The sequence below is a fragment of the Tenrec ecaudatus genome, unplaced genomic scaffold (assembly GCF_050624435.1).
Source record: "Tenrec ecaudatus isolate mTenEca1 unplaced genomic scaffold, mTenEca1.hap1 Scaffold_251, whole genome shotgun sequence".
Taxonomy (NCBI): Eukaryota; Metazoa; Chordata; class Mammalia; order Afrosoricida; family Tenrecidae; genus Tenrec; species Tenrec ecaudatus.
In genome coordinates, this window is record NW_027458689.1 from 64,040 (window position 1) to 208,218 (window position 144,179).

The 144,179-nt window shown below is 42.2% G+C and overlaps 1 long non-coding RNA gene across 1 annotated transcript; it reads left to right on the forward strand.

The window, feature by feature from the left end:
* Positions 1 to 31,196: 31,196 nt before the first annotated feature.
* On the forward strand, positions 31,197 to 96,419 carry LOC142436383 (uncharacterized). The gene is made up of 6 exons (XR_012781920.1): positions 31,197 to 31,354; positions 31,649 to 31,691; positions 82,510 to 82,655; positions 87,681 to 87,792; positions 91,494 to 91,620; positions 95,592 to 96,419. It is a non-coding gene; the product is annotated as an uncharacterized LOC142436383 (long non-coding RNA).
* The last annotated feature ends 47,760 nt before the right edge of the window (positions 96,420 to 144,179 follow it).

Sequence of the window (144,179 nt, forward strand, 5' to 3'; positions counted from 1 at the left end):
GTGAGAGTTCAGGCTGGGAGATAGAGTGTCTGGGTTCAAATCAAGAGACTGCACATCTCAGCTCCCATGGTTCTCCTGCATAAAACCCAAGCCAAGCAGTTTATCACTTCCCTGCTGAGCATCCTACTGAGGCCAGCTAAACTCAATCTTTGCTGATGACAACGTTGCTTGTACCAAATGGCTTTGCCATGTAGCCCTTAGCAATGGCCAGAAGGGCTGCTCATCAAACCGCAGAGCAGGGCTTCTGGCGCACATGTTAAGAAGGGGGCTATTCACAACAAAGTCGGTAGTTCAGAACCCACTAGCTGTTTCTCTGGAGAAAAACTGTGGCTGTGTGCTTCCATAAAGATGCCCAGCCATGGAACCCCCCTGGAGAGGGCCATGATGAGCTGGAGTGAGCTCTACAGGAGTGGGATTTTTTACTGTGGATGTAATCCCACCCGGGCAGAGATTTTCTTTGTGACATTAAAGAGGCTGTACCTTACACCAATCACTTGGCTGATACAAAAGGATTCAATTCAACACTGAAGCAAACCAACTCCAAGGGAAGAAGGCAGAGAGCTCCAAGGACCACCAACCATGGAGGTTTTTGAAGTCAAAACAAGAATACCGCCCACGAGCCCTCAGCCCCCAGGGATGGATAAAGAGAGCCTGCCCATCAAGCTGGTGCACTGGCATGATGCTGTCAGCCTCCGGTGCTGTGAGAACATTGACTTTAGTGTGTTAAAGGCACCCACTTGCGGTATGTTTGTGATGTCAGCGTGTGGAAACTATGGCAAGCCCCCCTCCCTGCCTCACAGCAGCAAAGCCTTGGCATTAAAACCCCGTGCCTTCTGTGGCGCTTGCCAGCTGTGAGAGGGCAGTAAATGCCCTTGGCTTTTCTGCTCCTTGTTGCGAACTCCCGCTGAGGCAGGGAGCAGAGGATGTGAGGTTGGAATCTGTTTTGTTTCATCACTACCCTTTGTCATCTCTCTGAACACTGTCATGTGCTCCTCACCAGTGCTTCGCCCTCTCTATCACCAAGCCATGTGCTCTTTAAAACATGCACACACACACACACACACACACACACCTGATGTTCACATTTTGAGGCACATTTGTCTTTAATTCACTAATAATAACCATAATAATTCAAGCCCCTTTACCATCTGAAAAGAAATCTCTATGCATACACTTAGATCATGGATGCCAACTGCCTTCTTAACAACATTTCCCAATGAAATATTCAGCAGCGATTATATTAAGCCTGAAGCTGTTCATCCAGTTTGTGTTAATCAAAACAAAAACAAGAGACGAAGGGATCCAAAAGGACATGTAAGATCATAGACTGAAAGTAGCCCCCTCGAGCACCAAAGGCTTGTCCAGAAGGGCAGAGCCACAGGTAAAAGCTATGTCTCTCTGGAGTTGCTGGCATTTAACTAGATGCAAAATGTCAGCGCAGGAAATTGCTTGCCCAATGCAAATACTAACAAGGGAGGCATGTGTTCCTGTGTAAATGGAGCTTCTGCCACTCCGGGCCTTCAGGATCCAGCTCCCATCGCAGCATCCACGGGAAGCACCAGGGGAATGTTCCGTTTGCTTATTTTCCCTCTCTTTGCTAAGAAGAAAAAGAGCCTTTGTGGCCTAGTGGCTACAAGTTGGGCTGCTAATTGCTATAACAGCAGTTTGAAACTACCAGCTGCTTTGTGGGAGAAAGATAAGGCATTCGGCTCCCATAAAGAGTTCGAGTTTCAGACATTCACAGGGGCAAACTTACAGGGGCAGTTCTACTCTGCCCTATAAGTTGGCTGTGAGTCAGCATGGATTCGATGGCAATGAGTTTTCTAAGAGTAAGGAGTATCTAGGGGTGTAAACAGTTAATGAGCTCTGCTATTAAGGGAAAAGTTGTCATTCCCAACCCACTTAGAGGAGCTGTGAAAGAGAAGCCTGGCAATCTTCTTCAGAATCCTCGGCCATTGAAAAGTTTATAGAATGTATTGGCCTTGGTTGTTAAATAAATCCAGGTATATGGTGGAGCATACAGGGCCCAATGTCATAAAACTGGGTGGGGGTGGAAAAAATCTCTGAGACAGATGCAAAAACTGTGAGGGAATTAGTTGTTGAGCCTGGGGGATCAGGACCATCGTCTCTGGGATTTTCAAAGTTCCTGAGCAATCAGGAAAGGGGCAACAGTTGGTCTCTCCCCATCCAGAGGACAGCAGAAGAGGAGAACTGATTGAGCACAATGAATTAATGACTAGTGACTCAAGCAACGATCACCCTCCACCACTGGAGACCAGAAGAACTAGATGGTGCCTAGCTCTCACTATCGACTGCTATGAAAGAGATCACATTAGAAGGGCTTGATTAGAGTAGAAGGGAAATGTGGGGCAAAACTCAAAATCATGATAAAACACCAAGCTTACTGTTTGGATAAAGGCTGGTGAAATTGCAAGACTATGGTGCTTAGTTACCCTGCAGGTCTGGAACTGAACTCATCATGGCTCGATGTTCAACCAAACAATAGACAGGTCTATAATGGGAACAATGACATTAGAGACATACAAATACCGTAGAATAATTGATCACATGAGATCAAAAGACAGCATTCCCCCAAGAACGAAGTTCAAAGAAGTTGAGAATGAAGGCAGCTTGGAGACAAGAAACAAGAAGATGTGGGGGAAGTGATGGTACATTGTGGGAATTGCTGTCAATGACATGAAACAAAATGTGTATGCATTGCTCAATGGACAGCTGAGCTGCTCTTTAACCTTCACCCAAATCACAATAAAAATGTTTATAATCAAACAAAACTTCATGGTTCACTTCTACTCTGACACACACGGGGTGATGAGGAAAGAGTGTCAACCGGGTTTGCTGTGGTCCAACCACCAGACATGTGCTTATGGGAGAAAGAGCATGATGACGCTGGCAATACCGAGCAGGACCAAGATGGTTTTATTTGCCTGCATCATGAAGATGGTAGCCTGGTGGTGAGATGATTCAGAGCTCAAGTGCTAACCAAGAAGCCACCCAGTTTAAACTCACCCAGCCCTACTGAAGGAGATTTCCCTCCTCAAAGGTGTTGTTGGTTGTTATGTGCCATTGAGGCGATTCTGACTCCCTGTGACGGGAAGGAAAGGCACACTGTGCTATAGTGTTAGGGTTTTCAGCGGCTACTTCCTCTGAAGTGGGCAGTGGGACCCTTCTTTGTATTCTGTTCTTAGCCTGGAAGTTTCCCTGACACCTCTTCACTTGGGGTAACCCTGCTGGCATTTGAAATACCAGTCACGTGGCTTCCAGCATCACAGTAACACACAACTCACCACAGCACCACAAATGGACAGACAACAACAGGCTAGGAGTCTTCATGGGAGCAGGCAGTCACGTCTTCACTCTCTCAATGGGGATCAGCGCTTTCAAACTGCCAGTCTCTCTGTTACAGCCGCACATGCAACCCCTTTTCTGCTAGGTACATTTCCTTAAAATTCTGCCTAGAAAAATCTGTGGAACAGTTCTTCTCTGTCACAGAGGGTCACTGTGAGCCAGGATGGGCTCTGAGACACACAAATGCAACACCATGAAGCCACCTTACTCTGTCCTGCTCTTATTTAACTCTATTCTTTTCTGAGCTATCTTTTCCATATATTCAGAAGAGACTGGCACTGAGCAGTGTTAATTCCACCAAGGCCAGGAAGGAGGTCAAAGAGTCACAAAGGACTATCTCTTTGCTCTCATGCCACTGCACTAAGGAGGCTTGGGTGGCAGCTGGAAGCTGCACATTTCACTCCCTGTCCCTACACTCCTGGCTGAGTCTCCTCAGAGTGAGACTGCCCCTTTACCCAGCTCACTGCATTGGCTGTCTTGCTCTGAAAAGAGAATTCGCACATGTGAGTCTGACTTGGTGACAGATGGGAATCTTAATGCTGCTCTTTGGAATATGAAAGGCCTCCGATCAGAGTGCTGCAGGGGAGTGATGTCTGCAGAAGACCTGCTGGTCTCCCAGTTAGAAAGAAGCCTTCCCCTTTGCCTCAGAGGTGCGTTCACTGTGGGTGGCAAGTCAGATCCTTGGGCTGGCACTCTCAGTAAACAGATCATATGGGCACCTTGAGAAGCGCTTGCTCACTGACCCAGCTCCCCAAGGATGTAAATATACCAACCAGGATGACTAAGGACACCAGTGCCAAGAATGATCATATTCTTTGCATGTGTACAAATGAGGTGGGCAGCCACCTTCGCTGATGGTGGCTGCACAGTGAGTGTCTGGAATCACACCTGGCTAGGTGGACCATTGAAAGAGTTGGTGACATGATAATAGGGAGTACACCCCCTTGCCAGTAAAGCTGAGGAAATGGCATTTGAGGAAGCAGGGGCAGCCGGGTCGCCAGAATGAGGTCAGCGAGAACCTTGCTTGTGCCTCCTTTGTTCACTGGTGGCTGCTGGCATCTGGGTAGTGAGGACACCATGGCTACTGCCAGAATTCTCCACGGTCCCTGGTTCCACTCTCAAGTCGCTGGCTTCATCACTACCACTGCCATCGAGTCGATTCTGACTCACAGCAACCCGAAAGGACAGAGTAGAACTGCGGCTGGTGGGTCTGCGGGGACTGTGGATCATTATGAGAGCATTTCTATCTCGCAGTAGCTAAAGGGTCCAAAATGCTGACCTTATGGTTAGCAGCCCAACATAACCCACTTGGTCATGAACCTTTGCCAGCTGATCCAGGGAGTCCATTCCCAAGTGCATATCTAAAAGAATGAAAGACGAGTACCCAGATGGATGCTGTACTAATCACTATGGGCAAAAGGTAAACAATAAGCCAACAATACCCATCAGTAGAAGAATAGAGAAAATATGATCTACACAGAGTGGGGTATACATATAGTCTGTCACAAGAAAACTAAGGCCTTTGATTCGGACAGACTCTGTAACACAGGTGAATGCAAGACATGAAGTGAAAGACGCCAAACACCAAATGCCATGTATTGTGAGTCCATTTAGAGGAAAAATGCTGGACAGGTAAATCCCGTAGAGCCATAGAGTAGATTGGTGGTTTCCCAGGGTGGGGTGGGAGGGGCAATGGGGAATGACTGCTTAATGGCTGCAGGGTCGATGAAAATGTTCTGGAACTGGATGGTGGGAAGCTTTCACAGTGTCCTTAAAACTACTCTTAAAAAGGGGAGAGAAATAATCTGCAGAAAGCACAGTTCTGATTGACTCACATGAATGTGATCACCAAGAATTGGAATCCACTAGAATTGGAATGGCAGCTAGACTATTGTTTCCTTGGGAGGTGCCTCCAGGAAGGACCAGTAGAGAAGGGTAATACTGATAGAGCAAAGGAGGGGGCCGATAAAGAAATATCATTGAGTAGGTTCCCAGAGACAGTATAAATCCTCTTGTAGTTGTCCCACCCAAAGGCTGAGGGAACTGGAGTGTGGCTCCACCTATCCTCATGTGTCATTGGTTAAAGTGGCATTAGGTCCTGGAGGATGTCAACTTCCCTGTCTGCTCAATGACTGTTCCCTGTGTGGGGAGTTACATGTGCTTCCTGTGAGACCATTGGCATTTATGGGAGTGGTGGATGCCAAGTGCTAATACATGGGCACATTAGCAGCTGCTACAGCAAGTGTTGTACATTTTTAGCTGCTTGAGTGACAGGTGGGCCCTACCTCCTGCCTATATTCAGTGGTAGGGTGTTCAGATGGGGGGCATTCGAAAAATAACAAGGCCCTATTCTTTGCAAATAGACATTATTATTATTTTAATCTGTCCCAACCCCCTTTCTTATCTGTCCCTGTGAACTACCTCACTGGCTGAAATATCAGTTCCCTGGGGAAGACACCACATTTCAATACGGTCACAAGGCTGTTTTCATTGGCCCAGTGGAGACACTGACATAAGATGGGTCAACTAGATGCTTTTTCTGGAGCATTTCCAACCAAAAAACGAAAAAGAAAGTCCCGCTTTTGAAAGTGGCCTGGCATCTAAGAAGCATAATTCAGAAGCACATGTCCTGCCACGTGGAGGAGGCGGTCTATGTTGCGAGATTACAGCATGTGCCCTGAGAGACAGACACAAAGAACACAGGAACATGCCAGTGGTGGTCAGGAACGGTCGACAGAGCCAGCTGTCCTCTTGTTCTCCCCACCTTTCCATTCTCCTAGGATTCTCTCTTCCAAGTATTGGTCTCTTTGCCTGTTTACAACCAAATGAGCCCCAAATAAGATCCAGATCATAGAAATAGAAGGAGGAAGTTGGATGGAGACAGCAGTTCATACTCACTGGAAGCCATTCAGACTCCCTGCAAGAAGGAGACACTGTGATGGAATTAGCTCTGGATTCCTGACATTTATTGAGGAATGCGCAGGGAATAAGCACCTGTGGGGGGAATCAAGGAAGGGCACAAAAGGGAAATATCAACAGAGGTCTCAGCCCTACCTATGGAGAGTGTCATAGTCAGTGTTCCCTAGAGAAACCAAACCAGTTATATAGCTGTAACTGGAGATATCGATATATCCACCAGGGCTCCTATGGTTAACCACTGCACCAGCCACTCATTGCCATCAAGGTGGACTCAAAGTGACTGTGTAAAACAGTATAGAACTGACCTTTTGGGCGTTGGAGACTGTAACTCTTCAGGAGATAATGAAGCTTCATCTTTCCCTCAAGGAGCCCTTGGTGTTTTCAAACTGCTGTCCTGGCTGTTGGATGCCCAATGGGCCACCCACTATGACACCAGTGCCCCAGAGAGTGAGGCTTATTTCTAGGAATTGGCTCACATAGGGGAATGGCAAGTTCCAAATTCAGAGGTTAGGCAACAGCCTAAAGAGCTCTGTAGATGTTCATCCTAAAATCGATAGGTTAGGTGATGGGAAAAGACAAGAATAAGAATGGTCAGAACACACCCTAGGGAAACTCCCTTTCTGCGCTGAAGGCCTTTGGCTGAAAGGTATACCCCTTCCCACATTATGGAAGGTATTCTATTTTGCTTGAGACCAACTCCTTCATAAGAGCAAATAGATGAGGTGAACAAGCGGCCATCTAGCTCAGAAGCAATAAAGCCCACCTGGAAGAAGCACACCAGCCGGTGCGATCACGAGGTGCCAAAGGGACCATGTATAAGGCATCATGCAAAAATAAAAGAATATATATATATATATATATATATATCTGTGTGTATATGGGTATATATATATACCATAGAGAATGAAGGGGGAAGTGCAGAGTGGAGACCAGAGGCCCAAATGTCGACCACTGGAGATCCCCCCATAGAGGGCTTTATGAGAGGAGATGGGTCAGTCAGGGTGCGATGTAGTACCGATGAAGAACACAGTTTTCCCCCAGATCCTGGATGCTTCCTCTCCCCAACTACCAGGATCCAAATTCTACCTTGCAGGACTGGATAGGGCAGAGGCTGTACACTGGTGCATATGGGAGCTGGAGGCACAAGGAATCCAGGGTGGACGATACCTTCAGGACCAGGGGTGTGAGGGGTGATACTGGGAGAGTGGAGGGTGAGTGGGTTGGAATGGGGGAACTGATTACAAGGATCCATATGTGACCTCCTCCCTGGGAGATGGACGGCAGAGAAGGGGGGAAGGGAGACTCCGGAAAGGGCAAGAGATGACAAAATAACAATCTGTGGATTATCAAGGGCTCATGAGGGAGGGAGGAGCGGGGAGGGAGGGGACAAAAAAAGAGGACCTGATGCAGAGGGCTTAAGTGAAGAGCAAATGCTTTGAGAGTGATTAGGGCAAAGAATGTACAGATGTGCAGACCTTCAGATAGGGCTTTGGTTAACAGGCTCATGGCCAAGAGTCTCTCTTTGTGAATAAAATTCTATCAGCACACGGCTATGTCCTTCTCTACTGCTTGCTGCTATTTTCACACTCCATCAGTTGGGTTCAGTAATAGTCTCCAAGAGTATATGACCAGTGGAATCATAAAGTATGATTTTCAGGCCTTTTTCAAAAAAGAAATTTGCTGATCCTTGATCTAGGGGAAGAGTCAGGAAGAAAAACAGCAAGACTTTCGGAAATATATAATTTTAAACTATAATGATTATTTGACAGAATATAATATTTTAAAATTTTCACTTGAATGGATAGGTAAGAACTACCTACCATGGTTGTACAGTGGTGACTTGCCCAGTAGTTAAATGAAAAGTCAATCATTCAGACCCAGCAACTGCTCTGTGGGAGAAATTTTTGGTAGAATAACCTCATAAGGAACTACAGGCTTGGTTTTCTTATATGAGAAGTTCTCATCTGTCCTATAGGATTACTAGGAGTTGGAAATGATCAGTTTTAGCAGACTTTTAGTTTGGGTGAAAAGCAACTTTTTTCAATATATTATACTTGAATAAATGACACCAATTTTCAAACCACCAACTTTACAGCCATTAGTTGAGTCCTTAACAGTTAGCACTACCCAGGAACTTCACTGAGTCTGCCTGAAAGCTATTCGACTGTGGCAGTTAAGTGATTTCCTGTCAACTTGCAAAGGAATGAACTCTAGCCTGTCAATCAGTTTGCAGCTAAATGACCTAATTTGGAGGTGCAAATAAGATAAACATCTCACTAGAGGCCACATACATTCTCTCCATGCGAGGCATTCCTGTTCACAAGTCACATGGAGCTACGCAAATAGCAGCCAGAGCCTTGGAGCTGGAGGAGTCCCATGGAAACCCATGTTAGCACTAAGATGCTTTCAAGGCCACTGGATCCACAAGACCTTCCACCCACTAACTAGCCTGTGATCTGCCTGTACTCAGCGTTGTTGCATATGTTGCATGAATCGAGAGGAATTTACAGATTGGTGTCAGACATATGGACTACTATTGGACTTATAAGTTTGATCTGTCCTGGGCTGGTATGCTTTCTCAATTTACAATTGCTGCTTCTATAAAGCTCTTTCTATACACATAGAAGTGCCTATGAATTGATTTCTACAATCCACCCAGACTAACATACTGACCTCAAGACATATGCTGATCACCCCTGACAGAGTAATATACACTCCCTGTAGAACAAGCTCATTTGTTTGTTTTCCTCTCCAACAGAATGTTTTCTCTTCTTACAACTTTGAATCCACAAACATTAAGGGTAGGCACTGAATCATAAACAATATAGATTCCAAGTGGGAAACTATGAGATGAAGAACCCTGGATCAAAGTAAGAAACCTGACTTGAAACTCCCTCTCCAAATGCTCCAGAGTCAGAATGCTTCCTCCTTTTCAGGCCCTTACAGCACCCTACAATACACAGCTCCCTCCCTGCATGGGCGGTTCGTATCTGTACTCACACTGACTTCCCTCCGTGTGTCTTACCCACCGTAATACATGGAATTGTGATTGACTTTTAGACTGTCCATTCGCTGATACAGTGTGTTCTTGGCAATGTTTCTAGAGATGGTACACCAGCTTTCACGGAATCTACATAATATGCGATAGCAACAGTACTAATATGTGAAACCCACTGTAGGCCTGGAGCATGACTGATACAGGTCACAGCAGTGCTACTGAAAGTGAATCCAGAGATTGCACAAAAGAATCTCAAAGACATCTTAAGCTCCCTCAAGTCTCCTTCAGACCCAGCCGGTTGCACATTAGTGTTGACACTTGCAAACACAGAATATGCTGGTCATGAAAACCATGACATATTTCCAGTCTCCTGCTCCACACACTAGCTCTCAATAAAATGACTTGTTAAAATACCTGAGTGAGACAAGTCTGTGTTCATACAAACTACTGAATGGGCTTACCTGGGGACTCTGGTACTGAGGATCTTTTCCCAGAGCTGTATGGTTGGGAATGGTGTGGATTTTATTAGCAGAAGGGGGGGGGCGGTATTTGCATATCTTCCTAATATACAGTGGCAACTATGGCTGAATATTTTCAAAATGCTCACTGTTCCACCTTAAACGTAAATGAGTCTCCCAGAAGGATTCATTGGGATTATTACTTGGAAATGGTTCCTTATTATGTGATTGCGATACACAGAATACAGTCCTGTTCATATTGTTTCATACACAATAAGCGATTTATATATAGCTGATTTAAGACAGTATGTATGCTCATTTGCTTAACATATTTCACTCAATTTATTTCATTTATGTGGCAATAGACCCATAAGTTTATATCTAGTCAGCATGAAATGATTTTAATGCTTAACATCTTAGAGAAGGAACACGCATATACTACAATTTATCTCTTTTTAGACATTTAGGTTATTTCTCATTTCTGGTTTTATAATGAAAGTTACTATTTGGGTTGAAATAAAAGAGAAGAGAAAAAAGCATTCACATTAATATTACAAGAAATCACAGTAACAGACATGGCCTTACAGTAAACTTTTCTTCAACACAATTGTAATATTAACAATAAATATCATATTTTTAGTGAGAGCGTTCCCATTAGGACAGAAACACACCAAAGTCTTAACTTTGCTAGAGAAGATGTCTTAGATGACATTGGAACTGCATAAAGATTTTTCTAAAATATTTAATAGTTTAAAGCCTCTTGTGTCAAAGTCAATAGGATCTCCCAGAAGCACAGACTTACGACAATACTTGTTTTATTGCAGAACATATCTTAAGATGTAGATAACAAATGTGGCGAAGAAAGCTGATGTTGCCTGGCTATCGAAAGAGATAGTGTCTTGGGTCTTAAAGGCTTGAAGGTGAACAAGCGGTCATGTAGCTCAGAAGCAACAAAGCCCACATGGAAGAAGCACACCAGCCTGGGCGATCACGAGATGCCAAAGGGACCAGGTATAAGGCATCATGCAAAAAAAATGTGTATATATATGTGTGTGTGTATATATATACATACCATAGTGAATGAAGGGGGAAGTGCAGAGTGGAGACCCAAGGCCCATTTACCGGCCACTGGAGATCCCCTCACAGAGGGGTTTAGGAGAGGAGATGGGTCAGTCAGGGTGTGATGTAGTACTGATGAAGAGCACAGCTTTCCCCAGATCCAGCATGCTTCCTCCCCCAACTACCATGATCCGAATTCTACCTTGCAGGACTGGATTGGGCAGAGGTTGTACACTGGTGCATATGGGAGCTGGAGGCACAGGGAATCCAGGGTGGATGATACCTTCAGGAGCAGGGGTGTGAGAGGTGATACTAGGAGAGTAGAGGGTGAGTGGGTTGGAAAGGGGGAACTGATTATAATGATCCACATGTGACCTCCTCCCTGGGAGCTGGATGGCAGAGAAGGGGGGGTAGGGATACTCCAGATAGGACAAGATATGACAAAATAACAATCTATAAAATATCAAGAGCTCATGAGGGAGGGGGGAGCAGGGAGGGAGGGGAAAAAAAGAGAACCCGTTGCAAAGGGCTTAAGTGGAGAGCAAATGCTTTGAAAATGATTAGGGCAAAGAATGTACGGATGTGCTTTATACAATTGATGTTTGTATATGTATGTACTGTGATAAGAGTTGTATGAGCCCCTAATAAAATATAAAAAAAAGAGGTAAGTAACAAACAAAATTGATTTCCTTCTAATCGCTTGATGGTGGCTAGGGTAGCCGGAGAGTAATCACTGACAAAATGCAACCAAACTTACTTCTCCTGAAACTCAACAGAATAAAATCACTGAAAGGCTAGGTGTACATTCATAAAAATCTATATCTGACACAGATAAGAACAAATCTGAAATTATGTCCAGAAGTTACTCTTCAGTTTGTTTGTGTATGAAGTCTTCCATTTCAAGAGGAACATAGACATTTGTAGCTGAAAATATTTTTCAACAAGGGAAAAAGGAAAGGGCAGGCACAGCTTCTCGACCTTTGCAGGAGGAAAGAAACAACGAGAAAGTCGTATCTCAGATGCAGGTTCTAAAAGGAAAGAAATGGGCTTACTTCAGGCAATGGTAGTTACCTGGACTTGAGGTGGGTGATCTTCAGTGGGGCCTTATACCCTGGGTACCATCAATCCTCCAAGGCCAAGCCAAGCAGCTCTTCTACTGAGGCATCTTGAGCAGGTTGCTCCGGAGGTGTAGTGGAATAAACTGTACCACACACTTTGTGTTCAGTGGGGCAGTCATTTCCCCAGCAACCTTTCTGTTCATACTATGGACATTACTTTCTTGGAGGTAACAAATTAGGACATACATTTGCCCATGGCCCCGAGTGGGAGCATCTGAAGCAGGGTGCTCATGGTTCACTCGTGGGCGGCCCAATAACTAGTTTAGATACACCCACTCGGTCCTGGAGGGCACTTGCTAACATTTGAAATTTAACCTTAAGTCTTGATAGCTTATATAACTTTTCCTGATCCTCGCTACTGTTGAAAACTTTGAATGCTGCACTGCGATCTTGCTGTGAAGTCTGGGGTCCACAGTCTAACTTTTTAAGGTTTCTTTTAATGTCTGGAGCTGATTGTGAGATGAAATTTGAGTGACGTACAATGATCCCTTTTGGTGTAGTAGGGTCTACTTTCATGTATTTAAACCTTCTGGAAGATGATGTGACAGAAATTTGGCAGAATTTTCATTTGGTTCCTAAATGATTTCCCTAATTTTGTCATAATTGGCTGCTTTATTTGAGGCTTTTGGCAAGCCCTCAATGAGATGAAAATCATATCATTTTGAAGAATTGGGTGCTCATGATCATCTGATAATTCTAATTAGGGTTGTGCTTGGGAACTGCCTTGAAGTCCACGGGCTTAACCCAGTCTGGGCATACCCTTCATCAGCTCTCTTTGTGCAGCTATCCAGATTCTCTCCCGATCTTCAGGGGTCAAGGTAGTTGTTAAAATCATATGGATGTCATGGCAGGTAAGATCATATGACTGAGTGACATATTTAAATTATTTTATTGTTTATCTTTTATTTCATAATCATAAACTTAACTCTGCTTTCCAGCTGGACACAGGAGAAATAAGGAAAGTAGGAAACCCGAGTAACTGGAGGGAGAGCACAAGATTAAACGATACTGCAATCACATTGGGAACAGAAGGGTGATTTCTCAAGCTACAAAAGGAATGGTCTGGTGCTTAAGATAAAACATGAAAATTCAGATCAAATTTAATTAGAGTTGTCCACAGTCAGCAATGGTGATCTTCTTGCTGGTTTTGCCATTCATGGAACCAAAACGCTCCATGGCTTCCACAATATTCATGCCTTCTTTCACCAGACCATCCAACCACTCAGTCTTTGCGGGACAGATAACTGACTGGGAACCGTTCGTAGTGGGCCCAGTATTTGCATAGACAGGGTGCCAGGACTTGTGTGCTTCAGGATGAAGTTCTCATCTTCAAATTTCTCTCTATAGATGGACTTGCACCAGTGCCATTATGGCATGTGAAATCACCACCCTGGCAAATGAACTCTGGAATGCGCCTGTGAAAGAAGGAGCCTTTAGAACCAAAGCCTTTCCCCTCAGTACTCAGAGTGCGGAAGTTTTCTGCTGTCTTTGAAACTTGTCTGCAAACAGCTTGAAAGAGATGCAGCCGAGGGGCTCACCATTGACAGCTATGTCGAAAAACACAGTAGGGGTGACCGTGGCTGGACCAGAAACCCTAAAAATCCAAGCAGCAGCATCTGCAAAGCCGATATTTAAATTCTTTAATGTAAGTGTCTGGGTCCAATGTATAGCATCTAAGATGTTTTCCTAAGCCTGAAAAATAATTTAACAAAAAAGGGATCTGAATTTTTACTAGCCTCTCTGCTCCTGCAACATCACAGAGGGTACTGAGGGGGGATAGGATTGAGCATGGATGCTTTGGATTTGAAGGAGCTGTCTTTGTGCTGGAGAGGGCTGGACATAAAAGAATGAGAGGTGGAGATGGTGCTGGCAGTAGGGGACAGGTGTCAGATGTCTTATAACATGGCAAGGGTGGGAGGGGAACTGGTGACAGAGAGGTGGGAGGACTGGACAATCATGGTATGGACAAGGGAGGAGTTTGGGTAGAAAGTGTATGAGGTAACAGGGTAGGGGATACTGGATTACAGAGTGTGGGCTCAGAGGTGGTGGGAGGGTGTTGAAACAAGGCAGGAGTGGGAGGAGGTGGTGAGGAGGAAGGCTGAAGAAGAATGAGACACTATAGCAAGAGATATAGGGTTACAGTCTGGCAACTGGGAGAATGTAGCAGCATCCTGTGGGTTGGAGAAACCTGAAGGAGGTTGTAAAGGGGAGGGGAGAAAGAAGGCACAGCTGCAGTTTGGTCAGAGACAATAGGCACTGAAATTGGCGGCATATCATGAACAGAAGGATCACAGACTGATTCTTAGTCTGAGAGAGGAACATTCTCCTGAACCAGTAGGACTTGCATAGTGGAACAATTCTGAAATAAATGAGGTTGAGCACAAAGGAGAAAACTTGGATATACGGAATATCAGAATATATTTTGTAGATTAAAAATAAATTATTGAGATCTTGAAAAAATTTAAAATCAAGTATACCACCTGGTGACCATCTTGAATTGTTGTCCAATTTGTACTGCAGTCATGCATTATTACATGAGAAAATCAATTTTCCCCTATGAATAACTAATTTAAGACCGAGTGAATTGAAGTTTGCCAGTACACAAACTAGAAGTATTTTATGCCATTGCTTAGTGTGGTAGTTATATAAACATTTGACAATTTGATGATTAAGACTGAAGGGGTGGAGTCCAGCCTGCCAATCAAAATATAACCAATGGCCCCTGTGTGGGTACGGCCTTCTCCTGACAATTTTGGAATTCCGGAATTTCCTTCTTGGAGGCAGGAGCCAGTCTCTCTCTCTCTCTCTCTCTCTCTCTCTCTCTCTCTCTCTCTCTCTCTCTCTCTCTCTCTCTCTCTCTTTCTCGGCTCACTCTCTTAGAGACGCTCTACTGACCAGACACATGATACTATGCTGATAGACCCCATGCCCTGGGAACTAGAGAAGCCACATGGAGACCCCTGCCAATGCTGAGATGCTTACACCACCACTGAATCCAGACTTTCTACCCACTGGCCTGTGATTATCCTGCATTCAGCATCATTGCATGTGTTTCTTACGTCTGAAGGGGACTTCATGGATTGGTATCGGACATATGGGCTAATATCAGACTTATGGGCTTGAACTGGACTGGGTGGGAATGCTTTGTTAATGTACAATTTCTCTTTATATAAACCTCTTATACACACGACTTTCTATGAATTTCTCTAGCCTACCTGGACTAACACACTGAGCAGTCTTACAACCCATTTTAAAATGCTGAGTGAAAATGTGAGCTCTGTTATATGAGGTAGTAAAACAGGAGAGCATCCTTACACTGGGTAATTACCACCTAAGCCCCCGGGGCTGGGAAGACAATCTGACTGAGCAAAGCTTTCTGGTACGTGGACATTTTCAGAAAGGCCAAGAGAAAATGAGCAGATGACCTTGAAGTAGGGAGCTTTGGATTTAACACTCACCAATGTGTTGTCAGAGGGTCTTTAGCTGAAGATGTGGAGATCCCTCTGTTAGGCTCACTGGCTTGAAGGGGGTCCAGGAAGGCTGCTGGGAACTTTAGAGGCTAGGGAAAGGAAAGTGCCACTCCAGTCCTAGCCTCGACAGCCCCCCACCTCCCCCGTGCAGGCCACCATATCTCAGGTTTTACAGAGATAAGAGACAGAGTGAGACCTTTAATTTATAGATTTATTGAGGGAGGTGTGGTTTGTAGGGAACAGGAAATCATAGGGGTTTAGAATAGTTAGGTAAGAAAGGTTAGAGCTGGCCCTTCGTCTAAAGCCAGAGGATTAGCTAAATTAAAATGTGTAAAATCCATGAGACCCACTATTACATAAGAGAACATGAACGAACTACAGTAGAATTGGTGAGGAAGGGGTTAAACAGCTCTAATGTCTGCTGCAGAACCTGCAGAAAGAATCTAAGTGGGAGGGAGAGCCAGCCTTACAGGTAGAGAGAAGATGTGAGAGCAAAAGAGGCCAGAGCAGCAGGAGGGTAGAAGGAGCCCAATCCAATCCAGGCTCAATTTGAGTGTGTAAGTCTTTGGGATATCTGTACTCTTTTTGATAGGAGGGTTCCCCCACATCTTTGTGGGTGGTCTGGATAACTCCAATGGACTGGCTGCCAGCTTCCACAGACTGACAACACAGCTGGGTGGCAAGATAGATGGAGGAAGCTTTGTAAACATAAGAAACCTATGCTTTCCTTAGTAAAGGCTTCCAACGAACCCTAGAAGGGTTCTGGCCCTTCTAGAGACCTATAAGCTTTTCCCCAAAATACTGGGTCTCCCTTTGACTGAGTTCCAGGTCACTGAACCCAATCTTTCTAGGGTGGGGTGTGTCTCTTCTTCTCCTGCCAGCTGCCAAGGTGTTCACTAAGAGCCACCGAACTGGGCCATCTCCTTGAGGCCCCATTCCTGGAAGGGCTTATCCCAGCAACCTGGGAATGCCAATCAGTTTCAGTGCATGGTGGCTGCACTGGAATACCACTTCTACACCCACAAGGCTGAGGCTCCCTGCGGCCACACAACAGCTGGCACTAAGAGCCAGGGAGTTTCTAGAACTGGACCTTGGGTTCTCCCCCGGCCCTGCTTCAGAAGAAGGTACCGCACAGGTGACAAGTCTTAGCAAACCTCCGGAGGAAGCCCTAATGTTTTGCGCACCAGCTGCAGCCACTAGCTTCTGGAGACGCGTGCTCTTCTTCGTAGTGAGAGAAACAACAGACCCCAGGGCTCACCGTTGAGCTGATGAGGTGCAAGGAGTCTCTGGGAGAAGGTATCGATGTATGGAAACAATGAAAAGGGGGGTGAGCAGAAACCCACAAGGCAACGAACCTGGGAACCTCGAAGACAAGACCCCCAGCCTGGGATTACCTTTCTCCAACAGGGATTTCCACCAAGAACCCCAACCAATCCAAAAGTTGGCGGATGGGACACCAGCTCACCTCTCACCAGGAGAGGAGCGTCCCCTGGGGAAGGTGAGGAGAAGAGAAAGGTCGCTTACACCCCAGCAGGACTTCTGTGTGCACCAGGGTACCCCAAACTGGCTGCTGCCCACACGCACATACTTGGGACAGAGCGCCCCTCACCTGGGAGCGCTGGCTACTACGCAGAGCTAAGGTACCAGGAGGTTCTCTCTCACCACATGCAGCGCACAGTAAGTAGGACGCTAGGACGCGCCCAATAAGCCACACTTCCGGCTGGGACATCGCCACTTCCACCCCATCTCTGAGCACCCGGGTTAGGAGGAGCCGGCGGGGTTGGTCTCTGCCTTCACTTCACCTTTGAGGCGGTTCTGGACCGGACCATTGGCTTGGATGCACACACCCAGGTGTCTGGGGAAGGGAAGAACCAGAGTGCTGTTTAGGCTGGGGGCGGGGCCAGAGGCGGGGCCTGGGGCGGCGCGGGGAGGAGCCAGTGATAGTCCTCCCGCAACAATGGGCCCTCAGACTTTGATAATGATGGCCAAGTCACCTGAGGGCAGAAACGGTACTTTCTCCCAGCACCGAGAGTGTGCATGGGAGACATAAAACGATGTACAACGTACGTGGACTGTGTAAGCTTGTGATCAGATTCCCCAGATGGGGCATCCTCCTCACTAACATGAACCATCCAGCCATTCAACCCTGCCACGGTGTTAATGGTGCTGACGCAAGAACCGAAACTAATGACCTTTGAGGTGAAGGGCCATTCTGCTCCCCAAAGCATTGTCATGTATGAAGACTGCCTTTAGGAAAAAAGAAGTAGCTGCCATCAAATGCTCTAGGTAAATTTTATGAAAGAGTAACAAAATTTAAATATAAAACAAGCGGGAGCACTAAAACGTGATGGGAGAAGGGGGAGGGGAGTTGTTAAACTTGACTGTCCTTAGAGTTGGAGTTTGTACTTTTATCTTATTTTATTTTGCTTGAATGCTATTGGGGCAGTTAAACATGACAGTTCGATTCAATTATGCATATCATGATTTCCCCACTCTGCTAATTTAATTTATCACTCACCAGAGGTTCTATCAATCCAATGGTTTCAAGTGCATGGGCAGAATATTTGTAGAGACTCTTCCAAATTGCGAGGTCTGGAATTTAAATTTAATTCCTCCAAGTAACTCTTGTCTGTTGGGTCTCTCACAACAAGTGCTTATGGGACAGATCAAAGTGAAGCATGTCCCTATTAATTTGCATCCATAAAGACTATGCTTCTTTTATGGCTGTTATACTAGATAATTTCATTATGAAAGTTCTAGTCAGATTCCAAAGTTGCTGGCTGAAAATGGAGATACAAGTATTTCAATATTGTTACATTTCCCAATTTGGTGAGATCATTCCACAGACGATGGAAAACTGTCGCCTAACTTTATAAGGAATCAAAAAAAAAGTCACTTATCAGCAAATATTTACTGAATTAAACTGATTTATGTTGCCAGTTCTGATGGACTCGCCATATCCTTAAATCTTGGGAAACAGAGACTAGATTTTGCAAAGAAAAGGGGACTTCTCTTGAAATACCTGCCCTGTTCGACTGGGTAGGCTAGAGAAACAAATCCAGGGACACTCATAATGTATACGAAAGAGCTTTATATCAAAGTGTAATTGGATATCAAGAAAACATCTCAGCCCAGTCCAGACCAAGTCCATAAGTCTGATATTAGCCCATTACTCCAATACTAGTCCATATATTCCTCTTCAGACTCATGCACCACATGCAATGATGCTGAATGCAGAAGGATCACAGGTCGGTGGCTGAAAATTCTTGTGTATCCAATGGCAGTAGACTTTCTTAGTGCTGGCTCAGGTCTCTATGTGGCTCTTTTGGCTCTCTGAACAGTGTGAAGGTGAATCAGAGAGAAAGAAGTTGGCCAACTTCCAGGGAGAAAGAGTGGAAGTTCCCAGAATTCTCATGAGAAGGTCAAGCCCACCAGGAAGCATCATGGAGCTGTGACATGAATGACAGGCTAACCTTCACCCCTAGACTAATTTATCAGGTGAATATGAAATTATGTAACTACTACACCTGCTTTCATGTGAGGTTTTCTGCCCCCATGGATAAATCATGAATTGTCAAAAAAATAAAACAAGCAAACAAAAAAATCAATCACTGCGATCGAGTCAATATGGACTCAGAGGGATGCTTATAGGACAGGGTAGAACTGCCCTTGTGAGTTTCCAATTCAGCGTCCAAATTAAGTTCCCATGGTTCAGATGTTTACATATTTTTGCAGTAGTTGATTTCACAGTACATGATTTTACATTTACCCTGTAATTATAATTCATGAAGTGTTGTTTTACTTCCAGTATTGCTGCTTCCAAACCAATAGCTGCTTTTAACAGACTAGATACTTTCAACACAGCAGCTGCTCTCTACAAAGTAGCTGCTCTCTACACATGTGTTACTGGTAAGCAAAAGCACATTATGGCACTAACCCTGTCACACACACTTGCATTTGTACGGGGTGTATGTGATTGGGTTGGAGTTATGATATCATTACGCCAGTTACTCATATGTGGGTGTTTTTTGCATGTGGGAGGATCTGCCTGGAGACAGATAGAGGATTGGTGTCTTGGTTCCTAAGACCATCAGAAATATGTGTTTTCTGATGGTCTTAGGCGATCCCTGCAAAACGGTGTTTGTCTGGGTATTTTAGAGAAACAAATCCAAAGAAACTCGTGTATCAGAGAGAGTTTTATATAAAGGTTAAGTACACATCGAGAAAATATACCAACCCAGTGGTACCCAAGCCCACAAGTCCAAGATTAACCCTCATGTCTGACACCAATCCATTAAGTCCTCCTCCACCTCACAAAATACACACAATGACTGGAGGAAAGCCAAATCAGAGAACATGTAAACATCTCAGTGCTGGAAGGGGTCTGCCACGGCTGCTCCAGGGCTGTATTGGGGTAGGTCCATGCGACTTCTCCTTGGGGATGTCTTGCAGGAAGTGAACCTTGTCAGCTTAAGCAGAGAACTGGCCAAGGCCGCTGCACCCTGGTCCGACCATCACAACGCAAGAGACCTGGGAACTAGAAAGGCAAGGCTCACCGAGTCATTTATCCCTCGGCCCTTCAAACAATCCCACATGTGTTTATCGGCCAGGTAGGCACAATAAACTAATTACCTTGAGTAGTTCGACCTTCAAAGGGGTATCGACCCTCCAAGTTGAGAACCAGTGCTCTATAGGGTTTATATCAGTCTTAAGTGACTGGACAGATGTGAATTGTATGTTTGGGGTCCAGCCTCTAGCGTTGCACCTGAGATAGACCCAAGGTAACAAGGACAATCACAGTTAGCCATGTGTTCAAGAGGAGCATCTCCCCACTCTCATGTCTGAATTCCTAAGGTACTCTCCTCTGGAAACAGCTCCCAGAATGGACTCACTTGATTTGATTTTTCTAAATATAAATCAACCAGTTTTTAGGGAAGAGGCTGAAAAGAATTTATTTCTACATAAGTCCAATGGTCACAAATCATAATATGCTTCATAAAGGAAAGGCAGATGAACCACTCAAGAGAGATTTGAAAACAGTTTCCCCTTGCAAATTAATGGATTGAAACCTGAGGACACAGGCTTGAATGACCCAGCAAACTATAGTGAAGAGCAGTCATTGTGAACTCCAATGAGGCTAACCCTACTCTCTACCCCTGGTTTTTCCAGCTTTCCACCTGACCACTTTTTAGCACTTATTTCATGGAATATATTTGTTTTCCCTTTCCACAACGTTTTACCTTATGCTACTATTTCCTTTCTAAAGCTTTACAGCAATCCCTTTCTCGTTGTTGTTCTACTAATTCTACTACTTCTGCTTCATCTTCGTTTTCTTTTACATTAAGAGAAAATAGAATGGTTCCTACTGGAATTCCTACTAAATCTGTTGCTAAAATCCAAATTTTGTTTGAACAAAATAAACTAAAAACCACAGCAGACCATCCTATTTGTGCTCTCACTTGCACCTACTCCTGGATCCTGGGCCTGTGCTTTTGGGGCCTGAGCACACCCATTACCCTGAATTCCCTTCAGTTCAACCCCAACCCTGTGCTGCAGGGTGGTTTATATGGGAACTCACATTAACTTTCCCTCACTGTGTCTTCTTGCACAGTCATACGCAGCCGGGTCCTCCACGGTCACAGTGCTCAGGTGCAGGGAGAACTGGTTCTTGGATGTGTCTGGGTTGATGAATAGATGATCTCTGAAGGATGGTGTGTATTCGCTAAACCACTCTTACCTGTAGAAGCTCCTTCCTATCCACCCAGGGCCTCTCCCAGGGCTGCCTGATCTGCTCCCAAATAGCGCTGGTTCTGGAGCCTGAGTCCCCAGTGATGGTGCAAGTGTGCGTGAGGGTCTGTGATGCCCTCACCACCTCATGGTCTGACTCCTGCAGCTTCACTTTGGACGGGACACAAGGAGACTTACAAAACAAGTATTAAATATCCCACCTGTCATTAAAACTGCTGTGACCTACTGTATCTCCCTGCCACTGACACGATGGGAGACACAGTACCATCAAAATGAGAAAAAGAATGCAAGCAGACCTTTCTGTATCAGAGTCTCCCTGGTACAGCAGGCTCTGGAATTCTGCTGGTTCCAGAGGGGAATCTTGAGGGTGGGGTGGGTGTTCATATCATTTAAATAATAAACCACACCAGGCTTTTGCTTATGAGTGTTACTGGCTGTTATCAGAGGGTCAGAGGATGACTATTAAGAGTGTGCTAATTGACAGGGCTCACAGCTCCACATGGAAGCTTCTCCAGAGCTGGTTCTTGAAGCACGTTGTATGGCAGTGATATGTAAGCAATGAGAGTGGGGTGGCCCACAGGCATACACTGAATTTATACCCTCCCAGATCCTAATATTTGCAATCATAAAATTATCCGAGTTCCAGTGTACCTTGTATTGTTTGATTTGAAAAAATGCATCCACTAGTGTGTGCATTAATTTATTCATTTGAGTTCTGAGAGCTATGAACACGCCAGACATTCTTCTGCACTGAGGGAAAATCAGTAAACCACGCAACTGAGCTAGGAAATGAATGATCTCTTCCTCAAAAACTAAACCCACTGCGAGTGCACCTGTCCTGATTCATGGGAACCTTATAAGATTGATTAAAGCTGCTCATAGAAATTCTCTGACTGTAAATAATAACAGGAAAAGACAACCTCATCTTACTTAGGAGGAATGGTTGGCTGGTTTGTGGTGAGCAACCCAATACTTATCCCATTACATCACCACATCTCTGTATATCTTTATACTAAGAAGCCCATATTAAGGGCTTTTTAAATGTCACTTTGAGAAGCCAAGTGGTGATACTTTCAATATTATTATATGAATATGAGCCCTGGACTATGAATAAGGGGGTCCATAACCAAATTTATGGCCATTCACTTACCTTTTGGAAAAGAATGTTGAAAGTACCATGGACTGGGCTATCAATATAACAAGCAGATCTCTTGTGAGGGAAACATAGCCTGGGAGTTCCTTAGAATGAAGGATGGTGAGACTTAGTTCCATGTACTTGAACATGTTATCATGACACCAGTCCATTGAGAAAGACATCATCAATGATAAAGGGGATCAGTAAAGAAGAAGGTGATGGACTGACACAGTGGCTGTAACAATGGGCTCAAACATATTTATTGTGATAATGGTGCTGAACTAGGCATTATTCAGTTCTGTTTTGCGTTGAATCACTGAGATTTGAAATTGATTCTGTGGCACTTAACATCATCAAAATTAAATGAAAAGACACAATATTCTTCCAAAGTTGAATGACAGTGCTAGGGAAAGGATATATGTTTTATTTTCCGTAGCAAAAGGAAATATGTAACAGACTACACTCTTTATAATTGTTCTTATGTGGAATTTCATTTTGCCTTGGTTAAATATTGGTTGCAAAAGTCTTGTCTTCGTATTTATAGAACATTAAGCATCCAAGGTTGTTTGGGTGCAGGAACATAAAGACTCTTAGTGACCCTACATGAAAGAGAACTCTCTGAAAGGATTTTCTTTTCTGTAATAATGATGGGATAACCTTATCAGGTCTTTAACCAACTGAGTCACCATGTGGTTTTGAACTGCCAACCTTTTGGCTAGAAGTTGAGCATTTAATCATGCCCACATAGTTTCGTGGTCCAGGTTCTACTACATATAATTTACATGTATCTACTTTTACTTCCTACAGGTGAATATTTATGTGTATGTTGACTGGTCTTAAGACATTATGTAGAGTTCTTCTAGGTCAATACTATTACTATTATTTGTTCCTTGAGTGTTTAATATGGGATTCTGTCCAATGCATTGTGTGATTTTAGTAGTAACCCTGGGCACCGTCTTCAGTGCCAGAAACACCTCCCAGAATTGTGAAAACTAAGAGTGACTCCTGTAATGGCCAAATACCCCATAAGACATATCAAGGAATTGATGCATTTGGGTTATGTTGTGGCAGTTTCATCATCTCTTGTCAACTTGGGAAGGGATGGAGTCTAGCCTGTCAATGAGATCTCAGCTTGATGACTTCATTTGTAGGTGCAAAGGAGATGAATATCTCCCTGGAAGCCAGACCCAGATAGCATCTCTTCTTGTTGAGACATTCCTGTTTACAAAGCCACATGGAGCTACACTGATGCAGCTAGAGCCCTGGAACTGGAGGGGCCATGTGCAGACCCATGACAGTGCTGAGATGCTTCCATCACCATAAGAACCACAAGACTTTCCACCCACCGGCCTGTGATCTACATCATTGCATGTGTTTCATGAATCTGAAGAAGAATTTATAGACTGATATCAGACATAGGGGCTAATATTGGACTTATGGACTTGATCTAAGCTGGGATGTTTTCTTAATATACAAATACTCTTTGATATAAAGCTCTTTCTTACACACATGTGAGTTTCTCCCTGGATTTGTTTCTCTAGTATACCCAGAATAGCACATGGTGTTAGAGAATAATATTAAATCTGTCATGGGCTGCCTGAAGGACAAGCAGGTCTGTCTTGGAGTAAACACATCTTGTTTAATTCTTGTAATCATTCAAATAAGATTGTAACTCACTTATTTGGGCATGACATTAAGGAGAACCAGAACCCAGAGAATGATCTTGTACTTGGTAAAGTAGAATGTCAATGAAAATGTGAGAGACTTTCAATGGGACTGATTGTCCTAAGGCTGCAATGATGAGTCCAAAGAGAGGGATGATTGTAAGGATGGCGCACTTTCGGGCAGTATTTCATCCTGTTTGTATTAGTCTGGGTACGTTAGAGAAACAAATCCAACGAAACTCATATGTATAAGAGAGTTTTATATAAAGGCAAGTGCACATCAAGAAAACATCCCCAACCGGTGCTGCCCAGGCCCACAAGTCCAACATTAGCCCATACGTTCAACACCAATCCACAAAGTCCATTTCCATCTCAAAAATACATGTATTGACACCGACTGCAGGAGGAAAGCTGAGTCAATTAATGTGTAAGCATCTCAGCTCTGGCAGAGGTCTCAACATGGCTGCTCCAGTATCTAGGGTGCATTGGGGTGGGTTCATGTGGCTTCTTCTCAGGGATGTCTTGCAGGAAGTAACCCTTGCCAGCTGAAGCAGGGAACTGGCTAAGGCAGCTGCACCTTGGTCCAACCATCAGAAAACAAGAGACCCGAGAACTAGAAAGATGAGGCTCACCGAGCCATTTAGCACTCTGCCCTTCAATTAACACCACGTGTTTATCCGCTACATTGCACAATAAACTAACCACCTCACTGTTGTTCATGTGATCACTGTGAACTTAAGCCAACTTAAAGATCCCTAACAAAATATTATGCAGGTTATTGTAAGTTAAAATTATTACATAAACATATATTTGTGAGTATTCACTGGAAGGAAAATATTGGACATGCAGCTGATGGATTGGAGAAAATTTGAGGCTCACATAAGAATTTTATACTGCATTAATATTTTTATAAGGAGTTTTGGTGGCATAGTGGTTATGCATTGTGCTAAGATTTGCATTCACCAGTTTGCAACTACTAGCCACTCCATGGAAGAAAGACAGGGGATTCTACATCAGTAAAAATCAGAAACTCACTATAAATTGGCATTGAAATAATGGCAGTGGGTTTGGGTTTGGTTTTCTTTTAATATTTTTAACTTGACAACAAATGGCACTAGTTAGTGTCCTGAATTGTAAACTGAGATCTGAGTACATATTGTTGTGAAGTCTGCCTTTGGGTAGATGGTAAATAAAGGCCATCCCTATAAAAAGAAGTATGGTCAGATGCCTGGAGATTCCCTAGAATCACACTCTGCACAATGGTCCCTAGAGAGGTGCTGACAAGGCGAGGGAACCACAGCTTCTGAGAGGAAAGCATCACTGACCTAAGTCTCTTGCATCTGCTTAAACCATGACCTGATGTACTAAGGTTTGTGTCTGGGCTCACACTGACTTCCCATCACTGTGTCTCTAGCACAGTAATACACGGCTGTGTCCTCAGGATTCACAGAGCTCAGTTTTAAATAAACTTGGCTCTTGGAGGTGCCCAGGTGATGCTGACTTGGGCCTGGAGAGCTGGATTATAGTCTGTGCTCCCATCACCCCGTATATCACCAACTCACTCCAGTCCTTTTCCTGGGGCCTGGCAGATCCAGTACACACCATAGCTGGTTAAAGAGAATCCAGAGACAGTACAGGTGAGAGACAGGGTCTGTGAGGGCTTCACCAGTCCAAGACCTGACTCATAATTGCACCTTGGCCAGGATACCTGGGTATAAAGACAAACACAGTGAGTCGTGTGCTCAAATGCTGTAATCTCAGACTTCATGTACGAATCTCTGAAGCACTCACCTCCCAGAGTTGCCACCAGAAACAAGAAAAGCCATACACAATTCATGTTCATGTGGCTGAGATTCATGATAAAGGAATGCTCTCCAGGGTGAGAAGGCATATGACTTTAAGTACATGTATGCTGTGGTTTCATCTGAATGCATATTAGGTATTTGCATGTGGGAGGTGCGGTTGTATGTAAAAAGGTGGAAAGGGCAGAATGGTGGTGTCCAAGTGTGTAATCTAAAAAGACTTTCCCCCAGCTTTGTCTTCCCTAAAAATATGCCAAACATTAGAGGCTATTTGCCAGCGTATTGTGGGAGGTAATTGTTTCCATGGAGAGCCAGAGAAGTGGTCAAACCTGCTCAGTGACATCCAAAGTTAGGCTGCCATCCTGAATCTGAGATCCGTCCATCTTGGCACAGGTATACCCCAATCCCTCCCCTTCCTATTGCCTGTATACCCCTAGATTTTCATCCTCTCATTACTGTATTACCTATAGTATGACCCCTCCCTGTGATGTGTGTCTTTACCTGAAATTAGGGGGCTTGCACACCCTCAAAGGTATATAAATCTTGGTTAGAAATAAAGAATCTCTCTCCCGTGGTGCTCTCCTCTGCGGTCCTCGCTTCCGTGTCCCCTCTCCCCTTGTTCTCCTTCCCCTCACTCTCCTGCCCTCAGGTCTCCCATCTCTATGGGAATCACCGAGCGGGGCTACGGTGAGCATGCTAACATGAAATTTGTCTGATTCCATCATTTTACTCTTTCTTCTATCGCCTGTATTTCTCTATGAGTTTACTATAATCTTTAATTATTATCACTGTACAATTGTGCCTACCAGACCTGGGATGATTTGTGAGGCGCTGGCTACCCTGACAGCCATGGGAGAATACAGTCTTCTCCCTGAGGTCTTCACTCTAGCAATCATACAAACATCTGTGCAGATTTCATGTTTAATGTAGCTTTATGTCATTTCCATCAAAATACCCAGATGTTCTATTGAAATTAAAGACAATCTCTATCCTCACGATATTTAGGTAACAAGACCAGGCCTACCTGAATCTTTCCATACATCTGAACACATAGGGAAACTAGAGTATGTCATCCATAAAGCTCCTTGGCCCTATGATATTTCAGAATATTTAGAAAGGAGTAAAAATACTTTAACCCTATCTTCTAGATTTAGAGTTGGAATAAAAGGTTTCCTAACAATATGGTTATTGTGTGGTTAAAAGAAACCACAGAAATAAGAAAAAGTGCATTTATCCTCTCATGAGTTATTACCGAGGGTGGGCATTGGGCTCAGTGTATTTTGAGAGGCGCCTGCTAACAGCGAGAGGCGTTTCCTGGACTTACACTGTCTTCCACAACTGTGGGTACCTCAGCAACATTCTTTTCTGGTACTGAGCTTTCAGACTCTTGGTCAGGAGTATTACCTGGAGTTGTCTCTGCAGGTTTCCTGCCATGGGCAGTAGAGCTACCATAGTGGTCAGCACAGCAGTTCTAGCTGACCAGGCACTGCAGTCCTTACCCAGACTCCTGTCTTCACTTCTATCTTCTCTTGGTCCAGAGCTGGTGGGTCCTTAGCATCCATGCAAGTCTGCTTTCTCCCTGAGACTGGTTTTCTGTCTGGACTCACACTGACTCTCACTCACCGTGAAAAGCTTGGGCCATAGAGAATGATACAAGTTGCGAACACTCTGAATTGGTTGCAGTGAAATGAAGTGAGATCGATTCATGTAGATATTTATATAGATATTGTTATGAGATATATGCCACAATAAAATATCAATCAAGAAAGACATTTGCCTGAAAGACAATCAAAGTATTAAACAGAGGTTAGGGTTCATTCTGTCCACAGAAATAGGAACCATACTTAAAGCAGATTTCTATTCAAAGTAATTCAAGCAAGAGAGTTATAGAGTTATTTATTCCATGTTAAGGAAGAAATTGTCAAGTGAGAATTCTTTTTATGGGTTTCTGTGATGCGTTTGGGAGGGAATTTTGCAGCTGTTGGTAATTGTTGAACACAATAATAATCTAATGCCATTTGTGTTAGTCTGGGTACATTAGATAAATGATCCACAGAAACTCATATGTATAAGAGAGTTTTATATAAAGGTAAAGTGCACATCAAGAAAACATCCTAACTCAGTGGTACCCAAGCCCACAACTCCAACATTAGCCCATATGCCCAACACCAATCCACAAAGTCTTCTTCCATCTCACAAAACATGCACAATGAGGCCGATGGCAGGAAGAAAGCCAAGTAAGAGAATGTGTAAGCATCTCAGCACAGGCAGGGTCACCCCTCAGCTGTTCTAGCACTCAGGGCTTCATGGGGGTAGGTCCATGCAGCTTCTCTTAAGGGATGTTCTTGCAGGAAGTGAGCCTTGCCAGATGAAGCAGGGAACTGTCTAAGGCAGCTGCACCCTTGTCTGACCATCAGAAAACAAGTGACCCTAGAACTAGAAAGGCGAGGCTCACCAAGCCATTTATCCCTCGGCCCTTCAATTGACCCCATAAGTGTTTATCGGCCAGGTTGGCACAATAAACTATGTACCTCTCCATTGAATTATGTATGAGAAGAATGTTGAAAATATTATTTTGTAGCACATATATGATAAAAATAACTTAGAATATGACATAGTTTTCATTTTTTACTCACAATTAGAAACTGATGGAGAGTGTTGCTGGTACAACATTTCAAAAGACTAGCTAAAATATTCAATCAGAAAAGAGATTATGATATAAGCCAGAAATTTGAATTTATAAAAAGTGTTAGCAATGGAATAAATATTCTTTATTTAATATTTTATTTATTGTCGCACTTTTCCTCCAAAACTGTTTTATTGGGAGCAAATGCAGTTGTCATATCCATCCGTAGTTCAAGTGCATCAAGCAGTATTATACAACTGCTACCCCAATTAGCTTGAAAACATCATCTTCCTTTCTCAACTAGTGGCACCATCTCCCTTTATTCCACCACCACCACCACTCCACTGTAGTCCCAGAAACCCCTATTCTACTTGCTGTCTCTTTATGTTAATCAATTCTGGCTTTCATCTACCATCAAAAAGAAAAACATATCGCTGAAATTCAAGAATGCTATCCCCCAATGACAAAATACATGAGATAAACTCCAATAAGAATTTAAATTGAGGAAGCAGGCAGTCCAAGTGCAGTCAGCAGCCCTTCCTCGGAATCCATAACAGACCTAGGTGTGCTTCGGATGTGTCAGTCTGGCTACTGGAATGTGAGGATCTTGTCAGTTGACTGCCTTTCTCAGGATATTCTGGATCCAAAAGCACTCTTTAGTAGCTGGTGTCCTGCAACACGCCCTGTGGCTCATGCTGAACACGCAAACGGCTTGTCATATGCATGATATTCAATACAGCAAGAAACAACAAAAAACACCTACTCCCTGCCTTCAAGGAGATTTCAGCTCACAGCACAGCCTTATTTCTCTATGTTTGCTGTTCTTCAACTGCAGCACAAAGGAGGGATGCTTGCAAACCTCCCTCCCTGCACTGGCCACAGAGTGAAACCACTGGCTGTGAGGACTGCTGCCTACTCTGATGGTGAGCCGGCTCTGTCTCTTCTCTGTGAGCAAACTACTGTTGCACACAGAGCCTGTGTGTGAGCTGAGCTTTTGTCAGTGACTTCCGACACTGGTTTAACAGAAATCAACAGTTATATGTGTGCAGTACACAAGAAGGGGAGTAATTCAACTTGAAGGGAGAATAAGGTTATTTTTTATAAAAGAACCTTGTAAATTGAAGCACAATCAGGAAAAATATATTTAAAAGGAAAACCATTAACATGTTAAGAAAGATTTTTAAAATAATATAAAAGATGTCACAGAAAAGGATGATATAATTAAAATGAGAATACGATATATGAAGTTTTGTGGAGACCAGGATGATGGAAAAAATAGAACAATTTTTAAAAATAGAACAATTCCTGATAATAATATGAAGTATGATTAAACACAATGCAGAATACACAGAAAACAAATTAATGGACATAAATAAACAAAACAAGATGCAAATTCAGAAATTCGATAACTATAAGCCATTGGCACCGTTGAATCCCGAATCACAGTGATTCTAGGACAGAGTAGAACTGCTCCGTAGGGTGTCAGACACTGTTAATCTTTTGGAGGAGCAAACAGCCTCATCTTTCTCGCTTGGAGGAGCTGGTGATTTCAAACTACTGACATTGAACTTTGCATCCCAATGTAAAATAGATAAAAAGATGGCAAAATGAAAACCTGTGCCAGGGGAGGCTAAGAGTTAAGTGAGAAAGCCCTAATTCCAACAGGAAATCCTCCCTGTCATCCATCTGTGCCTGTCTAAGGCTGGGTTCTCTGCGCCCCCTGCTGCCCAGTGTCTTCCCTGCAGGGGAGGTTTGTGTCTGGGCTCACACTGACTTCCCCTCACTGTGCTCCTTGCACAGTAATACGTAGCCGTGTCCTCAGCGGTCACGGAGCTCAGCTGCCGGGAGAACTGATTCTTCGATGTGTCTCTGGTGATGGAGAGTCGGCTTTGGAAGGACGGGTTATAACCTGTATTACCACCATAATCTATGCACCCCATCCACTGCAGCCCCTTCCCCGAGGTCTGGCGGATCCAGCTCCAACAGTAACCACTGCTTGTTATGGAGAAACCAGAGACAATGCAGGTGAGGGACAGCTTCTGGGACGGCTTCACCAGTCCTGGACCCGACTCCTGAAGCTGCACCTGGGACAGGACGCCTGCAAATTAAAAAAAGAAAATTCCATGTCAGTCACAACTATCTCCATAGACCCAGGTCGGATATCTGAATCTCTCACCTTGGGGAACTGTCACAGGCACAGCAGAACACACAGCAATAGCATCTTTAGACCACAGCTCTGTTTCCCAAGAGACCCACAGCCCTGTCTGAAGAGAACTGATAGTTTTCCCACCCCAAGGGTGAAATTGTACCCTAGTGCCTGAAAGATAATTTGCATATGAGGGAGTCCTGTCCTTATAAAACAGAAAGTGATAGAGGCCAGGCCCCCCTTTATCTTCTGAGCCCATGGTACGGTAACTGTTTGAACTCATATGTTAAGCAGGGACCCTCAGTTCTTGCTTCAGCCCCATTAACACTTTGGCAGAGTTGGGGGGTTGGGTGTTTCCAGTTTGTTAGGAGGATACACATCCACACCCAACGTACATGGTTCTATCTCAACCATGTCACCCATGCACTCCCTCTGCAAAGGGCCAAATTACTGGTGCCTCAGCCATTGTTATCTGAGTCTTTGCCGCTGGAGTTTCAGCCACAGGTGTGGACCCTTTGGCGTGGACCGCCTCTCTCCTCTCTGGCTCCTCCCCGAGCCCCGCCCCAAGCCGGCCAGGCCCCGCCCACCCCCTCACCAGGCGCCTGTGCTGGCATCTCAGCAGAAATGGGCGGGGAAAGAGCTGCCTTGAGAGGAAGTGAAGGCAGACCCCTACCCCTCTCTGACCCCGCCAGCTCCTCCCACCCCGGGTCACGCCCAGACAGGGCCGGAAGTGGCGGTGTCTTATTCTGAACTGCAACTCACTGCAAGGATTCCACTGTCGGTGCTCTGCTTGCGGTGCCAGAGAAGCGCCCACAGCCTGAGCACCCTGTTGCCGGCGCTCCCAGGTGGGAGGCTCTGGGCTCCGGGACATGTATGTGGGCGGAGGCTGTTTTAGTCCAGCTGACTAGGGTGCAAGCGCCCTTTCTCTCCCCCAGGAACCCTGCCAGCGCTTCTCTTGGTGAGAGGTGGGCGGGTGTCCCCAAGGCCGGTCCTATTTCCCTGCTTTCAGATTGGTTGTGGTTCATGGTGGGAGTCCCTGTTGGAGAAAGGGGATCCCGGCTGGGGTTTGGGGCTTCGGGGTTCCCTGATTCTCTCTTTGCGGGTCTCCTAACCCCCCTCCCTTGTTTCCTTCCGCACAGCGATGCCTCCTCCCGAGACTCCTTGCGCCTCCTCAGCTCAAAGGTGAGCCCGGGATCTTGTTCTGCTGACCTCTCTCTGGACCCGACCAGAGTCTGTTCTAGGCGCAAGATCTCTTGCTGGTCCGTGACAGAAACGTCTTCCCTGGCTTTAAAATATTGGTGGCCGCCCTTTCTTCTTACTCTTTGTTTTTATTTCTATCTATATATTACTAAGGTTTTAAAAATCATTCCCATTTCATTTCCTTTCTATTCTTCATTGTTTCTGTTGGGTTCAGTTTGTGAAGCACAAAAGGAGTGGATGCCTAGAGATGAAATAACATGCGAGTGTCTGTAAGGATGCCTGGGTGGGGTCGGGGTGGGTCGCTGGCGGAGTTGGGGAGGGTGAGGGGACTTGGGGAGTAAGAATGAAGGATTGAGGGGACTGAACATTACAACTGAAGGTGACTAATAAGTCTGCTTAAAGGCGATTTAATCATAGTGGGAAAATAGACGATGTGAAATCGATTGTGGTAATGATTGTGGAATGCTTAAGATGGCTGAATTGTGGGATTATGTGGGATATGTGGATTAAGTGCCCCAAAACATGTTAAAAAGAAAGAAAGATGCTCTCCATCACAAAAGTAATCTAACTAAACTATGCACAGAAGAATCAAAAACCAAACTGAAACAAAGGAACCAAAAACAAGGTAATGTTAAGGTGTTCAACCTCTATTTGGGGGATGAAACTGGAAGTGACCCTGAAATGGGCCCTTGGCGTTTGAACGTTGTGAGGCTGAAGGACAATTTATTTGGGGCTGGTGTAGTGGGCGTTGGCCCTGGGGCCCTTGGCCAAGGCGCCTCTGCCAGCTGTCCAGGCAGCAGCAGGCTCATGGTCACCAGGATGTCGCAGGCTGTGATGGTGGAGTAGTTTGGAATGTGCCAGTTGAGATGCCTGGTCGGCGATGTGCCCAAAGGTGTCTTTGATCAACGAGTGCACAACGCTCATGGCCCTGAACGAGATACTGGAGTCTGAGTGGACCTACTGGAGCATCTTGTGCACATAACACACAGTAGGTCTCCTTGCCGCTGCATTGGCATTTCTTGCTGTGCTCCCTTTGAGCCTTAGCTGCAGCCTCCTTGGGACTCCTCCCTGGAGCAGGCAGGGACTTAGCAGGGTCAGGTGGGTTGTTTGACTGGGACGGTACACCTGGTAAAGGTAATGTAGGTGTCCTAAGGCGAGCTGAGGGAGGACAGAAACCTCCCCTGGAGCAGAAATTGTTGAAGCTCACTGGATCTTGATTTTTAGTAGGAATTTAGACCATGAAAGAAGGACCTCTAGATCCCTCTGACCTGTTGGGGTTTCAGCAGGAAGTGTTGGAAAAGTTACCACAGGGATAACTGGCTTGTGGTGGCCAAGTGTTCATAGTGATGTCACTTTTTAATCCTTCAATGTCGGATGATTTGATCTAATCTTCCTTGTAAGATGGGGGTGGAGGGGTGAGGGGCAGGAGTAGAGGAGGGAGGACAGGAGAGAGGAAGGAGGTGAGAGGGAATGATTGGAGCTGCCTCCACACTCCCTGATCGCCCCTAGCCTTGAACCCCGGGCAGCCACCTGCTGGAAAAGGTGTGTAGGCCAGCCACTGAGTGGGGACTTGTTTTTCTCGACACTACCTAGGTGGTCAATGAGGAGGTCCTGTTAGGAAAATGGGTTGGAGATGCTCACATTGTGCACTTGTGTGTCAGCATGCCGTTTGGATCCCTGGCCCGCTGTCGGCACTCTCCCACCCTGGGGTCCCCAGGCTTTCCCACCTGTCTCACAAACTTGAATAGTTGAGTTGGATCCCATTTTATTTTTGTAGATCTTATCATTGTTTCAAAATGTTTCACACACACAAAAATCTATTTTCAATTTCATTATTTATGTGATTTTGGTGTGTACATAAGTGCATGTGTGTGTACCATACACATGTTTTTGTAGTATCCTTTTTGATAACAACTAAGGATGTTTACCAGTAGTTTTGTTAGGGCAAAATGTGTGCTACCTGCTAACTGCATATATAAATCTCCTAGTACTGCTTTTGCCCATTTTAGCCCTGCAGGCAGGCTGGCCGGCTCTCCCTGCTCTCTGGCAAACAGCATCACCTCCTCCTCCTCTTGTGTTTTAGAAGGGTATAGGTGTGTTTGAAAGATGGTCAGCATCTTAATATGTAAGGGTTAATGGTTTGGGAGTTGGAGATTAGCAGTTTATCATTAGGGATTTAAGTACCAAGTATTTTTGTGTGTTGAAATGTTGCCTAGAACATTTTAACATTTACTACCTATATATAGTATTTATGACCTATTTGGCAACTTTTAAAAAATTTAATAAATCTTTTTATTGGGGCTCATACAACCCTTATCACAATGCATAAATATATCAATTGAGTAAAGCACCCTTATACATTAGTTGCCCTCGTTATTCTCAAAATTCTCCTTCCACTTGGGTTCCTGGAATCAGCTCGTTTTCCTTTTTATCCCTTCCCTTCCCTCCCCGCTCTCCCCTCCCCCATGAACCCTTAATAGTTTATAAATTATTATGTTATCTTATACTTCCAGGCCTCTCCCCTCACCCACCTTCCCATTGCCCATCCCCCAGAGATTAGAGGAAGGTCATCACACAATGATGGTTTTTGTTCTTGGTGTCTGCCACCTGGTCCGTTCAACACCTTGTATTCGCTTAGGTTGCGCACTTCTCTGTGGGCTTTGTTGTTTCCGAGCTAGATGGCCGCTTGTTTGCCTTCAATTGGCAACTTTTTTACATGACATCTTCAATTTATGATGAATAAGGAATTTTCTTTTCTTCTTTTTGGAAGTCATTTTCTTCTTTTTATTAATTCTTTTTTTCTGATCAATCTAGCTAGTATCATTTTTAATATGAGTGGTGAAAATGGATATGTATGTTTATCCTGATTCTGCGATGGGGTGAACTTTTTTCTCTTTCTCTTACATGTGACATTTTCAAAGTTTTTTTTACAAGAATGTATATTAGCATATTGAGTTTTACCTATTTCATGTTAGATTTGTAGTTGTTTTTTTTTTAACATGAAAAGCTTTTTACTTTGTTTATTATTCATTCTGTGTCAATTTAGATAATTGACTTTTCCCCCATCACTAGGCATATTTGAGTGTTCATTTTCTTGTGTTAAATCAATTCTGGGATGAATTAGAATTAATCTTGATGCATGCTTATTTTAATATATTGTCTGACTCAGTTTCCTATTTTAAAAATAACTTTTTCATTCAGATCCATTATCAACACTCGTCTATATTTTTCTTAAAATATCGTCATCTGACATGGGTATCAGGTTATTTCTTGTCTCATAGAAAATGTTACTAAGTGCTCTAAAAACTATTGTTATGTTGGAACCCAATAAGTTGAACTTAAGCAACAAAACAGTAAAAAAGTGCTTCTTAATCTTATGTGACTACTCTAGCTGCCAGAATTTTTAGTTTTCATCTATCTTACAGTTAGGCTGGAAGTTTCTCAAGAAATTTTATTTTGATTCAATTGATTATAGACCTTCTAAGCATCCTGCAATCCAGTGAGTAATTATTGTCAGTCTCTTGCTCTGCTGGATCCTCTGAACTTCCAGCTGAACCCTCAGTGTACAGGACTGCATGATTTACAGTTTCCCAGACAGACAAATAGCTGCTCACCACTTAGTGAGTGTGTTGTTTTAGACTAGAGCCCATGTTCCTGAAAGTACTCTGCCACCTGGCATGCTGTGAGGCCCTTAGAGAACTGCCTTCAGCTCACCAAAAGAATGGACTAATGAGGGGTGGAAATGCCTCAGTGATTTTGTTGTCACCTTGTTTGTTCCAACATTTTTTAACTGAAGAAACCTCTTCCCTTTTTTTCATGAGAGAAATAATATCTTTTGTAAACATAAAACACTAATGTCTTTGTGTTTGCGCTGGGTGTATATTTGTGGTTTCTGAGACTGTTGTCATATCAGCTGTCATTGAGTCAGTGCCATCTCACTGGGACCCATTGCACAACAGAACAAAACATTGCACTCTCCTGTGCCATCCTCATAATTGAGGATGAACGCATGTTTTTAAAAAATTTATTTATTTTAACTCATTTTATCATGGGCTTGTACAGCTTGTATTACAATCCATGCATATATCAATTGTGTTACACACATTTGTACATGTTGCTATCATCACTTTCAAAACATTTTCTTTCTACTTGAGCGCTGTATCAGCTCATTTTATTCTTCCCTCATGAAGCCCTGATAAATTATAATTTTTTATTGCTTTTTCGTGTCTTATACTGTCTGATGTCTCCCTTCACCCACTTTTCTGTTGTCCATCCCCCTGAGAAGGGGTTATATGTAGATCATTGTGTTCATTTCCCCTTTCACCCCTCACCTACCCCTTACTCTCCTGGTATTGCCACTCTGATTATTGGTCCTGATGGGTTTATCTGCCCTTGATTCCCTGTGTTTCTAGCTCTTTTCGGTACCCATGTGCATTCTCTGGTCTAGCCAGTTTCGTACAGTAGATTTGGGGTCATGATTGTGGGGTGGGGGGAGCACTAAACAACTAGAGAAAAGTTGTATGTTTCATAGGTGTTATACTGAACCCTAACTGGCTCATCCTTGTGACCCATTCTGATAGGTTAGTTTATTGTGCCAACCTGGCTCATAGGAACATGGTATAAATAATGTTGCAGTTTGATTGGAGGGCAAAGAGATAAATGGCTAGGCAAACCGTGCCTCTCTCTCTCTTGCACTCTTCTCATCAGATCAGGGTGCGCCTGCTAGTTCTCTGCCACAACTTGTGAGCTACACTAAGTGTTGGCCTAACAACCTGTGGATCATGTCGCTAGAGCTTGAGGTTCCTTTGAGAAGTGCTTCATCATGTTGCTGATGTATGCATCACTTGAGCTTGGGACTGTTGGATCCTATCTTCTTGCTCTTTGTTGATGATCTTCCCTTTGTTTGCTGCCTGTGTCCAGACTGCCTGCATTGCCGTACATAAGACTCACCTGTCTGCTTCCTTGACCTTGGACCCAGTGGCCCTCATGAGTTGAAGGACTTCCAGTATATTAAATGTTTCACGGAAGTGAGTTGAACTGAGCACTCTGGACAGCTGTGTGAACAAATTAGCTGCTATATTCTTTTGTGCTTTATATGTCTATCCATTATATAGAATATATAATAATATATAATGATTATATATAATGGTTTTATATATAATGATTATATATTGTATATGTAATAGATGTATGTATGCACATATCTATATATATTCACAAGTGTCCTGGTTTTGTTTCTGTGTAACACACCCTTCTGTAAGGGGGTGTCCAATTGCCTACAGATGGACTTTGGGTCTCACTCCACACTACCCCTCTTTCAAATTGATAGGATTTTTTGTTCTGTGTCTCTGATGCCAGATTCCTGATCCTATTGACACCTCATGATCACACAGGCTTGTGTGCTTCTTCCATGAGGACTTTGTAGCTTCTCAGTTTGATGGCCTTTAGGACCCCAGAAGCTATATCTTTTGATAGCCAGGCAGCATCAACTTTCTTCACCATATTTGCTTCTGCACCATTTTGTCTTAATCGATTGTGTCAGGAAGCTGAGCATCATGGAATGCCAGGTTATTAGAACAAAGTCTTCTTTCATTGAGAGAGTACTGGGGTAGAGGTCCAATGTCTATCTGCTACTTTTATACTTAAAATTTAAATATATTTACATAGATATGTTACCCTTTTGTCATATATATGTGTACATATGTAAATGACTGTATTTAGAACTCTATAAATGCCCTTTGTCTCCTACTTCTTTCCTCTATTTCCTTTTACTTTCCTCTTGTCCCACTATCATGTTTGGCCTTCATCAGTTTTCAGTAATTCCTCTCATTACATTGCCCTTGATCACGCCCTACCAGGCATCCTACACTCTCCTCAACGTCGATTTTAGATCACTTGTTGTGCCCTTGACCCCAGGCTTACAGCCACTTCCTTTCCCCCACTTCCCTGTTTCCTTTATCCCCCCCCCCCCAGAACCATCAGCCCCATTGTTGTCTCCTCTGGTGTGTTTATCCTGCCAATCTTATCTAGATAGACATGCGGAGACAATAATAAGCACAGAAACAAGACAGAGCAAAATAACAACAACAAAAAAGGAAGCAACCACCGGAAAAAAAGAGAAAAGACTTAAGAATCATTCCAGGTTTGTTCGTTGATCATTAGGAGTATTTTACTGTTGGTTGAGTCTGATGTGGTACCATGCCTTGGCCACTCAGTCTGTTTTTTTGTATTTCCCGGGCACTTCATTGCTTTGCTCCTCTTGCTGCTCTGTTGCATGCCCTTAGAGTTTTGCCCCAGTGTGGTGAAGTCAGATCGAGCACATTTCCCACAGTGTGCCACAGTGTTGTCCCTCATAGCGCTGTGGGTCATTAAGGGATGCCGTGTCTTGTGATTGGGATGGCCCTATGGTCCTCTCTGTGCATTAGGCAATTTGAGCAGGAATATCATTCTTCGGGTTTGGTGAACCATTTGTCGCAGTCACTTTGTTAATCCATTTGGTAGTGGGATTCATGTTTTTCACTGCCCGTCATCTTTACCAAACAAAATATCCTTTTCGAGGAATGATCTTTTCTGATATATGTCCAAAGTATATAATATGAACTCTCACCATCCTTGCCTCTAAGTAGCACTCTGACATTACATCTTCCAAAACAGACTTGTTTGTCCTTTGCATGTCCATGGTATGTGGGACATTCTTGTCCAGAACTACAATTCTAATATATTCATTCTTCTTCAGCCTTCCTTTGTTCATCTTTCAAATGCACAAGAGTCAATTGACAATAGCCTGCTTTGGTCAGGTGAAACCAGTCCTCCAGGTAATATCTTTTCCTTTCAATACTCTAAAGAGGCATTGTTCAGCAGATTTATCTAATGCAATGATTGATCTCTTGACTGTTATACTTTCAGTATTCAGGATATTTGTTTGGTCTTTTTTCTATACACCAACCAATTTTTTTCTGGAAGGAGTTAAAATTTACTCAAGCTTTAGATTAAGAATTTTGATCAAGGAGGGGCTGTCGTAGCCAGCTCAGGAGTCAAACCGTCCTGAAAGAGGGGGAATGATTATTAGGGTAAAAAGAAGAGATTAAAAGTATTGGGAGGGCAACAGTGAATACTGAAGCTTCGGGTTTGTTTTACATACTCCTTTTATCCATGCAGAAACAACCCGGGGTTTATTATCTCATTGTTAAGCAAGCACATTTGCTACACATAGCAATTTTGTCTTCTGCCAAGGCAGACATCCCTGAGAAAATTAAACAACGTATCTTCCCAGACTTTGCATACTTTCTTGTTCTTTTTTTTTGTTGTTCTTGTTCTTAACAGTATGTTCAAAACGTAAAGTCACAGAAGAAATCAGCAAACACTGACACATAGTTCATGAGAGTTATCAGCTGTTTCAAAGCTGAGTCTTAATGGCCTTCAACAGCCCCCGCTTTTTTATTTACTGAAGACGTCTTTACTCAAAACGTCAGCAGATCACTGTGTCTGTCTTAGGTTGTGAAGTCCTGAAATCGCCCTTACCCGTCATCAGTCACTGTCTGCAGGAGACTATGACCTGTCTTAGGTTGGAATACTCAGACTCGATTTTACCCGTCTGACTAACCAGCCTCTGCCTTATACTCCTGTTTGGGGAGGGAGTGAAGTATGCAGGTGTACTTCCTGTAATTTTGTTCCTAAAGCCAATAATTCAACCATAACCTTGTGCAGTATCATAGGGAGTATGCATAAGATAAACAATACACACACTCCCGCTGTGACTAGAGAAAAAGCATGTGAGGTAGGCCTCTGAGATTTCCTAACGAAGGGAAAGAATCTTGAAAATGCTGGAGCCAATCCTCAGCAACCTTGTCGACATCAAAATAAAGAGACTTAGCATCTTTTATGGCTAATATTTCTTGATGGAGTTGTAATCAATCTAAAGACTCATTAGCATTGTGCCAAGTACCTTGAAGATGATTCTACACTTTAATCCAGCTATACTGACTGTTAGTGTACTATTTAGGTGTAACACAGATCCATGTATGTACAGCATGGCACTGTAGACTAGACCTGGCCTTAAGCCCCTGCACCTCGTCTCCTAAATACATGACCATGTCATAAAGAGCATTTACTTTTTGTTCTAACTTCCTGTCTATATCTTCTTGAGTACCCAAAACATTAGTCACATCTTTGGATAATTCATTTCCACAGTGGGCAGTTTGTAAGATTTGTGAAAGTACAATTGCTGCAGTAGTAGCAGTAGCAACTAAACTTAATATAGCTAAAATACTTGCTATAAGCAAACCTACAAAACACTTAAATCTGGTTGATGCTTTTTCAGTCTCTTCTAATACCTGTAACCCTCTTTCTGAATACCAAGGCCCAGTAATATTCACTGGCAGCATAACAAAAGAAGGTTGATATAAAATGGCGATGACAATACCTTCAGGGGACCAGGTAATACAATTAGACAAATTGCAGTTATTACAAGACCTGTTAAACTTAGAGTCATCATGATCTATAGTAATATTCCCTGCCAAAAGTACATAAGGCGATGGTACGCAGGCAGTAACATTTCCCTGTGGTCTGGAGGTAGGGCCCATAAGCTTCATGTCCCCCTAAGCAGCCCCTATTTTCCACCACTGAGTTTGTGGAAAACCCAAATCTGACCACCAAAGCCCTGCAGACAGCCCCTTTTCCCATTTGGCAGTGTTTTTTTTTTGAGTATTGTCCTGGTTGACAGACCAATCGATGATATATCTCTCTTTTGTGACGTTATACCTGATGGGCTTGTCTGTGAGACATGATCTCCACAATATGGTTTTATTATTCTTTTGAATCTCTAGTCTACATGAGGAAAAAGACTGTGGAGTGGGTGGAATAACATTTCCTTCACTTTGTACAGGGAGGGCGTGAGTCATTAACCCACATCTTGATTTCCAGACCTTCCCAGACAGCAGGAAGTAAGAGTGGTGGATCAGAAACTTAAGCCTAGTACTTCTCACTGAGCCATGTCCCCAGAAGCACTCTGAGGCAAATTACCATCTGCATGGTTTGCAAACTGCACCAACCATTCAGGCAGCCCCCATGCTCCATCAGCATCCTGTGTAAAAACCCAAACATGCCCTCCTCCCCATAATAATAGCGGGTTGGGGCCATTCCTCCAGGCAAAACAAGCCAATGATATCTCTTCATAGGCTCTTTGAAGTTGGTGGAAGGGACACTAAAGGCAGATCTTTTACAATATTTTGGATCCAAGGGCGTGGTATAAAAACAATCTTTTAAATCTAAAATGAACTTATATGTATTGGCTGGAATAGCAGAGGGGGAAGGGAGCCCAGCCTGCAGGGCTCCCATAAGTTCCATAGTATCATTAACCCTCCTTTACTGTTTTTCCTTACAAAGCAGCTGCTATCGCAAGCCCCTGAGTAAAGAAAGGTTCAATGTCTGAGCATAGTCTGATATAATCGGACAGGTTGCCCTTTTTTCCAAAAGGTCTCAGCGCTGCCTGGCAGGCAGTATTTGCATTTTCAAAAGCCAATTGTTTCCATTCTGCGGCGGGAAGCACCTCGAAGGACAGTGTATCTAATAAAGATTGAGTAAAAGAGGCAGTTGGGCCATATTGGGCACAAGCAACCTTGAGTTCTTTTAGCTGTTTGAAAGGAATAGGAGTAAGCCCTCTCCAATAGTTTGTGTTATTTTTCATCAGTTAACCTTATTTAGAGAGCTTGAACCCCATTCTCTGGGCAAAGATGATGGAAGATAAGTCATCCTTTTCCTTGATCCATCTCATTTACCTTTAAACTTCTGCATTCACGTTGGCTCTTGGCATCACCCATGTACCTACAACTAGACATCCTTTGAGTGTAGCGTGCATTCTTTTACAAAGGCTTTATCATTGCCATCCATAAACACAAGAGCTTCAGAGAGGAGAAAATAAACATCCCTCTGGGCCTGTTTCCTAGTTAAGGATGTCTCTGCATTGACTAGTTCACCTCTAGGATTTGCTGTTCATGTCCTTCTGTTTCTTATTGTCCACTTTAAAAAGAAGTTTCACTGATTAGCGTACTCTGCTGTGCATATTACTATGGGCCTCTAATGGATTCCCCCAAGCTTAGTAATTTCTTAACACTCAATAAAGTATTTTATTCAAGGAGATGTGAGCTCATAAAGTTTGAAGAGCTCACATGGGTTGGACTGAACACACGCAAGCAGGAAACTCACATAATGACATTTGTGTTTTAACAGTCATATTAACATACACATGCCTACTATGAACAAATCAGCACATATACTAGAACTAACAAATCTTCATACAATACCCTCAGATTAATAAATATACATGCATTTACTTAAGAAAAAAACCCACAAAGACACACTAAAATATACTAGAATTATAATAATAGAATCAATGCAGAACAGACTACAAGTTCTGTCACATAGTATAACATATTAAGGCACAGAGTAGTTCATGTGTACTAGCACATACAAAAAAACAGACAAAGTGCATACAAGAATATACACACTGAGCTACAAGAATGTGGAGGTGTGTGGCAGAGACATTTTCTCTGCAGGTAGAGGAAATAGGTACCTAATTTAACTAATCCTTCTTAGGCTCCTCTACATTTCTCCCCTGAGGGTCCCTGTTATCTGTGGGCTTGAGTGACCCCTGAGCCCCGCCCTCTCCCTGTATGGGTGTATGTGTCTGGGTTCCCATAGCCTTTCCCTCTGTGTGTGCCTGACTCAGAAATATGTGATCATAACTACAGCAGTCACAGTACTGATTGACAGAAAATCAGTCCCTGGGCATGTCTCTAGAGAAGGATATTCTGACAGAACTTGAAGGGAACCTGTGGGTGCCCTGTACAGAATAGGATGCTTATAGCCCATGCACAAGGGGACATAGGGCAGGAAGGGAGGTGAGGTCTGGGGAGGCATGTTGAGACTAAGCATAAAATGTGTCTTATCTCCCTTTTCCTACTCTTGTATCAATATGCACAACTGCTAAATTAAACAGCCTTTGGAGAAAAAAAAACTGACTTTCAAATTAGCCTGTGGTGGACAAGGACAGACAGGAGCTGTGAATGAATAAAATGAATGAACTCAGAGAAGAAAGTCTCCGTTTGGATGAATGGAGAGAGGTGACTTGATCTAGGATTGGGCTACTGGTGGTAAGTTCATGTAGTATGTTGTGTGGAAATATATATATATATATATACACACACACACACACATACAAAGATAATAAAGTGAGATCCTTTGCACAGCAGGGACTGTTATCCCGAGGAAGGAGGGAATACAGGAGGGTTATTGAAAGCAAGGGATAAAGTTTTTGATGAAGCCGATGATTTGAACAGAATTTGTCCTAGATGCAGGAATTACCAATTACATGGGAAATTTGAGACAATTCAAGGGAAAAATGAAACAAGCTAAGTTTGAAATCATCCTATCATCAGAGGGAGATTGGGTGAGTGTTTCAGAAAGACGGGAGGAGATGCACTGATTCCCTGAGGGATGCTGAGAAGGAGAAGAATCCCCAGACACAACAGGAAGCCAGTAGTGAAGCTCCATTTGGACCTGCTCCTGGGTCTGAGTCCTGTGCTCTGCAGATCCTGAGGGGTTCCTGCAGCCTAACCTCTTCCACTAGGGTACATTCATGTCTGGGTTAACTCTGACTTCTCCTCACTGTGTGCGTTGGTCTGGGTAGACTAGAGAAACCAATCCATAGACACACGTATATTGTGTATAAGAGATTTAATATAAAGGGCAATTGTACATTTAGAAAGCATCTTAACCCCAGTTAGGTCCAAGCCCATAAGTCCATTATTAGCCCATGTGTCGGATACCAATGTATAAATTCCTCTTCATACTTATGAAATACATGCAATGATCCAGAATGCAAGATGGTCACAGGCCAGTGGGCAGAAAGTCTTTGGATCCAGTGGCATTGTAAGCTTTTCAGTGGAGACGGGTCTCTACATGGCTTCTCCAGAACCCAGGGCTGCATGGGGTAGGTCCATGTGGCTTCTATTCAGGGATGTCTCACAGAGAGTCACCCTTGTCAGTAGGGTGTCTCCCAGGGATTAGAGAATCTCTCTTCCACCTCCAAGATGGAATACGGGATTTCCCAGAATTCTCAGAAGGCCATGCCCACGCAGAGGCTTCATTGGCTATGATCCAATTGACAGACTCCAACCCTTCCCTCTTTATCCTCTGAAGTCCCAAATTCACACCAGATTATGTAACTACCATACTGTGCATCTTTTGCACAGAAATACAAAACTGTGTCCTTGAAGTTCAGGTTGTCCATTTGAAGTTATAGTATGTCCTTACCATTGTCTTTGGAGATGGTGAATTGGCCCTTCGGAGAGTCCTACCAACACTATTCATGTATGAAACCCACTGCCGCCCCTTCTCTGGGGCTAGGCAGATCCAGTGTATATTATAAATACAGGCAATGAATGCAGAGACTGTACGGGAGAATATCAGAGAAGCCTCCGACTGCCTCAAGCCTCCCTCAGATGCCATAGCTCCACCTCACACTGGACACCTGCAAACACACAGACATCCTGATCCTGAAAATCATATTTACTGCCTCTCACTCATGCCCCCTCATGCACACTTTCTCTGCATCAAAGCATCTTTTGAAATTCCAAAAAGGAAAATTGAGCTCAATAGAGATTCCATTGTGACTTGATTTGTTCAGTCTTGAATGGGGGTACCTTGGAATTCCAGAGGTGGAGCAACTGTCCAAGAGCTTCAGAGTTGGGACTTGGATGGTTTTCCTCAGCAGGGGAGGGGTCTATTTGCATACCTTCTGCCTATATAGTCATAAGTAATGTTGAATGACTTCTAAGAGAGTCACTCCAAGAGTAGATAAGAATGTTCTAGATATCTTGGAAAGCCCTGCGTGTGGGGTTCATTATGCAGTGTGCTGCTAAATGCAAGGTCAGTCATTCTAAATCTCCAATGGCTCTGCAGGGGGAAGAATTCTCTACACACCCATGAAGATTTATAGACTCAGAAGCCTACAAGGGCAGCCCTATTCTATAGGGTTGTTAAGAGAAAGAATTGACTTAATGGAAATGTCAACCTACAGTTAGAGACAGTGCCTTGAAATGTGCCCTCCTCCTCTCCACCCCTTAAGTGTGGTGCTTATTCATTTCTTGATGCAGTTAAATAAATATTCCCCTAGAAATATATATTTAATCTGACACAAGCTTCCCTTGTCTAATTCTCTTTTAAATTATCTTTTGGAAAAGAAAATTCATATGCTAAAAGTAAAACCCTCCCCAGCCCCTTCTAGACCTTCCCTTAATTGTCCCCTTGAGCTGAATATGACAGCGGCTCCTGAGTCTCGCTCCTTCCCTGCAGGTTTGTCTTGCCTTGAATCAAGCTTGCCTTCCCTTCACAAATCTTTTGCACACCAAGAATTTTAAGGTACTGAGTTAAACTTAGAAGTTCTGTAGATGCTGAAGGTCTCTACATACCCAGAGAAGCCAATGCTATCTGTGAATTTGCATAACACATCGGGACGTTTCCAGGGCATCTTCCAAAAACTAGAGGAAGTCTCCCATGCTTGAGGAGTTGATTGTGCTCTCCAAATCTAGGTATTATGCTTTACAATACTAATGCTTTCTTTTTTATTAAATACTTTTATTGGGGGCTCTTAGGGCTCTTATCACAATTCATGCATTCATCCATTGTCAAGCACATTTGTACATATGCTGCCATCATCATTTTCAAAGCATTTGCTTTGTACTGGAGCCCTTGATATCAGTTCCTCATTTTCCCCTCCCTCTCCCACTCTCCCTCTTTCCCTCTTTCATGAACCTTGATAAATTATAAATTATGATTTTCATATTTTGCATTGTCTGCTGTCTCACTTCACCTACTTTTATGCTGTTTGTCCCACTGGGAGGGAGTTCTATGTCAATCCTTGTGATTGATTTCCTCTTTCTACTCCCACCTTCCCATTACTCTCTTGATATCTCTATTCTCATTGTTGGTTCTGAGCGGTTTATCTGTCCTGGATTCCCTGTGTTGCGAGATCTTATCTGTAGCAGTGTAAATATTCTGGTCTACTAAGATTTATAAGGTAGGATTGAGGCCATGATAGTGGGGAGAGAAGCATTAAAGAACTAGAGGAAAGTTGTTTGTTTCATCGGTGCTGTAGTGCACCCTGACTGGCTCTTCTCTTTCTTGTGACCTTTCTGTAAGGGGATGTCCAATTGTCTATAGATGGGCTTTGGGTCGCCACTGCACACTCCTCTTCATTCACAAAGATATTATTTTGTTCTGGGTCTTTGATGTCTGATACATGATCACGTGTACACCTCATGATCATACAGGCTGGTGTGCAAAGAATGTACAGACGTGCTTTATACAATTGATGTATGTATATTTATGGATTGTGATAAGAGTTTTATGAGCCCCTAATAAAATGTAAAAAAATAATTTGACAAATCCTGGTTAAAGGATATGTTTTTCTCAAGAGAATAATTACCTATTAAAATAATAAATATTGACAAAAATAATATACAACTGTCAATTATTTCAGAAATGGTAAAATCAGGTTTGGTTTGGTTTTCTCTTCACAGGAGATACTTGGGCTGGGATTCACACACATACAATTTCAACCTAAAGTAATTTGGAAAAAATAATTAGGATGGAGAGAAACTGATTGTGTTGAGTGAAGCACATGGAGGTCAGAATTTAACGGCATAGAGAGACTACCAGTCCTTCTGGGATTGATTTCAACTTGTCCCAAGTGTGATTTCTTTCTCCCCTGTCTTCTGAGGAAGAATATGGGCTTTTAATTTTTAGGATCTGCCCTCCAGGAAAATAAGAGGCATGCGAACCTAGTTGCTGAAGGTTCCTTGAAGTGGTCTTCTACATGGGTGAATTGGAAAACTCCAGACACAAGAGCAAAGAAACACTTGGCACCCCCTGCACCTGCTCCTGTGGCAAAGATTGTGTCCCATGTACCCTGAGCTCCCTCTGCTGCCCAATTAGGGTTGTGATGCTTGAGATGTTTGACCATTAAGCCTTCATTGTGTCTCCTAGTACGTTTCCTACATTTTACATGTCAGTGTCCTCAGGTTTCAGATTGTTAAAACACATGCAGCTGGTTGAGCTATAGTGGTTGCAATGCATCAATATGTGAAAACTGAGTTGTTGCTAAGACTCATCACAAGGCTTCTGTGCCACCTAACACAGGTCGTGTTTCCCAGAGCCTTTTAGATCTAGAAACATTGATATTTTCAGACCTGGAAGCTAGACATAGCACTTTGAGACATAGCACATAGCTTTCCCAACTCATGACTGGTCTGTAGCAGCTCTACCTGCACGATCACACCTAGGAATACGGGGGGAAATATAATTTAAAACCATTCTAAGATGAAAAGAACTGCTTTTGACATGAAGGTGCTTACAGGGTAGGACATTCATGTCACCAAGAAGAATCCAGAAGGGTGTCACCTCCACAGGCATCTCTGTTTAACATGGTAAGGATGAAGGCCTAAGATACCTGACTTTCATGTGTGACTTGGAGCTCTGTTACCATATTTTACTGTAGGCGATCCACGTGTGCTGTGCTTGTGGAAGCAGAAAGAGGATGGCTCTGAGGAGGAGCAGTAATGGCCTCTAGAGGGGATTTTCCTGACCTGTGTTCTGTGAGGTCAATCTCTACCCTTCATCATTTGCACTGACTGTGGACAAACAATTTCTTCCTGAAAACCATGGGTAGATTTGTAGAAATGCAGACAGTTGGCCTGAGGTGTGAGCCATAATGAAGGGAATTCCTGGGGATACTATTTTCCTAGGAATGTTCCACTTTCTCTCTGGGCAGCCCAGTTCTACCCTTAGGACAAGGGTAGCCCATGAGATGTGCAGGCTGTTGAGTTAAAGTGGAAGGTAAAATGATGAACATTTCTGAGCATCCACTTCAAAACAAAACACTTTTATTAGAACTTTCCCCCTTATATAATTCAATACTTCAACCATATCAAGAAGAGTTGTATAATCTTTACCACAGTCAATTATAGAACAATTTCTCCCCCTCTGTAATCATTATTCATGTAATATATTTCACATACTTGCAAAACTGTATGCAACAAAACTTTCACCGATTCAACGCCTTCTACATGTGTAATTCAGTGCCATTGAGTATTCTTTTCAGGTTGTACAACCATTATTTTTATCCCCCTGCATATTGTTTCACTGCAGTTAAACTTAATTTAATGCCCCCCTAAGCCAAATCTCTTCCCACTTCACACATGGTAACCATAGATCGTTTTCTTTCTTTCTTCCTTTCTTTCTTTCTTTCTTTCTTTCTTTCTTTCTTTCTTTCTTTCTTTCTTTCTTTCTCTTTCTTTCCTTCCTCCCTCCCTCCCTTCTTTTCTTCTTTCCTTTTCTTTCTTTTTCTTTCTTTCTTTCTTTCTTTCTTTCTTTCTTTCTTTCTTTCTTTCTTTCTTTCTTCTCCTGATATAACATTCACATTTCCATACTTAAAACACTTCTAAAAAAAAGTTGTATGCCCATTTTCAAAATAAGCTTAATGCTCCCTCCTGCTTCACAGATCCACTGATTACTCCTCCCCCTTCCATATAAACCATTGCCTCAGTTATGGTCTCTATTCATCCACTCCTTTACTTCCAAACTTGGAGATAATAACAAAAACAATTAATAACAAAGATATAATTAAACATAAAGAAAAATTATAATGACATAAAGATACAAATAAGAGTAGAGTACAAAACAAATAGAGAAGGTACCTACTTCGCTTTTCCTGTCCTGCTCTTTATCTGCCTCCATGGTTGCTGTGGTAGTTGTATAATCTGCTGTCAATTTGAGACTTAAGATGAAGGGATGGAGTTTAGTCTGTCAATCTGGGTGCAGTTTGATGACATCATTTGGAGGCACTGAGGAGAAAAATAGCTCGCTGGAGGCAGGACACAGTCTCATGCCCTATGAGACATTCCTGTCAACAATGCACAAGGAGCTACGCTAGAGCCCTGGAGCTGAAGGAGCCACGTGGAGACTCTTAACAGCTTTGAGATGTTTCCACCCATCTCCACTGGATCCACAAGACTTTGCACCCACTGGCATGTGCTCTTCATGCATTCAGCATCATTGCATGTGTTGCATGAGTCTGAAGAATTTATAGTCTGGTGTCAGATATCTGGGCTAATATCAGACTTATGGACTTGAACTGGACTGGGCGGTTATGCCTTCTTAATGTACAATTTCTCTGTGATATAAAGTTCTCTCTTGTACACATATGAATGTCTGTGAATTTTTTTCCCTAGTCCACCCAGACTAACATAGTTGTGGAGTTTCACATGTTCACTTTCCAGGCACTAGTTAGAGGTGCCCATGGTATATGACAGGATTTAGCTAGATCCATCCTCTAGGTGATCATATTCTGGGTACAGGATCTTAACATGGCTCTGCTCAATACTTACCTTCATTGAAAAATCAATGAAGATAGGGGCATTACAGCAAAGTGGGGTGAAGAAAGCAGATGGTACCAGGGTATCAATTATCTGGGATCTAAATGGCTTGTCTTCAAGCAGCCATCTAAGTCAGGTGTCAAGGAAGTCCACAGTGAAGAAGCACACCAGCATGTGTGACCCAAAGATAGTGACAATTCAAATGTGATGAAGGAAAAACCTTCAGAGCTCAAATTATGAACATCCAATTTGTCGAAGGGTAGGTGAACAGTGAGAACTCAAAAAAATCCATCTGAAGAATATTTAGTCATATTAAACCTCTGGCAGATCCCCTTGAAAAGCTTTACTCTCAGACAGAGATAACTGCGAACTTGATCACGGTGGATCAGACCATGGCATAATATGACAATTGGTCAGTTGACCTACCTCTCGATCCAACCTGTACTTGCTCTAAGGTAAAGCATTTCTCACTTGTTCCATGACAGGATTTTTTTTTTTTGCTGAACTTTAAAATATTGATGGTAGTCTTTCCTTCTTTATTCTTCATTTTCATTTTTATCTTTATATTATTATTATTTTCTTCTTGCTGTTTTATTTTGGTTTTGTTTTTTGTTGTTTCTATTGGGTTTCAAAGTTTGTAAAGCACAGAAGGCGCGGATCCCTAGAGACAATAACTGATGCAATGGTCTATAGGGCCCTAGGGGAGTAGAGGAGTAGGAAGGGTGAGGAACTTTCGGGAGCAAACAATGAATGTGGGAGGGGGAGAGAACCAAAGAATTCATTATTATATATATGCATATATACATATAGTACAACATTTTAAACATCTATGTAAATGAATACTATTTTTAAAAAACATTTTATTAGGGACTCAGACAACTCTTATGACAATCCATACTTACATTAATTGTATAAAGCACATCTGTACATTCTTTGCCCTCATCATTTTCAAAGCTCCCTCCTCCCTCATGTTCCCTTGACAATTTATAAATTATTATTTTGTCATATCTTGCCCAGTTCAGAGTCTCCCTTCACCCCCTTTTCTGTTGTCTGTCCCCCAGGGAGGAGGTCACATGTAGAGCCTTGTAATCGGTTCCCTCTTTCCAACCTACTCACCCTCTACCCTGCCAGTATCACCCCTCACACCCTGGTCCTGAAGGTATCATCCTCCCTGGATTCCCTGTGCCTCCAGCTCCTATCTGCACCAGTGTACATCCTCTGCTCTATCCAGACTTGCAAGGTAGAATTTGGATCATGGTAGTGGGGTGGGGTGGGGTGGAGGGAGGGGTGGAAGCATTTATGAACTGGAGGAAAGCTGTATTCTTCATCAGTGCTATATCACACCCTGACTGACTCAAGTCCTCCCCTAGACCGCTCTGCAAGGGGATCTACAGTGGCCAACAAATGGGCTTAGGGTCACCACTGTGCACTTTCCCCTTCATTCACTCTGGTAAGATTTTTTTTTTCTTATGATGCCTATACCTGATCCCTTCCACACCTCTTGATGACACAGGCTGGTGTGCTTCTTCCATGTGGGCTTTGTTGCTTCTGAGTTAGATAGCCGTTTGTTTACCTTCAAGCCTTTAAGACCCCAGACACTATCTCTTTTGATAGCCGGCACCATCAGCTTTGTTCACCACATTTGCATATGCACCTGTTTGTCCTCGGTGATTGTATCATGGAGGTATGCACCCAATTATAAAGATTTTTTTGTTCTTTGATGCCTGATATGTGAATATTATATACATCTATTTTTAAAACTATATAAAAACAAACAGAGCTTGACCAATGGTTACCATGGGTGAAGGTGAAATGGTTGTTGCTTAGGGGGAATTCAGTTTATATTATTGGTGATGGGATAATTTTGAAAAGGATATCAATAATGGTTGTAAACATGAAAAGTATCATCAAAGATACTCAATTGTACATATAACAGTGGTTGAATTGGAGAATGTTTTCTTGTGTACATTTTGCCAAAAATGTAATGATATGAACAAAAGGAAGAAAAAATTTAATCAATAGTGATGATGATTGTATGCCCCCCACTTTTTTTAAAAAAAAGAAGCATCTTTATTAATACAGTATTTATTTGTCTCTGTCAAACCTTGAGCCAATTATTTTCCCCAGGCTGTCCGGGGAGGTGCAGGGAAGGGAAATTTTGGGCAGAGAGACTTGGGACAGAGAAATGTGGGGGGTAGATATGGCTCCTTCACATGGTAAAAAGGATGAGGAAGGCCACCATCAGGCAGAAAAGCCCGAGGGCCTTCGAGAAGGCAAAGCCCAGGATGGCATAGGAGAAGAGCGGCTGCTTCAGAGAAGGGTTCCTGGCATAAGCAAGGATGAGGCTCCCAAACCCAGTCCCAATGCGGGCTCCAGAGATGCCACTCCAACTGTGGCAGCCCCAATGAGCTTGGCTGCTGTGTCAATGTCCTTTGAGATATGCTGGTTTGGAAGCTGTGACTAGGGATCAATCAAGTCAGGGAATGTAGGGATGCCAAGCTGCTGAAGCGCTCTTCTGTCAGTGTCTAGGATGTTTCTGCGCCACAGATGGGACACCTCATCAGCTGGGAGGCATTCCTGACCAAGGGATGAGTGGAGAAGAATTTGGCACTGGCAAAAATTTTTAGGGGATGAGGGGTAGTGGCAGGCAAGCTGCTCCTACTGCAGAGAAAATCAAGACAGGTATATGCCTCTTCTTGATATGATTGAATTATATCATGTGCATGAAATTCCAATAAAACTGTTTTAGAAAAGAAACAGAAGATCATCTGTTACTTACACAGACCCTCATTGAAGGGCTTTGGTTAACAGGCTCATGGCCCAGTGCCTGTCTTTGTGAATAACATTCTATTAGCACACAGCTATGCCCTTTTCTCTTTCCTGCTGTTGTTTTCACAATCAGTAAGGTTGAATAATTGTCTCCAAGTCTATATGACCAATGGAATAATCAATTATAGTTTTCAGAGGTCTTTTTGAAAAAAGAAATTTACTGACCCCTGATCTAGGGGAAGAATCTGGATGAAAAACAGCAAGGCTTGATGAAAAACATAATTCTAAACTATGAAGATTGTTTGACAGGATATAATATTTTTAAAAAATAACTGATAGATAAGTAAGAACTACCAATCCTAATGGGACAGTCATGACTTGCCTAGCTGTTAAATGAAAATTCAGTCATTCAGACCCACGAACTGCTGTGTGGGAGAATTTGTGGTGGAATAATCTCATAAGGAAATACAGGCTTGGAAATCTTGTAGGAGCAGTTCTAGTCTGTCCTCTAGGATTACTATGACTTGGAACTGATCAATGTCAACAGAATTTTAGTTTGGGTGAAAGCAACTTTTTACAATATATTGTACTTGAATAAATGACACCACGTTTCAAACCACCAACTTTACAGCCATTAATTGAGGCCTTAACGGTTAGCACTCCACTGAGTCTTCCTGAAAGATATTCAGACTGTGGCAGTTACATGATCTCCTGTGAACCTGCGAAGGGGTGCAGTCTAGCCTGTCAATCAGGTCACGCCTTAATGACCTCATTTGGAGGTGCAAAGGAGATGAATAGCTCACTGAAGGCTAGATACACTCTCTCCCTGTGAGGCATTGTTGTTGACAAGCCACATGGAGCTATGCTAATGGCAGCCAGAACCTTGGAGCTGGAGGAGTCACGTGGAGGCCCACGCCAGCAGTAAGATGCTTCTAATGCCACTGGATCCACAAGACTTTCCACCCACTAACCTGTGATTTTCTTGCACCTGGCATTGTATCATGTATTGCATGAGTCTGAAGAGGAATTTACAGAATGGTATCAGACATATGGGCTAATATTGGCCTTATGGGTTTATTCTGCACTGGACTGGGGTGTTTTCTCAATATACCGTTGCTCTTTATATAAAGCTTTTTCCTATACACATAGGAGTGTCTATGAATTTGTTTCTCCAGTCCACCAGGACTAAAACACTGACCTTCTCAAAATACACGCTGATCACCCCTGGAAAATTTCTACTCCCTATGGGACAAGCTCATTTTGGTTGGTTGTTTTTCTCTCTATGAGAATGTTTTATTTTCTTACAATACAACTTTGAATTCACAGATATTAAGGGTAGGAACTGAATCATAAAAAGAAAACAAAACATAAATTCCCGTGTGAAATAGTGAGATGAAGAACCCTGGATCACAATAGAGATCCAGACTAGAAACTCCCTCTCCAAATGCACATGATCCAGAATCATTCCTTCTGTTCATGCCCTTACAGAGCCCTGCAACACAGCTCCCTCCCTGCATAGGAGGTTTGTGTCTGTACTCACTTTGACTTCTCTCTGTGTTTCTTCCCCACCATTATACATGGACGTGTGATTGACTTTTAGACTGTCCTTTCGCTGATACGGTGTGTTCTTGGCAATGTCTCTGGAGATGGTAAACCAGCTTTCATGGAATCTGTACAATATGTGATATCAACAGTACTAATAAGACACCCTGCAGGCCTGGAACTTGGCTCATACAGGTCATGGAAAAGTTACTAAATGTAAATCCAGAGTTTGCACATTAGAATCTCAAAAATGTCTTATGCTCCCTCAAGTTTCCTTCAGACTCAACCAGTTGCACATTGCAATTGCCATTTTCAAACAAAGTATATACCGGTCATGAAAACGATCACACATGTCAACTGTGTGCAACTCATACCCACTCACACACACTTGCTCTCAATAGCATTACTTATTAAAATAGCTGCCTGAAAAACCCAGCTTAGTACAGACTCCATGATGATTCTGTGTTCATACAAATTTCAGAACAGCGACTCTTGTAGATTATGGTACTGAGGATCTTCTCCAAGAACTGTTTTGTTGGGATTGGGGTGTTTTTTTTTTTATCAGCATAAGGAGGGCCTTTATTTGCATATGCTTCTCCTGGAGAGAATGAGCCTGATTCACAGATAAAGCAGTCACAAAACCCCATGCTTCAATCCCTGAGCGTTTCACCTCTGAGAGTTTCCCCAAGAAGAGGAAGAAACTGACATATTGGCAATGAGGCCTATTTTCCCAGGTGTATTAAATCAGAATAAGAGCTAAATTTGAGTAAATACATCATGAGACTATATCCAATGGACTATGTGCAGATTTGCATGTGAGTGGTAACTTTGTAATAAAGTTTAAAAGGGGTCAATCTGAGATGAGAATGTTGGCTGCTTCCTCATAGAACACATTCCCTTCCGTGACTTCTCCATTCTTCAAGAACAAGGCCTATTCTTTCAGGCCACAGAAAGTGATGAAGAAGATGGTTGAGGAGGGAGACACAAATTAAGTTTGAGAACAGCTTTGGGAATAAAGGCAGTAGTCCTCTCCTCTCAGGGACTTATATCTTTCTAAGATACTCAGAACAAAACCAAGAGCATTTAAATTGTCAGATACTCATTTTCTCTCTGCAATAGATTATGTAAAATTAGATATTCAAATATTTGAAGGTCAGCTAAATCTAGAAATCTCATTGAATTCAGCCAAAAATAGCTCCCATTCAATGCGTGCTGTAAATAGGAGTGGCTTTTGTAAGTCACTAAGAAGGAAGAACTTTTCTTTGACAACTACACTCCTACATCTACTCAAGAGTTATTCTAGTGTGGAAAGAGTACATGCAACACTAAAAAAATTACCTTTGACACAGGAAGACATGTAGTATCCACAAAGTCATCATTAATAAAGTTATTGACACCTAATCTTACATTTCATACAGGATCTTATACCAAAATAGCTGAAATTTTTCACTTAAGGTTGTGTGTCAATGGATACTGGGAATGTTACCGGTATCAAACAACAAAATACTAGCAAAGCCACTAGGAGGAGGATGAGCTCATTAATAGGACAAATGTGGACCCTCTGGGTGAAACCAGAAGGAGTGGCCGACATTCTTTGGGGCTGTGAAGGTGAAGATACAACATCCAGCATGAAGAACTGAATGATCCCGTTTGGCCCTAAGCTCTCCCTGAATCCTGAATTTTCACAAAAAGGTAGTGTGTTTCCTGGACTATCATGGGCTGCAGGTTCTGAAGGATAGACTGATATAGGATATTAACACCCAGATATTAAAATGCAGTTGGCGAATTTATGTATTTTCAGATGGGATTCCAGAAAAGATACACACACACACACAGCCACAAAGGTTAGGAAAAACAACCAAAGCTGTCCTGACCCCTGAGATTTCCCCAAATGTTGGAAACTTGACTGAATAATTTGTGGTAGTAGAGCCCTGCGTTTGCACTCTACCCTGGGGTAAAAAAAAGGAAAACAAAAAAAGCAAAAATCAGCAACAACAAAAATTGTGTCATTTGAAGAAACAATTCAATATAAAATAGGCAGACTGCCTATCTTTTATTAAATTATTAGCTAGATGATTGCCAGAATTCCTCAGAGTGTGCTGAAAGAACATACTGTTAGACTTTCAGCCAATACTCAAACACTTAATAGATACCTTTACCCAGGCACCATTTTCCTGAAGTCTGATTGGAAAATATTTTATCTGAGCGTCTTGAGAACTCTGATGCAGGGACCGCTGGCAAAGTCATTTCCTGTCCTTAAAGGTTAAGAAGCGGATTGTTGCTGTGGGGCAGAATATAGTTTTGGTTACAATATAACTTTGAATTCACAGATGCCAGGAGTAGGCACAGAAGTATTATTTTTTAAATTAGAGATTTCCCACAAGGAACTGAGATTTCTGAGAATCCACATATAACCACAGGAAACCAGCCTTGAGCTCCAGCTGCTCCTGGGTCTGAGTCCTGTGCTTTGTGGGTCCTGCGCACCCCCTGGAGACCAATATCCTCCCACCAGGGGAAGTTTGTGTCCGGGCTCTCACTGACTTCCCCTCACTGTGTCTCTTGCACAGTAATGCATGGCTGTGTCTTCGGCTTTCAGGCTGTTCATCTGCAGATACTGCGTGTTCTTGGCGTTGTCTCTGGAGATGGTTAATTGGCCCTTTACTGAATCTGTATAGTATGTACTAACACCAGTACTAATGCCTGCGACCCACTGCAGGCCCTTCCCTGGATACTGGCGGGCCCAGCTCATCCATGGTCACTGAAGGTGAATCCAGAAGCTGCACAAGAGAGTCTCAAAGACTCTCCAGGCTTTCTCAGATCGCCCACAGACTACACCAGGTGCACCTCACACTGAACACCTGCAAACAGACACTCTGATTAGATGACTTACATACAAACACATGCACTCACAATTATACACACACACAGCAAGCTCTACAATGATTACCATGTAAAATGGCCAAAATGAAAGCCACGTTTGGTACCAAATTCATTATGTGTCCTCTGGACTAGCTCTTGCTTTCAAAATATTAACAGCAGAGATCCCAGAAACGGGTACTGTCCTCTGAGAAGTCCCACATCAGGGCCTGTGGTTGTTTTATCAGCAGGCAGAGAGCTGCATTTGCATGTCCCCTGATAATTAGAAGCAGATGAGTAGAGAATATGGACAAGAGTTCTCCCTCAGACTGAACGAGCACTCCCAACAGAAAACAGCTCTTAAGCAGGTTGTTTATCAAGCATTGCTTTAATTGTTATCAATTATCAATCTTTTTAAGAAATAGTTTTCAATTTGTAAACTTTATATTACATACATAACAAACTTTCTAATTGAGTGGTATGAGCATTCACAATGCATCCTCTCTGATTCCCCTTATGGTGTGGATTCACATGATGATAGTGGACCGTTCTATTACCTGTTTCTTGTGTGGGAACCTTACTGATTTTCTTTCCTTCTAAGCATTTCCATATTTCAGTGATATTTGTACAGTGTGGACAGGAAGTTCTTCATAAAGCATGTCCACAAAACATGCAGAATGGTGTCTCCTCTCCGGTTTCTGATCTGAGAGATTCCAGTCCTCCTGCTTTTGTGATAATCAGGAAACCTGGCTATTTATCACTTTTCTTCATCTTCTAAAAGAGTCAGTTTTCATATAATCAGCTTACTGGTTGTGTTCCTGTTATTTCATTTACCTTGGTTACTTTTTTATTGTCTCTCCCAGGCCCGTGCTACCTATGCCATGGATATTACCTATGCATACTCACCTTTTTCTAGTTCCATTAGTGGGAAACTGAAGTAATCAATCTCAGAGTTTTACTTCTACACTATACAACTGTGTGTTGCTATGAATTCCTCATTAAGTTCTCTTCAGATGAACCCCACGGTTTGTTGTCTTGTGATTTCATTTAATCCAGTACAGCCATCCAGGATGTGAAAATCATTAAACACATGTTCATGACACAAATAATATAGTATATATCCATATATTCATCACTCACACTCACTGCCATGAGCCAGTGCAGACTCATCATGACCCTATAGACAGCGTAGAATTGTCCTTGAGCACTTCTGAAACTGTAACTCTTTAGGGAGAAGAAAGCCCTGTTTTTCTACTGTGGAACAGCTAGTACTTAAGAACTCCTGAAATTTCAGGTCGCAGCTTAATGAGTAACCAAAACACCACCAGGATTCATTTATGCATACATATATTTAAATGTGTTTATGCATACAACATATAAATGAATGAATATTGAAATTGATGTGGTGTTTTGTAATATTTAGGAAGACAAGATTCTCAGAGAAAATGTTTTGGAGGGAAAGGAAACCCTAGATACTAAGAGGAAGCTCCTTGCTCCCATGCCTCCCCCATTGCCCTTGCCCAGAAGTCTGGCTCCTGTGCTCTGTGCAGCTCATGTGATCCCTATAGACTAAGGTCATTATTACAGGGAAGGTTGTGCCTGGATGGCACTGAGTCCTCTCACTGTTCCTCTCACACAGTAATGGACAGCTGTGCCCTCAGTGGTCATTGCGCTCAGCTGCGGGGAGAACTGCTTGGTGGATATGCTTTTGGCGCTTGAGAGTCAGCTGCATTAAGGCAGGTAATTGTTTCCTGATGCTCAAACATATTGATAACAAGTGCTGCAAACTTTTCTGCTGGTTGTGGTAGATTCAGGTCCAGAAATATGGAGCCACAAGAGACAGCAAATCTTAAGGAGAGGATTTGTGAGGGATTCATCACTCCTGGGCTCAAATCCTGATGCTGTACCTGTCACAGGGCACCCAGGACAGGGAGGAAAAAAATCCATGCTGACAACTAATGTAAGTCTCTTTTATGTTAACCCATTTTTGGATTCTCTTGCTATTACCAGAGACATAACTTCCAGGCCAAAGAATATATGAAAGAAAATAAAAACTTGCGGACAAGTTATACAGTTTCTGGAGAATTGTGACCAGTGTGGTGCCTTTCACCATGTTTTGAACTTTAACCTGGAAATTGAAGGAGTGATCTGCATGTTAGAGCCCAAGGAGAACAAAGTAGAGATACTTTCAATCTTTTCTCAGAAAACCGTAAAGAGAGTCTAATGTCTTCATATTCTCTGGAATTGGCTTCCATTTATTGAGAACTCAAGTTCCTTACACCAAAGAGTGGAGAAAATGTCTGGACACAGAAAGCTTAGAGAGTGTTAAGAAATTCTGATTTCATTAACCCCCAGCTGACAGTGGATATTACTTCTACTGTGTTCTCTCATTTCTCTGAATAGTCTCTTGAAAATTCAGTCCTCTTTCTTTAGCCTAACATGTAAATTAGCACGAGTTGTGATGGTGGACATGTACAGAGTTTTGAGATGCAAATGGGCAAAGGACATGAATAGATACTTGACTAAAGGGGACATTCAATTTGCAAAGATACACATACAAATATGTTAATTCCCATTACTCATTGGTGGTGTTATTGTTTATTTGGTTGACTTTGTTTTTGAGATCTTTTCTTGGAATGGTTACAGAATACCTGGCCATATTTTCTGGAAAACATTTTAAGCACTTTCACGGAATATTTTTTCTAAAACATATATGTTTAATACAACCTGTAGTGTGGTTTGTTTGTTTTTTCCATGAATTTTCATTGTGCATCACAGTAATACAGAATCATTGAAAGCTGTAGTAGTTTCTCTGTGCAACACGCTGTTCTGAGCAAATAACCTGAGAAGCTGTACTAACTGAAAACTATGACATCAAGATTGAAGGAAGCCAGGTTCATAATCCGGCACATGCAAATGACATAAAACTACATGTTGTAAGACAATATGACTTGTAGAACTTACTGATAAAGAGCAGGGATTACTGCCTTCACTTTAGATTAAAATTCAATGTAAAGAAAATTAAACTCCCTAATATGGGACCAATGGAAAGTATCAGGATAAATGGGGATAATATTGAAATTTGGAAGAGGTTCATCTCTCTTGGATCTACAATCAATATTCATGGAAGCTTGACTCAATCAACTGCTGCATTTAGTTGAGGAAACCTGCTGCACAGACCTCGTCAAAGGTGAAGAGCAAGGAAGTCTCTTTGAAGACTCAGATGTACCTGGCCCAAATTATGAGGTTTCCAATTGTCTCATGTGCATGTCAAAGTCGGACAATGAATGAAAAGGATGAAAGATCAAACGATGTACCTGAATTATGGTACTGGAGAATAATTTGATGGTAGGATGGACCACCAGAAGAACAAACAATTGTATATTGAATGATGTGCAATGCTTAATAGAAAGAAGGGAGGAGGTGATTACTTCATCTCAAGTACTTCGGACATTTGTTAGGAAAATCAGAACTTGGATAAGGACCTAATGCTTTATGAAACATAAGGTTATTAAAAAAGGTAACCTTTAACAAGCTAGATTGGCACAGTAACTGCAAAAAAGGCCTCATACATCACAACTGTGAGAATGAAGCAAGACCTACGCTTCATTCTGTTTTGTCTAGTGTTGCTGTGGGTCCAAATTTATTTGATAGGACTTAAAACAGCAAAATGCAAGGTCAATGACAAACATTGAACTCAATGCAGAGTAAGTGAAGGCATTCACCTTTCAAATTGGAATCAGATAAGGCTATCATTAAATACCAATCTTAATTCGTATTGTGCTGAAACTGTGGTAGTTAAATAATCTGGTGTCAGCTTGAGAATATTGAAAGTGAAGGGGTGGAATTTAGCCTGTCAATCGGGTCACAGCTTGATGACCTCATTTGGTAATGCTATGGAAATAAATAGCTTGCTGGAGGAGGGATACACACTCACTCTAGTTGTGGGATACAAAATGCCCCCCAGCTTTGTCTCACACAAATTTCTGACAAACAGAGGTTATTTGAAAGCTCATGGTGGGAGGTCAGATGCTTAGACATATTCCTCCTGCAGGCATCTGTTCCACTCTAGGTGGGGTACCCACCCAACTGTTAATGGTTTCCATGGAGAGCCAGGAAACAGGTCAAACCTGCTTGGTGACATACAAAGTTAGGCTGCCATCCTGAATCTAGGATCCACCCATCTTATCACATGTAAACCCTTAATCCCTCCTCTTCCTATAGTGTATGTACCCCTATATCACCCCCCCTACCACTACTGTATTACCTATTCCACAACCCTTTTCTCTGATGTATGTCTTTACCTGTAATTCGGGGGCTTACATGCCCCACCCAAAAGAAGATATATAAGCCTGGGTTAACAATATAAAGCCCTCTCCCCTCACTCTCCCTGGCTCTCAGCTCTCCCTTCATCTCCCTCCATCCTTGCTCCCCTGTTCCCTTTCCCATTGTCCTCCTTCCTCTCCCCCTCTCTCCTGCCCTCCTGTCTCCCATCTCCACGTGGACCACCAAGTGGGGCTGAGGTGAGCATGCTACCAGGAAATGTGTCTGACTCCATTATTTCAATCTCTCTTCTAATCTCTCCGTATTCTCTAGGATTTTATTATAATCTTTATATATCTCAACTGTACTATTGTGCCTATCAAACCTGCAATTAGTTGTGGGAGGCTGACCTTTACCTCACACTCCCTGTGACACGTTCCTGCTGATAAGACACATGGAGCTACACTAGATTCCTGCAGCTGGAGGATCCTGTAGAGACCCCTGCCAGCATTGAGAGTTTCCATTGCCTCTGGATCCACAAGTCTTTCCACCTACTGGCCTGCGATCTTCCTGTATCCAGGGTCATTGCATGTGTTGCATGAGTCTGAAGCGGTATTTTTAGATTGGTATTGGACATATGGGTTAATATAGGACGTATGGACTTGGATAGGATGTTTTCTCAATATACAATTGCTCTTTTATGTAAAGGTCTTTCTTAAACAGATTTGAGTGTCTATGAGTTTGTTTCTCTAGTCCACCCTGACTAACACAAACTTTGAACAATAGCTATCAGTCAACAAATGAAAACCAAATGCATCCTAAATGGCAACAAAGAGGTAAAACTCTCTATAATTGCTGATGACAACTCTCTGTAATTGCTGATGATTTTCTAAACATAGAAAATCCAAAAGCCCTAGAAGAAAATTGTTGAAAGCTCTGAAAAGGAAATCAGAAAATAATATCATTTACAATAGCTACCTAAAAGATAAAATAAATGGAATAAACCTAAGAGAACCAAAGTCTTGTAGAAAGAAGTCTATAAGAAAAACACTACTCCAAGTTACCAAAAGAAATGCAAATAATGAGACTAATGGACCATGTTCATGAAGCAGAAGGCTCAGCTTTGTGAAAATAACACACTCTAAGCAATCTATAATTATAATGCAATTACCATTATAATTAACTTCTGACCAAGATCCCAGTGTCTATCTTCAAGGACATGGAAATTACTGACCATATTTTAAAAGAAATGGGAGGAGATGAGTCACTCAGGGTTCAGTGTAGCAACAATGAAAATCAAAACCTTCCTCTAGTGCTTGAACGCTTCCTCCCCTCAATTCTCATGATCCCAATTCTGCCTTGGGGACCTGGTTAGACCAGAGGATGCACAGCGGTGCAGTAAGGATCTGGAAACAGGGAATCTAGGACGGATGAACCCCTTAGGACCAGCGGTGAGAGTGGCGACACCTGGAGGGAAGGGGGTATAGAAAGGGAGAACCGATCTAGGGGATCTACATGTAACCTCCTCTCTGGGTGATGGGAAACGGGAAGGAAGGTGAGGGGAGAGACCGGACAGTGTAAGATAAGATAAAATAATAATTTATAAACTATTAAGGGTTCATGGGGGAGGGGGGAGAAAAGAGGGAGGGGTAGGGGAAAAAGGAAAATGAGATGATTCCAGGAACCCAAGTGGAAGGCGAATTTTGAGAATGATGAGGGCAATGAATGTATAAGGATGCTTTACTCATTTGATGTATGTATGGATTGTGATAAGAGTTGTATGAGCCCCAATAAAATGATTTATTAAAAATTACTCTTCAACTTAAAAAAATGAAACAAATCCATCATAAAAAGGCCAAAACTACACAGACACTCCATACCTAGGAGATCCAGTGGTGTTGCAGATTACAAAATAGACTACTATTTGCAAGTTCTGCAGTTCAAGACCATAATCTAATCCTCAGGAGAAAGACAAAGCTTTCTGATCATGGAAGGTTTTACAGTCTCAGAAATCCAAAGGGGCAATGATGGTTTGTCCTGTACAGTTTCTATGAATCTTAATTGATTCAACAGCAGTTAAGTTGGGTGTTTGGGGGTGGGGGGACAATCCCTATAACTGCACCTGAGATTGACCTATGGGAAAACGGACAATCACAGTTTAAGTGGATCATCGCTAGACTTGTCTCTGAGTCCCTAAGACAGTCTTCTCTGGAAATGTCCACCTGGAAAAAAAATCACTCACTTGTGTCTCAGGTATTCTGGATGTGAATTAGCTAGTTTCTAGAGAATATACTAGAACAGATTGATCCATATATAAAGCCAAGGGTCACACAGCAGAATATGTTTCACAAATCCAGGCAGATGAACTACCTCAAGAAATGATTTCAAAATACTTTCCCTATGCAAATGAATGGATTGAAATTGAGGACACAACCTTGTATGAGTGTGCAAGATAAAAACAAATTTTAAAAAAATGTCCCCAAACAAAGCAACACACTCAGGGAATTAAAATAGAGATAAAATGACTCCAGGTGGGAATACACAGTTAAAATGGAGTCGGCATAAGTCTAAACATAGGACAAGCTACTAGAAACTTCTTCAGAGGAAACAGAAATTTACCTTTGGGCAATAAATAAGCAGGAGCAGCTCCCACACTCCCCCGGCTTTGTAAAAATTAAAGAAACAACGCAAAATTCTTGAAGAGTGTATGTGGGAAGGGAGATCTTCCGTACTTGGCTCTTGCCCTTCTATCGAGACCAATACGCTTTCCCAAAGAAAGACTGGCCTTCACTTTGGCTGAGTTCCTGCTCACTGAACCCCATCTTTGTACAGCTGGGCCTGTCTCTTTCTCCTTTTACTTGCCACCTGCCAGACTGTTGACTGATAGCCACCAACCTGGGTCACCTCGCTTGAGGCCTCCAGTCCTGGAAGGACTTAGCCCAGCTACCTGGGAATGCCAATCATGTCTCAGTGCGCCGTGCGTGCGCTGGAATATCACTTCAACAACCTCAAGGGTGGGTGTACTCCCCGCAGACACCCTACTGGCTGGCAAGGAGCCAGGGCATTTCCAGACCTGGGTTCTCCCCGCGCCCCGCTCCCCGGGGAAAGTTACTGCACAGGTCACAACATTGGGCAAACCTCAGGAGGAAGCCCTAACGTTCTGTGCACCAGCTGCAACCACTCGCTTCCTGAATAGCGTTCACTTCTTCATAGCGAGAGAAGAAAGGGACCCGGGGCTCATCTTTGAGCTGAAGATGTTCCAGGAGTCTCGGGGAGGTGGCACACTGTATGGAGACAATGCAGGGGGCTTAGGAGAGACCTGCAAAGCGACTAATCGGGAACACAGACGCCCAAAGCCAGTCTGGGATCCCCCTTTCTCCAACAGGTTTCTCGCAAGGAATTCCAACCAATCCCCAAACAGGGGGATGGGACCAGTCTCTGGGACACCCTCCCACATCTCACCGTACAAGGGGAGAGGTACTGGATAAGAGGAGGTGAGGGGAGAAGGGTGCTTGCACCCGAGCCAGGCTGCTGTGTGCGGCAAGGTCACCCCAACTGGTCACCAACACGACCCCAACGTGGGCGCGCCGACTACACAGAGCTCAGGCTGCAACACTTCTCTGGCTCCACACCGTGCACAGCAAGTAGGAACCTAGCTATGACCCTCACTTCCGGCTAGGACACTGCCACTTCTGTCCTGTCTCAGCGTGACCCGGAATAGGAGAAGCATAGTCATGGGTGTGATTGGGAAACACATAAGTGAAAATTCAGTCAGGACAGACTTCATTAAGCACAGATATTCAGGAAAATATGGATGTGGCAGAGACATCAAAAACAGTAGTTCCTGGTGCTTAAATTCCCACCAACATATCTGAAAGTTTGTTCTTCATAACACTGACCATACAGGAAATAATTCAGATGAGTTGGAAATAATGCAATGTGTAGGTCTTAGTGGGGAAACCCCCCCCCACCAGATTCTTATCCTGAAAAACGGTTAGATTAGTATTACATGTATGATCAAAGTCACATATCCCATACAGCACTGAGCTAAAAGCACCAACCTGTGACATTCAGTATCCACATCGGAAAAGGTGACGCCTGAGTCACTGTGATAGTGGGTCAGGATGTCATTCTCTTACAACCAGAATCTCACAGCTGTGCTCAGGGCCTCATAAAACAATTAACAATACACTTCTACCATATCGACACAGTTGTATACAAAATAAACTGAATATGTTCTTCAGCTCTTGGATAGTCGAGTACATTTTAACTTCCAGGTGGTGCTTATACATGTCTGAGACTGAGAAAATCAACCACTGCATCACCTGTCTAGTTTTGGACTATTGTCTATAAGGACACTACTTGCTGTGGTAAAGATGAAACATGTTCTATAAAATGTAAAACACAAAAGCCTAAGGAGCTGTTTCTCTGCTCTCTGTGGTTCTATGAGTCAGAATTCACACAACAGCTCTGACTTTATTGTTCTTCTTTTAAATGTATTTTCTTATTCCATATATGTAAAACCTTTAGAGTTTTGTGTATTTGCAAACCGGAGGCAAAAACAAGAGATATATCACTTCAACCATGGAGCTTGGTAAACAAGAGGAAAACTTTTTAGATTGAAAGAGGCTGAGACAATGGGCTCAAATATAAGAACAATTATGAGGACGGTTTAGGGCAAGCCAGTGTTTCTCCCTGTGGTGATATGGTCACTATGATTTGGAACTAACTTAGTGACACCTAACAACCTCTCTTGTACAGGGACTGTATGTACAATAAGTACTGAAATGTTAGAGTGTTTCTTTTTAAAATAAGCAGTAAAGTAATAATCATTCCAGAATCTTGTTGAAAAAAAATATAATCATGGTTTTAATATGTATACCTGCAATATGAATCAATAGTAAAGGACAAAATTGAATAAATATAGATTTGTACAAGAAACCTTTTTATTAATGCATGAGAAACTTTAAAAGAAAATTTTATGACTACAGAGAATATGGGGTAAAATTATTTATAAAATACACTCTACAACAGAATATATTATACTAATATTTTAACAATAAAGGAACATATTTGATGATTACATAACTATTGGTTTAGGTGAGTGAGTAGATCATACATCAGACCAGTTTATCTTTACATTTGTGGAAATGGGATGGATTGAGTTAGAGAGCGCCTATCCCTGACTTTGAGTTCATATTTCAACTTGATTAAGTGGGATTATTACCAGGGATACAAGAATGTTTCGATATTAGAAAAAATTAATGTAACCAACCACATAAATAGGACAAATAATAAGAACCATATCATATTAATAGATGCGTAAAAGGCATTTGACAATATCTACTACCTATTCCTGATAAAAACCCTCAATAACATAGAAATAGAAAGGAGAGACCTCAACACATGAAATATATTAAAGGAAACATTCTGTGTAGGACAATTAGTTGACTGTAACTTGGTCGAAATAGACACTTGTTCACATAGAAAGGTTTCATAAAAACCTATGTGAACATAAGAACCCACAGATTGGGGGGAAATAAATCTTAAGCAGTGCGGGGAGAGAGAGAGAGCAAGGGAGGAGAAGAAGACAACAGGATAACTGGCATTTTCAGGGATTCCCCATCTTGATGCTCACCTGATCATACACAGGGAGCAGAGCCTGAAGCACAGGGAGCAGAGCCTGAAATCAGTGTCTGAGTTTCAGAGGCGTCCAGGTGAAAAGCAGGAGAGATGTGGTCAGGTGGAGCAGATGGCAGCAGATGCTGTCAAGTGTGTGTCTCTGTGGCCCTAGCTGCTGGAGTGTCTCTTGGGGAAATTCCCACTTGGGAAGCATGCCTTCCACCCATCACTTTTCTTTCAGTTTGTCTTTGTGCCTGGACTTGTGTGGTGTTGGGATTCAAATGCAAATGCTTTTCAAATGCAAGCTGGGCCACCCAAAGTGCTCAGATTTCAGCAGGGCTTCCAGACTAAGAAGAAACTACTAAGAATGAATCCTTTGCCTTGCCAGGCCCTGAGCCTCACCTCCAGGAACCTCCCTCCACGACACCCTCATTACCTCCAGGCCCCGCCCCTTCCCACAGAGACCACCCCACCCCCTCCCCAGGTGATAGTTTCCTGCTGAACCCATTTCCTCTGAGTGAGAAGGATCCAAGAGTGCGGCCCAAGAACTTCTGTGGGTGAGTTTCTGTGTTTCTGTGCTGATCCCTGGCGCGGAATCCCCTGCAGGCCTGGAGTCCCAGCTGTGTCCGGGTTCCCGTGGACGTTACACTTCCCGCAGCCCATACAACAGTGTTCCAGGTCGCCGCGACCCCCTGGGACATTTCCAGTTAAATCCTTATTGAATTGGTTGCAGGCCTTTGCCTTCGGGCGCGGGAATACTCTGGCCGCTTTCTCTGCTCAGAGCTCCTCCGTCCAGAAAGGCGCGATTGCGTGTTTTTTTTTTTTTGGGGGGGGGGGTTGCCTGGGGCCTGTCCCTTCGTGTCAGGTCGCGGGCATGAGAGCATGGGGACCCCAGAGTGGCCTTTACTGAAAGGAGAGGCAGCCTTGCAGTCATCAGGCCACCCCACTGATGACCGAGGTCTGTATTAGAGCTTAACTTCTCAGCACCCTGCTTTGCAAAGGGGTACCAGAGCAGTGACAGCCCCAAATCCCCGCACAGATCTGGTCCTTGCATAGATTGCAGAGCCCCACATGGAGTGAGCCTCTATTGAGTGGTTTCTGCCCAGGAACCAAGGTAGTAGGTAATCTGACCCTCAGGCTTTGCAAGGTGGCTTTGCTTCACCTCTGCAGGCAGCCCATGGAGAAGCAGTTTCTCTTGGAGGTTTGCCTGAGTGTGTGTCCTTGATGGAGGTCACCAAACTGGAGACAGTCCAGGGGACTCCTAGTCAGGAGCCACTTGCTTTTAGCCTTTCCCTGACTGCATTGGTCAGGAGGCCCTGGACCCATTTTGTAAGCCTGCTATCTAAGGATGGAATGTCTGCCATTGAGATGCATGCTTTTGTGAGTTTCCTTTGCCCCGCCCCTCCCCCACACCCTCTTTGGCTCACATCTCAGTTGTGAACCTTGGAAGCCATTTCCACCTCCTGTTGGTGGCTTCCTTCATTCAGATGATGTGTTTGTGCCCTTGTGCTGTCTTTGTCTCATAAGATTTAATAGATGTTCTCTTTAAACTATATTTAAAACGCGGTCTCCTTTTTACTCTACTGCATGTTCTTAACCATTTCTGCCCATCAAAAACTAGCTTGTGCTCTGATTTGGACTACAAAAGGAACTCCAATCTCAAATATAATTTACGGAGAACATTTATTAATTATTAAAAGAGACAAAGAGAATACAAAGACGCGGACCCATCACCGGATGGAGATCATAGTGCAGTTCAGGGAAACAGTCAAGTCGGGAATCGAATGAAATAAGATTGCAACAGAGGAAACGGTCACACGTTTCTGATTGGTGGAGCATCAGTACAGCATGTTATAAATGGGACTACAGAAGCAGGGACAGGACTGTAACTGAGCCACCTTCATTGCCAGATAGAGCATTTTACAAGATTGTTCCAAGTCCTTCTGACCCAGGCAGTCAGGGCTCAACTGCTAAGGCATTTTGGGCTCCTGACTATAGGACCCTCTGCATTACCTGGAGATCAGTGAATGGTGTTCACCTTCCCAGTTCCTCTGTCCCTGGGCCAATTTAATCTATTTCCTTGCTTGATGATCAGAAAGAATTCAATGGAGGCTTAATCTACAGCCATCTATCCTAAAGCGCTTTACTCACTGGAGTGCTAAGACTTTAATCTCTAATACAGCTCCTGAGATTTGTGTCTGCGGATGCTGGACTTTTCCACTTGGAGTGTGAAGAGCCCCAGGGGGGGATGTTTCCCCTATAAGCCTCATCTCAGAGATTGGTTGCATTGATGGCTCATCTCTCTTTAAACTGCCACTTTCCCCCCTGCCACCACCCTCTTATGATCCTTCTTGGCTCTTAGAGCTTGCTGGCCCAGATTTAATATCCACTCATATTTTTAATAGGGAGTTTTGGTTTCCTTTTACATCCTTTTGATTTGCAGGACCCAGCAATTATTTTACTTACTTATTTTCAAGTCATTTTATATATTAATGTGGAGAAATAATAGGTCTTCCCCTGTAGTGTTTCAGTTTTGAAAATCCACAGGGCAGTTCTACTCTGTCCTCGGGGGTCACTGTGAGTCAGAATTGATGTAAGTTAGTGGCACATGTGGTCAAGGTCAGCACTTTTTGGTAATTTCAGTTATTTTATTTTCACAGTGACATAGATTGAAATCCATCATTTATCCTACTGGATACAGAAAGCGTTTGAAATATCCTGATGTTTATTAATTAACCAGATGAATTTAGCTTCTATATTTTCCAGCTTATGCTTGAGTTGGTCCCCATCCTCCCCAACCCCCTCTCCCCACATGATTTATTTTGAAATCATTAATAGTGGACATACATCCACATCCTAATGGCTGCATACTGTGACTGAACGACCCTAAGTCTCATTTGCTAACCTGCTGACACTCGCCTCTATATTTCCATTGCTTCAGCTTGCTATTTCTGCATTGGTCCCCGGACCCACCAGATTCAAAATGTTAGTGGGCTGCTGCCCATGCCCATGTTGGATATCAGCAGGAAGTTCCCTAGCTGCTCCACCCCCCTTAGTCAGCGTGTACAGTTGTGATCAGAGGAGAAAAGTATTCCCGCCCGTTCGTGGTTTCTTGCTGTATAAACCAGAGTTCAAGTAGTGCGCTTGGGGCCCGATGGATTGAGCGCCAGCTGTTTCCTGGCGGCCAGCTCCAGTGAAGCTTTGCATTTGATCCTTTTCCCTGTGGCCCTGATTAATCTTTTGATTTACTTTTTTTTTCATATGTTAGCTCTTCAATTTGTTTGCATTTGCTGTTCAAGAACAGAGTCCTACTAATAGCTCCTCCTTTTAAAATTTGTGTCATGATTATTTCTAATAGAAGGCAACCTCCAGATATATAACTGTTATATATAGTAAGATAGCATGTTATTTTCTCTGTGCCCCACTGCATGGTAATGCTTGAATGTTCTAGCCTTTTATCCACGCGTTCTTGATAAGAGGCTTGTTTTGTCCACTGCGCTACAGTGGATTCTGTGAGTGATGTCACAGCACCTTCCACTCCTCGTTGGGGTTTCTAGGCTATAATCATGCGTTACCAGATGGCCACTTCATGGAGCTGCTAGTCCTTTAACCACTGGAGCAGTGGGGCTTCTTCACGGACTAATTTAGATGGGCCACACTGACATGTTATTCATTGCAGACATGGTGATTCTTAATGGGAATTATATTTGTTTTTGATTTAGTCATAATTTCAATGTAATATCCATGTGTATACATAGACAAGAATATGTGATCATGTTCAATTTCCCCTTTGGTTAGGTGTCATGGAGTTAGTTCCATCTCATGGCTATGTCATGTGTTATAGAGCAGAACTGTTCCATAGTTTTTCTAGAGCATCATGTTTGTGGAAGCAGATCTCCTGTTCTTCCACAGTAATGCGGGCTGTTTACCCCCATCAAGCCTCAGGGGAACAGTCTAGTGCAAGCTGTTTGTGCCACCTAGAAACTTTGTCCCACCCCCCAAAACAAACTCACTGCCACACAGTCAATTCTGACTCATAGTGTTCCTCCATAGGTATCTGATAACAAAATCTATACAGAAGCAACCAGCCTCATTTTCCTTTTGCAGATGTGCTGGTGAGGTTGAACTGCCAGCCTGCAGAGTAGCAAATGATACCAGAATTCATTTTTCCCCCAAAGGAATGAACCAAATCAAGCATCTGCCATCAAACGCACACCAACTCCTGGGGACTCCATGTGAGTCAGAGTGCAGGGATGTTGCCGAGGGGTTTCAGTGACTGGTTTCTCAAGTGCATCACCCAGGCTTTCTTCCCTGGAGACTGAGTAGACACAAACTTCCAGCCTTTCCATGAACACCTATCCATGGTAACCATTATCATGCTCAGGGACATAAAAAACTAAGCAAGACACACATGTGTGTATGTACACACATGCCAGAACCTATGAAACCTGGCAGTCTATCAAAGAAGGAAAATTCAAAACTACAAGGAGATTGAGTTTCTAACTATAACATGAAAAACCACACAGTTGAATTTGTAAAATTTGCAGGACCCAGAAAAATAAAGTCATTCTGTAAATTTTCAGCTCTCAAGTTTTTATGTGTATCGTACATATATACGGTAACCTAACTGGTCTCTTTACCATAGATAGAGAATAAAATTAATATCAGCTTTAATAGATCTTTAAGAGAGATGCTATATGTAAATAGCTTAGTATTCTTTCTGAATTATCATGGAAGATGAACAGGGATCCTAAATACTTTTAAGATGTACAATATTTGAGGAATTAAAAAAGATTTATGACATTATTCTATTTAGCATAATTTTGCACTGTTTAGCATAATCTATTAGGAAAAGATATGCAGTAGCTTCCAAATGGAAAAATTCCATTATTTTTATTCCATTTTCCCATGGCCTTTTTCAAAAACCCCTTGTGCATTCATGGCATGAAGGATTGGCTACCAATGAGCTCCTTGTATCTCAATTAAGTAATACTTGTTAAATATCAATCATTTTGCCTACCATTGGGTTCCATATGGTGACCGTATGTGGTTTCAGAGTAAAACTATGCTCCGTAAGATTTTCATTGGCTAACTTCAGAAGTTGTTGATTTCTTCTAAGGTTGCCTTCAGTCTCTAATCATTTGTTTGGTAGCTGAGCACTCTGTTGCTCACACTACTCAGGGACTCCATTTAGGGACCTGCATCTTGAAGTGTGAGTGCTTGCAGGCAGAGCCCTGTGTAGCCTGATGTGTCAGGAATTAGCTTCCCTTACAAATTGGTGGGCCTTTCTGGAGCTGCTTTTCTTTTTCTGTAGGTCTTTCATGAGTTCCTGTAATGATACTTTATTGTATGTGGGACACGTGAACAAAGGAGTCCTTTTGTCCAGTGGGTTAAATATTGGGCTGCTGACTGCAAGGGCAGCTGTGCACACTCACCAGAAATGTGCAGAGAAGATGAGTCTGCCTGCTCCACTAAAGATGTGCAGGCGTGGGAGTCCTACAGGGAGTTCTGCTCTGTGATAGCTCTGCTGTGAGTTGGACCAGATGTGGTGGCAGGGAGTTATGTGCGGACAATGCCAACCCTTGTTCTTGACCCCTTATTAGCTATTTGAGGCTAAATGCAATTTGATTCACATTTTTTGTGGACTCTTGTGAAGTGCAAAAAATAAAATATTTTTTGTTGACAGCTTTGGGAACTGATATATTAGTGGAGGAGAGTTTTTTGGAACATGCTATTTTTTTTAATCATTTACGTTGGGCTCAGACAACTCTTATCACTATCCATACATCCATCCACTGTGTCCGATGTCTCCCTTCACCCACTTTTCTGTTGTTCATCCCCCATTTGTCTTTAGTGATCTTATAGGGAAAGTGAGCACACAATGGTATGAAATTTTGGAACATGCTACTTTTTTATTGATTTCAATCTTTTTGCATTTCTTCATTGAAATCCCAACGACACACCTTTCTGACTTCCTTTATCCTTATAAAAATGTATTTGTTCAACCTGGGCTTTGACTATCCTTAAAACATAGCAAGTACATTTCTTCCTAATACCCTGTGGTCTGGTATTTTCTCCTCTAGGAACAAACTCTTTTGGACTACCCATTAGTTAATCCCATCACATCCTTCAAATCACTGTTTTCAATGAACGCAATTGATTAGACTACTAAGGGCAGATAAGGAAAACCACTTGTAAACAAAAGGGCCCCATAGGCAGGTACACAGAATGATTTCACAATGAAATCAGCTGAGAGAGTACCTGTTTTCACCGCCCCTCTGTATTGAGGACAGATGTTTGCTCTGGGTCCTAACTAGAGTAATTAATTAGAGGCATTTAAAAGTATGCTTTTCTTGTTGTTAGTTACCATCTAGTTTTCTCCAATTTATTACAACACTGTGCACCCATGGTGATGTAGTGTGCTATGCGTTGGGTTGGTACCCACATGTTCAGCCATTCAAAACCGCTCACTGGTCCACAGTAGAAGATGAGGCTTTCTACTCCCTTAAAGAGTTGCAGTTTCAGAAACGCGCAGGCCCTGTTCTACTCTGCTCTGTGGGGATGCTTTGAGTCAGAATTGACTCAATGACAGTAATTTTTTTAAAAAATGTACACCAGAAAGAAAAACATGCCCTGTGACCTCCGTACTCTGACTTCAACATGGTCAGCTTTTATCTCTGAGACTGGAATGGTGACTTTGAGCTCTTCACATATTGGTCATAAACCTGAACGTCCTCATTTGCATTTCTTTTAACTATTGCCTCTTTTGTTTTACTTTCTTGCTGGTGCTTCTTCATGCTCCACTTATTTTCCAGTGTGGGAAGTTCCATGAATGCTTATTGCTAACGAGCTTTTCATTTAGTGGCTGACCATGGAGCTTCCCTCTCCGGCCCCTGAAGACCTGGGTGCTCTTTGACTCCTTAGCCTGTATGTTTGAGAAACGGAAATCGAACTGAGCATTTGCAAATTCATCACAGAACCTTCCCATGTTGTTAGAATTTCCTTATCATGCCAGGGTTCTCTGGCTAGTGTTTCCTAAAGTGATCATTTTATTTCTCCCTACACTAGCTCACGAAATGTAAATATGTATGTGTTAATGCTTAGACTCCACCTCTGTTGCATTTCTCATACGAGTTATTATCATTTGGCCTTGTGCTTTTGTTCTTGTTATTTACTGTGGAGTGTTTTCAACTCATAGCCACCTCATGTGTCCAGGGTTGAACTGTTGGTTTTGGAATGGTGTGCCCTCTCAGAACACATTGGTCTGGTTTTGTTCTGATTTGCTCAATGGTTTTTTATTTGCTCAATCAATCTAATAATTTCTTATATGCAAGAGCCAGTTGTACGGCCCTGAGGTAAGCAGTATTGTCTGAGGGTCCTGGCTTTTCCAGGACAATGCGTTCCAGTTATCTGAATTGAATAGATTGTTTTCTTCGTCTCCTCTTTGTACTACACAGAAGATCCAGATCATCTCTGTAACTGATGACTGACAGAATAAAAAGCTCTGGGCATATGAACAGAAATGTAATTGCCAGGCATTTAGTTGTACACACATGGACCTGCATGCTGACCTGGTTCAACAAGTTTTCATTTGAGCAATACTGAAATTGTGAGTAATGTTGGTGACTTCAGCTCTATCCCATTGGGAGCAACATCTGCTTAAAAGTGAGTGACAAGAGGACTAAATGAGCCAATGTGGCCAAATCTTTTTGGAAATTGCCTCAGAATCGTGGTTGCTGAATAAATGCAGTGTTTTATCATGAACATGTTGTGTGAAAGAGGCCCTAGTGGTTCACTGGTTTAATCGATGCCGCTGGCCAGACCCTTTGTGGCTCCAGCATTCCAGGCCCATCAAGGGAGGCCAAGGAGGCTGCGTGGGCCCGTGAAGATTTACAGACTTGGAAACACTAGCGAGCAGTTCCACTCCCTGTTTTATGGTCAAAATGAGTTAAAATGTACTTGACCGCAGTCCATTTGGTTTTGGTTCATCATGAAGGAATGGGAAGGCTTTAAAACCCGGCACCCGATGCACTGCTATGGATGAGATTTTGAAAGGCTTATTGGATCGACACTAGGTTACACTGTTGTAGCAGAATTGTGGAGTGACCGTGACAGCTCATGCGACTTTATGCCATAGCTAGTTGGCCATGCTGTGAAATCTTAGCATAAAGTGCAACCTTTTCTATGTTGTTGTTAGGTGGCTTCGTGTCCATTCCAGCCCCTAAAGCCCTCTATGTAACAGCGCGACACACTGCCCTGTCCTGCACCATCCTCACATGTTCCCACGTTGGAGCCATTGCGACAGCCCCTGTGTCGATCCATGTTGGTGAAGGCCTTTCTCTTCTTTGCCTCTCTCTCCCTCACCAAGCACCATGTCCTTCTCCAGGGACTGGTCTCTCCTGAAAAGATGCGGGAACAAAAGTATGACAAGTCATGGAGGCCAGTCCCACAGCTGAGAGAATGCTAGTGGTCATCATGTTCAGCTAGTCATCCTTCCATGATCTGCAAATGTGAAAAAATCTTTAAAAATCTAAAATGTGAAAAACATCTCAAAGCCTGGTATGTAAGTCCTAGTATCCTAACAGTTTAACATTGAAATGCACTGAAGTTCAGTCAACTTATAAGAAAATTGGAACCTAAGTACATTTTCCCAATCAGCAAAAAGGACATGCTATTATGATACTGAATATATTGTGATCTTTTGTCAGTATATCCTATGAGCTTAGTGTGTATTGATGTGCGTATCCAGTATTTTTTGAGGGGAGCAGTCCATAATAATTACATGACAGTAGCTTTGTCTCAGTGGGAAAATTTTCAAGATATCTGCATATATTCTTTTTTTTAATCATTATATTACAACTCATCACAATCCATACATCAATTGTGTAAAGCACATTTGCACATTCATTTCCATTATCAATCTCAAAGCATTTGCACTTCACTTAAGCCCCTGGCATCAGCTCCTCATTTTTGCCCCTCCCTCCCCACTACCCCCTCCCTTATGAACCCTTGATAACTTATAAATTATTATTTTGTCATATCTTATACTGTCCAAAATGTCTCTTCACCCACTTTTCTGTTGTCAATCCCCCAGGGAGGAGGTTATATGTAGATCCTTGTAATCAGTTCGCTCTTTCCACCCCACCCTCCCTCCATCCTCCTGGTATCGCCACTCTCACCACTGGACCTGAATGGATCATCCACCTTGGATTCCTTGTTTCCATGTTCCTATCTGTACCAGTGTACAGAGGGTATCTATATTCTATTGTTACCTTTCACTCTTGCCCGGTTTCCCTTTTCAATAGCTTGTCCTATCTCATTGAAAATACAAAATACACAAGCGTGCAACTGCAGAGTGACTGGAAAGTAGGCGAGTAACATAGACACTCTATAGAAAATTTCATAATTCCCCAAATAATCATCTCTATCACCAGGTAACACGTCAGCTCTTGATCACGTAGAATTCTCCAAGAGGATACCATGACTCCAGGGCTTTGGGTCCCTACTTTGTTAGTTCATACCAGCAGCTCTCCAATGGCTAAGGAGGGGCGACAGGGAGAAGCACAAATTCTGCAGTGTTTCCTAGTTGTCATCTTCCTTTCACCCTGTGCTTCCTGTTCTGATAAATATTCTAATTTCAATCCTCCCTCCAATGGAAGAGAGGATATGAATTTGGAATCGAGGCTTTTATTTTTGATCATTCATCTGATTTATGTGTTCTGACTGTTCTCTATTCTGAAACAGCTAGATAGAAATAAGGCTGCAGTTGGTCACAGACAAACTGTACAGAGATAAACTCATTATGCTAGAAGCATGCAGTCCTTGGGATAACATGTAATTAGTGAGGGAGTGTGTCTAGTGCAGTGGTTCTCAACCTTCCTAATGCTGCAACCCTTTAATACAGTTCCTCATGTGTGCTCACCCCCCAACCAAAAAATTATTTTCATTACTGTAATTTTGCTACTGTTATGAACGGGAGAACCCTTTGAGAGGGTTGTTCAACCCCCAAAGGAGTTGCAACCCACAGGTTCAGAACAGCTGATCTAGTGGGTGAAGTGGGTTAGCTAAACCCTGATGGAAATCCTTAGAGCAAGACCCCTGTGTCTAATGCCCATGTGAAGTCTCTGTTTCCCCAGGACTGTCTTCTTCATCCTTTCACATAGTGGAATGCATGGTACCTTGCCAAGCCAGAATATACGGGATGTTTTAGGACACTGTGGCTGTTGAGGAGGTGGCTCTGAATTTCTCCGAGGAAGAATGGGCATTGCTGGACCTTTCTGAGAGGAAACTATAGAGACACGGGATGATGGAAACTTTTAGAAACCTGGCCTCAGTAGGTATGAATATTTTCATTAAAAACGGAAAGATGTGTGCGTGCGTGTGTATATGTATATTTGTGTATGTTTCATACTCAGTGATGCTATTGCAGTATGTGAGCTGAGTAATGGGAATACTTTGTTATATAAACAAGTGTAGTACTTTCCTCTCAGGAGCATGATGTCATGTTTCCCCATGAATATAAGGCTCTTAGTGTTATACTGATTTCTTATATCAAGTGTGACTATGAGTCTACTAAGTTTCCTTACGTGTTATAAATGTGAGTGTTGACCTTTGGTGCAGAGAGGCTATGTGTGCATTGTGCCTTGTAAGAGCTCTGTGTTTTTTCAAGGTTAACATGATAGCTTTATCTATTTATTATCTATTTATCCATTGTGTGTCAAGCACAGTTGTACATGTGTTACCTCATCATCCTCAAAACATTTGCTTTCTACTTGAGCCCTTGGTATCAGCTCCTCAATTTCCCCCCTCCCTGCTCACTGCCTCTCCATCATGAACCCTTGATAATTTATAAATTATTATTTTTTCATCCTTACACTGTCCGATGTCTCCCTTCACCCACTTTTCTGTTGTCCATCCCCCAGGGAGGGGGTTTTATGTAGATCCTTGTAATGGGTCCCCCCTTTCTGCCCCACCTTCCTTTCACCCTCATGATAGCACCACTCTCACCACTGGTCCTGAAGGCATCTTCTGTCCCAGATTCCCTATGTTTCAGGTTCCTATCTGTACCAGTGTGCATCCTCTGGTCTAGCTGGATTTGTAAGAGAATTAGGTTCATGATAGTGGAGGGGAGGAGGAGCATTTAGGAAGTAGAGGAAAGTTGTATTTTCATTGTTTCTACACTGTACCCTGACTGGCTTGTCTCTTCCCTATGATCCTTCTGTAAGGGGCTGTCCAGTTGCTGACAGACGGGCTTTGGATCCCCAATCTTCACTCCCCTTCATTCACAATATGCCCGATACTGATCCCATCGACACCTTGTAATCAATCCATAGGTTGTGTGCTTTTTCCATGTGGGCTTTCTTGCTTCTAAGCTAGATGGCCACTTGTTTACCTTCAACCCTTTAAGATCCCATATGCTATATCTTTTGGTAGCTGGGCTCCATCAGTTTTCTTCACATTTTCTTTGCACACAGTTGGCTTCAGCTATCATCTTAGGAAGGTGAGCATCGTGGAATGCCAGGTAATAGAACAAAGTGTTCTTGCATTGAGGGAGCACTTGCATGGAGGCCCAATGTCCATCTGATACCGTAATACTAAACCTATTAATATATGCACCTAGATCTATTTCCCCACCCTAATATAAATATATTTACATATGCACATGCTTGTATTTAGACTTCTGTAAATGCTCTTTGTCTCCTAGTTCTTTCCTCTATTTCCTTTTACTTTCCTCTTGTCCCACTATCATGCTCTGTCTGTAGTTCAGTAATTTCAGGGTTTCAGTAATTCTTCTCAGTTACATTGCCTTGATCAATCCCTACCAGGCATCTTACACCCTCCTTGCCACTTATTTTGTGTCAGGGGAAAGGCCAGACCCTAACACATCACAGCGGGTCGGTTGGTGCAATTGTACAGTGATAATAAATAAAGATTATAGTAAAGTCATAGGGAGCATGAGAGATAGAAGAGAGATTGAAATAATGGAGTCAGACACATTTCATAGTTGCATGTTCACCTCAGCCTCACTTGGTGGTCCACATGGGGAGAGAAATATTTATTGCTAACCAAGGCTTTTATATCATCTGGGGATGTTCAGGCCCCCTAATTACAGGTGAAGAAATCCATCACAGGAAAGTGTTGTGCTATAGGTAATATAGTAATGGGAGTGGGATGCTGTAGGGGTTCATATGCTGTTGGAAGAGGAGGGAGTAAGGGTGTGCATGTGACAAGATGGGCAGACCCGAGATTCAGCATGGCAGCCTAACTTTGGATGTCACTGAGCAGGTTTGACCTGTTCTCTGGTTCACTGTAGAAATCATTATCAGTAAGGTGTACTGTAAACCCACCTTGCAGGGTCTAAATTGAAGCCTTTAGGGGGAAGTATCCCATTGTCCTTAACAGCAGGGATGGGCCCTATATGTGGTGGGACTAGACAGTCCTCTGACAGCTGATTGCCTTCAGGGAGGTAACTTGACAATTATTTACCATTAATTGTGAGCAGTGTCCTTAGTCTAACATATATTTGGGGGAGATGACTTGGAGAAATCTTTCTGTTTCCCACTATTTTGGATCACTTATTGATTGTTCCCTTTTCCCTGGGTTGGTTAACACCACTTTCTTTCCCCCACCTCCCCTTCTCCCATGTCATGCTCCCCGCCCCAACCATGGATCCTGTTGCTTTCTCCTCCAGATTGTTTATCTGGCCTATATTATCTAGTTAGAAGTGCAGATATAATATGCACACACACACACACACACACACACACACACACACATACACACACACAAGCACACATACACACAAAAGAGCAAAACAAAATGACAAAAGAAAACAAAACAACAGCAACAAGAAAAAAAGGGAAAAAAGAGAAAAGCCTGTAAAAAGTTAGAGGTCTCTATGTTGACCTTTAGGAGTGCTTTTCTGTGGAGTCTGATGGGGTGCCACGCCCTGGCCCCCGAGTCTAATTTTGGTACTCTTGGGACTTCCTTGCTCTACTTCCCTTGCTGTTCTGTTGCACAACACCCTTAGTGTTTTGCCTGGGTGTGGTGGGGTCAGATCGGATGCAATTCCCAAACTGTCTCCAGTGTTGTCCCCTATAGGGCTATAGGTCAGTGAGGGATGTCATGACTCATAGTCGGGGCAGCCATAGTGCTTCTTTTTGCATGGGCTGCTCAGAGCAGGCATATTGTCCTCAAAGCTTGGTGGGCCAGGATGTGTGCTCCACTCTCTCTTCCTCCCCCTTCATTTTCTCCCGTGTGCTCTGATCAGACATGTCCCTTTCCCTGAGCTGTAGCTTCAGTGTTGTCCTCTGAAGTAAATTCTTCTGGGGGAAGGGGCAGCTGTCCTCTTAGTTGGGATTGGGGCTGGCCCCTCTGATATTTTTGTTATAAATAGATTTTCTTCCACCAAAATTCCACAGACCTAGAGGAGCATAGGACTGGCTCAGTGTCAGGGAATTGTTGATTATCTTTTCACACTTTCCTTGTGATGTGTTTTTCTCCAAGAGCAGCATGTCAGGTACACCTTTTCGCCCTCATATGACACTAATGTGATGGGGATCTGCCTTAGGCTGGGTTCTCTAGAAAAATAAAACTATAGACACTGACATATGCATAAGAGAGAGCTTTTCATCAAGAGAACATCCCAGCCCAGTCCAACTGAAGCTCATGGGTCCAATGCTACCTAGAGCATCCATGGCTCAGTGTGTTCAAGTCCCCAAACTTCAGTTTTTGGGTGAGCATCAATCCTATCTGTTGTCCAGCTTGATACATGTGTGTGTATCACATACATATATGTGTGTGTATCACATACATATATGTGTGTCTATATAGTCACTCTAATATTATATGTGCACACGAATGCCTTGGTTTAGTTTATTAATTCATCAGTATATGAGGACCTTCAACACTACAGAAAACTACAGGACTCTAAATTCATGCTTTCATCACAGAATGGGTGGAAACAAATTCCCTGTTTCAGGGTTTTAATCTGAATACATTTGTACTTCCTTTTCTGTAAGATAAATGCTATAATTTTGATCATGCTGTATTTCTTTTTTTATTAAATCACTTTATTGGGTCTTGTAGAACTCTTATCATAATCCACACCTCCATCCATTGTGTCAAGCACATTAGTACATTTGTTGGCATACTCATTCTCAAAGCATTTTCTTTCTACTTGAGCCCTTGCTGTCAGCTTCTCATTTTTATTCCCCCCTCCTCATGAACCCTTGATAATTTGTAAAGTATTATTTGTTCATCTCTTACACTGCCCTATGTCTTCCTTCACCCACTTTTCTGTTGTCTATCCCCCTGGGGAGGGAGTTATACGTAGATCATTGTGATAGGTTCCCTCTTTCTCCCCCCACCTTCCCCTTCCACTTCTGATTAACAATTAATAGTTAGGGAGTTAAGTACCAAGAGTTATTTCAGCGTGTTTAAATGTAGCCTACAATGTTTTAGCATTTATTAGCTATTCATGGCATATCGTGAATATTTTATGGATGTGATAATTAAATTATGATTAAAGGAATTTTTATGTCTTTTTGGAAGCCTCTTCCTTAAAAAAAAGTGAACCTGGTAGCTCTAGTTAGAACATACAGTCAATTTTTAATATCACTGGTAAAAGTGGACATTTATGGTTGTCCTTTTTCTGACGTGGGGTGATGTTTTTTCAAGTATGACTTTTTCTTTTTAGGAATGTATATTAGCATATTAACATTTTGAACTATATTTGTTTTATGTTAGATTTGTAGAGTTATTTTTCCTTAGCATGAAAAGTCTTTGACTTTGTTTAGTAAGTTTTGTGTCTATTTAGATTATTAATTCTTTTTTACATTAATTGGTATATATTACAGTGCTCATTTTCTTATATTAAATCAACTCTAGGATAGATTCTACTTAATTATCATGTGTAATTATTTTCATGTGTTTTCTGACTCTATTCCCAATGTTTTCAAGAACTTTTTCATGTAGATCCATTATCAATATTGCTCTACAGTTTTCTTGAAGTATCATTATCTGACCTTGTTTACAGGTTATTACTGGTCTCATAGAAAATATTAATAAGGTTACTCTGACAATTATTGTTATGTTTCACCCAATAACGTGAACTTAGACAAAAAGAATAAAGCGTCTATTCATATTGCGTGAATACTCTCCTGTCTAGCTGCCAGAATCTTCAACTTTAATCTGTCTTACAGTTAGCCTTGAAGTTTCTCATGGAATTGAATTGTGATTCAGTTGATTGTAAACTTTCTGAACATCCTGAAACCCACTCGACTCTCATAGATCACTTGCTCTGGCTGGATCCTCTAGAGTGATAAATGATTTACACCCCTCTTGACGGGACAAATCGTCACTCACACCTGAGACTATGGATGGGACATCCTTGAACCCAAGCCAATAAGCCCACTACTACAGTGTGTGTTGTTTGCCATCAGTCAGCATTACCTAGAAAGCTTGGAATCCAGAATTTAGGTCAAGATGACAAAATGGTTTGATCAGTCATCTCTTTTCTGGATACATCTTGCATTTTTAAGCATCTTCCCTCACCTTGGCTCTTACCATGACCCCTTGCCATTCCATGACTGTAAGCTGCAGTCTTTCCCAAAGGCTTTAAAATCGGACAACTGTAAACACAAGAGCTTAAGAGAGTAGCAAATAAGGATTCCCCTGGCTTGTTTTCTTGTTTAGAATATCTCTATCTTGGCCAAGGTACCTCTAGGATGTGCTATTGGTGTCGCTCTGTCTCTTGTTGTCCACCTGTACAAAAACTTTCTCTAGTTACTACACTATTGTGCATAAATGGGCTACCCAACCATAGGGATTTCTTCACACAATAGATATTGTAAAGAATACCCAGGATGCAAGGGAATTGGAGTAGGTTTTACTTAATGAGAAGCTCAGCCTGAGTTGGAGTGGCAGATATGAGCGTGATTCAGCTTGATCACTTTCACCAGATATGTCAAGGGTTTTGGTCTGAGGTTCCGTTATGGGCTTTTAAAGAACATTCTTCATAAAATATTCCGTTCTTCAGTTAGATTGCTGGTGAAAAGAAGATATTTACCTTCAATGGAGCTTGAGAAATTTGAGGCCTTAAGTACTTCCACTTTGTGGATCCAAAGTTGATCATGATATTTGGGAAATTAGTAAAATTGCTCTGCAAAGATAGAGTGGACCCTTGTTTAATGCAAACCCTCAGCTTTGAGCAGGATTTTGATCCCAGGTGGTGGGGGTGGTCACTATTTAGCGCAAGAAGTACAGGCCAAGAAAGTGATATGCCTTTTTCAACATTGCCTCCTCTTCTGTTTCAGAACAAAGATTTGCCACAGAGAAATACAGTCCAGTCTAGGGAGCTAGAAATCTGGTACTAGTGTCTTGCACATTGAAGCATGACAAGGAAGGACTTCAACTTCTGACTGGGTCGTGAACCAAATCCATTCACCTGACTCCAAGCAGGGTGAGCATCCCTGGGGTTCCTGGGGTCAGCACTGGGCAGAGGAGTTTGAGGGGAAGCAGGAGGGATCTGAGCTTTCTGGGGTCTGAACCCAGGAAACACCAGTGTACAAGAACCCAGGCTGCCCCATTGGTCGGGGTCCGAGCAATTTGCGCATCTCCCGGAATGATAGAATTTGCTGATAATGTAACCATGTATAATTGTATTAGAACTTAAATTGTGAGCACTCCAATTTGCAAAAGGCGGGTGGCATAGTGGTTACAGATTGGACTGCTAACTGCAAGGTCAGCAGTTCAGAATTACAAGTCACCCCTGAGGAGAAAAACAAGGTTTCCAATCTTGGTAAGAGTTATAGTCTCCGAAATCCACAAGGGGCCATTCCACCTCCCTTTAAAGGGTCACTGTAACCAGAATCCACTCTGTGGCACTGAGTTGGGTTTAAGGTTTGCATTGCTGATGACAGTGACAACTCTGTCCATTTGCTGCCTCCCCAGTTTGATTAAGCCTCCATTGAATTCCTTTTGATAATTAGCCAAGAATGTAGATCATCTTACCCTTGCGGAAAATGCCTTACAAAATAGATTGCCTGCACTCCTCTCCATCCATCCCCCTCCAAGGGCCTGCCTAGATGTATCCTTGATGGAGCTCACCTAAGCGAGGACAGCACAGGGGCCATTGTTATGAGTCTGGCCTTGATTGCCTCAGTTTGAAGGCCCTGGACCAATCTTTTAAGTCTTTCTATCTAATAATGTGCATGTCCCAATTATGGTCCCATTCCTGCTGCTGCAGTCCCACCTGTATCTGATGTATTGCTTTGCCACCAATCATGATCTGTGACATGGCCTTTTGTTCTGTGTCCTATTTATCTAGGGTCCCGACTCTGAATCCTCAGTTGCATTTGAACTGCTAATGGCCTCCCTTATCCATATGATGTGTGTGCGTATCTTTTGTTGTCTCTTAAAGTTCAATAAATGCTCTCCTCAAATTATGTTTGACAAAGAAGTCACTTTTCCACCCTAACACACAATTTAGCATCATCAGTGCCTCAAGGTACAGTTCTCTGGGACAGCATCTTGACAGCCGTACCTGCAGGTGAGGTCAGGCCCTACAACCCCCTGGCTTCTGTCCTAAATGTACAAAAATTACAAAGTTCTCTTAGTTCTGCGGATAAATTCTCTCTCTGCACCTTAGCCTTATACCAGACACACTTAGCTCTATGTGGGTTGGCAAATCTAGTTCCCCAGATAAGAACTCAAATGTACCCCTATTTCACCTCTAACCTCCTGCCCAAAGGCACTTAGCTCTCTTGTTCTGTGGTCTGGGAATGCCACTGCTCTGTCTCAGGCTCTTGGTTCTGCTGCCACCATGTCTCTGTTGCTGCTTCTTCCCTTCATGTCCACTCTTGTGTCACAGCTGCCTGTCTGCTGGATTGAAGAATTTCTGTGAAAGAATCTGGGATCTAAAGGCCCCTACTCCTGGTTCTTTTTTTTTTAAAGTCATTTTATTAGGGACTCATACAACTCCTAATACAATCCATACATATATCAATTGTGTAAAGCACATTTTTACATTCGTTGCCCTCATCATTCTCAAAACATTTGCTCTCCACCCAAGCCCCTGGCTTCAGGTCCTCAATTTTTCTTCTCCCTCCTCACTCCCTCCTCCCTCATGAACCCTTGATAATTTATAAATTGTTATTTTGTCATATATTTCTGTGTCCCATTTTTCTGTTGTATGTCCCCCAGGGAGGAGGTCACATGTAGATTCTTGAAATAGGTTCCACTTTTCCAACCCAACCTCACTGTGCCCTTCAAATATCACCACTCACACCACCAGTCCTGAGGGGATTATCTGCCATGGCTTCCCTGCATTTTCAGTTCCCATCTGCACCAGTGTACATCCCCTGGTCTAGTCAGACCTGCAAGTCAGGATTCAGACCATGACAGTTGGAGGGGGAGAGGAAGCACCCAGAAACTTGATCAAAGTTATATTTTTCATCGTTGCTACATCACACCCTGACTGTTTCATCGCCTCCCCAAGACCCTTCTGTAAGGGAATGTCCAGTGGCCTACAAATGGGCTTTGGGTCTCCACTCCACACTCCCCCGCTGATTCACTATGGTAAGATTTTTTGTTCTGATGATGCCTGATACCTGATCCCTTGATACCTTGTGATTGCACAGGCTGGTATGCTTCTTCCATGTGGGCTTTGTTGCTTCTGAGCTAGATGGCCGCTTTTTTACCTTCAAGCCATTAAGATCCCAGATGCTATATCTTTTGATAGCTGAGCACCATCAACTTTCTTCACCACATTTGCTTATGCACAAATCTGTCTTCAGTGATCATATTATCGAGATGAGCGTGCAATGTAATGACTCTTCTCCATCTATCTTGATTGATAATTTGGCTTGGTAGCGTATTCTTGGGTTTGCATTGTTTTCCTTCAATTTTTTGAAAATGTTACTCCACTCTCTCTTCTTCATAGTTTCTGCTGATAGGTCTGATCATATTCTTATTTGGGAACCTTTATATATGATTGCTTGTTTTCCCCTAGCTGCTCTCATGATTTTCTCCTTTTCCTCAAAGTTGGATAATTTAACTATTATGTGCCTTGATGACTTCTTCTTGGGATCCAGTCTTGCTGGGATTCTTTCAGCTTCCTGAATGGTTGCCTTGTTTTAATTCACTAAGCTGGGGAAGCTTTCCTCCAAGAATTCTCTCACTACTGTTGCAGATGACTTCTTTGTTGTGTCTTCCTCCAGTAAGCCAATAATTCTAATGATGTACCGCTTCATAGCATCAGACTTAGTTCTTAAGTTTTCTTCAGCTTCTCTGATGATCTTATTAGATTTTTGTTCTCGTTTGTTGAAGTCTGCTTGGCTGTCCTCCAAGTCACTGATGCGGGCCTCTGATTCTTCCAGTTGCTTGTCGAGGTCCATGAGTGTGCTACTGGTTTTTGTTATCTCCTCCCTAAGCTCCTGTATTTCTCTTTGATTTATGGTTTTTACCTTTTCTATCATTTCATCATTTTTCTGTATTGTTTCCCTCATATCCCCTGACTCCAAGTAACATTCTGAAAATTTCTTTCTGTGGCAGCTCAATGTCTGCTTCCTCTATGCATGCATTATGTTCAGGACATCTTCTGGCTTTGCCTTTTGTTCCTCTCCTTTTTTTGTTGAGGTTTTTGGGGCTGATGGCTGCTTGTGTTGCGTTGTTTTAGATGAGCCAGGTGCCATTTTCCAGGGAGTCGAAGAGCACTGGCTCTCTCTGGGAGACTTTGAACTGCCTATAGCTTATTTCACTATGGAATTAACCTACCACTTTGTCCTCCTGTGGCTTCCCTCTCGGGGGAGTGACCCAGAAGGGTTGCCTGCTTTGGTGTTGCAGAGGTTGGGCAGAGGCTCCTGCAGTAACTTTTGTTGAGGAGTGTTGGCCGAGCTGCCTTATGCCCCACAGGCACAAAGGCTGGAAGGAGTTCCCCAGTCAGAAGTTGAGCAGAGTATCCCCTGTTGGGGGCCAGCAGGGATTTTTCCAGCCTGCTAACTACACAGGGTGGAGCTCACCCAGCTGCGTGTGGCTCAGGTGTAAATGCCCTAAGCTAAGGGAGTGGTCTGGAGGTTAGCAGTAGAGTGTGAGAGACCAAGAAAGAGGAAAAGAGGAGAAAAAAAAGTTAAAAAGCAAGCCAAATGTGCCCATGAGGGGCGGGGGAGGGGGAATATAGTGAAGAGATGGATAGAAAGCAACAATGTAGCTGAGCCCTTATCCAGGCCAGAGGAGCTGCAAGGGTTTAATCCTTGTTCGGAGGTGGTAGCAGCATGCTGTGGCTGTGTTGAGAAAAGGCTGCTGCACAGCCCTCCAAGACTGATAGGGTGACAGAGAGGAGATGCAAAGGTCTAGTGCCTGCCCCAAGGCAGGTGGTGGCAAACTGTGGCTGTGTTGAGACCAAGCAGCCCTACAGGCTCCAAATGGTCCTGGCTCTGGCAGAGACAGTGGCGGGGCAAAGGTCAAGCCCCAGCCGGCCTCCACTGAAGTAAACCAAAAGCCCCCAGCCCCTCAAAACCCCATGGGTCTGTGCCTACTTGTCTTTATGATGCTCCTCCTGCATTCCAGCAGTGTTCAGTTATCTCTAAGTAACTCTCCTAGCTTGAATTCTGTGGAGTTCCTCTGGTGTTTGTTACTCCTTCGCCATCTTGCCGGAAGTCCCCCTGGTTCTTCTTTTTTGTTGGTAGTGAGATCCCAATTTCTGTCTCTGAAATAACTCAATTAGTTGTAACATGAATTCCAAAGTAACTAATCTGTAGGTTAGGTTTCAGACAGTTTATTTACATAACCACAAGGCACAACGGGACCAATGTATTGTTGGCCAAGCTGCCCGATTGTCTTATATGAGACTGTAACTTTATAACGGAGTAAAAAGCCATGTCACTCATGCTTTCGAGGAGAAATTGGTGGTTTCCAATTGCTGACCTTGCAATTAGCAGCCTGACAGTAACCACTATGAGGGACAACTTTTCCTCGTTCACATTGGCAGGCGACAAACCCAGGTAAATAATTTGGAGGAAGTTAAGGGGGCATAGCTAGACTGTGTACTTGTATAGACCACCTGTCTGACTCAGTGATTCTCAACCTTCCTAATGCTGCGACCCTTTAATGCAGTTCCTCATGTTGTGGTGAAGCTCCAACCATAAAACTACTTTTGTTGCTACTTCATGACAGTAAGTTTACTACTGTTATGAATCAGGCAACCCCTGTGAAAGGGTCCTTCAACCCCCAAAAGGGTCTCAACCCATAGGTGGAGAACCACTGATCTAACTGCATTAGGTACTACAAATAATGGTATATTAAAAACATTATCTATATTGGGATTCAAAAGTGCACTCATTATTGGGGGATATATACTTCTTCATTTACATTTATATGTAATTTATATATGTATAGATATAAATTTCAATCTAATAAATGTCATATAAATGTTTATTATGGAGCCTTGTTTTTGACATGTGTTAAGTGTTGGACTTCTATCCTCAAGGTCAGAGGTACACACCCATTAGCATCCTGTCATGGCTTTAGAATCTTGGAAGCTCTGTACAGCAGTTCTCCTGTGTCCTATCTGCAGCTTATATGTCTAACTCTACTTGATGGTGAGTTTAAAAGTGTTTCTAAAGTTATTTTACAATTTATAGTTCTCCTATAAAATAATCTTTAGTTTATAATAGCTCTTTATATATCCCATGTAAAATGTTTCCAGATGCTTTAATTAACATAATCATCTTAAAGGTTCATTGATTTGTCATTCTCTTTGAGAGTCACACAGCAAGGAATTGGTAGTTTGTATGCTGTGGGGTAGGGATCCAACTCTTTGTTTATTTTTTTATATTTATATTTGATTGCCCAATCTCTATTTGTTATAAAATAATCTTTTATTCACATGTGTGAACATTATGAGTTTTAGATTTTATTGCTCATGGTATAAGCATGTTTCCCATTACTCAGTAAGGGCACCGTTAACAGTATTGGGGACTTTGGGTGTTTAGAAGAAGGAAAGAACAGTAACAGCACCTGGACCTATTGGTTATGTGTTACACTGTATTCTCCCATCAGCCTGCCGATGGTGCATCACCAGCAGCTTAGAGGAAGGAGGAAGAGTGCCTTGTATTATTACTTTTGGGATTTCCTCACGAGAGATTGAAATTTGTGAGCATCATTAGAGCTGATCCAGATAAGACAGAGCATCCCAGTTGCCTGTAGTGTCCTAAGGACCAAAGAAAATGGCCAAGGCTCAGGTGCTTCTGATGTGTTTTATCCTTTTCTGTATTTTCTACTGGAATTGTAGGAGCCTGTATAATACTGATTCAGTTCATTGGAAAAGCAGAAATTTGAAATAGTAGAACTTAGAGCTAAACTTTTACTCTGATTTCAACATTTGGCTGGAGAAGATTAGGAATATATTGATCATAGGATTAACAATAAACTATTGACATTGAACATAATATAGCACTGAGGATTCTTTGGATAACATTATCTTCCAGCTCATAATTTATTATTCTATGGCCAGCATATCTTTCAAATTATATGCTATACATGGTTTTTAAGGAGAAATAAAATCACTTCTTTAGGAGAGTTCAGTAGTCCATGGGATTTTTGTTTGAGTAACTTTCTTTAATGCTTATTTCTGAAGGTGATATGTTAAATACTCTCCCACACAGCAGCATTCTCATCAATGCATCTAAAATGGGTCTTGTTGCATTAGTGGTTTAAAAATGAGACAGCATCTCACCTCCTCTAACTAGAGATGCAGGAGAGAGAATTAACTGTCAACATCAGCTCTGATTCATATGAGGCAGAGCTTAGACAGACCTGTACCCTCCAATGGTTTTCCAGTCTGACACCAGTATCTTTGCCACACTCCTCTCCTACTCAGCTTATTCTTTTTTTTTTTTGCAGTGGCCATGGACTAATTACAGTCCAGAGTCACAGGTACAAGTTTTACTCAGTAACAGAGTATAATTTGGTATCAGAATTAGTAGGCTACACATTGACTTTCATATTAAAGAACCATGTAGGCACATTTGCTCTTCTTCAGGGAAGGCCTGTTTTCCCTGGCCCCTATCAGACATTTTTCCTTCTAAAGATAGGCTCATTTCTTAGTTCCATCTTTATATGGTCCTCTCAACTACTTTTGGATATCCTCTTCTTGATCTTGCCTGCCTGTCCCACTTTCTTGGCTGAAAAGCCCTTTCTGGACCTGACACCATTGGCTCTGTCACTCTGTCCCTTCTGCCCTGGTCATTGTCTCCATTGGTGCAGCTCTTGACCCATGAATAGTACAGTTCATTTTGCAGGAGCAGCAGTAGACCCATCCCTATGTGGTAGAGGTTCAAGATGGTCCATGATTTGCTCAGCAACATCTCACAAAACTCAAAAGTCAACAAGTAAATAAATCGCTCTTCAAGATGTGGAAGCTGGTGAGTTCCAGATCTATATAAAGGTCAGGAATCAGTCTGTAGGGTTTTCCTCATTGATTTGTTTATAAACGCTGATGAACCAGATCATCAGGTCAGACCACAGTCCACTGCCTCACAAAGAGAAGTTGTTGAATCTCGTCAGCTAATAGGTTGCAGGGGCTGAGGAACCCAAATTGGAAGGTCAGACAGCAAGCTAATGGCTCATAGAGTGGAGGAAGCTCTCAAGTCAGGTCACACAGGCAGCTCATAGTTGCCATTCAAGGAAATGCCACATTAATTTTTTGGAAGCTGCAAATCCTTAATCCATGGGTTCATTCTGAACTGTGTGGCTGCAGGGGCTAATAAACCCAAATCAACAGCTCAGATGACAGGATAATGCCTCACTGTCTCCTCTCAAACCATGCCTGCAGGCAGTTCTCTCTCTCCCTCTTAATAAGATGGCTTCTTGGGCCAACCCAGCATCTTCCCTGCCTAGGCAAGATTAGGAAGGCTCCAGAGATCCACCCAGCAGAATTAGGCTGGGGGCGCCTTGGAGAGCATGTGGTGAAAGATGGCAAGTTCAAGAGGACCTTGCAATTAAAGTTAAGATAATTCACTCCAAAGGTGGCTGAGGAGAATTTGTCCTAAGGTTGTCAAGAGGAGCTTGTCCTAAGGTGGCCTTTAAGAGCTTAGAAAGTTGTTCTGCACTCAGTAAGGGAGATAATGTCTATGAACATTCTGATCTTGGTTCTGACTTATAGCTTCTTGTTCCTGATCCCGAGTTGTACCTTGTTCATTAATAGACCACTTTGATCTATTGAGTGTTGTGTGACCACAGCAACAGATTATCAAACCCAGAAGTGAGACAGAGTGGTGTGGAAGGATTGACTTGTTTTAGAGTTGACAAAAAGTGTTGGAGAGTTGAGGTATGTTTGACCTCCCCCATCTGCACTGTTCCCAGTACTTATTGCCACTGAAGGTACCGAGCCTCTAATAATGGTGATGCTGGTAGAAACCCTAATGCCATTTAATAACAAATAGGTCTTTATCTACCTTGTGTGATTATAAAGCTGAGCTATTTCTAGAACATTCAGATAATGTCACTGGAACTCAAAATTCTAATGTTAAGAGTGGGTGCATTATTTTCAGGCACTGGGGTCCCCAACACTCCAAAAGTGATCCTCAGGAGTGACATTGCAATTGTGAAAATATTAAAAGACAGAGAGCAGACAGCTGGACACAGGGGCTCTCTTCCCATGTCAGGCCTGAGAGAGTGAATATATTTTCCAGTGGGTATATATAATGGAGCTTACAGGTCTTTCCATAAGGCGTTCGTGTCATGCAGTTAGCATGTACATAGTTAATGGGTCATATCATAAGCGGGTAAAATTCTAAACAAGCAAGATGCTGAGTTACCATCTTGACCTAGTGTTAGTTGACTTCAAACCGGCCCTGTGCCCTCCCCAGGTGTTTGCTACATTTATGTTGGGCTGGCTCTAGAACCTGATTGCTCAGATATACAGATAACCTTCAGGCATAGTGAAGTAGCCAGGTACAGAAATGATTCCTCTACTATGGGAGCTCCTTTAAGCCTGCTCCTTAATGTGGAGCTAGCTATTGTGGGGGCACTGTATTTGACCTGGAGAATGTATTTGAAAACATTTATTTCTCAGAACACTGGAGATCTTTCTAAAATTAGGGCTAGTTTTCTCGGCTGATGGTCGTGAATGTAGAAATAAGGTAAAATATTTTGTACCAAGTCCTCAGTTAATGACGCATTATGGAATGAACTACCACAATAGTTTTTATTATTGTTTTCCTTTTTTTTACTGTAAGATATATTTTTTTAAAATCTTCAAATGGAAAATACTTCATTAAGTAGACCCCTCTTACTACAGGAACCACTGACATTCAACGATGTGGCTGTAAAGTTCACCCGGAAGGAATTGTAGCTCCTGAACTCTGCTCAGAAAACCCTATATCAGGATGTGATGTTGGAGAACTATCACAACCTGGTTTCCATTGGTGAGGAGAATTCTCAAGTCATTGACCTCGTCACTGGCTTTTCCTGTCTTATATGTTAAAAACTTTGCGGTGTTTGTGGTATTCTCAAAGAGGTAGATTCTCATTGCATTTTCTGATCCTAGGTTAGTGGGTTAGGTCTTCTACCCTTGAAATAATGCTATTTACTTTGTTCCTTTGAACATTATTTTTCTAGAAATACAAAACTGCAGTCTTTACAAACTTTACGTTAATTTTGGTGTGTCCAAGATTCTGTAATTTCCCTTAAACAGGTTATCTAATTGTCACCCCAGAAGCTTTCTCTCAATTGGAACAAGAGAACTGTGTTTGGTATTAGAAGCAAGCTATAGTGGAATTTTCTCAGATGCATGGTCAAAACACCTTAAGGGGAATTGGCTGGGGTAGTTGATTGAACAGGGAGAAGGCCTCATATCTATGAAAGGTGTCAGAAAATGCATAAAAGTGTGTGCTACTTTGTATGTGAGAGTTCACTTGTCCAAGATGTTGAGGGAAGTACACCTGTAGCTCTTATGAGATTAGATTTCCATTTTCTTGTTTTACACTAAGTGTGTTTGCTTCCATAATTTTCTTTAACATTCTGAAATTTTCCCTTCTTTTATGTTTCCACTTTACTATGAAAATCTGTCTTGCACGCTTCTCTCCAAACAGAGAACTCTGAATTAGTAACTGTCCTCTGAATACAGCACATTCCTCCCCTACTGAGTAAGAATGGATATCCATTTGCAGTATGCAGCACCATCTTGCATCTTGAGCTCCCACCATAAACGGGTCTCCTTTGTGCTTCCTTAGCTTCCCCCCTTGGAGTTTCTCTAAAGATTTGGTGTCCATATTCTCATTTGGTGTCCTGTTCCTTTAAAGTTTTCTTCATGCAGGTGATGTCAGTTCTTTCTGTTTTCTTAGAGAGATGGTCAATTTGCCTTCTCTGTTGGAATTCTTTAACAGACATATTTCCCCATATTTTACTCCTTTTGGTGAAATATATTTATGACTTCTGTTGTTTCCAGGTATCTAAAATCATCTTCCTAGCAAGAAAATTATCAGCTTAAAGTATACTTTAGCACTGTACCTTACATTTTTTTCTACCTGTAAGATTTTTTTAAGTTGTCTGTTCCTCCAATAATTTTTGTAAGTGGAAAGGGCATGTTTTTTTTTTAATTAAGCAATGTCTGCTATATATTTCTTACTATGTAGTGTCCCTTCCTTAGGCCCACCCCTTCTTAACAGGTCCAATACACGAAAGATGACTGTTGCTGCTTCTAAAGAACATTTTTGCAGTATATTCCAATAGGTTTTATTGCTGTTATTCAAACAATGCATAGTACATTCAATATTGCTCTCTTTTCTTTTCTGTCTCTTGAGTAGCCTTTTGGTTTCCATGTGTAAGTTGCCTTTCATGTCATCCCACATCTCATCTGGTCTCTGTCATTAGTCTTCAGTCAGACTTTTATTCCTCATGTTTATTCTTTACATAGTCTCTAAGCTGTGCTCTAGCTACTTTGGCTAGCTTCTACTTGGATTTGAGCAATTTATGATCTGTTCCACAGTTAACCCCTGGGCGTGTTTTGACTTATAAGCTTCTCCACCATTTCTTTCTGTAGATGTGGTTGATTTGATTTTCATTTGTTCCATTCCGGAAAATCCATATGTGTAGTTTCCATTTCTGGTGTTTAATAAGGAATTTGCTATGAATTCATCATTAGTCTCAAAATGTTATCAGTGAACCTGTGTGTCATTTCTGTTACTAAGGTCACATTTTCCAACTACTGCTACTTTCCCCAAATTTTACACTTATCAGTGTGTATGATTGTTTGGTTGATCAATGTCAGGCTGAAAAATTCATGTGAAAATTTCAATATATATTTTTAAATATTTTATTGGGAGCTCTTATAGATATCATAACTTCCCATAGTTCAGTTACATGGAGCAGTCCTGTACAATAGCTACCACAGTTTGAACACTTTTTCTTCTTTAATTCCTTGATATCAGCTCTCCTTTATCCCTTCTCCCCTCAATTTCATTATTGTGGTGGTAAACAGAACCTGGATGAAAGTGTGAGCAGCAGCCTTATATCTGTACTCCTGACCACAGGGCTTGGAAGACCAGTTCTAGTGTTGGAAGAAAACCCCCACAAGTCCCAAAGCTAGAACTGCTAATGAGCAATCTCCAGACAGAGATTTCCCCCCAACTGCCCTCCAGGAAGATGTTAGTATACAGCTGCTACAGGTGCCTGACTTCTTGCTTCTCAGCTGAAAGATGCCTAGCTTTGAAAGCAATCAGGTTCCCTTTGTTGCTGTCACTTAAGGAATCAATTATCTCTTTCTCTCTTAAATGCCCACTGGATGGGTCCTAAAGGACTGGTGTGTAATTGAAGGGCAGAAATAAAAAGGCTTTGCATTCTTTCACCAATTTATATAATCTCAGGGCATGCAGCTCCCCCGCCTCCCACACAAACACAGGCAGACACCTAGCTACCTAACAAGGTAGGCAGGATCTTTAGCCTCGGGATCCCTGAAATAATTGGATGAGCAACTTAAGACCAGTGCTGAGGGTAGGTGGAGTGGAGTAATTGTCTCCTGAGCGGGGAGAACAATAACAACAACATGTCTGCTCTTGTCGTTAAAGCTGCTGGCAGATAGTAATTAGCCATGCGCTTGTATGAGGTATCATTAAGGTGGCACTACAATGAAAGGATAGTGTGGCGATGATATTTAACTAAGAGTATGTGACTGGGACTCTTCTCCAACTTTGTGAATGCTTCTATGTTTGCTTTAATTGGTGCACAAAACTGAATAACACTTGTACTAACTGGTCTTGCTTGCAGGCATATGAATATTAGCCTACCACTGACAAAATTATACATCAGGGAAGATATTGCAGTGTGCTTTTGGATAATGAATATGATGCCAATCTTCTTGAATTTGTCGATCTCAGCCTTATAAACCACTTGATTATCTAATTAAAAATAGCCAGTACCAGTCTATTAAAGTTGAATAATGCATACACTATCAATTTTTACCATTCCATTTTGTTTTGACAACTTGCAATTTTTCATGACAATATTGCATGTATGCCATTTTCCATCCTCTAGTAAGAGGATATTAGCAGCTATTTTTTCTCATTTTCAGTCATGCCATGTCAAGCACTGAAGGTCCCCAAAGCTTTTCCTCCATCTACATCATTATGGTTGACTGTACTTTGAGGATTTAGTACTTGTTCAGTGTTATTTCATTGCCATTAAACCTGAGGGGTTCATGTTCCAGAAGTCGATCACCAGATCTTCCTCCCAGTCCCTATTTCTGGAGAATCCACTAAGACCTGTGCACCATGGGTGGTCCTGCTTGTATTTGAAACACTGGGTGGCAGTGCTTCTGGCATCACAGCAACCTGCACGCCACCACAGGACAGCACTGTAAGAGGAGTGCTGTGAGCTAAAATACAGGCTCCACAAACATAAGGAATGTGTTTCTGTACCATAATCCCTTTCATATATACCTGTAAAAATGGTTTTCTCCCAAGTAGAATATTCGCCATGTTTCGCATTCCCAACTTTATCTAGCACTTAGTTGTCTTTCAGTAAAGATTGATTAAATGAATACATTTAACCTCTACCAAATGGAATTAGCAAGTCATATCACTCCTGTGGTCTATTGGTCTCATGTCTTCCTTCTGTTATGTTTGTTGTATGTATTCATGTACCTCTTTAAGCAAATATCAAACCTGTGTCCATTTATCACTTTCATATCCAACCTGATTTCTATAGTAACTATTTTTACCATTTGAATTGTTTACATGATTGTATTTCGTCCAATGGGCAATAAACATTAAGCATAGTGTTTTATTTATAGTCATAAAAGAGGGTTGTCACTAAAGATCTACTTTATATCAATGTGTATTTTATGGGGTCCATTGAAAACCAAGATATTTAAAAGAGTCAATGTTGTGTTCTTTTATAGAAATCCAGAAAGATGATGATCATTTGCTTGAGCACTTGCAATGTGAAAGATGCATTGACAGAATGGAATGGTGCTACAAATGTAATACATATTCTCAGCATAAAAATAATTTTCCTCCAAAGGAAACTTATGAGATGTTTGGATTACATGAAAAAAATGTAAAATCAGATTTAATCATTCTGGAATTAAATCAGAACAGAAGCAACAAAATACAGAAGATGAGAAAACTTTTCTCCACAGTGAACAAGAGCAATTTAATACTGAAATGAAATTCCCTGAGTGTGAACCACCCAGGTTCATGAAGTCACAGTGCATTCAGCATCAGGAGTCTGATGAAATTGAGAAACTACACACAGGCGATAAATGTGGAACAACCTTCATTGAAGACTCTGTGTTCTATGAACACCAGATTATTGGTATACTAGATAAGACCTACGAATGCAGTCAGTGTGGGCAAATATTCAAGAAAATGTTCAAACTCAATGAACATTATCAAAAAAGTCATGAAGGACAAAAGCTAGGAAAATGCTTGCAATGTGGGAAAAATTTTCACAGTGTATCATACCTCAAGGGACATCAGGAACCTCATGTGGCAGGAATGTCCTATGTATGCAGTGAATGTGGGAAAGGCTTCACTAGGAAGAGTGATCTCACTGCTCATCAGCAAACTCATACTGGAGAGAAACCCCACATATGTGGTGAATATGGAAAAGCCTTTATCAGGAAGACTCTTCTCACTGTTCATCAGCGAACTCATACTGGAGAGAAACCCCATGTATGTGGTGAATATGGCAAAGGCTTTAGCCAGAAGAGTAAATTTACTGTTTATCAACGAACTCATACTGGTGAGAAATCCTATGTATGTGGTCAATGTGGAAAAACCTTTCTCACGAAGAATGTTCTCACCGTTCATCAGGGAACCCATACTGGAGAGAAACCCCATGTATGTGGTGAATGTGGAAAAGCCTTTATTCGGAAGCATGCTCTCACTGTTCATCAGCGAACTCATACTGGAGAGAAACCCCATGTGTGTAGTCAATGTGGAAAAGCTTTTATCAGAAAGAGTAAAGTTACTGTTCATCAGCGAACTCATACTGGAGAAAACCCCCATGTATGTGGTGAATGTGGAAAAGGCTTTATCCAGAAGACTGCTCTCACTATTAATCAGCAAACTCATAGTGGAGAGAAACCACATAAATGTAGTGAATGTGGCAAAAGCTTCATTCGTAAAGGAAATCTCAAAACTCATATAAAAATTCACAGGAGTAAAACCCTATATATGTGGCAAAGGCTTTATCCAGAAGATTTCTCTCACTGTTCATCAGCTAATTCACACTCGGGAGAAACCACGTGTATGTCATGAATGTGGAAAAGCCTTTATCTGGATGGCTTCTCTTACTGTTCATCAGTGAACTCATACTGGAGAGAAACCCCATATATGTGATGAATGTGGAAAAGCTTTCAGCCAGACACAATGCCTTACAGCACATCAGAGATTTGACAAAAGGAAAAAAGCCCTTTGCATGAATTAAATGTGGAACATCTTATATGTGGACATCAGATCTCGTTAATCATGAGAAATTTTCAACAAGAAAAACTTTCATTGGAGTTAGTGTAACAAAGCTTTCAAAACAAAGGAAGAGGTGCTGGAGTTTGGCCTGGGCCAAGTGTGTGAACGGACAGTTGTGACTTACCATATGGGTACCCGTGTTCTGTGTTGCTGTCCCTCTACTGACATGGCCCACCATCTTGGCGACAGATGACCTTCCAGACTTCCACAGAGTGCATGTTCTTCCTCAGATGCATGAAGGTTCCCTAGACTATACACGGTAGTCCCTGGAGAAGTGCTGACAAGGTGGGGAAACCACAGCTTCTGAGAGGAAAGCCTCACTGCCTTCATTCCCTTGTCTCTGCTGAAACTGAGTTTGTGTCTGGGCTCACACTGAGTTCCCATCACTGTGTAACTTGCACAGTAATACATGGCCGTGACGTCAGGATTCACAGAGCTCAGTTTTAAATTAACCTGGTTCTGGGATGTATCCCTGGTGATGCTGACTCAGTACTGGAGAGCTAGATTATAGTTTGTGCCCCCCATTCTCCCATATTATCCCAATCCACTCCAGATCCTTTCCTGGAGCCCGGTGCACCCAGGTCACATGATAGCTGGTTAAAGACAATCTAGAGACCGCACAAGTGAGAGATAGGGTCTGTGAGGGCCTCACTAGTCCAGGGCCTGACTCTTGTACCTGCACCTGGGCCTATACAGCTGGGGATAGAGAGAAACCCAGTGAGTCATGTGCCCCGATTCTTCACTCCCAGACTTCATGTCTGACTCCCTGAACCACTCACCACCCTGAGTTGCCAGAAAGAGGAAAACCCACACATGCTTCATGTTCATGTGGATAAGATTCGTGACACCCAGAAAATGCTCTCCAGGTGAGAAGGATTATGAATTTAAGTCCTTGCATGTTGTGGTTTTATTTGGGTTCTTGTCAGGCATTTGCGTGTGGGAGGTGCATGGTATGTAAAGGTGGAAAGGGCTGAATGAGGCCCCTGCCTCTGGGACTCACACTAGAAAAGTGATGCTGGTGGAGTCCTTGAGAGAACACAGCCCTCTCTTTGAGGTCTTCACTCTACCAATCATGCGGACATCTGTGCAGATTTTAAGTTTAATGTAGCTTTACATCTATTACCATCAGAAGTACACAGATGATCTGGTGAAATTAAAGACAATCTCTATGCTTACCATGCAATGGAATCAAGACTAGGCCTACCTGAATCTTTTCATTCCTTTGACCACGTAGGGAAACAAGTATATGTCTCCCTAAAACTCCTTTCCCCTATAACATTTCAGAATATTTGGGAAAGGATAAAATATACTGCGTTATAGTCCATGTTTAATATTGGAAAAAAAGTGTTTCCTACCAACAAGGTTATTTGTGGGGAAACAGGAACCCACAGAAGTCTTAAGAAGGTCATATTTCTTCCCATGGATTAGTACCCTCTGTGGGTGATGGGTATTCTGAGCCCCCTGCTGACAGCAACCCATCACATACAGGAGAGGTGTTTCCTGGGCTTACACAGTCTTCCAACTTCTGTGGGGCACACAGTAACATTTTCTCTGGTCATAAGCATTCAGATTGTTGGTCAGGAGTGTTACCTGGAGTTGTCTCTGCAGATTTCCAAACACGGGCACTGGAGCTACCATAGTGGTCAGCACAGCAGCTCTAACTGCAGTCTGTATCCAGGCTCCTGTGGGGCCTAAGCACCCCTGCAAGTCAACTTTCTCCCTGAGGTTATTTTTACCTCTGGTCCCTCAGTGGGAAAAGCTTTAGAGGTAGAGAGTGCTACAAGTTGCAAACACTGTGAGCTGGATACAGTGAAAGGAAGTATGATCTACAGACATAGCTCTTTATACAGATTTTGATATTGAGATGTACGCCACAAAAAATACTGGTAAAGAAAATCTGGCTCAAAGACAAAGATATTCTACAGGATTTAGGCTGCCTTCTTTACAGAGGAACGGGGAAGTATTTAAATCAGGCTTCTATTCAAAATAATTGAAACTGGAACGTTTTAGTTAATTATTTGATGTTAAGGGGAAAGTTTCTAGTCAGAATTATTTTGGGGGTGGTTTTCTGTTATGTTTGATGGGAAATTTTGCAGATGTTTTTAATTGTTGAAAACAATACTCTAATGCCACTGAACTACACCTGAGAAGAATGTTGCAAATAGTATTTTGTTGCATGTTTCATGAGAAAAATATGTTCCAATACATGATAGAAAGTTTTGCACACATAGCTGCAAACGGACAGAAATTCTTGCCAGTACAATATTTCAAAAACTTTAAAATATTGAACAGGAAAAGGGATTGTGATATAAACCAATAACTGAATTTACAATAAAAAATTTCATAATGAAATAGTCTATGTTTATTATTTTATTTGATTATTTGTTTTTTGCCCAAACCATCTTATAGTTAGCTGTGGTCGTCATATAATCATTTGTCAATTTCACAGGATTAAGAGTGAAGGGGTGGAGTCTAGCCAGTTAATCAGATCATAGCCAATGTGGCCTCTGTGTTGGAGTGGCCTCCTGAGGATTCTGGGAACTCCTTCATTCCTCCTTGAATGTAGGAGTCTGTCTCTCTCTGTCTCTTTCTGTTGACTTCCTGGGAGACATTGCAGCTGACAAGACATGTGGAACTATGTGAGTGCTCTCAGCTGGAGAAATCACGTGGACCCATGCGAGCGCTGAGATGCTTACAATGCCACCAGATCCAGAAGACTTCCCACCCACTGGCCTGTGCTCTTGCTGCATTTGGCATCATTGCATGTGTTTTGTGAGTCTGAAGAAGACTTTAAAAATACGTATCGGACATATGGTCTAAGATTGGACTTAAGGAATTGATCTGGACTGGGCTGGGATGTTTTCTTGATATTTGAGTTCTCTTGTACATAAAGCTATTTCTCAAGGACGTGAGTGTCTATGAATTTGTTTCTCTAGTCTACCCATAGTAACATAGATATCATATCATCCCACCGTTCCATCACATCAAGCAGGAGGAAAACATCTTTCTTGAACTTTTTAATATCGGCTCCCTTTTACCCCACCCATTGCCCCACTGTATCTCCAAGAAATCCTTGTTTGTCTTGCTGCCTCTATACATTTATCAATTCTGGGTTCGTATACTGTTAAACAGAAAGACACATAACAAAACTCAAGAGAATTACCCCCAATTGCAAAATACATCTGAGGTGAACCCAAAAGGAATTGCAAGTTGAGGAAGAAGGCAGTCCAAGTGTACTCTTCTGTCCTTCCCTGGAGTCCAGGACTGAACCAGTTGTGTTTAGGATCAATTATGTCAGTCTGGCTCCTGGGATGTGGTGACCTTGCTGGATCACTGCCTTTCCAGGGGCTTCTGTGTTCAAACATACTCTTTAGGTCTGGTGTCCTACAGCCTGCCCCTTCTACCTTTGGTTGAACACATGCTAACATTCCCCAAACTGATTGTTAAATATATTACAAGGAATACAAACGACGACGACAAAACTAACTCCCTGCCTTCCAGTAGATTCTCCCTCATAGCACAGCCCTATTTTGTCATCTTTGCTGGTGAGGAGGGAACACTGTTCTTTTAGCAGCTCAAACGAAGGATGCTTACAAAACAACATCCCTGCACTGGCCGCAAAGTGAGACTGCTGGCTGGGGGTAGTGAGACCCGTTACTGATGAGCCAGCTCCATCTCTTCTCTGTGTGTGCAAAGTACTGTTGCATGCAGTATTTGTTGGTAAACTGTGCTTTTGCTGGGGACCGCAGACAATGGTTTAACAGATTCATGCTGTTAAGTTGACCTTACATTACAATAGAGGGGGATACTATTGGAAGGAAGAATAAGGCTATTTTTGTACATCTACCTTTAAATTGAAGCAAAGCAAGTGAAAAAATATATTTAAAAGGAAAGCTAAGTGTTGGATCGGCCCTGTGAACAGCTCACTGCTGTGGGATTGCCAAATTTGCAGGTAGGTAGCTGGGTTGGGGCCTGGGATATAATACCAGGTGTCCTTTAAATTGGTTTATCCACAGAGAGCACAGCTGTGCTCTCAATCATGCCGTCGGAGTTCACAGCACCTTCCTGTGCTTTGCTTCCCTTGCAGGTGCTGTGGCAACTCCCGGCCGAACTGTTGATACTTCAGGATCATCCCACAGAAGCCTGCAGAGACAACTGGAGGCTTGATGGTGAACCACAAGGTCTGCAGAGGGAGGAGAGCTCCCACTGGTGATAATCCCTAGCTATGCCCAGCTCCTTCCTGCAGATGATTAGATCAAGCCACGTGGAGAGAGTCTCAGCACTGGGGAAACAGGAGTGCTTGGAATCTGCCAGGTGCAGGGCTAGGTGTCGGTGGAGGTGTTTCTATATTGCTTTGAGAAAGGAATCACAAAATGCCTCACCGTGCTAGTAGAAATAGGACCTGGTATTTCCAGCTTTCCGGCACTTGTCCTGCACAGGCCAGGTACCTTTCAGAACTGGTGCCCAGACTGTAGCCTGATCCACTTCTGAATGTACACTCCTCCCTGGGCCATTCATTGTAATAGAAAATTGACACCCCAGGACCACGCATAAACAGCGGATAATTCTGAGCTGTTTAGGAAACCACTGTTATAAGCACAATAAAAGTGCACTCTTCTAAAAATAATTCACAGGGTACATAAGGGACTGTAGTGGATTGGTTATACTCCTCCCTTGCCCCAAACCACAATAACCTCTGGAAATACAGACTGGTATCTCTCATGAATATAGATGCCCAAATCCTCAACAAAGCCCTGGTCAATAGAATCCAACAGCATATAAATTTATTTTAAAAGACCAATATTCTCAGGTCAATGAATCAGGACAGAAAACCCAACAATAAAAACATCCACATATAATTGATTTTTACATTGGCCCAAAAGACATTAAATGGGAAGCAGGTGCCCTCCTCAATAAATGGTGCTGGAAACTCTGGATAACCACCTGCAGAAGAATGAAATGAAATATCTCATTCTATGTACTAAAATAACTCCAGGTGGATTAAACACCTACATGTAAAATCCAGAGCTAGCAGGATCATTAGTCCAGGGAATACATGGGTTGGCAGAATTAACAAAAGAAACATACTCCATAGAAGGTAACATAGATGAATGGGACCTATGAAAAAGAAAACACTTGTGTAAATCAATAGAGTTTATTTAATAAAAGAGTAAAAAGAGAGCCCACAGACTGGAAAAGGATATTTAGTAATGACACATCATATAAAAGACTAATGATTAAGATCCACAGAATTTTACAAGGTTATAGCAAGAAAAAAACTTTTGATAAGATGGGCTAAAGACCTGAACAAACAATTCATACAAGATGATAGATAAATGGCTAATAAACACATGTGGAAATGTTCTAGGTCTGTAGTCATTCAGGAATTGGAAATCAAAACAACAATGTGATACCAACTAAAGCCCAGTAATGTATCCCAATTTAAAAACAAAACATAACAGAACAATAAAGGGTGGACAGGGTCTGGTGGGATAAGGACTTTTGTACAACTGCTAGTAGTCATGTAAATATGTACAGCCACTATAGAAGGAGATATGGCGATACCTAAAACATATGGAAATTGAACTACCATCTGACTCACCAATACCATTACTGGGTATATACCCCAAAGAAATAAGAAAGAGATGACGAACAGACATGTGTTCCCCCATGATCATTGCAGCACAGTTCACAATAGCACGAAGCTGGAAACAGCCTAAATTCCCATCAAGAGAAAAGTGGATACATTAAAAAAACAACTCTGATGTAAACACACAAATAATATGAATCCCTAAAAAGCAGCATTGAAACACTTCAAGTCGTGGAAGGATCTGGAAGACATGCTTAGTGAAGTTAGTCAAGCACAAAAGGACAAATGCTATTTAAGTTCACTCCACTTGGAAAAAGTCGCAGAAAGGGCACAAGCTCAAGTTTGCACGTCATCAGGCCCTCTGGCTAGGAGCTAGATCGCCTGGGAAAGAGCTGGACCAGTGCCATGAACCACAAATCCTCTGGTCAAGGTAAGTATAGTGGAGGTCATTTGGCCAGAGGACACTTCCTGATCTCCTGATAGCTGGGATCCATTGGTGGGGGAAAGGGGGCAGGATGCTGAGTAGTAGCAATATGGATCTGGGGTGAGGTCCCCTGGAGAGAGTGGTGGCCCTCTCAAAGGGGTGAGGCTTAGTGATGGTAGGGCGTGGGCAGCACTGAAGAGGGGAGATGGAACAGTCAATTTTGGGTGAACGTAAGTGCGTGTCTGCTCGGGTGTGGGAAAGGAGAGCTGACAGCCAAGTGGAGTAAGGAGAGACTGCAGGTGCTCTTCGGATCAACAGGTAGGGAGGGTATTTCATGACTTGCACTCGGAGAGCAGAGCTGACTTAGGACTCTGGGGTTACCTGGGAAGCCAGGTCAGATGTCACAGAACAGTGGGAAACTGAATCCTGACTCTCAGAGTACAAGTCATGCTGCAGAGCTGCTTCTGTGGGATCCCCAAATGGGAACTCCACTGGGGGAACTGGATTCTACCCCAGACTCACTGTAACCTGAGGAATTAAGCTGGAAAACACATGGTGTCTGGGGTTGAAGAAAATAGCTGTACCAAGAGCTGTCTACTATTGGTTGTCTAACAAACAAGTCTTGGTTTGGCAAGTGTGCTGTGTTAAGACGTATTATCCTGGCAACTGTGTGGCTGTTCTGTTGCAGTCTGCTTATACTCATCTACATTAGGCTGTTTCTCACAGGTGTGCCGCCATTGGAGCTCACCGTCTTGAAGCAGTGTAATTTGTTTGGTTATTTTTCAGAAAATGAAACCTAGGGATGTTGTGCCCACAGGGAAAGAAAGCATAACAAGGTTTTAGGGTGCTTGAAGGGTGGAGGAGAAAAAAGGGAGATGATTTCAAGAAGTCTAGGAAGGAACCCTATCATTTGGAAAACATGTATGAGTATGCAAGAAATTGCACAATTCGTTTGGACAGAATTGAACTATGGAACAATATGACCTATACAGTGGTTGCCAAGTTAAATAATTTTAATTTTATCAAATAAAAGGTAATAAAGTAATAGATCAAGGAATGGGTTTGGGGCTTGCACTAAATCCTATCCCCAATTTAAGGACTATCAGTTCGAGCCCACAGGACGATGGCAACGTAGTGACACATGCCAGGGGGACTCTGCAGAATCCAGCCCAGGAGAGTTGCTTAGAGGGAAATTCAACGCTGCTGGATCGCAGGAGGTGCATCATAAAGATAAGTAGGCGCATATCCACTGGGTTTTGAAGGGCTGTGGGTTTTGGCTTACATCACTGGAAGCCGCCGGGGGCTTGACCTTAGCCCAGCCGCTGTAACTGCTGGAGCCGGGACCATTTGGAGCCCAGCCAATGTATCTGCCGGAGCCGGGGCCATTTGGAGCCTGTAGCAGGGCTTGGTCTAAACACAGCCACAGTTTTCCCCTGCCTGCCTCAGGGCAGGGACAGGACCCTGGCAGCTCCACCAGCAGGGATCAGGGTTCAGCTACATTGTTGCTTCTGTTTATATCTCTGCTCTCTATTCCAACACAGCCGTGGAGGGCTGCACAGGAGCTTTTTCATGTCATGGCCACAGCTTGCGGTGCCTACGTGGTCTGAGCAGGGACTAAACCCAACACCCCACAGCCCAACAGGCAGGGATCAGGGTTCAGCTACACTGCTGCATCTGTTAACATCTCTGCTCTGTGTCCCCCCACTTCTTTGGGGGCTGCTCAGCAGCTTTCTTGCGACTCTTGGGGCTCAGCTGTGGATAGCAGCTGGGGCTTGGGGCAGGGAGTAAGCCCTTGTAGCTCCACAGGCAGGGAGTGGGACTCAGCTACATAGTTGCTTTTGCTTCCCTCACTTCCCTATACCCCTGCAGAGTCTAGTCTAACATTTTAATTTTTCTCCCCCTGCTCTTTATTCCTACCCTGCTCTCTCATGCTCCATTGCAGACATATGGGGCACTCCCATTGCCCTAGGGCATTTGCGCCTTGGCCACACCCAGCTAGGTGAGCTCCACCCTGCTTAGATAGCCAAAGGCTAGGGAAAGGCCTGCTTGCTCTCTAGGGGATACTCCTCAGACTTCTCACCAGGGAGTTCCTGCCTGAGTACCTGGGGACATAAGGCAGCTCAGCCAACACTTTTCAACATTCAAACCAATAACAGGAACATCAGCCCAGCCTGTGCAACACTGGGGCAGGCAGCCGACCTGCCATCTGGGGTACTCCCCTGATAGGGAAGCCACAGGAAGATAAAGTGGTAGGTTAATACCATAGCAAAATCAGCTGTAGGCAGTTCGAAGAAGCATTCCTGTAAGTCTTCCAGAGAGAGACTAGAAAATGGCACCTGGTCCCTCTAAAATAACTCAACGCAAAAAGCCATCACCCCTAACGACTTCAACGAAAAAAACAGGAGAAAAAAAGACAAAGGCAGAAGATATCCTGAACATAACAACATACATAGAAGAAGCAGACATTGAGGTGCCACTCAAAGAAACTCAGAATGCTGCTTGGAGCCATGCAGGATATGAGGGAAACAATACAGAAAAAGGATGAAAGGATACAGGAGCTTAGCGAGGAGATAATGAAAAACAATAGCACAATCATGTTCATTGAAAATTGATTGGAGGAATCAGAGAACCCTATCAGTGTCTTGGAGGACAGCCAAGCAGACTTTAATAAACGTGAACAAAAATCTAACAGGAGCATCAGAGAAGCTGAAGAAAACCTAAGAGCTATGTCTGATGCTATGAAGCAGAACATTAGAATTATTGGCCTACCAGAGGAAGACACAACAAAGAATCATCTGCTACAATAGCGAGAGAATTCTTGGAGGAAAACTTGCCCAGCCTAATGAATGAAAACCAGGCAACCATCCAGGAGGCTGAAAGAACACCAGCATGACAGGACCCCAAGATGAAATCACCAAGGCACATAATAGTTAAACTATCCAACTTTGAGGAAAAGGAGAAAATCATGACAGCAGCCAGGGAAAAACAAGCAGTCACATATAAAGGTTCCCACATAAGGATATGCTCAGACCTATCAGCAGAAACTATGAAAAAAAGGAGAGAGTGGAGTAACATTACTCCAAAAATTGAAGGAAAACAACGCAAATCCAAGAATATCTACCCAGCCAAATTATCGATCAAGATCGATGGAGAAGTAAAAGTCTTCCCAGACAAGGAAAAACTCAAAAATTACATTACAACAAACCCAGCCTTACAAAAGATCCTCGCCGACTCAGTATGGGCAGATGAACAACACTCACCAAGCACAAATAAGAGACCAATACATAGAACAACTTCACCCAGAGCACAACAAGGAGAAAAGAGACCCCAAGATAGCATTGGTTTAAGGATGGAAAGAAGTCAAGAATGATACACACAAAAAACACACACTAATGAGAAAGGAAAGTAGGAAAACTCCCAACACAAAAGGTATAAAATGGCATCACAGAGTCCACAGATGGAGATAATAACCCTGAAATCAGTGGCCTGAACGCAGGCATTAAAAGACTGAGACTAGCAGAATGGCTTAGAAAACACAACCCATCCATTTGCTGCCTACAGGAGACACATCTCAAGGCTACAGACAAAAATAGGCTGAGAATCAAAGGCTGGAGAAGGACCTACCAAGTACACAGCAATACAAAAAAAGCAGGGGTTGCAATCCTAATCTCGGAATAAATTGACCTCAAAGTACAAACCATAAAAAGAGATAAGGAAGGATACTATCTAATGCTCAAGGGAATCATAGACAATGAACCACTAAGCATTGTAAACATATATTCCCTGAATGAGAGACCAGCTGAATATGTCAACCAAACACTCCAAAAGATTAAGAAAAAATCACAGACCCGACAATTATAGTGGGTGACTTCAACACACCACTCTGAGAAAGATAGATCACAGGGAAAGAAACTCAACTATGATGCACATACCGGCTTGGGAGGAACTGGAGGAAATCATGCTAAGTGAAGTAAGTCAGGTACAAAAGGAAAAGTAAAACATGATCCTGCTGAGGCAAATATTAAAAAAAAATGCTAATGTGGCATAGGGGAAAAAGTTACTATATACTAACATTTTTGGGTTGAAGACTGTGTAGTATGGCAGAGACCAGATCAAAACCAGGGATGCACATAGTAGACAACTGGGGAGGAGGTGGGGAAAGAAAAATAAAAGGATGAATATAAGGAAGAAAAGGTGAGCTGGGGCATGGGGCACTAACCCACCCAAGGGGAGGGTATTGTTTATATCTCCACAGGGAAAGTGGGACCAGACTTCCACCCAGTGCCGCGAGGTGTGAATGCAGCATTCCGGAGTGGAGTAGGGAACCAGTGAAGAGGTCTGGGAGGCTGGCCCCAACACCAAAAATTAAGTGGATTCCTGCCCCTCCCCCAAGAAGAATTTGTTTCAAAGGACGACATTGATTCTACAGCTCGGGCAGAAGGATATATCGGATCAGAGCACACGGGCGCAGATGAAGGGGAGGAGGAGAGAGTGGAGCACAGACTTGCCCACCAGGCCGTGAGGATGATGTTCCTGATTAGAGCAGCCAGTCCACAGAGAGGACAACATGGCCCCCACTATAAGACATGATACCCCTCAGTGACCAATGGCACTACCGGAGAAAGCATCAGAGACACAGTGTGCAGATTGCACCTGACCTGATCCGACCACACTGAGGCAAATCACTGGGAGAGTTCAGCGGAACAGCAAGGGAATGGAGTGGCAAGGTCCCCAGGGAATGCTGAAAGTGGATTTGGGGCCAGGGCGTGGTGCCCATACAGACTGGACTGGAAAACACTCCTAAAGGCCAACAAACGAACCTTGAACTAACTACAAGCTTTTCTATCTTGATGTGTTTTGTTTTGTTCTTTGTCAGTGGTTTGTTGTTGTTTTGTTGTCTGGCTGTATACTGTTGCTTTGTTTTCCTCTGTCTTATTTTTGTGCATGTTATTATCTCCACAGGTTTGTCTACATGAGACAGGCTGGATGAACTATCTGGAGGAAAAACAAAGGGACCGACAGTTCTGGGGGTACCTGGGATAGGGGGAGATTGGGCGTAAAGAAGTGGTGTTAACAAACCCAGGGACAAGGGAGCAACATGGGATTCAAATTGGTGGCGAGGTGGGGAGTGGCTGGCCTGGTAGGGAATGATAAGGGCAAGGTTACTTAAAGAAGAGGTATAGCTGTAAGCCAGGTGGGGATGGAGCATGATAGTGGGGCAGGAGGAAAGTCAAGGGAAATAGAGGAAAGAACTAGGAGGCAAAGTGCATTTATAGAGGTCTAGACAAAGACATGTACATGCAAATATATATATGAGGATGGGGAAATAGATCTATGTGTCTATATTTATAGGTTTAGTATTAAGGTGGCAGAAGGACCTTGGGCCTCTACTGAAGCACTCCCTCAATACATGAATAGTTTCTTCTATTAAATTGTCATTCTATGATCCTCACCCTCCCGACACAATTGCTGAAGCCAAAGCATTTGAACAAGTAAATATGAAGAAAGTTGATGGTGCCCGGCTATCAAAAGAGATAGCGTCTGGGGTCTTAAAGCCTTGAAGGTGCACAAGTGGCCATCTAGCTCAGAAGCAACAAAGCCCACATGGAAGAGCACATCAGCTTGTGTGATCACGTGGTCCCGAAGGGATCAGTTTTCAGGTATCAAAGAGCAAAAAATCATATCATTGGCTGCACAGCTCCATGATACGATTGTCGAGGACAAACGGGTGCATAAGCAAACGTGGCGAAGGAATCTGATGATGCCCGGCTATCAAAAGAGATAGTGTCTGGGGTCTTAAAGCCTTGAAGGTGAGCAAGCGGCCATCTAGCTCAGAAGCAATAAAGCCCACACGGAAGAAGCACACCAGCTTGTGTGATCACGAGGTGCCAAAGGGATCAGGAATAAGGCATCATCAAAAAAAAACCCCAAAAACTTAACATCGTGAATGAAGGAGGAAGTGTAGAGTGGAGACCCAAAGCCCATTTGTCGGCCACTGGAGATCCCCTCACAGAGGAGTCTAGGGGAGGAGATGAGTCAGTCAGGGTGCGATGTAGCACCAATGAAGTATACAACTTTCCTCCAGTTCCTAAATGCTTCCTCCACCCCACCCCCCAACTATCATGATCTGAAATCTACCTTGATAGAGCAGAGGTTGTACACTGGCGCATATAGGAGCTGGAGGCACAGGGAATCCAGGGTGGATGATACCTTCAGGACCAGGAGTGTGAGGTGCGATACTGGGAGGGTAGAGGGTGAGTGGGCTGGAAAGGGGAAACCGATTACAAGGATCTACATGTGACCTCCTCCTTGAGGGACAGACAACAGAAAAGGGGTGAAGGGAGACGCTGGATAGGGCAAGATATGACAAAATAATAATTTAAAAATTATTAAGGGCTCATGAGGTAGGGGTAGCAGGGAGGGAGGGGAAAAAAGAGGATCTGATGCAAAGGGCTTAAATGGAGAGCAAATGCTTTGAAAATGATGAGGACAAAGAATGTACAGATGTGCTTTATACAATTGATGTATGTATACGTATGAATTGTGATAAGAGTTGTATGAGTAATAAAATGTTAAAAAAAGAAAGTAATCTAAGAAGTTGTCCTAAATATAGAAGAGCACGGAAATAATATTTATGAAAGCCTTATTAATTCCCTGTAGTGTGAAGATGCCTTAATACTGCATGCCATAAGGTAGTCTGACTTGAAAAACGTACTGATGAAGATCAGAGACTGGTGCCTTAACTACAGAATACAGCTCGATGAAAGACAACCAAAATCCTCACTATAGGACCAATACAAATTACCATGAAAAATGGAGATATCATTGAAGTTGTCAAGGATTTCATTTCACTTGGACCTCAATCAATATACACAGAAGCCATAGACAAGTGATGTGTTTCCCTGGGCATATTTGTTTCCCAGGACCTCTTTAAACATTTAAAAAGCAGTGTCTATTTGAGAACTAATATTTACCAGATCCAAGCTATTTTATTTTTAATTGTCTCATATGCCACTGAAAGTTGAAAAATGAATGAGGCTGTTTAAAAGTAAAATGATGCATTTTAATTATAGTGCTAGTGAAGAACTTGATAGTTTGATGCACTGTCAATTGTAGCTTAGAAGTTGTACAATTATAATGCTTGTCATAAATGGATACTATGAAAATTTCATTTTAAGTATATTAGAAATTTGTTGAGAGATCTGTCCATTAAAGGACATCATGCTCGATAAAGCAAAATATCATTGAAAAAAGGATGAACTTCAACAACATAGAACATCACAGTAACTGCAACTAAGCTCAAACTTGACAACTGTGAGAAGGAAGCAGGACCCATATGTGTTTCATTCTTTTTTTTCTCTAACATTTCTATGAGAGTGACATGATTTAATTTGACTTAAACAGCAAAATGCAATGCCAATGACAAACATTTTGCTTGATGCATAGTTAATTAAATTTTTCCCTTTACATATTGGCACCTGATAAGGATACCATTTAATACCACTTTTATTTAATAATATGCTGCAAGTCTTTATGGCAGTTATTGATCAACAAGTGTCTAATAAAAGCTGACAATGGTAGCAAAGATGTAAAACTGTAATTGGAGATGGTATCACTCTAAACATGGACAATCCAAGGCCCTACAAGAAAATCATTGCATCCAAATGAAATGTTCAGCAATTTCACAGGCCATAGGTCAATATAGAAAAGTCCATTTGGATTCCGTGTACCAACAGAGAACGCTCTGGAAAGGAATTCAAGAAAATAATACCATTTACAAGAGCCACCTATAAGATAAAATGGAAAAAACCTGGGCAGAAAAACAAACATCTGTACAAAGAAAACCTTAAAAACAGTACTACAGGATACCATAAGACATAAAGTGAAAAATTAGCCATACTCTTTAATAGGGAATTTTACTTTGTGAAAATATCAAACACACCACAAGTGATCTATAATTATAATGCAATTCTGATTCAGATCCCAGCATCTTTCTGAAAAGTTGAAAAAGAAAGGGAAGAGATTCTATACCTAGAAGCTCTGATGGTGTAGTGGATTATACAATGGGCTACTAGCTGCATGGTCCTCAGTTAAAAACTGCCAGCTACTCTTTCGGAGTAAGATGATCCTGAAAAGTTTTATGATCTCAGAAATCCAAAACGGCCAGTTAGCCCTTGTCCAATAGTAGTGGTTCTCAGCCTTTCAAATGCCATGACCCTTTCATACAGTTCCTCATGTTATGTTGTGGAGAACCCACACCATAAAATTATTTTCTTTGCTACTTCATGAATGTAATTTTGCTACTGTTAAGAATTGTAATATAAATATCTGATATGCAGGATGCATTTTCTTTGTTACAAATTGAACATAATGAAAGCATAGTGATTAATCACAAAAACAATATGTAATTATGTATTGTGAAATATTTATTTCTGATTACAAATAAATGAAATTTTGTCTTGAAGCATGGTGTAGCATGGTTAACAGTCTTTAATATAATGATAATAAACTGCATTGCTACTTTTTGCGACTGTATGCATAAAAAGCCAGCGTGCGTGCAAATGCTGAGAAACCTTCCTTCTCACCAGATCAGAAGTTCTCAGTCTTTGCAAGAGCACAACGAAGTCTACTTTGGTATTTAGACTTGATAACCAAAAAGCTGGAAAGCCCTGTTTCACAGATATGTTGTTGGAAATGGAAGAAGATGGTCTCAGATAGGTATATGACTGCCAACACTTGATCCAGAATTTTGTAACTGGCATTGTAGCGAAATCAGTTTGTGCTGACTCACTGTTAATGAGTTCAATGAACACTTCTTGAACTGTCTCCGGAGCATCTTCATCTTTGACTGTGAATGGGTGTCTAGCAAGTGCAAATGGAATGTCAGGTAGATTTGGAAAGTACAATGAAATTTTATCTGCAAGCATGTGCAAGTGTTCTTTCATAGGAATGACCATCGTCATTCTTTTGTATGGTTCAATGTCATGTTCCTCAAAAAAAGCAGATACAACATATAAATTTTATTTTCATCCTTTTTTTGTGCCAAAGCTAAAGTTTCATTTGGAATGATCAGATCTTTTCAGAAAATCAAGTCATGTTGCATTTGTTCCTCACAGTGATCAATTTAACTCATTCAAGATGGAAAATGTGTCAACCAAGTAAGCTATTTTCTGTAGTTTACTTTGATCGCTGAAAAGTGCTTTGAACTGCGTTGTTGCCTTCTGATTTTAAAATGCTTTGAGTTCATCACAAAGCTCAAAAACACGTTTTAAAACGTTTACTCTTAACAACCATCTTACTTCCGTGTTAAATAGCAGAGCATTATTGTGCTCATCCATCTCGTTCTGCAGTTGCAGTCAACTGTTTAAAGTGCTCACCTTTACAAAATTGACAGAACTTATGACACTATTCATTATTTCTTGTAACTCTTGTGGAAGCATCTCATTGCTAATATTTGCCGATGAATCATACAGTGAAGTCCGTTGACTTTTAGTGACTCATTCAGTACCAAACGTTGAAATGCAGGTAGGCATCCTAGCATAGCTGGAGCACCATCTGAGTAAACTCCATAAACTTTTCCCAAGAGATCTTATGCTCTTTCAGAAATGAACCTACTGTGTCAAATACATCATCTGCAGTAGTTGTTGTTTCAAGAGGTTTGCAAAAAAGAAACTCTTCTTTAAAGTTGCCATCATTAATATACCTCAGGTAAACCAGTAACTGGGACCAGGTTGCAATGTCTGTAGATTCATCAAACTGGATGCTAAATATTGGAAGTGACTGGATGCTAAATATTGGAAGTGGAGCAGATTTAATTTCCGGGATGACCTGATAAAGGATATCAGCAAACTTGTCACCTATTCTTCTGCGGACAGTATCATTAGATAAGGAAATTGACTCAATTTCATAACAAGTTTGTGTCCAATCATAACTCAAACAATGACTTTGGTCACTTGCAACAATAAATCCTCAGCAATGGTGTGAGGTTTCATAGCTCTGGCAACTCTGAGTGCCACCAAGTATGAAGCTTCATTGGCTGTTAACGTTTGGTTTGTGGTTTTGCCACCAGTGTCAAGTCTGGCTTTCTTGAGTCCATGAGCTTTGCTTCTAAAATAGTTGGTATAATTGTTGGCAAACACAGATGCTTGCTAACAAAATGGCGTTATAGTTTCTTTGGCTTCATATATTCAGCTGATAGAACTTCACAACAAATAACACATTGTGATTCCTCAATTCCTGCTGTAAATATTGAGATAAATACATACTGTAAAAAATCCTCGCTATATTTTATTTTGTTAACATTCTTCTCTACATGATTCATTGTCATGGCATGGTTTTCTAATGAAAATAATATAAAACAATCGCTTTAATAATACAAAAGGTGATACATGGCACAGTTCAGTCAATAGAGTTCGTTAAAGTTTCCTGTGATTTACCATTCTGTGGTTTTGGTTTGTTTGTGTTTTTTTACATACCTGTTACTCTCACAAGGGAGTAGTATTCATATCAACCATAGCTGAATTTAACAAGACCAATCAGCATCAGGATTAAGTTGCCATGGTACAGATATCCCATATTTTTGCAGTAGTTGATGATTTCACGGTACAGGATTTTACATTTACCCAATAATTATAATTCATGAAGTGTCGTTTTACCTCCAATACTACTGCTTTCAACACAGTAGCTGCTTTTAGCAGAGTAGCTAACTGCTTTCAACAAAGCAACTGATCTCTACAGAGTAGCTGCTCTCTGCACATGTGTTACTGGTCCGCTTAAGCACATTATGGTGCCAACCCTTTCACATACACTTGTATTTGTATGGGGTAGGCGCGATGATGTCATCACACCAGTTACCCATATGTGGGTGTATCTGCACGAGTGCATACCCACCTGGAGATGGATGGAGGAGTGGTGTCTTGATTTCTAAGACCATTGGAAAATGTGTTTTCTGATGATCTTAGGTGATCACTGTGAAAGGGTTGTGCTAGTCTGGGCACTTTAGAGAAACAAATCTACAGAAATTCATGTATAAGAGAGAGTTTTATATAAAGGTTAAGTGCACAGCAAGAAAACATCCCAATCCAGTGCTACCCAAGCTCACAAGTCCAAGATTAACCCATATGTCTGACACCAATCCATAAAGTCCTCCTATATCTCACAAAAGACAGGCAATAACACTGACTGAAGGAGGAAAGCCAAATCAGTGAACCTGTAAGCATCTCAGAGCTGGCGGGGGTCTCCACACGGCTGCTCCAGCACCCAGGGCTGCACTGCAGTAGGTCTATGTGGCTTCTCCTTGGGGATGTCTTGCAGGAAGTGAGCCTTGACAGCTGAAACAGGGAACTGGCCAAGGCAGCTGCACCCTAGTCCGACTATCGCAAAGCAAGAGACCCAAGAACTAGAAAGGTGAGGATCATCGAGCCATTTATCCTTCAGGCCCTCATTTAACCCCACATGTGTTTACCAGCCATGTTGGCACGAGTAAATACCTCAAATGTCGTTTGCTCATCCCCCTGCCCCCCCCCCCAGCAAGTGGTCTCGAACCATAGGTTGAGAACCAGAGCCTTATAGGGTTTCTAATATTCTTAAGTGACTGGACAGCAGTGAGTTGGGTGTTTGGGGTCCAGCCTCTATACCTGCAACTGAGATAGACCCAAGGAAACAAGGACAATCACAATGAGCCATGTGATCAAGAGAAGCATCTACACACTATCATGTCTGAATCACTCAGGCGCTCTCCTCTGGAAACGTCTCAGAATAGACTCACTGTGTTTTGATTTTTCTAAATGTAAATCAACCAGATATTAGGGAAGAGGCTGGAAAGGATGTATTTCTATATAAGCCAATGGTCACACAACATAAAATGCTTCATAAAGCAAAGGCAGGTGAACCACTCAAGAGAGATTTGAAAACAGTTTCCCTTTGAAATTAATGGATTGAAACCTGAGGGCACAGACATGAATGACCCAGCAAACTGTAGTGAAGAGAAATCATTGTCCACTCCAATGAGGCCATCCCTACACTCTACCCCTGGTCTTTCCAGTTTTCCACCTCACCACTTTTTAGCACTTATTTCATGGAATATAATTGTTTTCCTCTTTTCACAACTTTTTACCTTACTCTACTATTTCCTTTCTAAAGCTTTACAGCAATCCTCTTCTTTTTCTTCTTCTTCTTCTTCTTCTTCTTCTTCTTCTTCTTCTTCTTCTTCTTCTTCTTCTTCTTCTTCTTCTTGTTCTACTACTACTACTACGACTACGACTACGACTACTACTACTACTACTACTACTACTACTACTACTACTACTACTACTACTACTACCACTACTACTACTGCTGCTGCGTCATCTTTTTTTTTAAATTAAGAGAAAATAGAATGATTCCTACTGAAATTCCTGCTAAATCTGTTGCTAAAATCCAAATTTTGTTTTAACAAAATAAACTAAAGAACACAGCAGACCATCCTATTTGTGCTCTCACTTGTACCTGCTCCTGGAACCTGGGCCTGTGCTATTTGGGCCTGAGCACACCCATTGCCCCAAATTCCCTTCAGTCCAACCCCACCCCTGTGCTGCAGAGTGGTTTGTGTGGGAATTCACATTGACTTCTCTCTCTTTGTCTTCTTGCACAGCCATACACAGCTGGATCCTCAGTGGTCACAGAACTCAGGTGCAGGGAGAACTGGTTCTTGGATGTGTCTGGGTTGCTGACTAGATCTCTGAGATTTGGTGTGTATTCGCTAAACCACTCTGACCTGTAGAAGCTCCTTCCCATCCACTCACAGCCTCTCTCAGGGCTGCCTGATCTGCTCCCATGTGGCACTGGTGCTGGAGACTGAGTCCCCAGTAATGGTGCAGATGAGAGTGAGGTACTGTGATGGTCTCACCACCTCAGGGCCTGACTACTAAAGCTGCACCTGGGACAGGACACCAGGAGTCTTAGGAAACAAGCTTTGAATATCCCATCTGTCCATAAATCTGCTGTGACCTAGTGCATCTCCCTGCCATTGACCCGATGGGAGACCTAGGACCATCAAAACGAGCAAGCGGATGGAGACAGACATTTCTGTATCAAAGTCTCCCTGGCTCAGCAGGCTCTGGAATTCTGGTTCCAGAGGAGAATCTTGAGGGGAGTGAAGGTGGGTGTTCATATCATTTGAGAAAATAAACCACACCAGTCTTCTGCTTGTGCTAATGGACAGGGGTCACAGCTCCACAAGGAAGCTTCTCCAGAGCTGGGCCTTGAAGCAAGTTGGATGGCAAAAATATGTCAGAAATGTGAGTGAGGTGGCCCACAGGCATACACTGAATTTTTACCCTGCCCAGATCCCAATATTTGCAATCACAAAATTATCAGGGTTCCATTGTATATGAATTGTTTGATTTGAACACACGCATCCACTAATGTATGCATTACTGTATTCATTGTGAGTTCTGAGAGCTATGAAGACACCAGACAGTCTTCTGCACGGAGGGAAAATCAGTAAACCAAGCAAGAAACGAATGAGCTAAGAAACGAATGATTTCGTCCTCAAACTAAGCCCACTGCAAGTGCACCTATCCTGTCTCATGGGAACCTTATAAGACTGATTATAAATGTTCCTGAGAACTTCTTTGACCATAAATACTTACAGGAAAAGACAACCTCATCTTACTCGGGAGGCACAGTGGGCTGGTTTGCAGTGAGCAATCCAATACTTATCCCACTGTGTCACCATATCTTCATATATCTCTACACCAAGAAGCCCATATAAAGGGCTGTATAAATGTCACATTGAGAAGCCAAGTGGTGATTTTTTAATACTATTATGTGACTATGAGCTCTGGGCTATGAATAAGGGGGGCCATATCCAAAATTATGGCCATTCACTTACCTTTTGGAAAAGAATGTTGAAAGCACCACAAACTGGGCTATCAATATAACAAACATCTGTTTTGAGGGAAATACAGCCAAGGAATACCTTAGAAGGAAGGATGATGAGACTTTGTTTCATGTAATTTGGACAGGCTATCATGACACCAGTCTGTTGAGAAAGACATCATCCACGATAAAGCATGGGATCAGTGAAGGAGGAGGTGATGGATTGACACAGTGACTCTAACAATAAGCTTAAAAATATTCGTTATGGTTATGGTACTGAACTAGGCATGATTTAGTTCAGTTTTACATTGAATCACTTAGCGTTGCAATTGTCTCTGTGGCACGTAACATCATCAAAACAAATGAAAAGACACAATGTTCTTCCCAGATTGAATGACAGTGCTGGGGGAATGGGTATATGTTTTCTTTTCCTTAGAAAAGGAAATATGTAACAGAATACACTCTTTATAACTGTTTTTATGTTGAAGTTCCCCGTGCCTTCGTTAGTTATTGGTTGCAAAAGTCTTGTCTACATATTTATAGAACATTAAGCATCCAAGGTTGTTTGGGTGCAAAATCAGTTAAAGACTCATATTGACCCTACATGAAAGGATTGACCCTGTCTGAAAGGATTTTCTTTTCTGTAATAATAATTGGATAACCATATCAGGTCTTTAACCAACTGAATTGCCAAGGTTTTGAACTGTCTACCTTTTGGCTAGAAGTTGAGCATTTAATTATGCTCACATAGTTCTGTGTTTCAGGTTCACCTATGTACAATTCATATGCATCTATTTTTACTTTCTACAGGTGAACATTTCTGTGCATGATGGCTGGTCTTAAGACATTATGTAGAGTTCTTCAATGCAAGTACTGTTACTATTATGTGTTCCTTGAGTATTTACTATGGGATTCTGTCCTAGGCATTGTGTGATTTTAATAGTAACCCTGGGCACCATCTTCAGTGCCAGAAACACCTCCCAGAGTTGTGCAAACTAAGAGTGACTACTATAATAGCCAAATACCCCATAAAACATATCAAGGAATTGGCGCATTTGGGATATGGTGTGGCAGTTTCATAATCTCTTGACAACTTGGGAAGGGATGGAGTCTAGCCTATCAATGAGGTCACAGCTTGATGAATTCATTTGGAGGTGCAAAGGAGATAAATAGCTCACTGGAAGCCAGACCCAGATAGAATCTCTACCTGTTGAAATATTCCTGTTTACAAAGCAACATGGTGCTCCACTGATAATAGCCAGAGCCCTGGCACTGGAGCCCTGGCAATGTGAAGACCCATGCCAGTGCTGAGATGCTTCCAGCACCACCAGATCCACAAGACTTTCCACCCACTAGCCTGTGATCTTTGTCACTACATGTGTTGTGTGAGTCTGAAGAAGAATTTATAGATTGGTGTCAGACATATGGGCTAATATTGGACTTATAGATGTGATCAGAGCTGGGATGTTTTCTTAATATACAGTTACTCTTTGATATAAAGCTCTTTCCTATACACATGTGAGTGTCTCCCTGGATTTGCTTCTCTAGTCTGCCTGGACTAACACATGGTGTTAGAGAATAATGTTAAATTTGTCATGGGCTGCCTGAAGTTCTGTCTTAGAGTAAGCACATCTTGTTTAATTCTTGTAAGTTTTCAAGTAAGATTTTATCTCACTTATTTGGGCATTACATTAGGAGGAACAAGAACCCAGAGAATGGTCTTGTGCTTGGTAAAGTAGAATGTCAATTAAAATGGGAGAGACTCTCAATGAGATGGATTGTCACAAAGGCTGCAACGATGAGTCCACATAGAGCTACCATAGTGGTCAGCACAGCAGTTCTAGCTGACCGGGCACTGCAGTCCTTATCCAGGCTCCCGTGCTCACCTCTTTCTTCACTTGGTCCAGAGTGGGTGGGTTCTTAACATCCTTGCAAGTCAGCCCACCCCCTGAGGTTAGTTTTATGTCTGGACTCCCACTGACTCTCCCTCACTATAAAATACTTTGGACATAGAGTGTGATACAAGTTGCAAACACTCTGAATTGGTTGCAGTGAAAGGAAGTACGATATATACATGTAGATATTTATCTAGATTTTGAGATTGAGATATATACCACAATAAAATACCGATCAAGAAAGAAATTTGCCTGAAAAACAATCAAATATTGAACACCGGTTAGGCTTCATTCTTTCCACAGGAAGAGGAAACGTACTTAAAGAAGATTTCTATTCAAATTAATTAAAGCAAGAGAGTTATAGAGTTATTTATTCCACGTTAAGGAGGAAATTGACAAGTCAGAATTCTTTTTTATGGGTTTCAGTGACGTGTGATAGGAAAATTTTCAGCTGTTGATAATTGTTGAACACAGTGATAATCTAATTCCATTTGTGTTAGTGTGGGTATATTAGAGAAACGAGTCCACAGAAACTCATTTGAATAAGAGAAAGTTTTATATAAATGGTAAGTTTACATCAGGAAAATATCACAACCAAGTACTACCCAAGTCCACAAGTCCAACATTAGCCCATATGTCTGACACTAATGCACAAAGTCCTCCTCCATGTCACAAAACACATGCAATGAGGCCGATTGCAGGAGGAAAACTGGATCGGTGAGCAGTGTATGCATCTCAGCGCTGGCAGGGGTATCCACAGAGCTATTCCAGCACCCAGGGCTGCATTGGGGTAGGTACATGCGGTGTGTCCTTGGGGATGTTCTTGCAGGAAGTGAGCCTTGCCAGATCAAGCATGGCACTGGGTAAGGGATGTGCAATCTGCTCCAACCATCAGAAAGCAAGAGACCCCAAAACTAGAAAGGCAAGGCTCACCGAGTCATTTATCCCTCCGCCCCTCAATTGACCCCACATGTGTTTATCTACCAGGTTGGTACAATAAACCACCTCCCTCTCCATTGAATTATGCATGAGAAGAGTGATGAAAATATTAGTTTGTTGCACGTGTATGAGAAAAATAACTTTTAAAATATGACATAGTTTTTCAACCACAATCAGAAACTGACGGAAAGTATTGCTGGTACAGCAACACTTCAAAAAGCCAGCTAAAACATTGAACCCAAAAAGAGATTATGATATAAGCCCAAAATTTGAATTTGTAAAAATTGTTAGCAATGGAATAGTCTTTATTTAATATTTTAATTATTTTCTCACTTTTTTCCCCCTCCAAAACCATTTTTTGGGGAGCAAATACACGTGTCATGTTCATCAGTAGTTCAAGTGCATCAAGCAGTATTGTATGACTGCTACCACAATTAGCTTCAAAACATCATCTTCCTTCTTCAACTAATGGCATCATCTTCCTTTATTCCACTCCCCTACCCCCCACTGTAGCCCCAGAAGCCCTTATTCTACTTGCTGTCTCTTTATGTACATCAATTCTGGCTTTCATCTACAGTCAAACAGAAAAACATATCACAGAAATTCAATAATGCTATCCCCCAATGACAAAACACATGAGATAAACTCTAATAGGAATTTAAAATTGAGGAAGTAGGCAGTCCAAGTATAGTCTGCGGCCCTTGCCCGGAATCCATAACAGACCTAGGTGTGTTTCAGATGTGTCAGTCTGGCTACTGGAATGTGAGGATCTTGCCAGTTGACCGCCTTTCTCAGGATTTTCTGGAACCAAAAGCACTCTTTAGTAGCTGGTATCCTGCAACACACCCTGTGGCTCATGCTGAACAAGCAAACGGCTTGTCCTTCACATGACATTAAATACACCAAGCAACAACAACAAAAACAACACAACCAACTCCCTGCCTTCCAGGAGGTTTCAGCTCACAGCACAACCCTATTTCTCTATGTTTGCTGTTGAGGAAGGAACACTATTCTACAACTGCAGCACAAACAAGACATGCTTGCAAACCTCCATTCCTGCACTGGCCACAGGTGAAGCCACTGGCTGTGAGGACTGCTGCCTACTTTGATGATGAGCCGGCCCTGTCTCTTCTCTGTGCGAGCAAACTACTGTTGCACACAGAGCCTGTGTGTGAGCTGAGCTTTTGTCAGTGACCTCACACACTGGTTTTACCGAAATCAACAGTTATATTTTGTGCAGTACACAAGAAGGGGAGTAATTCAACTTGAAGGGAGACTAAGGTTATTTTTATAAAAGTACCTTGTAAATTGAAGCACAACCAGCAAAATATATGTAAAAGGGAACCATTAACATGTTAATAATAATTTTATAAATAATATCATAAAAGGTGTCACAGAAAAGGATGATATAATTAAAATGAAAACACGATGTATGAAGTTCTATGGAGACCAGGATGATGGAAAAAATAGAACAATTCCTGATAATATCAAATACGATTAAACAAAATACAGAATACACAGAAAGCAATTAATGGACATAAACAAACAAAACAAGATACAAATTCAGAAATTTGATAACTGTAAGCCATTGGCACCAAGTGAATCCCAAATCACAGTGACTCTCGGACAGAGTAGAACTGCTCCGTAGGGTTTCAGACACTGTTAATCTTTTGGAGGAGCAAACAGCCTCATCTTTCTCCCTTGGAGGAACTGGTGGTTTCAAACTACTGACCTTGCACTTTGCATCCCAATATAAAATAAACAAAAAAGATGGCAAAATTAAAAAAAAAACTGTCCCAGGGGAGGCTAAGAGTTAAGTGAGAAAGCCCTAATTCCAACAGGAAATCCTCCCTGTCATCTATCTGTGCCTGTCTAGGACTGGGTGTCTGTGCTCATGAATCCTGCGTGCCCCCTGCTGCCCAGTGTCTCCCCTGCAGGGGAGATTTGTGTCTGGGTTCACACTGACTTCCCCTCACTGTGTGTTTCCCTTGCACAGTAATACATGGCCGTGTCCTCAGCAGTCACGGGGTTCAGCTGCAGGGAGAACTGATTCTTCGATGTGTTTCTGGTGATGGAGAGTCGGCTTTGAAAAGACGGGTTATAATATGTATTACCAATAGAGCATAGCTCTCCCATCCACTGCAGCCCCTTTCCAGAAGTCTGGCAAATCCAGTGCCAGCAGTAACCACTGCTTGTGATGGAGAAACCAGAGACAATGCAGGTGAGGGACAGCTTCTGGGACGGCTTCACCAGTCCTGGACCTGACTCCTGAAGCTGCACCTGGGACAGGACCCCTGAAAACAAAAACAAATGTTCCATGTCAGTCACTTGAAGTCATAACTATCCCCATAGACCCAGGTCAGATATCTGTATCTCTCACCTTGGGGAACTGTCACCAAGCATAGGAGAACACATAACAATAGCATCTTAACACCACACCTCTGCTTTCCCAAGAGACCTACAGCCCCGTCTGAAGAGAACTGATAGCTTTCCCACCCCAAGGGTGAAATTGTACCCTAGTGCCTGAAATATAATTTGCATATGAGGATGTCCTGTCCTTATAAACAGAAAGTGATAGAGACCAGACCCCCTCTATCTTCTGAGCTCATGGTAGGGTAAATGTTTGAACTCATATGCATATTAGTCTATAACAGAAGAAGTTTTTACCAAGAGGTGTGTGGGAGAGGTCAAAGAGTGCCCAGAATTTCTGAGCCCAGTGTTCTTTCCTTCCCGGTCCTCATTGCTCCTGCCCTGCCTTGGGCTCCTGTATATCCTGTGCCCCAGAGAGTGGGCAGAATATAGTTTGTTAAAACCATCAATTGGACCCCAAGTCATCTTCAGACCTCACAATTTCCAAGGTCCTTTTTTTCCTGTATACCCTGAAACTTCTTAATTAACCTCCTCAGAGCCTTAATAGTTTTCCTTGTGTGGGAGTGACATCTTTGAGAAGCATGAATATCACGTTAGTCCCAAGGAGTTGTGGTTGATAAGATCCCAAAGGTCCAACTCTTCTATGAAGCCATTCAGTTCCAATTTCCACCTACTCCACTCTTGAGGAGATTCCCTTATGTTTCTGGATTCTGTGAATCAATGAAAAATCCAAAAGAAATTAATGAAATTTTGAGGAAAGGAATCACGTGGCGGTGGGTTCTGTTCAGTCCAAATTCTGACACTCAGGAAAGGGTAAACCAGATGCTGTGCCCAAAGGACAAGCTCCACTCCCAGCTTTGCAGTTTATTTGCACACATCTGACCTGAAGCCTCAGGCAGAATGTTTCCAGTCAACATTGTCCCTCTGCTAATCTGTTGCAGCCAGGATTTCCCAAACTTGGGCCATGGTCATCACCAACCCCACTACTCTTACCTGTAATACCCACACTACATCCCAGAGCCCAATGATCGAGGTCAACCTCAGGGTAAGTAAAGTGATTCAAGTGTTACTGGGTCTCAGGGAAGAACGTGACACCTGGAAAAGTTGGGCCCCAGGCAAGACAATATTTTAATTCAGTAGCCTCTAAGAAATGCAAGATTCTGAATAGAAAACCACTCCCTTGTTTGCTAGAATATCCGGAATAGTGAAAAATCAGTCGAGTCATGATTTCAAGTACAAAGATGGAGAAAACCAGTAAATGAAAACTAATCATTTAAGAAAAGGCTCAGAGTAAGAGTCAAGTACAATATTGTCGACTTTGAAACCAAAGACCTTTTCCTGAAACCCACGAGGCACTCGTCATTATAATTAGGTCTATCCATCCAACTGATCCTCGACATTTAGAGATTAAACAGACACTCTTGTAAATGTCCCTTGCCCTGGGACTCTGGTTCCATTGAAATGTGAGCATCTCCAACCACAGACAGCCTCTCCATTTGTGCTCTGGGCACAGCCACATCACAACTGCTCATGGGTCTCACCTGACATTTATTCCCTAAACTCAAAGATTGTCTAATTTTGGAAAATGGTACATATTATTGGCTATAGAAGCTGTGACATCTATAAACATGTAGTTTATAGATTCTTTCCTCATAAAGTTTAAAATATTTTCCTCAGACTGAGGGTTGACAACACTCATTGGCTGATTAATTAGAATCTGTACACCTCCAAATTAATGTTTCTTTTTACGGTGGGGAAATCCAAGCACTACGTGTTGGTCACCTGGACTTCTTTGTGCCAGAATTTGCTGAAGGGCATAATCAATTACTTTAAAGTGAAGACACATTGTACTCACTACAATCCAGGGGTGAAAGCACAGGACACTCTAGCATTTTTCATTTGGAGATCATTGAATTGGTTCACTTTTCATATGCACACTGGCAGAGCATCACTTGATCCTGTTCATTTCATCAAACCCCCATCTCACTCTTTGCTCTTGGTGCTTGTCTAACCGATTCAAGCTTGAGACTGTGATGTAGCTTGTGTTAATCTGGGTAGACTAGAGAAAGAAATCCATGGACACACATATGTGTATAAAAAAGATATTTATATACAAGAGCAATTGAACATTGAAAAACATCTCAGCAAAGTCCAGATCAAGTCCATACATCCGATATTAGCCCATATTTCTGATATCAATCTGCAAAGTCCTCTTGAGATTCACACAACACATGCAATGATGCCAAATGCAGAAGATCACAGGCCAGTGGGTAGGAAGTCTTTGGATCCAGTATCATTAGGAATATCTTAGCCCTGGCAGAAGTCTCTGTGGCTTCTCTGGCTTCTGTGGTCTGGTTCTGTCCATGTGGCTTGTCTTCTGGAATGTCTCCCAGGGAGTAGCAGAGAGAGAGAGGTGTCTTCTTCCTCCAAAGAGGAAGTATCGGAATTCTCAGAAGGTCATGCCAACAGAGGTCCCTTTGGCTATCTTCAGATTGACAACCTAGACTCCACCCTTACACTCTCAGTCCTTAAATTGACACCAGATTAGGTGACTACCACATAGCTGCACACTAGTTCAGGTCACTGCCATGATCATATCACAATTTCATAGCAGTGATTAGTAGGGGTCTTCTTAAGTGTCAACCACATGACATTATTCATGTACACATCACTATCCTAACAGGTTTGGTACACATGTTCTCAATGATCTCCTATCTCCCTGTACTCTGAAGGAGCAACACATCGAACTCTTCTAGACTCAGATGTCTGGGTTTCTTTTGCAGTCCCCTATCTCATGAGGTTGGGCTTGGTCAGTCACTTAATCAAGGTGCACTGCATCTCTCAAAATTCTGAAAGATGGAAATAATAGAAAATATGGCTTAAGGAAAATGCAATAATATTTGCTCCAGTTGTCTATTGTTGTACAAGGAATAGATATACATTGCAGCTTAAAATTGAAAGAGCTTTTTGCTTTTTATTTGTTGCTTGATTTCCCTTTTAACTCTTTTGATGCACATAAATGTCTGATTTTTAGATCACTCTCATCTATGTTGCCTTCTTTGTGTGTACTTCCTTTGCTGTGTTTGACAGCGTATGAACGCCCTGAAATGGGGCACTAACATGTGTCCCTGCTTCCTTATAAATGGTCTTCATAGCTCTGGGATTCATATTAGGTCCTTGATCATTACACTTAAAACAACGAACATCGTATTTTGAGAGAGAGAGCTGCTATCAGGAAGGAAAAGGAGCAAGTTCTTACCTTCTCTGGAGAAGATGTCTTGGATGATATTTAAACTCAATAAGATTAGTCTGAAACATTTAAGAAACAGTTAAATGTTCCTTGGGTTAAAGTAAATAGCATCTCCCTGGAACACAGACTTAAAAAAATACTGTTTTCTTGCAGAAAAATCCCTTACGCTGCAGATAATAAACAAAACCTTATTTCCTTTTATCCCTTGATCATGGCTACAGTAACAGATGAAGAGTCACTGCCCCATGCACCAAGATCCACCACTCCTGACTCTGAGAAGAACAAAATGACTTTAAGGCTCAATACCAATTGGTAAAAATCTATCTTTTAAACAAGCGGCCATCTAGCTCAGAAGAAATAAAGCCCACCTGGAAGAACATACCAGCCTGTGTGATTGAGTGGTCCCGAAAGGATCAGTTATCAGGCATCAAAGAACAAAAAAATCATATCATTCGCTGCACACCTCCATGATAGGATCGCTGAAGACAAATGGGTGCATAAGCAAATGTGGCGAAGAAAGCTGATGGTGCCCGGCTATCAAAAGAGATAGTGTCTGGGGTCTTAAAGGCTTGAAGATGAACAAGCGGCCATCTAGCTCAGAAGCAAAAAAGCCCACATGGAAGAAGCACACGAGCCAGTGCGATCATGAGGTGCCAAAGGGACCAGGTATAAGGCATCATGAAAAAAAAGAGATATATATGTATATATATGTGTGTGTATGTATATGTGTGTATATATATATATATATATATATATATATATATATATATATATATATATACCATATTGAATGAAGGGGGATGAGCAGAGTGGAGACCCAAGGCTCAAGTGTCGGCCACTGGAGATCCCCTCATAGAGGGGTTTAGGAGAGGAGATGGGTCAGTCAGGGTTTGAGGTAGTACCGATGAAGAACACAGCTTTCCCCCAGATCCTGGATGCTTCCTCCCCCAACTACCATGATCCGAATTCTACCTTGCAGGCCTGGATAGGGCAGAGGTTGTACACTGGCGCATATGGGGGCTGGAGGCACAGGGAATCCAGGGTGGATGATACCTTCAGGACCAAGGGTGTGAGGGGCGATGCTGGGAGAGTGTAGGGTGAGTGGGTTGGAAATGGGGAACTGATTACAAGGATCCACAAGTGACCTCCTCCCTGGGAGATGGACGGCAGAGAAGGGGGGGAAGGGAGACTCCAGATAGGGCAAGATATGACAAAATAACAATGTATATATTACCAAGGACACATGAGGGAGGGGGGAGCGGGGAGGGAGGGAAAAAAAAGAGGACCTGATGCAAAGGGCTTAAGTGGAGAGCAAATGCTTTGAGAATGATTGGGGCAGGGAATGTGCGATGTGCTTTATACAATTGATGTTTTTATATGTATGTATTGTGATAAGAGTTGTATGAGCCCCGAATAAAATGTAAAAAAAGAAAAGGAAAAAAAAAAGGAAATGATTAGGGCAAAGAATGTACAGATGTGCTTTATACAATTGATGTATGTTTATGTATGGATTGTGATAAGTGTTGTATGAGCCCCTAATAAATTGTTAAAATTAAAAAACAGTGTCAAAAAATAATAATAAAAGCCACCGTAAGACAAAAAAAATAATCTATCTTTAAAAGGGCAAGTCTAAAGTCATGCCCCAGACCACCTCTCTATTTAGGCATGAAGTCTTCCATCTGAAGAGGAAGAGCTTAATGATAAGTAGCTGAAGGCACTGGGGAAAACCTTTGCACCAACGGAATGAACAACTTGGAAGAAAAGTTCTCTGCCCAATGGGAAAGGGTAGGCAGAATGTGCAGATCCGTAGAACCTTCGCAGACTAAAAGGAACAGGTAGAAACCACATCTCAGAGCCCGGTCCAGGAGGACCCCCTTGGAATGAGGCTCAGTCAAAAGACCAGAGAAATGCTCATGGCCCACACCCTGCCACAACAGTGACCCGCACTCAGTAAAAATAACAGCAGGGTGCATCAGGGAAGTTAATATCGAGATTCTCTCTAGTGATAGAGCAAGTGAACACAAAGCAAACACATTTTAAAAAGAGTTTTATAGAGGAATTTGAGTCCTTTAGTATTTTAAATAAAAACCAAGGTTAGCAGTGATGTACATTGTTTGTAGTTAACTACAAATGGATCCATGACTATATTTTAACAAACTCTGACAATTAAAGCCTAGCAGAACTTTGGTCATAATCAGTCCTCAATAGAAAACATCATACAGAACATAATATGCTGATATATATGGACATATTGAACATGCCCATCTATCCACAAATATTATGGGTAATACAAAATAGTAAGAAACGGTTGTAAGTGATACACATCAATTTGGGATACATGATTGACACAGAGATGGGTATTATAAAATTAAATATGAAACTCTAAAATTATGATAAAAAATCTACAGGAAAATGTCAATAAATGTGGTATAAATAGTATCGTTAACAAGGTCACAAAGATGACCTGATACAAAGAAAAACATAAAGTGGGTATTTATTTTTGGAGACTATTACTATAGAAAATAAAGAACATTCTATCCAATAATGTACATTACGTGTAAGAAAAAACAAGAATACACAGAAACGGAGATCATGTAGCATTATGCAGCTCATACGCCTTTCTTCTCCTGGACTTCAGGAGTCACATTGCCTTCTCCCCCACCTCCTTTCACAGGGATGCACGGCAATGGCCTGCGCAGCAATGGAGCTCAGTGTTCAATGAATGTGACTATGAACAGGGTCACTGGGGATGTGTACTTGATATATGGGAGGAGGTGTATAGTCTGCACACACCACTCCATAATACGCTGACTCGTAGCTGATGTAAGAGAATCAGGAGACAGAATAGTGAGACAAAATGTATACACTTTATACATTGGTCCAACCCCAGCACATTGGCCTGGAGACAGAGATCCAGGTGCTCAGATGAAGTATTGCCAAACCTTCTCGTTTCAGTCTCTGACTTACTCACCTCTGAGAGCTGCCCCAATATGACGAAACCGACATATTCTTGGGAATGAAGTCCATGGTTCTGAGATATATTATAAAGAGTGAATGAGACCTAAATTTAAATAAATACATCATGAAACTATATCTGGTTGGAGATTTGCAAAGCATTGGTAGCTTTCTAATATATTTTAAAATGGGTTCATCTGGGTTGAGATTGTTGACTGTATCCTCAGAGAACACAATCCTGTCCATGACTTTTCCATTCACCAAGACGAAGGTCCCATTCTTCCAGAACACAGAAAGTGATGGGGAAGATGGCTGAGGAGGTAGACTTGGCTTAGCATTGAGGATAACTTTAGGAATAAAGTCAGTAGTCCTCTATTATCGGGAACTTATATATTTATCAGACACACATAACAAAACCAAGAACATTTAAACTGTCAGATATACATTTTCTCTTCTCCATTAGATTATGGTAGAATTATTCAAAAGTTAGAAGATCAGCTAAATCTAGCAATCTTAGTGAATTCTTCCCAAAGTGGCTCCAATTCAATGATTGCTGTAAATAGGAATGGCTTTTGTAAGTCACTAAAGAGAAAGAGCTTTTCTTCAACAACTACACTGCTATGTCTACTTAAGAGTCATTCTACTGTGGAAAGAGTACATATCACTGTAAAGCAATTTACCTTTGTCACAGGAAGATATTTCTCATACAAAATGTCATCGTTAATAATATCATTCACACCTAATTTTACATTTAATACAGATTCTTATACTGAAATATCCGAAAATCCTCACGTAAAGTTGCATGTCACTTGATACTGGGAATGTTACTGGTATCCCAATACAAAATAGTAGCAAAGCCACCAGAAGGAGAGTGACAGGTATGGACTCTCTGGGTGAAACAAGAAAGAGTGGCCAACATTCTGTGGGGCTGTGAAGGTGAAGATACAGCATCCAGCATGAAGAACTGAATGATCCCTTTTGGCCCTAGAGATCTCCCTGAATACTGAATTTGCACAGATAAGTTCGTGTCTCTCTGGATTATCACGGGTTGAAGGTTCTGAAGGATAGATCAACACAAGACATTAGCACACAGATAATAAAATGCAATGGATGAGCTTGTGTGTTTTCATATGGGGCTCCAGAAAAGACACACACACACGTAGGCTACCATCCAGATTAGGAAAACAACCAAACCAAACAACAGCAGCAACAAAACCTGTGTCATGTGAAGAATAATTTCAACATAAAACATGCTGACTGCCTAGATTTTAACTACATCATTAGCTAGATGATTGTCAGAATGCCTCACAAATTGTGTTGGAAGAACATGCTGTGAAATTTTCAGCAAATAGTCAAACACTTAAGACTCAACTTTGCCAGCTACAATGTTTCTAGAGTCTGATTGGAAAGTATTTATCTGAAAGTCATGAGAACTCTGATGCAGGGACCCCTGGCAGAGTCATTTCTTGTCCTTAAAGGTTAACAAGTTGATTGTTGCTGTAGGACAGAATATCTTTTCCTGTTACAATATAATTTTTTAATATAGATAACAGGAGTAGGCACAGAATTATTATTTTTAAATTAGACGGAGATTCCCCGAGGGAACTCTAAAATTTAGAGAATCCACACATGACAACAGGAAACTAGCGTTGAAGCTCGCGCTGCACCTACTCCTGGGTCTGAGTCCTGTGCTCTGAGGGTCCTGAGTGCCTCCTGGGGACCAGTCTCCTCCCTGCAAGTGGGGTTTGTGTCTGGGCACACACTGACTTCCCCTCACTGTGTCACTTGCACAGTAATACATGGCTGTGTCCTCAGCTTTCAGGTTGTTCATTTGAAGATACAGCGTGTTCTTGGAGTTGTCTCTGGAGATGGTGAATCGTCCTTTTACAGAGTCTGTGTAGTATGTACTACCACCATCATAGCTTATGGTTGCCCCCCACTGCAGGCCTTTCCCTGAAACCTGGCGTACCCAGTTCATGCCATAGTCACTGAAGGTGAATCCAGAGGCTGCACAGGAGAGTCTCAGTGAACCCCCAGGCTTTCTTAGGTCACCCCCAGACTCCACCAGTTGCACCTCACACTGGACACCTCTAAACATAGAGTCACTGTGATTAGACGACACACATAAAATCACAGACAATCGCAATTATACACACATACAGCAAGCTCTCAGTAATTGCCATGTAAAATTGTCAAAATGAAAGCCAACTTTGGTATAAAATTCATTATGTGTCCTCTGTACTAGCTCCTGTGTTCAAAATAGTAACTAAGACCCCGGAGACAGACTGTCTTCTGAGAAGGCCCACATCAGGGACTGTGGCTGGTTTATCAGCAGACAGTTGCATTTGCATATCCCCTGATATTTAGAAGCAGATGAGTAGAAAATTTAGGCAATAATTCTCCCTCGGACCCAGAGAAATACAAACACTATCAAAGAAAAACTGCACTTTAACAAACTGTTTATCAAGCATTGCTTTAATTGTTCTATATTATCAATATTTTATAAAGTAGTTTTCTATTTGTAAACTTTATATTACATACAAAACAAACTTTTTAACTTTGTGGTATGAACGCTCACAATGCATCCTCTCTCATTCCCCTTAAGATGTGGATACACATGATCATAGTGGCCATTCAATTATATGTTTCTTGTGTGGGAATCTTACTGATTTTCTTGCCTTCCAAGGCATTCCCACATTTCAGTGACATTTGTACCCCGTGGACAGGAAGCTGTTCATAAGGCATGTCCACAAAACATGCAGAATGGTGTCTCTCTGGTTTCTGATCTGGGAGATTCAAGTCCCCCTTCTTTTGTCATGATCAGGAAACCTGGCTAATTTTCACTTTTCTTTATTTTCTAAAAGAGTCAGTTTTCATATCATTGGCTTACTGATGGTGTTCCTATAATTTCATTTATCTTGGTTCCTTTTATATTGCCTCCTCCCCTCTGCTACCTATTCTATGGATACTACCTATGCATACTCATCTTTTTCTAGGTCCATTAATTGGAAATGGAGGTAATCAATTTCAGAGTTTTGCTTCCACACTATTCAAATGTGTGTGGTTATGAACTGCCTTCTAAGTTCTCTTCAGATAAACCCCACAGTTTGTTGTATTGTGATTTCATTTTCATTTAACCCAGTACAACCATTCATGTTAATGATACAAATAATATAGTATACATCCATGTATTCGTCACTCACACTCACTCACTGCCATGAGTCAGTGCAGACTCGCAGTGACTCACGGGGACAGGATAGAACTGCCCGTGAGCATTTCTGAAGCTGTAACTCTTTATGGGAACAGCAAGACCCATTTCTCTACTGTGGAACAGCTGGTGGTTCAGATCTCCTGAAATTTGAAGTCTCAGCTTAATGAGCAACCACTATACCCTCACGATTCATGTGTGCATGCGTACATATATTTAATTGTGTTTATGCATACAACTTATAAATGAATTAACATTGAAATTGATGTGTGATTTTGTAATAAATATTAAGGAAGCAAAGATTATTGGAGAAACTATTTGGGAGGGAAAGGAAACCCTAGATACTAAGAGGAAGCTCCTTGCTCCTCTGCCTCCCCCATTGCCCTTGCCCAGAAGTCTGGCTCCTGTGCTCTGTGCAGCCCATGTGATCCCTATAGACTGAGGTCATTATTGCAGGGAAGGTTGCGCCTGGGATGGCACTGAGTCCTCTCACTGTTCCTCTCACACAGTAATGGACAGCTGTGTCCCTCAGTGGTCATTGAGCTCAGTATTGCGGGGTGAACGACTTGGTGGATGTTCTTCTGGAGCTTGATAGTCAACTCCTTTGAGGTGGGTAATTGTTTTCTGCTGATCAACATATTGATTACAACCACTGCAAACTTTTCTGCAGGTTGTGGTAGATTTAGCTCCAGAAATATGGAACCACAAGAGACAGAAAATCTTAGGGGGAGAATTTGTGAGGGATTCATCACTCCTGGGCTCAAATCCTGATGGTGTACCTGTCACAGGGCACCCAGGACAGGGAGAAAAATCCATGATGACTACTAATATGAGCCTCTTTTATATCAACCATTTTAAAATATCTTGATATTGTGAGAAATACATAACCACCAGGCCAAAGAATATCCGAAAGAAAATAAAAACTTATGGACAAGTTAGGTAGTTCGTAGAGATCTCTGACCACAGTGTCATGTCTTTCATCATGTTTTGAAATTTAACCCAAAAATTGAAGGTGTGATCTGCGTGTTAGAGTCTCAGGAGGAAAAAGTAGAGAAGCTTTCAGTCTTTTCTCAAAAACCGAAAAGAGAAAGTGTAATGTCTTCATCTTCTCTGGGATTGGCCTCCATTTATTGAGAACTCAAGGTCCTTAAGCTGAAGAGCAGAGAAAATGTCTGGACACAGAAAGCATAGAGAGTGTTAAGAAATTCTGATTTCATTAAAACCCCCAATTGACAGTGGATATTAATTCTACTGTGTTTCCTCGTTTCTCTGAATATTCTCTTGAGAATTTAATCCTCTTTATTTTTTCTAACATCTAAATCAGCCCAGTTGAGACAATGTACATGTACAGTTTCGAGACACAAAATGGGCAAAAGAAATGAATAGATACATGACTAAAGGAGGCATTCACGTTGCAAAGATACACATACAAATATGTTAACTTCCATTACTCATTGGTGTTGTTATTATTTGGTTGATTTTGTTTTTCAGATCTTTTCGTGGAATAGTTAGAGAAGACCTGGCCATATTTCCCAGATAACATTTTTAGTACTTTCATGGAATCTTTTTTCTTCTTCTTTTAAACATATACCTTCAATGCAATCTGTGGTGTATTTTTTTGTTTCCATGGATTTTCAGTGTACATCACAGTAATATAGAATCATTGAAAACTTCAGTAGTTTCTCTGAGAAACATGCTATACTCAGCAAATAACCTGAGAAGCTGTACTAACTGAAAACTACGACATCAAGATTGTAGGAAGTCATGTTAATGATCTGTCATTTACAAATGACACAAAACTACATATTGTAAGGCAGCATGGCTTGTAAAACTTACTGATAAAGAGCGGGACTGCTGCTTTCCCTTTAGTTTAAAATTCAATGTAAAGAAATTAAACTCTCCACTATGTGACCAATGGAAAATATCAGATAAATGGAGATAATATTGAAGCCGTGAAGGAGTTCATCTCGCTTGGATCTGCAATCAATACTCATGGAAGCCACAGTCAATTAAATGATGCAGTTCGTTGAGCAAACCTGCTGCACAGACCTCCTTACAGGTTGAAGAGCAAGGATGACACTTTGAGGACTGAGATGTACCTGGCCCAAACTATGCGGTTTCCAATTGTCTCATATACACGTGCAAGTCAGACAATTAATGAAAAAGATAGAAAATCAAACGATGTACTTGAATTGTGGTACTGGTGAATAATTTGATGGTAGGGTGGACCACCAGAACAACAAACAATTGTATATTGGATGATGTTTAATGCTTAATAGAAATAAGTGAGGTGATTACTTCATCTCAAGTACTTTGGACATATATCAGGAAAATCAGAGCTTGAATAAGGACCTAATGCTTTATAAAGCATAAAGTAATTTTTAAAAAGCTGACCTTTAACACAATACATTGGCACAGTAACTGCAACAAAGGCCTCATGAATCACAGCTGTGAGGATGAAGCAAGACCCGTGCTTCATTCTGTTTTCTCTCATGTTGCTGTGAGTCCAAACTGATTTGATAGGCCCTAAAATGCAAAGTCAATGACAAACATTGAACTCAATGGAGAGTAAGTGAAGGCATTCTCCTTTCAAATTGGAACTAGATAAGGCTACCATTAAATACCAATCTTAGTTCATATTGTGCTGAAACTCTGTGGTAGTTACATAATCTGGTGTCAACTTGAGAATTTTGATAGCGAATGGGGTGGAATTTAGCCTGTCAATCAGGTGATAGCTTGATGACCTCATTTGGTAACACTATGGAAATAAATAGCTTGCTGGAGATGGGATCCACACTCACTCCCTTGTAGGATACAAATGCCTTCCCAGCTTTGTCTCCCCCAAAGATATGCCAAACATTAGAGGCTATATTCCAGCACATGGTGGGAGGTCATATGTTTAGAGATATTCTCCGTGAGGAAATCTGGTCCACTGTAGGTGGGGTTCACATCCTACTGATAATGTTTCCATGGAGAGCCAGAGAACAGGTCAAATCCGTTTGGTGACATGCAAAGTTAGGCTGCCATCCTGAACCTAGGATCTGCCCATCTTGTCACATATATACCCTTAATCCCTCCTATTCCTTTAGGTATGTACCCTTAGATCACTGCCCTCCCATTACTGTATAACCTATAGCACAACCTTTTCCTCTATGTATTAATCTGTAATTAGGGGCTTGCACGCCGCGCCCCCCCCCCAAAAAAAAGATATATACGCCTGGGTTAGCAGTAAAAAGCTCTCTCTCTTCGCTCTCTGGCTCTCTCCCCATCCCACCATCCTTGCTCCCCTGTTTCCTTTCCCCTTGTCCCCCTTCCCCTCCCCCTCCCTCCTGCCCTCATGTCTACCATCTCCACGTGGACCATCAATCTGGACTGAGGTGAGCATGCTATCATGAAACGTGTCTGATTCCATTATTTAAATCTCTCTTCTATCTCTCCTTATTCTCTATGACATTATTATAATCATTATATACTTCAACTGTACGATTGTGCCTATCAAACCCGTGATTCATTGTGGGGGAATGGCTTTTCCTACACACTCCCCGCGAGACATTCCTACTGATAAGACACATGGAGCTACACTAGAGTCCTGCAGCTGGAGGAGCCTGTAGAGACCCCTGCCAGTGTTGAGATGCTTCCATTGCCACTGGATCCACGTCTTTCCACCTACTGACCTGTGGTCATTGCATGTGTTGCATGAGTCTGAAGAAGAATTTGTAGATTGATATCGGACATATGGGTTAATATAGGACTTATGGACTTGATCTGGATTTGGTTGGGATGTTTTCTCAATATACAACTGCTCTTTTATATAAAGGTCTTTCTTAAACAAATTTGAGTGTCTATGAATTTGTTTCTCTAGTTAATCCTGACTAACACAAACTCTGAACAATAGCTATCAATCAACAAATGTAAAACAAATGCATCCAAAATGGCATCAAAGAAATAAAACACTCTATAATTGCTGATAACTCTCTATAATTGCTGATGATTTCTAAACATAGAAAATGCAAAAGCCCTAGAAGAATAATATTGAAATCTCTAAAAATTAAATCAGAAAATAATACAATTTATAATAGCTACCTAAAAGATAAAATAAATGGAATAAACCTAAGCAGAGAAACAAAATTCTTGTATAAAGAAAACTATAAGAAAAACACTACTCCAAGATACCAAAAGAAATGCAAATAATTAGAATAATAGACCATGTTTATGAAGAGGAAGGCTCAACTTTGTGAAAATAACACACTCTAACTAATCTATAATTATAATTTTATTATCATTATAATTAACTTCTGAACAAGATCCAAGCATCTATTACTGATCAAATTTTAAAGAAATTACTCATTAATTTAAAAAAATGAAATATATCTGTCATAACAAAGGCCAAAGCTACACACACACAAACCAAACTTAGGAAATCCAGTGGTGGTGTGAATTACACAATAGACTATTAATTACAAGTTCTGCAGTTCAAGACCACCATCTAATCCTCAGGAGAAAGATAAAACTTTCTGATCATAGAAGGTTTCAGAGTCTCAGAAGTTCAAAAGAGCAATGATGTTTTGTCCTTTACAGTTTCTATGAGTCTTAATTGATTCAACAGCAGTAAATTCGGTGTTGTTGTTTTTTCATGGGGGGGGGGGCAATCCCTACAACTGCACCTGAGATTGGCCTGAGGGAAAAAGGACAATCACAGTTCAAGTGGACTACTGCTAGACTTGTCTCCGAATCCCTAGGACACTCTTCTCTGGAAATGTCCACCAGTAAAAAAAAACAAAAAACACACACACTCGTGTTTCAGGTTTTCTGGATGTGAATTAGGTAGAATCTAGAGAAGATACTCGAACAAATTGGTGCATATATAAAGCCCAAGGTCACACAGCAGAATGTTTCACTAATCCAGGCAGATTAATTACCTGAAGAAATTATTTCAATTACTTGAGAGGACGGCATTGAAGCTGCACCTAGGGGAGAGGGGCATTTTTGATGAGAGCAAATGGGAGCAAAGAATGGGGAGGAAGAGACAATGGAGCACATCCTGGCCCATCATGCCTGGAGGACGATATCCCCACTCTGAGCAGCCAATGGACTGAGTGGACAATATGGCTGATCCCACTAAGAGACACACCATCCCTTGATGGCCCCGGGTCCTAAGGGGTCAACACTGCAGACTCAGGGCCAGGACTGGCTAAGACTGACTCTGTGACAAACCACTAAAAGTGTGCTGCAGAGCAACTGTAGAAGCAGAGCAGGGAGCCCCCGAGGGAGTACAAAGGACAGACTCGGGTCCAAAGCATGGTACCCCATTGGACCTGACTGGGGGACATACCTAGAGATCAAAATTCAGACCTTGATCTATTTACAGGTTTTTCTCTCCTTTAAAATTTTTTTTCTTTTAATTAATTTACTCTTGCATGGGTAATTGGATTCCTTCTTTTGTTGTCCTAGCTGTCTTCTCACTCATCGCCTATCTTGCTATGACTTGATTTTGGTGCATATTATTATCTCTACAGATCTATCTAAATATGATAGACTGGATAAACAGTCTGGAAGAGAAAACTACGGGACCAATGGTTCTGGAGGGACATTGGAGAGAAGTAGGAGGGGGAAAGGAGGTGGTGCTAACCAACCCAGGGACAGGGGAGCAATAAGTGATCCAAACTCAGTAGCAAGGAGAGTGTGAGTGACCTGGTAGGGATTCAGCAAGGGCAAGGTAACCGGAATTACTGAAACCCAAATGAAGGCTGAGCATGATAGTGGGACAGAGGAAAGTAAAAGAAAATAGAGGAAAGAACTAGGTGACAAAGGGTATTTATAGAGGTCTAAAGACTGGAATGTACATATGTAAATATTTTATATGAGTAGAGGGAAACAGATGTATGTGCATATATTTATAGGTTTAGTATTAAGGCAGCAGATGGACGTTGGGCCTCCACTCAAGCACTTACTCAATGGAAAAACACTTTGTTCTATTAAATTGGCATTCCAGGATGCACACCTTCCCAACACGATTGCTGAAGAACAACATGTGCATAAGCAAATGTGGTGAAGAAAGCTGATGGTGCCTGGCTATCAAAAGATATAGCATCTGCAGTGTTAAAAGTTTGAAGATAAACAAGCGGCCATCTAGCTGAGAAGCATCAAAGCCCACATGGAAGATGCACACCAGCTTGGCTGACCACGAAGTACAGAAGGTACCAGTTATCAGACATCAAAGAACTAAAAATCATATCAGTGGGTGCCCACTTCCCTGATACAATCAATGAAGACAAATGTGTGCATAAGCAAATGTGGCGAAGAAAGCTGATGGTGCCCAGCTATCAAAAGATATAGCATGTGGTGTCTTAAGGACTCTAAGATAAATAAGTGGCCATCTAGTTCAGAAGCAACAAAGCCCACATGGAAGAAACACACCAGCCTGTGTGACCACGAGCTGTCAAAAGGATCAGGTATCAAGCATCAAGGAACAAAAAATCATATCATTGAAAATGTGGGTGAGTGCAGAGTGGATACTCAAAGTCCATTGGTAGCCAACCGGACACCCCTTACTGAAGGGTGGTGGGGAGGAGATGAGCCAGTCAGGGTGCACAGTAGCAACAATGAAACATATAACTTTCCTCTACTTCTTGAATGCTTCCTCCCACCACTATCATGATCCCAATCCTACCTTACAAATCTGGCAAGACCAGAGGATGTACATAGGTACAGATAGCAACTGGAAACACAGGGAATCTTAGACAGATGACTCCTTCAGGACCAGTGGTGAGAATTGCAATACCTGAAGGTTGGAGAGAATGTGGGGTAGAGAGAGGGAACTGATTACAAGAATCTACCTATAGCCTCCTCCCTGGGGGATGGACAGCAGAGAAGAAGGCGGGGGAAGATGTCAGACAGTGTAATATATGACAAAATAAAAATTTATGAATGATGAAGAGTTCATGAGGTAGGGGGGAGTGGCGAGGGAGGAGGAAAATGAGCAGCAGATACTAAGGACTCAAGTAGAAGACAAATGTTTTGAGGATGATGGCAACAAATGTACATATGTTTTTTGACACAATGGATGTATGTATGGATTGTGATAAGAAGTATATGAGCCCACAATGAAATGATTTTTTTAAAGAAATTATTTCAAAAATATTTTTCCTGTGAAAATTAATGGATTGAAATTGAGGACACAACTTTGTATGAGTGTGCAAGATAAACAGTAAAGAAGAGTCAGTGTGAACCCCAATGCTGTCTTCCCAACCCAACCTGTGTTTCGTACAGGACCACTGGAGTCTTCGGAACAAGCATTAAAGGACCAATGGGTCTTTGAATCTGCTGTGACCCTCTGCATCTCCCAGCCACTGACCTGATGGGAGAACTAGTACTATCAGGCGGAAGAGAAAGGAGACTGACGTTTCTATATCAAAAGCTCCCTTACTCAGAAGGCTCTGGAATCCTCTTATCACAGGGCGGTGATGGTGGTGGTCTCGTTATGAAAGAAACCACAACAGGCATTTCCCTAGGAGTATTCCTGGCTGTTATAAGAGGTGGGGACTATGATCAGAGTGATAATTCACAGGCACCACAGCTCCACAACAAAGTGTCTCCAGAGCTGGTTGCTGAAACAAGTTGGATGACAGAGATGGGAGTGATGTGACCCACAGGCATGCCTTAAACCAGTAGGCTCCTTAGATTCCAATATTTGCAACTATAAAATTATCAGAGTTCCAGTGTACAGTATTGTTTGATGTGAACATATACTTCTACTATTTCATTAATTAATTTATTTTTTGTTAGGTCTGAGAGCTAGAAACATACCAGATCTTCTTCTACACTGAAGGAAAACCAAGAAAGCAAGCAGCTGCTTTAGGAAACGAACAAGCTCTTCCTCCAAAACCAAACCCCCTGTGAGTGTATCTGTTCTAATAGGAACGCTATAAGACTTGTTAGAACTGCTCCTTAGGCTTTTCTGTGACTGTAATTACTTACAGGAATAGACAACTTCTTACTCAGGAGGATTCCTTATCTGGTTTGAATCCCTGACCTTGTGGTGAGCAACCATATCCTATCCCTCAGCACCACCATATCCCTTCATATCTCTGCACCAACAGGCACATGTTACAGGGTTTCTTAAAGGTCCCTTTTAGAAACCAAGTCATGACATTTTCAATATTATTATATAAATATTAACCCTGGACTATAAATAAGGAAGGTCATAGAAAAAATGATGGCCTTCAACTTGTGATGTTGAAAAAGAATGATGAAAGTACTGTGGGGCGGACTGGCAACATAACAAATGGATCTGTTTTGAAGGGAGTACAGTGAGAGAGTTCCTCAGAATCAAGGATGGGGCGACTTTGTTTCATGTAAAGTTATGATTCCTGTCCCTTGAGAAAGACATCATCCATGATAAAGTAGGAGATCAATGAAGAACAAGGTACATGATGAGATAGATTGACACAGTGGCTGTAACAATGAGCTAAAAATATTCATTGTGATTATGGTGTTGAGGGAGACGTTTTTTAGTTCTATTGTATTTTCAATCACTGTGAATTGGAACTGACTCTTTGGTACTTAACATAATAAAAAAGAAATCAAAATACACAACATTCTTCCCGGGTTGAATAACAGTGCTAGGGAAATGGTATATGATTTATGCAGAAAAGCACATCTAGCAAAGGGAAATATGTAACAGAATACATTGTCTTTATAAGTGCTCTTATGTTGACTTTCACTGTGTCTTGGATAATTATTGGCAGCACATGTCTTGTCTGCATATCAATCGAACTTTATGCATCCAAGGTTATATGAGCGCAGGATTGTTGTTAGAGACTCCTAATGAAGTCTCCAACATGAAAGAGAACCGTCTGAATAGATTTTCTTTTCTGAAATACTGATTGGAGAAAGTTATCAGTTCTTTAACCAACGGAATCACTGAGTGGTTTTGAACTGCCAATCTTTTTGCTAAAATTGAGCATTTAATCATTGTGCCACATACCTTTGTGGTCCAAGTTCTCCTGAGTATAACTTGCATGAATCTACCTTTACATTCTGAAGATTAACATTTCTCTTCATGGTGACCAGTGTTAAGACGTCATATAGATTTCTTCAACGTCAGTGCTACTGCTATTTTTTGTTCCGTGAGTATTCACTGTAGTATATGTAGAATATGCTGTCCTATATATTGTGTGTTTTCCGTAGCAACCCTGGACACTATCTGTAGTGTCAGAAACAGCTGCCACAGTTGTGATAACTAAGAGCGACTCTAGTAAAGGTCAAATACCCTATGAGAAATATCCAAGATGAATTGATGTACTTGGGTTATGGTGTTAGAGAATAATATTAAATATATCACGGGCTGCCTGAAGGACAAGCAGGTCTGTCTTGGAATAAGCACATCTTGGCTGCTTTTTAAAAAAAATATTTTATTAGGGACTCATACAACTGTTATCACAATCCATACATACATCAATTGTATAAAGCACATCTGTACATTCTTTGCCCTCATTGTTTTCAAAGCATTTGCTCTCCACTTAAGCCCTTTGCATCAAGTCCTCCCCCCCTCTCCGCTCCCCCCTCCCTAATGAGCCCTTGATAATTTATAAATTATTATTTTGTCATATCTTTCCCTGTGTGGCATCTCCCTTCACCCCCTTTCCTGTTGTCCGTCCCACAGGGAGGAGGTCACATGTAGATCCTTGTAATCGGTTCCCCCTTTCCGACCCACTCACCCTCTACCCTCCCAGTATTGCCCCTCACACCCCTGCTCCTAAAGGTATCATCCACCCTGGATTCACTGTGCCTCCAGCTCCTATCTGCATCAGTGTACATCCTCTGTTCTATCCAGACTTTCAAGGTAGAATTCGGATCATGATAGTTGGGGGGGGAGGGGCGGGGGAGGGAGGAAACATTTAGGAACTGGAGGAAAGCTATATTCTTCATCGGTGCTACATTTCCTCCCCTAGACCCCTCTGCGAGGGGATCTCCAGCAGCCGACAAATGGGCTTTGAGTTTCCACTCTGCACTTCCCCTTTCATTCACTATGGTAAGACATTTTTTTTCTGATGATGCCTTATACCTGATCCCTTTGACACCCCGTGATCGCACAGGCTGGTGGTGCTTCTTCCATGTGGGCTTTGGTGCTTCTGAGCTAGATGGCCGCTTGTTCACCTTCAAGCCTTTAAGACCCCAGACACTATCTCTTGTGATAGCCGGGCACCATCAGCTTTCTTCACCACATTTGCTTGTTCACCCACTTTGGCTTCAGCGGTTGTGTCTGGAGGGTGAGCATCATAGAATGCCAATTTAATAGAAGAAAGTATTCATGCATTGAGGGAGTGCTTGAGTAGAGGCCCAAGGTCCTTCCGATTGGCTGCTTCTTGGAAGCATTCAAGTAAGCCTTTATTTCCTTTATTTGAGCATGTCATTAGGAGCACCACAACCCCGAGATTGGTCCTGTGCTTGGTAAAGTAGACTGTCAATGAAAAATAGAGAGTCTTTCAAGGAGGTGGATTGTCACAAAGGTTGCAATGATGAGTCCAAATGGAGGAATGATTGTAAGCAGAGTGCAGTTCCGAGCAGTATTTCATCCTGTTCTACATGGGATCTCTGGGAGTTGAAGCCAATTCCAGGGTAACAACAATTCAACATGTTCAATATTATTTAGGTCATTCTGAGTTAAAATTACTACATAAATGTAGACTTGTGAGTGTTCACTGGAATGAAAACATTGAACATCCACCTGATGGCTTGGAGAAAATTTGAAGCTCACATGAGAATTTTTCCTGCACTAATAATTTTATAACAAGGCTGGTGGCATAGTGGTTATGTGTTGGTCTGAGATCTGTATGCAAGTGCCCACTGAAAAGAAGAAAGACAGGGCTTTCTACTCCCATAAGCAGTTAAAATTTCAGAAACCCACAGGGCGTCACTGTAAATTGTCATCAACTGGACGACAGTGAGTTTGTTTTTGTTTTGTTTTGTTTTATATTTCTAACTTTGACAACAAATAGCACTAGTTAATACCCTGAATGTAAACTGAGATTTCATCGATACCTGTTACTTTGAAGTCTGCCTTTGCATAAACGGTGAAACACAGACAAAACCCATTCCACTCAAAAGAAGGCAAGTTCAGACACATGAAGGTTCCCTAGAGTCTGTGCTTGGTGGTCCCTAGAGAGGTGCTGACAAGGTGGGGAAACCACAGCTTTTGATGGGAAACATCATTGACTTGTCTCTTTCACATCTGCTGAAACCATGACCTGATGTACTAAGGTTTGTGTCTGGGCTCACACTGACTTCCCATCACTGTGTCTCTGGCACAATAATACATGGCTGTGTCCTCAGGATTCATGGAGCTCAGTTTTAAATAAACTTCACCCTTGGAGGTGTCCCTGGTGATGCTGACCCGGGATTGGAGAGCTGGATTATACTTTGTGCCCCCATTATGCCATATTACCCCAATCCACTCCAGACCCTTTCCTAGAGCCTGGCGGATCCAGGTAACATGATTGCTGGTTAAAGAGAATCCAGAGACAGCACAGGTGAGAGACAGGGTCTGTGAGGGCTTCACCAGTCCAGGACCTGACTCTTGTAGCTGCACCTGGGCCAGGACACCTGGGGATAAAGAGAAACACAGGGAGTCATGCGCTCAGATGCTGCATCTCCAGACTTCATGTAGGAATCTCTGAAGCACTCACCTCCCGGAGTCGCCACCAGAAAGAGGAACACCCACACAAAATTCATGTTCATGTGGATAAGATTTGTGACATCCAGAAAATGCTCTCCAGGGCAAGAAGAAATATGAATTTAAGTACATGCATGCTGTGGTTTCATGGGACTGGTATTTGCATGTGGGAGGTGCACTTGTATCTAAAGGTGGAAAGGGCTAAATGGAGCCCGTAGCTCTGGGACTCAGACTAGAAAAGTGATGCTGGTGGAGTCCTTGGGAGAACACAGTCCTCTGATGTCTCCACTTTACCAATTGTGTGCATATCGGTGCAGATTTCATGTTCAATGTAACTTTATGTGCATTCCCATCAAAAGTACCCAAATGATATATTGAAATTAAAGACAATCTCTATCCTCACCATGTTTGGAATCAAGATCAGATCAACCTGAAATTCTCATACCTCTGAACACAAAAAAGTGAATATCATCCCAAATTCTTCCTTCCCCTATTACATTTCACAATATTTGGAACAAAGTAAAAGACACTTAAATGTTGTATGCAATATTTAGAGTTGGAATGAAATTGTTTCCTAACAACAGGTTTATTTGTGAGGTTAAAAGAAACCAAAGAAATAAGAAGAAGCTCATTTATCCTCCCATGAATTAGTACCGGGGGTGGGTGTTGGGCTCAGTGTCTTCAGAGAGTCCCCTGCTGGCAGCATCCCATCACATACAAGAGAGTGTTTCCTGGGCTCATACTGTCCTCCAACTTCTGTGGGTCCCACAGCAACATTTTTTCTGGTCCCAAGTATTCTTGATATTGGTCAGGAGTGTTACCTGGAGTTGTCTCAGCAGGTTTCCTGCCATGG